Raw genomic sequence first — 144,179 nt, 5'->3', positions numbered from 1 at the left:
AGTTTGGCCTTGGCCGTTGATAATTATTTTGATAATTATTTCCCGGCCTTTGGTTCACATAGGAAATATTCTATCGTTGTTCCATCGTTTGCTCGATGTGACAATCTTTCGTTAAGTGTGGTCCACTGCATTGCTAACAACTGATTCGTATTGCGTGAATATCTTTAATCATCTTTTCCATTCGTCTTTCGAAAGCATCTATTTTTGCAGAAACGGAATCAAAGTCATGGCTAGAATCGGCTCTAGCCGCTTTAGATGAACGAAAAATATCTTTTTCTTGGTGCCACTCATGAGAGTGGGATGCTGTGTTATCAATGATCTTGTGAGCTTCGGTTGCGGTTTTCTTCATAATGGAACCACCAGCTGCTGTGTCGATGTATTTTCGTGTGGCGACGTCGACGCCTTTATAGAAGATTTGCACTATTTGAAAAGTATCTAAACAGTGTTGAGGACATCCTCTCAACATCCTTCCGAATCTTGTCCATGCCTCATATAACGTTTCATTTGGCTTTTGCACGAACGTGGCAATTTCTCCTTGAAGTCTCACGGCTTTAGATGCCGGAAAGAATCTTTGAAGAAATTTCTCAACTAAAATATCCCATGAGTCAATCGTTCCTTCAGGTAACGATTCTAACCAATCTTTGGCTTCTCCTTTTAAAGTCCATGGGAACAACATAAGATAAATAGTTTCATCCTCAACTTCTCGGATTTTAAATAGATTACAAATCCTATTAAAATTTCGAAGATGTTCGTTTGGATCTTCTTTTGTTGTACCACCAAATTGGCACTGATTGGTGATCATGTGTAGGATTTGTCCTTTGATTTCAAAATCTGATGCTTTAACATCTGGCTGATTAATGGCGTGACTTTGGCCCGTGCGTGTGGCTCTCATTCGGTCTTCCATACTTTGAGGTTCCGTTACTTCCATAATTGAATTTGTTGAATCCGAATCACTAGAAGATTCTGATTTAACTATTTGTGGTTCAGGAGGAATGATTAGTGGTTCAGGATCTTGGAATTGTCCTTGAATATCCTCCGGATTCTCAGTTGTGAAGTCGGGTTCAAAAAATGGATTATTGGAAATTTGAGTTGGAGAACTTGTTCGACTAGATGATGATTCTAAAGAAAAATCAACGGCAACAATATTGGCTAGATGCCTTGATCGAGTTACAGGTGGTGAACGTATGAAAGGTGGTGAACGTTTTGCTCGGTGCATTCACTGAATATCCTATTAGTTATAAAAATAAAAATTATATAAGTTATCAAATTAATAGATTTTTCTGATTTTACCCACGTTTCGAATAGCGAATAGATGTAGCAGGTAGCCAGGACCCTTTAAATCGGAAGCCCACAACTCGCCACTAACAAATTCAACTATTACTACGAACCAGAAAATTTGGATGTCTATCAATTTAATCGCTTAAAATAATTTTTCGTTTGACATTTTAGAGAAGAAATAGAAAATTTTATGTCCTAAAAACTAGAGCGTCGAGAAATAAGAAAGAAAAAGATTGCGTCGAAAAAATAAAAGGTCGAAAAATAAAAATAAGAAAGTAGCGCGTCGAAACTTAAAAGAGATTCTAAACGAAAAACGGCAATTACTTAAAATGATACTAAAATTTTAACACGGCGTCGCAAAATTTTAAGCCACCTAAATCTTAGTCTAAAGAAAAAGCACTTAAGGGATTTTACAGCAAAGTCTAAAAATCTAAAAGTATAAAAATAATTATGGCAAAACTAAACTTAATATTAAAAGTTGTAACTAGAGTCTAAAAATCTAAAGGTAATAAAACTTAAAATAAATATTTTTTTTTAATTTTATAGAAAAAATCTTAAAAATATATATATATATATATATATTTTTAAAATTTTTTTTTTAAAAAAATTTTATTTTTATTTTTATTTTTTAAAAAAATTTTTTTAACGATTTTAATATTTTTTTTAAGGATTTTAATTTTTTTTTTCTTTTTTTTAAAATTTTTTTTTTACGAAATTAATAAAAAAAATTTATTATTTTTTTTAAAAAACTTTTTTTTAACTCATTTACTATTCATGAATAGTAAATGAAACGAAATTAATTAATTTACTATTCACATGAAAGCGACATGATAGAAATTATTAATTATAAGTTACATAATATCCCTCTGAAGTATTTAATAAATACGACTTTTTAAAATTTTACGATTCAAATTTGATTCAAAATTATTATTATATTATTATATTTTATTTGAATATTATTATATTATTATATTTTATTTCAATATTATTATATTATTATATTTATTAAATTATTATATTTAAATTAATATATCTTTAATCAATTAAAAACTAAAAAAAAAAAAACTTAAATACCCCGTGAAGACACAAAAAGTGTACCCGGCAGCGGCGCCAAAAACTTGATGTGTTCTCTAAGGTGTGTATGAAACGGCTATCAGTTTTATATTTATTTACTACAGGAAATCTCCTAAATTAAACTAAAACACAAAAGGCAAGTATACCTATCGTGTAATAATATAGCTAAGGTAAAGTCCGGGAGGTCGATCCGTGGACACTATTATTGGGTGTCTTACTAGGTCAAATTATTTAATTAAGTAGTTAAACTAGATTTAGTGATATATAGTAATTATAGGTAACTTTGGGGGTTTTTACCGTTTAATAACCGGTTTGTCGATTTTATATTTTTAAGCGTAAAGATAAATGACAATAATTAAAGTGCGTAAAATAAATAAATGATGATAAATAAAATTACAATAAATAAAATTGCAATAGAATATGAAATAAAAGGATTATGCTTATTTAAACTTCCGTAATCATGATGTTTGACGTTTTGATTTTAATTTATTACCATGGGTTAATTGTCCTTTGTCCTGGTTTATTTGATACGTCTATCTGGTTTTTGTCCATAATAGTCCATCAGTCATAAATATAAAGTGCGAGTGTCCTCGTCAAATTACCCTTATACCCGAGTCAAATATTCCAACTGATTAAGGATTTAAACTGTGATGCAGTTATCACTTCTATCAACAATTACACCAGTTATCACTGTATGTAATCCACCCCTATTTTAATTAGTTTATGAATATTAATTCATCCACTTGATCAGAATGAATAATCAATTACCCAACCCAATTGATTAATTAAATGATTATAACAGATTCCATATGAACGTCACTAAAAAGGACAACCATAATCATTATTAATTATTAGGTTAATTAATTTGAAGATAGGTTCGACAGACTCCAATGAGTTGTCACTCAATTAGACAATACCCCCCATCTATTAATAGTCAATAGTCCAATTTTCACAAGTGTCGGTCTTTTGTTCAAACCCCAATTATGGTACAAAATCCAATAACCCCAACTTAATATTTAGTCCAACATCACGATTACTTCGGCTCAAATAAGCATAATAATAACTTAGTTACGAGACATTAATTTAAAAAGGAAGAACATAGCTTACAGTGGTGAATAATCGCGTAGCGTTACACGGACAGAGTTCCGACTTTAAAACCCGTAAAACATTTTGTACAATAACTCAATTATTATTAAACTTAAATTAAAATTATAATTATAAATATATATATAAATTACATATATAGAGAAAGAAGATTGGTAAAAGGTGTATCTTTCTTCATTCTCCGTAGTCTCGTTTTATAGGCAAATGTTGATTTGAAATTTTCACTTATGACCCCTTAACTATGCTCAATTAACAACTTTTTATTATTTATTATTATTCTTATTATGAATTATTTAAATATTATATTATATTCTTGTGCATAGTTGACTTGTACTTTTAGCTCCGTTGCGTCGAGCGTTGAAAGTTTGTTCATGTCTCGGTTCCGGATTTTCGAACGCCTTTTCGTATAATTTAATATCTTGTACTTTGCGTTTTGCGGCTTGTACGTTTGTAATTTTTAAACGTTTCTCATCAATATATTGAACCACTTGGATTGTACTTTGTACTTTTTAGCTTTTTGGTCGTTTGCGTCTTCAAATCGTCGAATCTGCATTTTGTCTTCACCTTTTATTATTTAAACGAATATCACTTGTAAATAGAACAATTGCAACTAAAATCTTGTCTTTCTTGAGGGATAATGCTATGAAATATGTGTTCGTTTTTACCATTATCATTAATATATCACATAATATTTACATGTTAACAATATATAGTTTCCAATAAAAAAATGTTAAGCAATCGTTTTTCAAGTAAACACGGTCGAAGTCCAGACTCACTAATGCATCCTAACGAACTCGATAAGACATACTAATGCAAATTTCTGGTTCTCTAAGACCAACGCTCGGATACCAACTGAAATGTCCCGTTCATATCAATTATAAATGTTTTATATTAATTGGTTTCGTTGCGAGGTTTTGACCTCTATATGAGACATTTTTCAAAGACTGCATTCGTTTTTAAAACAAACCATAACCTTTATTTTATCGATAAAGGTTTAAAACATTACGAAGATTATCAAATAATGATAATCTAAAATATAGCATTTTCACTCGATCATTACATAATGGTTTACAATAATATTACACAATAACTTAAGTCTTCGAATGCAGTTTTTAAACAATATTATACAAGCATGCTGACTCCAATTCTTGTCCTTAATTTAGCATGCAACAGCGAAAGCTCTTAATAATCAACTGAGAATAAACATGCTTAAAACGTCAACAAAATGTTGGTGAGTTATAGGTTTAATTGTAACAACCCTCACTTTTTGACTTCTAAATTTACTGAATTAACCCTAGGGTTATATGTCCGACTACATGTATTAAGGGTTGTTATATACAATTAAATATTGACCGAATAGTAATTTTTAGTCAACAATGTACGCTTAAATAAATAATATATTATTAATTTATATAATTTGACATAATTTAACTAAGTATATAAACTTTGTATCACTTTTATTATTTAGTTAATGTATTATATATTTAACTATATAATAAATCTAATTATATATAAATATATTTACAAACTTACTAAAACTATAGTTTAATAATTAAAATCATAATTATTATTAAAAATACAAAATACCGAATTATTTATTATTTTTATGCAAAATTTGTATTTATTAATTAAATAAAAAAATAAAATAAAATATTATTGACAAATATTCTTGAAAAAGCATTAAATCAATTTGTTTATTTATATAAAAAAAATCCTTAAAATAAATGAAAAAAATAAATAAATAAATAAATAAATTACTTTTTAATTAAAAATTGTAATGGAAAAACTACTTTTATTATTTTATTTTGTGCATTATCCCATGACCTAACATTTAATTCTTTTTAATTTTAAAATCCCATTAAGAATTAAAATATTTCTTTTTCTTTTAATTATTTTATTCTTTTTACCTAATTTTTTCAAGTATAAATACCCCTCATTTCTCATTCAAACTCACACCAAAATTTCTCTCATTCTCTCTTTGAAGAATTACTACTAGTAAGTATTCTTTTCTTACTTTTTATTTTTTTTACTTTTTACTTTTTACTTTTTACTTCGGTTATTATTTTTACCGAAACATGTAAATAATGTTATAAATTATATGCAATTAAAAATAAAATAAATTACATGTATACACTATTACTATTACTAGCACCTATAACCTACTACTTATATTGTAACATAAAAACATTTTGGGATATGTATTAGAGATGTATAGATCTTCGAACTTTCTTGACGAATGGTTTCTATGAGATTCTAGGCAGAGGGTTTGGATTTCCGATTTAAAGGGTCCTATGGCTCAAGCCCCTAGATCTAAATTAGCCATTCGAAGGGAAAGGGGTGATTGGAAGCTTATCTAATACGGCAAGTATCCTAAAATGGAAAACACTGATAAAAGTAGAAACTCTCTAGTCATAGAAACTTAGTAAAATAAGAAACTTTCTAAAAATGGAAACTTTATAAAAATAGTAACTTACTAGGAATAGAAACTTAGTAAAACAAACACATACTTAAACTTAAACATGGGCAAAACACTTAACTACTCTTAAATGTCAATAGGTTGACTTTCTGCTCACTCGTTCAACTCTTTATTCCGAGGAATAACTCTCTCTCTACTTACTAAGGTGAATTCATAGCCCCTCTTTATTGCTAGCAAACTTACTTACTTTTACTTGGGGTGAGACACATGCTGTTTTTACTTTTTACACTTTAGACACAAGTACCAAACTGTTAAACTATGCTATACCCGGCTATGTCCGACTAAGTCCCTACAGTGATATTTTTAATTGCTGCGGCATGCTTAATTATTGGGGGTAGGCCTATCGGGAGTAACGTCCCTGATACATTTGACCAAGTCATTGTATTACTTAATAATGAAATTAAACCGACAAGGACAGACACAACTTGCCATGGGGCAAAACTTGAACGTTTAGTCTAAATATCACGCATTGGCATAACTTTTTGATCCTGCGGGAGATCAACTTTACAAACTAAATCTTGTGGTCTAAAACAACGACAAACTTTTTGTTAAACCTATGAACTTCACTCAACCTTTTTGGTTGACACTTTAGCATGTTTTGTCTCAGGTGCTGTTTGATTTAAGCTCTTATACTTACCGCTTATGTGATGCTACTTGGACATAGGATCAAGAGATATCGCATTTATTACTGCTGCATGTGAACATTTACGATATTGTTATTCCTGTCATTGTAACGACATTTTATTTTCCGCTGCGTACTCATTAAAGTTAAATTCATCATTTAGTATTGTTCTCGTTTATTATAATATGTTGGTATGTTTTGATATTAGTGACGTTCCTTCCAGATCCTATTGGGAGGACGTTATAGATTGGTATCAGAGCATAACCAGGCTGTTATAGAGAACCAGGATTGCATTTTTATGTGTGCCTTACTTGTTAGCTAGGGTGCCTTAGCAATCTAGGGAACTATAACCTTTCATGCCTTAGAATTAAAGCACTTAGGATTGCCCCATAATCTTAACGATTATGCTTTAATAAACTTGACTTAAAGATTCTAATCAAAATATCCTTCCTAATGTTAGGATGTCTAATTATCATCAAACAACCAAAATGAATCTTTTCAAGCCAACCGAAAAAGATACTGAAAGGTCTTCCACAGAAAGACCAGTCCAAAGTCCACCTTATGGATTTGGTGGTCCTCCCTCACCAAATTATAGCCCAAATACTACTCTAAAGTTACATGGGTCTCCTGAATACTATCCAACCCCGAGGAATAAAGACAAGAGGAAATGTCTTGAAGAAACTGGGCCGTCAAAGAAAAGATCCCGATCTCCTTTCTATGATGAAGTTGATGCCAAGTACGAGCTCATGAATCTGCGAAAAACTACCGATGACCTAATTCGCCATATTGCAAGGATCGATTTTCAAATGAAGGAAAAAGACCTAGCGATCAAGAAGCTCATGGAGGAAAATGCTGAACTAAAGAAAGAGATAAAGTTGGTGAAGTATGAAGGTGATAGAAATACCCTATGGGGGAAGCAATCTCTCTCCTACCTAAGAGAAGATGTTGACCTTAGATTGAAGATGGAGGAAAACCGCGTGAATAATCAACTTTCTATAAGGGACAACAAGTACCATGTAATCAACAATGAAGTTTCTAACCTTTATGATAATCTCGAGTTCCTGCATGAGAAACAAAAGGCGAAGAATGAGAAAGTTGAGAAGTTTATGAAGAAGGTTGAGGACGAGAAGAAGGAATATGAATCTTAATATTCTTTAGTTATCTTTCTATTTTCCATCTATGTAAAGGCTATGCCTTAAAACTATTTCTATTTCCGAGTCATATATTAAAAGGCTTATTTAATGCCTAGTTACTTAATAAAATAAAGTGTTTTATTTATATCATGTGATATTAATACTTTATCTTATTCCTACTTGTAATTGCTCAAATTTGTTAACTTATCCGACTTATGTTCACTTTTATGTAGTGACATCATGGTTCGTTCAGCTGCACCTACCGTTAACAATGTTGTGTTAACTACTGAGCAATTCCAACAGTTACTCGCTGCCACCCAAGGCAACGCCCAAGCTAACCATGCTAATCGACAACCGAAACCTTGTTCCTACAAGGATTTTTCAAACTGTCATCCTCCTGCATTTAAGGGGACTGAAGAAGCTGTCGAACTAGTCCGTTGGTTCGAGAAGATGGAATCTATTTTCCGTATTTACAACTGTGGTGATAATGATCGAGTAAAGTATGCCACTAGCTCATTGGGTGGCAATGCTTTAACTTGGTGGACTGCTCATTCCAAGTCCGTAGGAATTGATAATGCCAATGCAATTTCATGGGATGAACTCAAAAGCATGATGGTTAACAAATTCTGTCCTCGAAGTCAAGTTCAGAAACTTGAAGCTGAGTTCTGGGAACTCAAGGTCAAGGGTACTGACATTGAGAACTATACCAATCGTTATCTGGAGCTTTCTACTCTATGTCCTGAAATGTTTCCTACTGAAGCTAGAAGAATTGAGCGGTATATTGAAGGTCTTCCTAAGGATGTTCAAGGGAATGTTATTGCTGCTGAGAAGGTTACTTTGGATGCTGTGATTCTCATGGCACAAAATCTCATGTTGGCCAAGAGAAGAAGGGCGTCGACCAATAAGCAAGTTGAAACCAAGGGTAATGATGGTAAGAGGAAGTTTGAGCCATCTCAAGGTTCGGCTCAGAATGATAATAAGAAGCATGCGGATGGTACAAGGTCGAATTATAAGGGTACTTATCCTTTCTGTATTCGTTGTGAGAGGCATCACCCGGGGAAGTGTACTGCGGTTTGTGCGTTGTGTAAGAAAGTGGGACACGTTGCTAAGACGTGTAAGACTCCTCCGAAGGATAAGGCTATTGTTCCGGCCAAAGCTCCTCCTACATGCTATACTTGTGGAGAGAAGGGACACATTAGTCCAAATTGTCCTAAGAATAAAGATAATCCCGCTACTGGAGCTAATGCTACTGCTGCGAAGGGTCGTGCGTTTGTTATTACTGCAGCTGAAGCCCGAGATGAAGATGAAGTTATCACGGGTACGTATCTTGTCAATAATTTCTATGCAACTATTTTATTCGATACTGGTGCCGACAGAAGTTACGTGTCTAGTGATTTTTTTACCCTATTTACTGAAAAGCCTCAACCCTTAGAAACTAAAAGATTAGTAGAAGTAGCCAATGGAAAGGTCATGCAAGTCGATAAAATCTATAAAAAACTGCAACCTAATCTTAGCCGATAAAGAATTTAAGATAGACCTTTTGCCGGTCAAACTCGGAAGTTTTGACGTCGTAGTTGGTATGGATTGGTTACATCCATTACATGCTGCTATCATGTGTTATGATAAAACTGTTAATGTTCCATTGGGGAATGGAGATACTCTCATCATCCAAGGTGAAAAGAGTGGTTCCAATCTTAATATCATCTCCTATATCAAAACCCGCAAATACCTTATGAAAGGTTATCCAGCCATTCTAGCACACGTTAAGCTGATCGAATTGGAAGAGAAGCGTATTGAAGATGTACCAGTGGTTAGAGACTATCCTGTTGTGTTTCCCGAAGATCTTCCTGGTCTTCCACCTCCTCGACAAGTTGAATTTCAAATTGATTTAGCTCCCGGTGCTGCTCCTATTGCTAAAGCACCATACCGTTTAGCACCTTCCGAAATGAAGGAACTTTCCAACCAGCTCCAAGAACTATTGGATAAAGGTTTCATTCATCCAAGCTCGTCCCCATGGGGAGCTCCTATTCTATTTGTTAAAAATAAGGATGGTACGTTAAGGATGTGCATTGATTACCGCAAACTTAACAAGCTTACTATCAAGAACCGTTATCCATTGCCACGTATTGATGATCTATTCGACCAACTTCAAGGGTCAAGTGTTTATTCAAAGATTGATTTGAGGTCCGGATATCATCAACTTAGAGTCAAGGAATCTGATATTCCTAAGACTTCTTTTCGCACTCGTTATGGGCACTATGAATTCTGTGTCATGCCTTTTGGTTTGACCAATGCTCCTGCCGTTTTCATGGATCTCATGAACCGTGTCTGCAAACCTTATCTCGATAAATTCATCATTGTTTTCATTGATGACATTTTAATCTACTCCAAGAGTGAGAAGGAACATGAGCAACATCTGCGCATGATTCTTGAACTCTTACGAAAGGAACAACTCTACGCTAAGTTTTCTAAGTGCGAGTTTTGGCTCAAAACCGTACAATTCCTCGGACACGTTGTTGATAGTAATGGAATACATGTCGATCCAGCTAAGATTACCGCTATCCAGAACTGGGAGATACCAAAGACTGCGAAGCATATTCGTCAATTTTTGGGACTTGCCGGTTATTATCGGAGATTCATAAAGGATTTTCCCCTTATTGCCAAACCTCTTACGAAGCTAACTCAAAAAGGGAAGAAGTTTGAGTGGTCCGAAGAACAGGAATCTGCTTTCAAGATTCTGAAAGAGAAGTTGACCACAGCCCCGATTCTATCTTTACCTGAAGGTACTGACGATTTTGTTGTTTACTGCGATGCCTCAAAGCAAGGCTTTGGTTGTGTTTTAATGCAACGTGAAAAGGTTATTGCCTACGCATCTAGACAGTTGAAGAAACACGAGGAGAACTATACCACACACGACCTTGAGTTAGGTGCCGTTGTATTTGCATTAAAGATATGGAGACATTATCTATATGGTACCCAGTTTACGGTGTACACTGACCATAAAAGTCTTTGACACATCTTTGATCAAAAACAGCTGAATATGAGGCAAAGCAGATGGCTCGAGTTATTGAATGATTATGACTGTAAGATGGAATATCATCCTGGAAAGGCAAACGTAGTTGCCGATGCCCTCAGTCGAAAAGACGATGTTAAATGTGCTCGTGCCTTAAACCTGAAAATTAAATCAAATCTTATATCACGAATCTGTGAAGCTCAACTGGAAGCTATTAAACCAACACTCATCGAAGGTGAAGGACCTATCAGTTTCGAGAACCAACTCCAAGTAAAAGCTAATGGTACACGGTACTTTGGCAACAGAATTTGGGTTCCTCGCTTCGGTAATCTCCGTGAACTAGTCTTGGATGAAGCGCATAAGATTAGGTATTCTATTCATCCGGGTTCCAGTAAGATGTACCACGATGTGAAGGAATTCTACAGGTGGCCTAATATGAAAGCCGACATTGCTACTTATGTTAGTAAGTGTCTCACTTGTTTGAAAGTCAAGGCTGAACATCAAAAGCCTTCTGGTCTGTTGACACAACCCGATATTCCGCAGTGGAAGTGGGAATGTATTGCTATGGACTTTATTACTAAATTGCCCAAGACTTCTAGTGGAAATGATACTATATGGGTCATAGTAGATCGTCTTACTAAATCTGCTCATTTCTTACCGATCAAGGAGACCGACAAGATGGAGAGATTGTCACAACTGTATATCAAAGAAATTGTCTTTCGTCATGGTGTTCCTATATCAATCATATCGGATTGCGACAGTAGATTCACTTCCAGATTCTGAAAATCCTTACAAACTGCTCTTGGAACTCAACTTGACATGAGTACTGCTTATCATCCGCAAACCGATGGTCAAAGTGAACGAACCATTCAAACATTGGAAGATATGCTTCGCGCTTGTGTTATCGACTTCGGCAAAGGCTGGGATAGACATTTGCCTTTGGTTGAATTCTCTTACAATAATAGTTACCACTCAAGTATTAAGGCTGCACCTTTTGAGGCCTTATACGGACGAAAATGTAGATCCCCACTGTGCTGGGATGAATTAGAGGACATACAGTTAACTGGTCCTGAAATCATACACGAGACAACCGAAAAGATAGTTCAGATTAAGAAACGAATAGAAACTGCCCGCAGCCGACAGAAGAGCTATGCTAATAAAGGTCGGAAAGATTTGGAATTCCAAGTTGGTGACAAAGTCATGTTGAAAGTATCCCCTTGGAAAGGCGTCGTTCGTTTTGGTAAACGAAGCAAACTAAGTCCGCGTTTTGTTGGACCCTTCAAGATTACTGAAAGGATCGGACCCGTGGCTTATCGATTAGAATTACCTGCTGAACTTAGTAGCGTACACAACGTATTTCATGTCTCGAATCTTAAAAAGTGTCTCGCTGATGACACTCTCGTTATTCCTTTGGATGACATTCGCATTGATGATAAAATGCACTTCATAGAGGAACCCGTAGAAGTCATGGACCGATCTGCTAAACGCATAAAACAAAGCACCATACCTATTGTTAAGATCCGTTGGAATTCACGACGTGGCCCCGAGTATACCTGGGAACGTGAAGACCAAATGAAACAGAAATATCCCCATCTCTTCTCAACTGCTGATGCATCCGAGAAGTCTACCTAAAACTTCAGGACGAAGTTTTTATTAATAGGGAGGTACTATAACAACCCTCACTTTTCGACTTCTAAATTTACTGAATTAACCCTAGGGTTATATGTCTGACTACATGTATTAAGGGTTGTTATATACAATTAAATACTGACCGAATAGTAATTTTTAGTCAACAATGTACGCTTAAATAAATAATATATTATTAATTTATATAATTTGACATAATTTAACTAAGTATATAAACTTTGTATCACTTTTATTATTTAGTTAATGTATTATATATTTAACTATATAATAAATCTAATTATATATAAATATATTTACAAACTTACTAAAACTATAGTTTAATAATTAAAATCATAATTATTATTAAAAATACAAAATACCGAATTATTTATTATTTTTATGCAAAATTTGTATTTATTAATTAAATAAAAAAAATAAAATAAAATATTATTGACAAATATTCTTGAAAAAGCATTAAATCAATTTGTTTATTTATATAAAAAAAATCCTTAAAATAAATGAAAAAAAAATAAATAAAAAAATAAATAAATTACTTTTTAATTAAAAATTGTAATGGAAAAACTACTTTTATTATTTTATTTTGTGCATTATCCCATGACCTAACATTTAATACTTTTTAATTTTAAAATCCCATTAAGAATTAAAATATTTCTTTTTCTTTTAATTATTTTATTCTTTTTACCTAATTTTTTCAAGTATAAATACCCCTCATTTCTCATTCAAACTCACACCAAAATTTCTCTCATTCTCTCTTTGAAGAATTACTACTAGTAAGTATTCTTTTCTTACTTTTTATTTTTTTTTACTTTTTACTTTTTACTTTTTACTTCGGTTATTATTTTTACCGAAACATGTAAATAATGTTATAAATTATATACAATTAAAAATAAAATAAATTACATGTATACACTATTACTATTACTAGCACCTATAACCTACTACTTATATTGTAACATAAAAACATTTTGGGATATGTATTAGAGATGTATAGATCTTCGAACTTTCTTGACGAATGGTTTCTATGAGATTCTAGGCAGAGGGTTTGGATTTCCGATTTAAAGGGTCCTATGGCTCAAGCCCCTAGATCTAAATTAGCCATTCGAAAGGAAAGGGGTGATTGGAAGCTTATCTAATACGGCAAGTATCCTAAAATGGAAAACACTGATAAAAGTAGAAACTCTCTAGTCATAGAAACTTAGTAAAATAAGAAACTTTCTAAAAATGGAAACTTTATAAAAATAGTAACTTACTAGGAATAGAAACTTAGTAAAACAAACACATACTTAAACTTAAACATGGGCAAAACACTTAACTACTCTTAAATGTCAATAGGTTGACTTTCTGCTCACTCGTTCAACTCTTTATTCCGAGGAATAACTCTCTCTCTACTTACTAAGGTGAATTCATAGCCCCTCTTTATTGCTAGCAAACTTACTTACTTTTACTTGGGGTGAGACACATGCTGTTTTTACTTTTTACACTTTAGACACAAGTACCAAACTGTTAAACTATGCTATACCCGGCTATGTCCGACTAAGTCCGACTAAGTCCGACTAAGTCCCTACAGTGATATTTTAATTGCTGCGGCATGCTTAATTATTGGGGGTAGGCCTATCGGGAGTAACGTCCCCGATACATTTGACCAAGTCATTGTATTACTTAATAATGAAATTAAACCGACAAGGACAGACACAACTTGTCATGGGGCAAAACTTGAACGTTTAGTCTAAATATCACGCATTTGCATAACTTTTTGATCCTGCGGGAGATCAACTTTACAAACTAAATCTTGTGGTCTAAAACAACGACAAACTTTTTGTTAAACCTATGAACTTCACTCAACCTTTTTGGTTGACACTTTAGCATGTTTTGTCTCAGGTGCTGTTTGATTCAAGCTCTTATACTTACCGCTTATGTGATGCTACTTGGACATAGGATCAAGAGATATCGCATTTATTACTTCTGCATGTGAACATTTACGATATTGTTATTCTTGTCATTGTAACGACATTTCATTTTCCGCTGCGTACTCATTAAAGTTAAATTCATCATTTAGTATTGTTCTCGTTTATTATAATATGTTGGTATGTTTTGATATTAGTGACGTTCCTTCCAGACCCTATTGGGAGGACGTTATATTAATCTATATATATCAAATTTTAATAATAATAGACCACAAGATTTCATTTTATAAACAAAATCCTCAAGTAGAATCCTCTCGTCTGCATTAAGGTAAAATCATTCATATGATGAACACCTGGTAACCGACATTAACAAGATACATATAGAATATCCCCAAAACAGAATCCTCTCGTCTGTATAACAGAATCCTCTCGTCTGTATAAAAATCGAAGTACTAAAGCATCCGTACCTCGGATGGGGTTTGTTAGGCCCATAGATCTATCTTTAGGATTCGCGTCAATTAGGGGTACTGTTCCCTAATTCTTAGGCTACCAAGCTAAAAAGGGCATATTCGATTTAGATAATCCAACCATAGAATGTAGTTTCGATTACTTGTGTCTATTTCGTAAAAGATTTATAAAACTGCATGTATTCTCATCCCAGAAAAATATTAGATTTTAAAAATGGGACTATAACTCACTTTCACAGATTTTTCCTTCGTTGGAAATAGGACTTGGCCACTGGTCGATTCACGAACCTATAACAAATGTGTACATATATATCAAAGTATGATTGAAATACATTCACAACATTTTTTATTAAGTTTTTATGATTTAAGTTTGTTAAGTTAGCAGTCCTCGTTAATAACCTACAACTAGTTGTCCACAGTTAGATGTACAGAAATAAATCAATATATATATATTATCTCGAATCAATCCACGACCCAGTGTATACACGTCTCAGGCTAGATCACAACTCAAAGTATATATATTTTTGGAATCAACCTCAACCCTGTATAGCGAACTCGAACATTACAGCATATAGAGTGTCTATGGTTGTTCTAAATAATATATATAGATGGGTCGATATGATATGTCAAAACATTGTATACGTGTCTACGGTATCCCAAGATTACATAATATATGTTAGAATACATGTATAATACAATATAAGTTAGCTAGGATATGATTAGTGTAGATTTGTTGTAAAATTTTCGTAGCTACAACAAGTAAAATTTTCCAACTTTATTTTACCCATAATTTCTTCGTTTTAAATCCGTTTTGAGTGATTCAAGTTGCTATGGTTTCATAATGAACTGTAATTTATGAAACTAAACAGAAAAAGTATAAGTTTATAGTCGAAAATACAGGTTACAAGTCATTTACTAAAGAGGTAGTCATTTCCGTCGAAAGAACGACATCTTGATGACCATTTTGAAAAACATACTTCCACTTTGAGTTTAACCATGATTTTTGGATATAGTATCATGTTCATATGAAATATCATTTTTCCATAAAACAAACTTCCAATTCAAAGATTAAGATAGTTTTTATTTTTCTAACCCAAAACAGCCCCCGGTTTCACTACGACGGCGTATGTCTGGTTTTACGGTGTTCATCGTGTTTCCAGGTTTTAAACCATTAAGTTATCACATCATATAGATATAGAACATGTGTTTAGTTGATTTTAAAAGTCAAGTTAGAGGGTTTAACTTTATTTGCGAACAAGTTTAGAATTAACTAAACTATGTTCTAGTGATTACAAGTTTAAATCTTCGAATAAGATGTTTTATTTGTATGAATCGAATGATGTTATGAACATCATTACTACCTTAATTTTAGTAGGTAAACCTACTAGAAATGATAAATATAGATCTAGCTTCAAAGGATCCTTGGATGGCTTGAAAGTTCTTGAAGCAGAATCATGACACCAAAACAAGTTCAAGTAAGATTTCCACTCAAAATAAGATTGTTATAGTCATAGAAATTGAATCAAAGTTTGAATATGAGTATTACCTTGAATTAGAAAGATATCTTACTATAAATAAGAAATATTTCTTGAGATTAGATGATCACTTGAAATGGATTTGCAAGATTGGGAGTAAGCTAGTAAACTTGAAAGTGTTTTTGTGTGTTCTTGAGTAGTTGTTTTGTAAGTTGATCTAGGTTAGGATTTATGAGCTAGATTGAGCTAGATTTTGATGAAGGTGATGAAGAACACTTAGAACATTAAGAGAGAACAAGAGAGAGATAAGTTTGATGCATGAAAGTTGAAAAATGAAAGTGTTATGGTTGGTGAAGAAAAACGTGATCCTACCCTTGAATATAAGGTTCCATTAGTTTGTATTTTTGTTAGATATTTCATGCTAGTTGCCAAATGATGGTTCCCACATGTTTAGGTGACTCATTAAGGCTGCTAAGAGCTGATCATTGAAGTGTATATACCAATAGTATATACGTCTAGAGGTTGGGTATTGTACGAGTACGAATACGGATTGAATATGAGTAAATTGTGTTTACTGTAGCAAATAGTATTTTACTGTAGCAAATAGTATTTCACTGTAGCAAATAGTATTTTACTGTAGCAAAGCGAAAATTTATTGTAGCAAATAGTGTTTTACTGTAGCAAATAGTGTTTTACTGTAGCAAATAGTGTTTTACTTGTACATCATTGATTTAATTGTATTTCTTCTTATATATATATAAAATAAAAACTTATATCATAAAAAAATAAAACGATTATATAATTATCACAAGTTATGACGTTCGTGAATCTTCAGACAAACTGGGTGGTCAATTGTCTACATGAAACTCATTTCAAATAATCAAGTCTTAACAAGTTTGATTGCTTAACATGTTGGAAATATTTAATCATGTAAATATCAATTTTATTTAATATATAATCATGAAAAAGTTCGGGTCGCTACACCATATTTAGAATCTGGCAACCCAGATTCCAAAACTGTCGACCCAGTTAAGAAACTGGCGTCCCAATTAAGAAAACTGGTAACCGGTTAACTAACTGGCGACTCGAAGCTTGAAACTGGCTACCCGTTGTTAAGCAACTGGCGTCCTGGGATCAAAACTGGGGACTCTCTTATACTATTAATAGAGGCCTTCAGACGTTCATTTTCTTCTTTCAAAAAAGTCAGAGCTCTCTCTCGTTTCGAGTTTTTAGCCTTCTTTCTCTCTCACAACACAATTCTGCAAGCTTTGGATAGTTTAGTATAAATAGTGTGAGTCTTGTAAGGTCCTAAGAAGTTGTCTATACTTGTTAGAGTAAGAGTTGGAGCTGGGTCATATGTAATATTTGTCTATGAATAATACATAAGTGAATCACGGTGATTGCAAGCATTGCAAGGATTGTGTATAATTGTTTGTAAGCTATTCTATCACTACATTTATTTTATATTGCAATAATCTGACTTTATAATTATATAATTGTTATATGTGTTGTTATAATAATTATTAATATATGTTGCTATCGTAATATTCATAAACACTATCCTGTAATATTCATTACTAAATATTACATAATGTATCTATTAAATAATAAAATCATTAATATATCTTTTAAAGTATGTACTATAAACTTAACAAAACTATCGAAACCTATTTTGTATACTTAACGTTAATCAACTAAAATTGTGGTTCACGATTACCCTTTCCAACTGTTTGTATGGTTAACAGTTTACTCAAACTTAAAATGACAAAATTCTTCTTAAACTCGTTAATTATCTTGGTTAATATCTCTGGTGAGACTGAAGTAATTATATTTATATAACTACAGAAGGAGCTGGCTAGCCGTAGTGGTCGAGACAAACAGCCTGATTATAAAGGAGATTTTTTTATTGTGTACATATATAACAAATAGTTCAAGACATTACACTCGATTTTCTTTCACTGACTAGACCAAAGAACTTTCTACTAAAAAGATGTTAAGTGTATTTAAATAGTTCTTATATTTTTTTAAAACAATTTACTAAAACGTTGTTGTTAAGTAATACTGTAATTAAACGGGGCTCTGTTTTATTCAGATAGCCTAAGATAAGGCCGCTTGTACTCTATAAGGGTACGGTGCCGAGGAAAGGTAAGTTACTCTACAGTCAGAATTACCCTTGACTTAAAGATACCAGTGACATCCTTAATTGGAACTGGACCAATTAAGGAGGGATTTAAGTTCACAACACGTTTTAATAAATAGAAATCATCTCCGATTGTATCAAATAAACTTATAGATATACACTATAGTAGTTTATAAGATATACATATCCCTATATATATATATATATATATATATATATAATATGAAGTAGTAGCTAATTAAGTAGGTTATAAAATAGTAAAACGCAACACAAAAATATTCAATATCTTTACTATAATCATAAAATCATAAAAGTACTCACAAAAATATAATAAGACATTAACTTAAATCTAGATAAAGAGAAACCTTGTAATTCTCGTCCAAACTGTTGAGTCGTGTGATGACCCTAGGTTATACTTACGCTATCTACTCATTAGATTACTGTGAGTACAAGCCCAGGCCTAGCTCTTATAAATTTTAATACCTCTGATGTACTCGTGCGACAAGTGTCGCTCTCTGAAAAGCTAAAAGACCCAGCTCTTCAAACGACCAAAGAGACGTAATCGGGACCGACCGTCGCGAGTAAAACCCAGGAGACTGTCTAGTTTACCCCAACATCCACCATCCATCCATTCATCCATTTCGGGATAAAAAGACGGACGAACCCGGGCGCATCAGCGGGAATCCATAATACTTTCAATGTGTGCTATATGCGGTAGTGTAAAGTCGATGACGAGACACAGTTCGTACCGTTAGTAGATATGAAGGTTGATTTGAGTAAAAATTTGGTTGAGAAACTAATTCGTATAGTTGACCGAAAAGTCACCAAGCTATGAAAGAAACAGATTCCAATTGTGTTGATAGAATGGAAACATAGTTTGGGGTCTAATTTAACATGGGAGATAGAATAGTTGATGAAGACTCGTTAACCTCATTTGTTTGACCGTGACCAGATTCCAAGGACAAAATTTCATTAAGGGGGTGGATTTGTAACATACTGAAACCTGGGCTAGATGTAAGATGACAATTTTGCCCTTAGATTTTGTAAGTAACTAGAGGGTGGTAAATAGTTACTCTGTTAAAACTTTTTCAATGATCAATAAGATTTGAAAAATCCTTGATCACTTTAATCAACTCAAACCAATGTGTGATGTGTTTATGTTTGTAATAATGCAGAATGTAAAGTAAAGAACATAAACACAAGGATTTATAGCGGTTCGGGTGGATGTTAACTAATCCACCTTAATCCACTCCCCGATTCACTAATCAGGAGTTTTGCTTCACTAAGCACCTTTCTCCAAATCTGGTGGAGATCCGATTTACAAGCCTTTACTTCTCCTTAGACAACAAACCTAATCCTTCTATCCCTTTGAAAGATTACCTCTAACTTAGATCAACTTGTCTTCACCTTGGACAAGTATTAATCTTCAATGAGATTAATCAACTCCCTAGTTCCCTTTAAGAAAGATGATAGCTAAGCTAGTATATGCTTCTAATTACAAAGTACAAAGACTCACCCTTTTCTAGTGATGACAATCCTAAGACAATTCTAAGGATTATTTGTGATGCCCCGTACAAAACCATTGTGTACGAATCATCAACAACAGGATCATTACAAGGTTAAGTACTATATGCTGTAATTAAAGAAGTTGCATTCATGATAAAAAGGTGATGTCATAACCGACATCAAATGTTTTACATTCCAAAAGCATGCTTCGCTAAGTAGAAGCAATAAATAAGTGTACGTGACCCCAAAGGTCGTTACATAACATAGTTTCAAAAGAAAATAAGTTTGAATGCAAGATAAGTAGTCATGCGATAACAACTCTAAGCAGCGGGTTCTACAGCACGACTAGTACACAGCGGAAGCAACCTCAAGCACCTGAGAAATACATGCTTAAAAACATCAACACAAAGGTTGGTGAGCTATAGTTTAAGTATAACAGTATGTAAGGTAGGCCACGAGATTTCAGTGCTACAAAGAGCGTTTCAAAACAGTATGATAAAGTATATGTTAACCGTGGGCACTTGGTAACTAACTTAACGTTTAAAATACCCCATGAAAGTACACTTGGCGAGTGCGTATGTTTACGAAGTATTAAACACTCGTTGACTGCTAGCGCGACTAGCCCGAGTGGGGATGTCAAACCCTATGGATCCATATCTAAGATTCGCGTTCACGGTTCAAAAACCAATGATTAAACGTTACCGAGCTAAAGGGAATGTTTCTGCTGTTGTATAACCCACACATATATAAGTTTAAGTACTCGTGCCTAGTATGTAAAACATAAAATCCGCATGTATTCTCAGTTCCCAAAATAAGTTAAAGTAAAAAGGGAATGCTATAACTCACAATGATATATAGCGGTAAAGTAGTAGTCGGGAAAGGTGTGCAAGTAAATGGTCCGAAGTCCTCAACCTAAGTCAAATAGTACTAAGTCAGTAAATCGTCTTAATAGGTTTAAAAGTATGTATTTAAGGTCTTAAGGGTCATCATTAATCATCATTAAACAAAAGGCGTAAAGTAGGTTTCGTTTATGAAAGTAGCTTAAAACAAAGTCTGACTTCAGTCAGTCACCACGGCCTCTACCCTTACTGAATTAAGGTGAGACCAGTGGCCATGGCTCCGTCTATGAGTCCCTTAAGTGTGGCAAAATTTACAGAAGCAAACTCGTCTTGGTTTGACCGTGGCGACGGTCTAAGTGCGAGTAGGTCAGAAATTTCTGCACAACGTTAAAGGACATAGTAACGATCGGAGGGCCATAAATCCTAAACCGTAACTCGGATTAAGACGAGTCCTATATGAAAAGTTATCTACTCGAAAAGTTCTATCTAAAAATAAAGGTTAGAACAGCCCAGGTCTACTGGTATGTTCCGGAATCATCAGGTCAGTAGGTTTTGGACAGAACAGTGAGTTTAAAAGGGTTCCAGTGGTCTTGGTGCTTGATGTTCATCATGGTTCTCATCCTTGATGCATATAGCTTCAAGTGTACAACTCATTGATGTATCTACATCATCTTAACCAAGTCTTGACCATCATAACCCATGTGCAAGTCTAAGACATGAAGCACAACTCACTTAAGAGTTGTATGAAGTTTGATGAACCAAAGTTGCATCAAGGTCTTAGATCTAACACATACATGGACTTTAAAGCTAATAACAAGTTACAAATTTGAAAGTAAACTAACTAATCTAGATCATAAGTAGTAGAACATAGTTCTTAGTTTGATCTTGAAGATCCAAGACTCAAAAGTCTAGATCCAAAGTTATATTTAAGGAAAACTTATTTGTGTGTTCTTGAACTTTCAAAGTTAACTTAATTTGTTCAAGAGATATGAGATCAAGACTAACTTGTAGTACTTGACCATATAAACTAACTACATGAAATTAAAGTGTATAAAATAAAGAAACAAGTTAATTAAACAAGTAATTAGTTCAAGGGTTGCTCATACTTTAAAGATTCAACCAAAGTTGATCTTTAAGTAAAGTAAACTTTAAGTTTACTTCCATGACTTACAAGTATGATTTCAACAACAATGAACTTATATCTTTTGAAACAATATATGTAGAACATAAACTAGTAAGTTTAGTTCTTGTGTTCTTGATGAATACAAGATATTATGAAGAATCAAGACTAGGAAGTTAGATTCTTGGAACTAAGTAAGATTAACTAACAAATTCATGAAACAAACTAACAAGTAAACAAACAACAAACAAAGAACAAAAGATGATGATGAATGTGTTCTTGAATTCGGTTTTATTCAAGAGAAAAGGAAGAGGATTAGTTCATAAAACTTACAAGGAAGTAGAGAAAAGTGAGAGAGAATGGTTGAGAGAAAATGAGAGATGAATGTGTGTTTGAATTGTGAAGTGAATACAAGTTAGAGTAGTAAGTAAAAAAGAAATTTTAACTCCCCATCCCCCATGAAAAGTGACGGCCAGCAGCAACCTCAAAGGGGGAGGGTGTTGTTTGGTGGATACTAGCATGAAAAGTTCATAAAAGGTGGTTAAAGGATGGCTATGCATGGGGATTAAGACATAACTAGATTCCTTTTGTAAATGACTAACTAGTTACACTTTGAAACTAATACTTACATGTAGTATGGGCTAACTAAGTCCACTAGTAGTGTAGGGTGGGCTTGGAAGTCCAATAACATGAGTCCATTACACTAACAAAGCCCAAGTTCAAATAAATCACAAATTAAACCAATTAAAGCCCAAGTAACTAACTAATAGCCTTAGTTAATTAAAATGATCAATAAATTTAATCATGAATGTAAATAATATCTAAAAATATTATTCGTGAAAGTCCCGGGTGTCACAAAGACGTTTCAGGCACTTAAAAGTCAAGTACGGGCAATCATGGTAACATGTAAATGTAATAACTTACATTAGTTTAATCACATGTATTAATAATAATAATTATTAATAAATAAACGTTTGAAATTCCAGGGTCGTTACATTACCCACCTGTTAAAGAAAATTTCATCCCGAAATTTAAGCTGAGGTAGATGGAGGAGTCGTGAAAAGGTGAGGATATTTCCGCATCATTTGATCCTCTCGTTCCCAAGTAAACTCAGGTCCTTGTTTGGCATTCCATCGTACTCAAACGATCGGAATCTTGTTGCGTTTCAAAGTTTTGATCTCACGATCCATAATCTCAACTGGTTCTTCCACAAAGTGGAGTTTGTCGTCAATCGTAAGCTCCTCAAGTGGTATGATAAGTTCAGGTGCAGCAAGACACTTCTTCAAGTTTGACACATGGAAGGTAGGATGAACTGAGCTCAATTGTGCTGGTAGATCCAAACGATATGCAACGGGTCCAACACGTTCCAGGATTTCAAAAGGACCAATGTATCGTGGGTTCAACTTTCCACGTTTTCCAAAACGGATCACACCTTTCCAAGGTGCAACCTTCAACATTACACGATCACCAACATTAAATTCAAAGTCTTTACGTTTAAGATCGGCATAACTCTTTTGGCGATCACGGGCAGTCTTAAGTCTAGCTTGAATCTGAGCAATCTTCTCCGTGGTTTCGTGGACTACCTCGGGTCTGGTGATTTGCTTTTCGCCTACTTCAGCCCAACAAATAGGAGATCGGCACTTACGGCCATACAATGCTTCAAAAGGTGCAGCATTAATGCTTGAGTGATAACTGTTGTTGTACGAGAATTCGGCGAGTGGCAAATGCCTTTCCCAGGCCTTTTCGAAATCAATGACACATGCACGCAACATGTCTTCCAAGGTCTGAATCGTTCGTTCACTTTGCCCGTCAGTCTGAGGATGATAAGCAGTACTCATGTCGAGACGAGTTCCCATGGCTTCTTGCAAAGAATGCCAAAATATAGAAGCAAAACGGGGATCGCGATCGGAGATGATCGATAAAGGTACACCGTGTCATGATACAACCTCCTTAATGTATAATTGGGCAAGTCTTTCCATTGTATCAGTTTCCTTCATCGCTAGAAAGTGTGCAGATCTGGTGAGGCGGTCAACAATAACCCAAATGGTATCGTATCCGCCCACCGTCTTCGGCAGCTTAGTAATGAAATCCATTATGATCCTTTCCCACTTCCATTGTGGGATTTCCGGTTGCTGAAGTAAACCAGAAGGTCTCTGATGTTTGGCCTTAACTTTCGAACAAGTCAAACACTTCCCAACATAAATTGCAACGTCCTTCTTAAGATTCGGCCACCAATACTGTTCTTTAAGGTCGTGGTACATTTTACCCACTCCAGGATGAATCAAATATCTCGACTTGTGTGCTTCATCAAGTATCAGGTTCCGTAGATCTCCATAAAGAGGTACCCAAATTCTTCCGGCATAACATCGGAGTCCAGAATCCCTAACCTCGAATCGAGAGACAAGTATGTTCAGATGTTCGTGAGATATGTTCTCCTCCTTGAGAGCCTCAACTTGGGCTACTCTGATCTGGCTGTTGAGGTTCGAATGGATGGTGATGTTCAGAGCCCTAACACGAAGAGGTGCCGTCCTCTCCTTTCGGCTTAAAGCGTCAGCTACAACATTGGCCTTGCCAGGGTGATAACAGAGTTTACAATCGTAGTCGTTGAGCATCTCAATCCATCGACGCTGTCTCATATTCAGTTGCTTTTGATCAAAGATGTGCTGGAGACTCTTGTGATCGGTGAAAATAGTGCTCTTAGTTCCATACAAATAATGTCTCCACAATTTAAGCGCAAAGACAACGGCTCCAAGTTCAAGATCGTGAGTAGTGTAGTTCCGCTCGTGAATCTTCAATTGGCAGGAGGCATAGGCAATAACCTTTGATCGTTGCATCAGTACACAACCAAAACCACTCTTCGATGCATCACAATAAACAACAAAGTCGTCACTGCCTTCAGGAAGTGATAGGATAGGTGCAGTGGTTAACTTCTTCTTCAAAGTTTGGAATGCTGATTCGTGTGCGGGTTCCCAAATGAACTTCTTGCCCTTGTGAGTCAGCGCGGTCAAAGGACGCGCAATCAGAGAAAATCCTTCGATGAATCTTCGATAGTAACCGGCGAGACCTAGGAATTGGCGAATATGCGTTGGAGTAGTGGGGGTCTCCCACTTGCTGATGGCTTTAATCTTGGCGGGATCAACTTTGATACCCTGGTCGCTCACAACATGACCCAAAAACTGTACTTCCTTCAACCAAAATTCACACTTGGAGAATTTGGCGTAAAGTTGCTCTTGTCTTAAGAGTTCAAGCACTAATCGGAGGTGTTGCTCATGTTCTTCTTCGCTCTTAGAGTAGATGAGGATATCATCTATAAAGACGATAACAAACTTGTCCAAGTAAGGCTTGCAGACACGATTCATGAGGTCCATGAACACGGCAGGTGCATTTGTCAAACCGAATGGCATCACGAGAAACTCATAATGACCATAACGGGTCCTGAATGCAGTTTTCATCACTTTCCTTCACCCTCAGCTGGTGATATCCGGATCGCAAATCGATCTTTGAATAAACGCTCGATCCTTGTAGTTGATCAAAAGATCGTCAATTCGTGGAAGAGGATACCGATTCTTGATAGTCAATTTGTTGAGTTCACGGTAGTCGATATACATACGGAAGGATCCATCCTTCTTCTTTACAAACAACACAGGTGCGCCCCAAGGCGAGAAGCTTGGTTGGATAAACCCTCGATCTAATAGCTCTTGTAGTTGACTCTGTAATTCTTGCATCTCAGAAGGTGCGAGTCTATAAGGTGCTCGAGCTACAGGTGCAGCTCCTGGCACTAAGTCAATCTGAAACTCTACTGCTCTCTGCGGCGGTAATCCAGGCAATTCCTCTGGGAAGACATCAAAAAATTCGTTTACAATTCAAACGTCGTTCACGCTCTTCACCTCAGTTTCTACCGCTTTCACATGTGCTAGGACAGCAAAGCGTCTCTTCTTCATAATCTTTTGCGCTTTCACGCAACTAATGAGGTTCAACTTCGAGGTACATCTCTCTCCATAGATAACCAGTGGTTCACCATCTCCTTGTGGTACGCGAAGTGCTTTATCTCCACAGATTATATCGGCCTTTATCTTGCTCAACCAATCCATACCGACGATCACGTCAAAACTTCCCAGTTTGATAGGAATCAAATCAATTTCGAAATCTGCACCAGCTATGTTGATAATAGCTCCACGACTAATATGGTCAACCTTTTCAAGTTTTCCATTTGCGACCTCGACAAGCATACTTTCTTTTAACGGGACTAATGACCAATTAATCTTATCGCAAAAATGTCTACATACATAACTTCTATCCGCACCAGTATCAAACAAGACAGAAGCTAAAAGATTGATGATTTTGAATATACCTGTCACCAAGTCGGGGTTATCGCGTGCATCCCTTGCATTAACATTGAAGGCTCTACCTCGGGGTGGTCCTCCGTCTTTTCGCTTGTTTGGGCACGCGTTTCTGAAATGGCCCGTCTGCCCGCATTCATAACACTTCTTCGGCCCTGTGGGGTTCGGCTTCCCATTCAAAGTGGTGACCTTGCAGTCTTTTCCGATATGCCCAGCCCGTTGGTATTTCTCACAAACAACATTGCAATACCCAGTGTGGTGTTTGTAGCACCGTTTGCATTGTGGTAAGATTCCTTTGTAGTTCGGGTTGGTGTTGGTGTTTTTGTTGGGATTAGGGTTTCCACCGTTGTTGTGCCTCTTGGCGGGGGTTTGATCGTAGTTTCTCCCCCTGTTGTTGTTGTTGTTGTTGTTGTTGTTGTTGTTGTTGTTGTTGTTGTTGTTGTGGTTGTTGTGGTTGTTGTGGTTTTGTCCCATTTCCTCTTTTCGCTACTACCAGCTTCAAACTTAGCCTTCTCCAGCTCGTTAAGGATGATTTGATTCAGGAGAGTATGCGCCATGCGCATTGCTTCGGGGACATTCGGTGGCTTGGATGAGGTGACATTACCCTTGATGGACTTAGGAAGTCCCGAGAAGTATTTCTCCATGTGCTTGAATTCGGGGGTGACCATGGTCGGACACATCAGTGCTAACTCCAAAAACCTACGATTGTAACTGTTAAGGTCGTTCCCTACGGCCTTCAACTGCATGAATTCAATTTCCATCTTCTGAATTTCGGTTCTCGGACAATACTCATCAATCATAGTCGCCTTGAATTCCTCCCATGGCATAGCATACGCCTCATCGATACCTTTCGCTTGAGCTAACGTGTTCCACCACGTTAGCGCGCCGTATGATAGCGTGCAAGATGCAAACTTGGTCTTATTGTCCTCCAAACAGTTGCTAACTCGGAATCCTGATTCAAGTTTTTCGAACCATCTGGTAAGACCAACTGGTCCCTCGGTGCCGCTGAAGTTATGCGGTTTGCAGCTCTGGAATTCCTTGTATGTACACCCATTTCGAACGGGTGGAATAACCGGTGGTGGTGGCGGTGGAGCTTCGAGATTTCTTTCTGCTAGGGTTGCAGCGACCCGTTCGTTGATCATGTCCTCAATCTGGGCGGCGGTAGGTGTGGATCTTCCGTTAGCCATGATATTCTAAACAAAAATTTTGACCCAAGTCAAAATCCAGCATGCAAGTAGTAATAATACAGTATATAGTGACCAACATGGAATCAAAACATCCCTTGTTATTAAATAATGCATCTAGGTACAAATACCACAGAATCATCGTACAGCAATGTAAATAGAACATCGTGCAAGAATTAAATAACGCAAAGTTCCATTCATTAATAATAATAAGTTTCATACATCTGAATAAGTTCGTACAATACATATGAAATACATGAAACTATAGCTAGATTACATCATGAAATCTAAATACAAAGTCCTACGGTGAAGGCGGGTGAACTGCTCCTCGAGCTAACTGCTCATCGAGCTCAGTGACTCGAGCTCGGAGAGTCTCAATCTCCCTCATCAGTTCCTCGTTAGAGGGAGCTGGTGGGGCAGGCGGTGCAGGTGGGGTGGGTGGTGTGGGTGGTGCTGGTGGTGCTGATGTAGATGGTCCGGCTCCAGATGTAGACGGTACGTCCCTAGATGTAAGTGGTCTGTATCTAAATCTAGGTGGTACGGTTCCAGGAATAGTCAATACGTAATGGGGAACCTTACATATCTGTGGGTCGGCAGGGTATGGCACAACTCGTTTACGAGCAGTAACCCTACGACGATGGCCAAAAGCGTCAGTAAAAGCACGACCTCCATTCACCCCTGGAATGACGGTGCCGTCGAAACGGTACCGCTTCCTCGGCGGGGTGGAGGGTGCCTGAATAGGTCTATCAGTAGGATCCTCATCATCGCTGGAGTCGTCTGATAATGAAGAAATGGCGGATGATGAGTCATCCGAATCGTGTGGTGGTAACACTGGTGGCTGAGCTGGTAATCCAAAGCGTCCGAAGGCGGCCAACATCTGTCGGTGTCTGCCTGGCGGAATCACGACTAAACGTCCGTCGGGAGTGCGTCGGCAAGGTGTGCGCATGTGGTTACGAAACGGCCCTTCCCCGAACTCCGCGAGGATCTCAATACCACCAATGCGAGGCTGTGACCTTGAGGGTCCGGGAGCAGACACTGGGGCAGGTGCACTGGTACCAGCTCTGGAAGTAGAAGCGCCGGGATCACTAGTGGGTGTCGGGGCCGGTGTATCGGCAGTAGCAGCAGCAGGTGTAGTAGTAGGTAGGGCGACGGGGTCTGAGTCTGTACTGCCCGAAATGCCAGCAGGTGGAACATCCGACATCTGAACAAGGAAAAATAAATTTTCCATGTCAGTATGTCATAAAGCAAGCAAATAATAGGCCAACAGTTTAACTCATGTATAACAGTAACTATCATGGCAATAACAGCAATTCGTATGAAAGTAGCATGCAATCAAAAGCAAGTAGCATCATGCAGTAGTGAAATCATGTAGTAGCATACGGCATATAGCAGAAAAAGTAAGCAGTAGCATGCAGTAAATTCAGCGAAAACAAGTAAACTAGCAAGTTGTAGATTAGTCCTATTAGTGAATCCTACTTGGGTCCGTCTTAGACTCACTAATGCAACCAAATTCCCTACAACCAACGCTCTGATACCAAATGTGATGCCCCATACAAAACCATCGTGTACGAATCATCAACAACAGGATCATTACAAGGTTAAGTACTATATGCTGTAATTAAAGAAGTTGCATTCATAATAAAAAGGTGATGTCATAACCGACATCAAATGTTTTACATTCCAAAAGCATGCTTCGCTAAGTAGAAGTAATAAATAAGTGTACGTGACCCCAAAGGTCGTTACATAACATAGTTTCAAAAGAAAATAAGTTTGAATGCAAGATAAATAGTCATGCGATAACAACTCTAAGCAGCGGGTTCTACAGCACGACTAGTACACAGCGGAAGCAACCTCAAGCACCTGAGAAATACATGCTTAAAAATGTCAACACAAAGGTTGGTGAGCTATAGTTTAAGTATAACAGTATGTAAGGTAGGCCACGAGATTTCAGTGCTACAAAGAGCGTTTCAAAACAGTATGATAAAGTATATGTTAACCGTGGGCACTTGGTAACTAACTTAACGTTTAAAATACCCCCTGAAAGTACACTTGGCGAGTGCGTATGTTTACGAAGTATTAAACACTCGTTGACTGCTAGCGCGACTAGCCCGAGTGGGGATGTCAAACCCTATGGATCCATATCTAAGATTCGCGTTCACGGTTCAAAAACCAATGATTAAACGTTACCGAGCTAAAGGGAATGTTTCTGCCGTTGTATAACCCACACATATATAAGTTTAAGTACTCGTGCCTAGTATGTAAAACATAAAATCCTCATGTATTCTCAGTTCCCAAAATAAGTTAAAGTAAAAAGGGAATGCTATAACTCACAATGATATGTAGCGGTAAAGTAGTAGTCGGGAAAGGTGTGCAAGTAAATGGTCCGAAGTCCTCAACCTAAGTCAAATAGTACTAAGTCACTAAATCGTCTTAATAGGTTTAAAAGTATGTATTTAAGGTCTTAAGGGTCATCATCAATCATCATTAAACAAAAGGCGTAAAGTAGGTTTCATTTATGAAAGTAGCTTAAAACAAAGTCTGACTTCAGTCAGTCACCACGGCCTCTACCCTTACTGAATTAAAGTGAGACCAGTGGCCATGGCTCCGTCTATGAGTCCCTTAAGTGTGGTAAAATTTAGAGAAGCAAACTCGTCTTGGTTTGACCGTGGCGACGGTCTAAGTGCGAGTAGGTCAGAAATTTCTGCACAACGTTAAAGGACATAGTAACGATCGGAGGGCCATAAATCCTAAACCGTAACTCGGATTAAGACGAGTCCTATATGAAAAGTTATCTAATCGAAAAGTTCTATCTAAAAATAAAGGTTATAACAGCCCAGGTCTAATGGTATGTTCCAGAATCATCAGGTCAGTAGGTTTTGGACAGAACAGTGAGTTTAAAAGGGTTCCGGTGGTCTTGGTGCTTGATGTTCATCATGGTTCTCATCCTTGATGCATATAGCTTCAAGTGTACAACTCATTGATGTATCTACATCATCTTAACCAAGTCTTGACCATCATAACCCATGTGCAAGTCAAAGACATGAAGCACAACTCACTTAAGAGTTGTATGAAGTTTGATGAACCAAAGTTGCATCAAGGTCTTAGATCTAACACATACATGGACTTTAAAGCTAATAACAAGTTACAAACTTGAAAGTAAACTAACTAATCAAGATCATAAGTAGTAGAACATAGTTCTTAGTTTGATCTTGAAGATCCAAGACTCAAAAGTCTAGATCCAAAGTTATATTTAAGGAAAACTTATTTGTGTGTTCTTGAACTTTCAAAGTTAACTTAATTTGTTCAAGAGATATGAGATTAAGACTAACTTGTAGTACTTGACCATATAAACTAACTACATGAAATTAAAGTGTATAAAATAAAGAAACAAGTTAATTAAACAAGTAATTAGTTCAAGGGTTGCTCATACTTTAAAGATTCAACCAAAGTTGATCTTTAAGTAAAGTAAACTTTAAGTTTACTTCCATGACTTACAAGTATGATTTCAACAACAATGAACTTATATCTTTTGAAACAATATATGTAGAACATAAACTAGTAAGTTTAGTTCTTGTGTTCTTGATGAATACAAGATATTATGAAGAATCAAGACTAGGAAGTTAGATTCTTGGAACTAAGTAAGATTAACTAACAAATTCATGAAACAAACTAACAAGTAAACAAACAACAAACAAAGAACAAAAGATGATGATGAATGTGTTCTTGAATTCTGTTTTATTCAAGAGAAAAGGAAGAGGATTAGTTCATAAAACTTACAAGGAAGTAGAGAAAAGTGAGAGAGAATGGTTGAGAGAAAATGAGAGATGAATGTGTGTTTGAATTGTGAAGTGAATACAAGTTAGAGTAGTAAGTAAAAAAGAAATTTTAACTCCCCATCCTCCATGAAAAGTGACGGCCAGCAGCAACCTCAAAGGGGGAGGGTGTTGTTTGGTGGATACTAGCATGAAAAGTTCATAAAAGGTGGTTAAAGGATGGCTATGCATGGGGATTAAGACATAACTAGATTCCTTTTGTAAATGACTAACTAGTTACACTTTGAAACTAATACTTACATGTAGTATGGGCTAACTAAGTCCACTAGTAGTGTAGGGTGGGCTTGGAAGTCCAATAACATGAGTCCATTACACTAACAAAGCCCAAGTTCAAATAAATCACAAATTAAACCAATTAAAGCCCAAGTAACTAACTAATAGCCTTAGTTAATTAAAATGATCAATAAATTTAATCATGAATGTAAATAATATCTAAAAATATTATTCGTGAAAGTCCCGGGTGTCACAAAGACGTTTCGGGCACTTAAAAGTCAAGTACGGGCCATCATGGTAACATGTAAATGTAATAACATACATTCGTTTAATCACACGTATTAATAATAATAATTATTAATAAATAAACGTTAGAAATTCCAGGGTCGTTACATTATTACAACATTATGTAAACTTACAAAGATAGTAATTTGAAAGTAATTTTACAACCCTTTCTATAATCTATGAGATTATAGAACTTCTCTTGCTAATCACAAACATATGTATAAGTGTTATGTTCTTGTGATTCTCTGATGATTTTGAGTTGTAGCATGCAATATGTCCAAGTCTTCAAAGTTTTCCAAGTCTTGTTATTTATATGGAGAGATAAAGAAACTAGCCGTTGCTGCGGCTGGGGCAACGGTCGACCATGGATCGACAGCACGTGTTCCAGTCTAAAACACTGATGTGTGCATAGCCGTTTGAATCAGTTTTGAACATTAATATTTGGACTCTTTACTTTATTTAACACATACAAAAGATACCCAACATCCTATACGAGTACTATATGCATTAAATGTTCATTTACCTTGGATGTATTGCCTTCATAATGACTTGTCATGCTCAAAGTGGAAAATCTAACATTCTTAGATACAAGTCATGATAATCATTTGAGACAATCTCAGTTTTGTCATAATCTTTTGTTTGTAATTAACACATTTGCTAAATCCCTATTGGTTAGTCAACATGTCATTGATGACAACAACCCACTTTAATCACAAAGCATGCTACTATTCAAATTTAAATTTGTTTAAAATTAATCAACTATGTTATTGATGTCTTGACAATTTAAGCAAGTAATATCAATTAAGCATGTAGTAAGACATCAAGTTAAATCAAGTCTAAATCATTTATAAACTTGATTTTAGACTTAAGCAAACCTATGTATGTTAATGATTCATTGCCTTTTTAAGATGACTAGATTATGACATATTAAGCATTATCCAAGTAGCATATATTGAAGTAGTCCAAATACAAGTTGATGGAATCCCAACTTGTAGCACATAGCAAGACAAGGTTCATATATATATATATATATATATATATATATATATATATATATATATATATATATATATATATATATATATATATATATATATATATATATATATATATATATATATATATATAGTAACTACTTAGCATTTAGCACTTAGCACATAGTCAAATAATGTACATGTATTAATAGCAAGTAGTCAAGTAATATTCATGTAATGACTAGCAAGATATGACTAATTAATCTAGGATTAAAATATAATGATAACATAGCATTGAACTAAGGCTATGTAAGTTTTACTTGCAAAGTGGTATTTGCAAGATAAATGTATAACTATACATTAATGTCCAACACATGTACAAGGAAGGAGCAACTCTTGGTTGGAACTTGGTGACCATCCTAAATATGTCTAAATATATTTTAGATGTACATGTTTTCTTATAACACTTATGTGTTATCCTTAATCAAGGCTTAATCATCATTAAGGTGTCATTAGTTGTGATTAACCAAGATTAGTGTTCTAGTGACCAAAACTCCTTTGGGTATGAAGGAGGCAACTCTTCTAAGCATGTTTAAACATGTTTCATAAATTATAGATGCCCCGAAGTGGTTGAACTAAAAACGATGGGAATTAGGACAGAACATTGTACGGTCGACCCATGGTTGACCATGAGGTCGACCGTGCACACCTGATTTCATAAATCAGGGTACAAGGCTCCACGATCTGACCTGCAGTCGACCGTGGACCTAACTGTGTAACTCATGTTTTCCTTTTAAGCTTTATTTGGTTTTGGTCTTTTTTGCTAGAGTAAGTGTGTATTAGTGAACTCGTATATTTATGTCAGAATGTCTACCATCGCCTTTAGTTATGTGCATATGTTATCAGCAAAACACTTATTGTTATGGGTTAAGATTAGTATAGTCATTAAGCATAATCTCGTGTTAACCCACATTCTCCCCCAACATTTTTCCCCTTTTTTGATGATGACAAACACATAAGTGATGGTGAATATTTATCTATAAATACACACAAGTGTTAGCATCACTTATCCAACTTTCTCCCCCTTTTGTCGAAGAAAAAAGGTTAGCTCACCTGGAACTAATCTCGCCCTAAGACAAATGCTCCCCCTTGAAACGTACATGGTGGAAAATAAAAACTACAACATATAACACTCTAAACACACAAATTTTATTCATTCCTAAAGAAAGTACACACACAAGCACCAAACATGGTGGGAATAAATAAAGAAGCACACAGAGAGCAAATGCTCTTAGACAACATAAGGAAACAACATGCATGGTATCTCACATGAGATAGCAAGAAATCATGATCGTATTATACACCATGTGCTTTATTTGCATGATTTCAGGTTGTCGGAGACATCACCTTATGTGGATCACTAGGAGTACCACATGAAGAAGAATAGTTGATCAGCAGATCAAGATACTTGAAGATGCGAGTGAGACGTGCCCCCTAGGGAAGTGGTTGTGATGGATCTTGCTTTAGATCATTCATTCGGGAAGCCATTAGAAAGGTAATGTTGACCGGTATTGATTGCTTTAGACACCACATAAGTCCTAGTTCAGTTACGGATAAGTCATCATCATCATCTTTACGAAAGAAGATGTTGTGGCGAATGATTGCCTTACATGTCTCATATTCAATTTGAACGTCACTGTCAAGAAGGCCCTCTTGACAAACTGTACTTAATTTGAGATTTGCATTAAGAAAGAGAGAAGTGAATGCCCTTTGCTGAATGAAGCGAGGTAGGAGTTGTATATGATTTGGGTAGTATAGAATTCAACTCCTCTCGATGGCACTTTGAGAATCCTCCCAAAATGTTTGAGTGTCAAGAGATATTCTTGGTTAAACATTTTGAATTTCACTTTGTGATTAGAGGTGAATTCAAAGTTTGAGTAGAAATGACTCCCATCCTACTTTAACAAGCTCCTTTTGAGTGGTAGAATAGTCATAGAAGAATACTTCACATTCTTCTTGTATGAGTCTTGAGTCATTATGAGATGTTTTCTTCATGTCATTAGAGGTTTTATTGAAGACTCTAGACACTTTTAGATTTTGAGTGATACTTAGAGTTGGAGAATAGGAATGGTTCAGAGGAACTCATTTCTTTAGGGTTCATGATGTTCTTTAGTGACCTTCCTTTAAAAGGAGTAGAGATTTGAATGACTTTTCATCATCTTGGGTGATTGATTCATCCAAGAATTTTCAATCACATTTAATTATTATTGTATTAGGTCATTGTATGCAGAGAAGTAACATTAATTAGAAGTTGTTCCATATTTAATGAAAACAACAAAAGAAATGTCATATACCCTACGGCTGACATCATGGTCGACTGTGGTTCGACCGTGTTGGGTCTGTGTGCAAACTTTAAAGATGAAATAACATGCATTCAAGACAATGTTCAAATAAAGATAGTACAAATTTCCAACATAATTAAAACATGTTTTTAACACACATTGAATCTCTCAATCACTCTCATCATCAACGTTTCCACTTGATCCGCATGTGAGTGACCTCAACACCCCTTTCTACAGCTTCTTCATCTCGGATTGTTTCTTGATGTTATTGATCTGATTTCTGTAAATGTGATCGATCTTTCCATCAAAGTCCAAGTTACTCATGAGATCAGCTGTTGCTTCTTCATTACTATTCGAGATATCAATTGCACTTTTGCTTGACTCACTCGGAGCAGCTTCATCATAGTTTTCCCTCTTTTTAGAGGATTTTGTTTTCGAGATTCCTGGCCTCTTAATGAGGTCAAGAGTGGGTGGATGAGAGTGGGGATGAGTAATTTCAAGATGCTCGAACATTTTATTGAGGTGCATTCCATAAGGGAGTGCTCGAGTGGTTTCGGTGAGGAGATTGCTCATTCTCGAGGCCATTAGAAATGCAATGTTGACAGGTTCCTTCTTTTCTAGACACCATAGTAATGCAAGTTGAGTGGCATGAATATTGGAGTGATTTCTAGCTTTACAATACACATTGAAACTGATCACACTACTCCATAGATCGTACTTAGACTTTAGATGTCTTCCCAACACACCCATTTCAAGAATCTCCTCTCGTGGGGCTTAAATTTACACAACATATTAATTACTTCTTCTGCATTCGAGAGAAAATTTGGAAGATTGATTATGTCGTGATAACGGTTGTAGAATTCATGACCCACTGATGGAACCTCCATTATTTCACTGAAATCCTTGAGAGAGAAGGTGTGGCACTTGTTAAGGAGAACAAAGGAGATTACCCCGTTTTTGAAAGTGAAATTTGCGTAGAATTACCGAATAAGGACTGGATAGATTAGCCCATCAAGAGTGAGAAATGGCTCCCACATGAGTGCGGAAAAAGCAGTAATAAGATCAGGCAGTTGAGCATGAGCAACTCTTCTTCCTTCAGCAATTTTCCTATCGCTAAGGAATTGTATGTTGTAGTTGATTTTGGCATTTAGGGTTTTTGGAGGATTGTTTGCTTTCTTTTCTCTTGATTCAGCAACCTTGGTTCTTGTTATTTCCTGTACAATAATACTTCAGTTTAAGTCAAAGTGAATGTACAAATGACTCAATTGTGTAATCAATGTTTTGCAAACTTAGCTAACATAAGCACAAGTGTTTTCTAGTGTAAACTTTCTTCACATTCTCATCATCTTTTGATTAGAATATGTTTGCAAATGTATGAGTGCATATTTTCACAGCATTCATACGTGACAATGACTTGCAAACTTGGTTATCATCAATACCTAGTGTTTTGATGTTAACGTTCTTCACATTCTCACCCTCTTTTGGTGACAATGCATTTGCACTTTAGGTTATTAGCGGTTTTCATAATGTTCACATGGATTCTTGTTTTACAAATTAGATTTTCATCAATACACAAGTGTTTTGATGTTTCCAATTTCTACATTATTAATCTTCATTAGTGATAATGTGCTTGAATCATGTGAACCATGAACTTATGAAATCCTAATCTAGTTGTATAATGAACCCTAGAATTGATAATCTTAAATTGATGCAATGTTAATCATGATTACAAAGGTTTTAGAAGTTTTTATGAACATAATTGATTATTAGCATCAAATTGAGTTGAATTTTCGAATTAGGGTTTCTTCAAACAGTGTTTGAAGAATTCATTATACCAATACAATTGAATGAAGGGAATTCATAAATTAATTTTACCGAGAGTGAAGATTAAGGATGAGAAGGAGCAAATTCTTCGGTGTGTGGTTGGAGGTCTTGAGCCGTGGAGGAGAAGGAATGAGAATAGGTTTTGAATAAAATGGGGAATGAGGGCTAGAACTAAGATAAAAAGGCCGTTAGTACCCGTGCTGTCGAACTGTGGTCGACCGTGGGGTAAGCCGTGGAGAAGTTTCTGCGGTAGATCCTGCGGTCTGTCGTGGTTCGACCGTGTAGCTTGGAATAGTGAACTTCGTCCGATTCTTCACGTCGAGCGCGTTTTGAAGATTTTTTCGTTCTATAGAATACTTGAATACTTGAGGACAAGTTTTTTCTTTGCTTAACATTGTATGATCACATTTAACGGATGTTTCATCACCAATGACACGTATGTAGGCACGTTTATATATATATATATATATATATATATATATATATATATATATATATATATATATATATATATATATATATATATATATATATATATATATATAGCTACACATATATTATACACATAAGGCACATTGTCCTACAACTAGCATGAAATCTTTTCAAGCAAGCATTCATTCCTAAGTTAAGCATAACCTTACTGAGAAATTCTTTTAATCATTTTGAGGATGTGCAATTTTGAAATAGTGACATATTGACTTAAAACACATTAAGTTTTAAATGCACCATCCTCTTTTCTTATTGTTTGATCATTGATTCTCATTAATCTCAAGATTACCTAACCTTTGACTTTTTCCTCCCATTGATTTGCTAGATTTGTTTACCCTTCCTAGATTTTCAACTTTCTTAATGATTGACCTTCGACTTAGGGTACCTTGTTTGTTTCTACTAGAATTGTGACTACATTTCAAACAATTTTATCTTTAAAATAATTTTTGTCATTTAAAGACCTTTTCAAATAATTGTTTTCATCACTTTAAAGCTTTGTTGAGTTGATTAATCTTAATCTTTTGTAATTCTTTTTCCAACAATTTTACTTTGTCACAACTTCTAGTATACACAAACTTTACCGCTTTGTACTCATCTAGCAAATCTTCATAATTAGAAGAATAGAATACATGTACCGCATTGCTTTGAACGCTTGAGCTTTCGCCTTCTTCTTCCTGGTAGCAAGATTCGACCTCATCTTCACTACGAGCATCTTGACTTGGAGAGTAACTTGAACTCATGAGACAAAAGTCTTCATCTTCATCTCCATCTTGATCATCTAACCAATTCCCACCAAGACATTCGAGTGTTGTCACCTTTTCCTTGAACCCATTCTTCATCAAGCAACTTGAAACTTCTTCAACTTGAGGACATAGTGTATCCCAACATTCCTTTGCACTTTCACATGAAAGCATTCTAACCCATTCTTCACTTAGAAAACTCTATGAAGTAGTGATATAACATCAAATTTCTTTAGCACTTTGTTTACTACTTCATCATTTTGGAATGTTGAGTTCACCATGTTTGAAGATTCTTAAGGAACAAGGTTTCCTTCCTTGATGATCCTCCATATGTCATAATCCTTTAATTTTTGATTTGACATAAATCTTGAAATTATCTTCCACACATAGACATCCTCTCTATCAAAATTGGTGCTTCATTAGTCAATCTTTCAAGGTATGCCATTTATTTGAGTTGATCCCAAGAACGTTTGACTCGGATTTTTGTACAAAAAGGTTTTTCACTCAATCAAAAATGTTTCTAGAGCAAATGTTTGAGCAACCGCTCTGATACCAATTGTAAGTAACTAGAGGGGGTGAATAATTACTTAATAGGATTTTTAAAACTTTTTCGATGATCAACAAGATTTGAACAATCCTTGATCACTTTAATAAACTCAAACCAATGTGTGATGTGTTTATGTTTGTAATAATGCGGAATGTAAAGTAAAGAACATAAACACAAGGATTTATAGCAGTTCAGGTGGATGTTAACTAATCTACCTTAATCCACTCCCCGATTCACTAATCGAGAGTTTTGTTCACTAAGCACCTTTCTCCAAATTTGGTGGAGATCCAATTTACAAGCTTTGTACTTCTCCTTAGACAACAAACCTAATCCTTCTATCCCTTTAAAAGATTACCTTTAACTTTGATCTACTTGTCTTCACCTTGGACAAGTATTAATCTTCAATGAGATTAATCAACTCCCTAGTTTCCTTTAAGGAAGATGATAGCTAAGCTAGCATATACTTCTAGTTACAATGTACAAAGATTCACCCTTTTCTAGTGATGACAATCCTAAGACAATTCTAAGGATTATTACAACACTATGTAAACTTACAAAGATAGTAATTTGAAAGTAAGTTTACAACTTCTTCTATAATCTATGAGATTATAGAACTTCTCTTGCTAATCACAAACATATGTATAAGTGTTATGTTCTTGTGATTCTCTGATGATTTTGAGTTGTAGCATGCAAGAGGTCCAAGTCTTCAAAGTTCTCCAAGTCTTGTTATTTATATGGAGAGATAAAGAAACTAGTCGTTGCTGCGGCTGGGACCATGGTCGACCGTGGATCAACCGCATGCGGTCTAGTCCAAAACAATTATCCGTTGCATAGCCATTTGAATCAGTTTTGAACAATAATATTTGGACTCTTAAATTCATTTAACACCTGCAAAAGTAACTCAACATCCTATACAAGTACTATATGCATTAAATGTTCATTTACCTTGGATGTATTGCCTTGATAGTGACTTGTCATGCTCAAAGTGAAAAATCTAACATTCTTGGATACAATTCACAATAATCATTTGAGGCAATCTCAGTTTTACCATAATATTTTGTTTGTAATTAACACATTTGCTAAATCTCTATTGGTTGGTCAACATGTAATTATTGACAACCACACACTTTATTTGCAAAGCATGCTAATATTCAAATTTAAACTTGTTTGTAATTAATCAAGTGTGTTAATGATGTCTTGACAATTTAAGAAAGTAATATCAATTAATCATGTTGTAAGACATCAAGTTAAATCAAGTCTAAACCATTTACAAACTTTATTTTAGACTTAAGCAAATCTATGTGTGTTAATGATTCATTACCTTTTTAAGATTACTAGATTATGACATATTAAGCATTATCCAAGTAGCATATATTGAAGTAGTCCAGATACAAGTTGATGGAATCTCAACTTGTAACACATAGCAAGACAAGGTTCATACATATACATATTAAGTAACTACTTAGCATTTAGCACTTAGCACACAGTCACATAATACACATGTATTAATATCAAGTAGTTAAGTAATATTCATGTAATGACTAGCAAGAGATCACTAATTAATCTAAGAATAAACATATAGTGATAACATAGCATTGAACTAAGGCTATGTAAGTTTTACTTGCAAAGTGACATTTGTAAGATTAACGTATAAGTATACATTAATGTCCAACACATGTACAAGGAAGGAGCAACTCTTGGTTGGAACTAGGTGACCATCCTAGGTATGTCTAAATACATTTAGATGTACATGTTTTTCTATAACACTTATGTGTTATCTTTAATCATGGCTTAATTGTCATTAAGGTGTCATTAGGTGTGATTAACCAAGATTAGTGTTATAGTGAACAAAACTCCTTTGGGTATGAAGGAGGCAACTATTCTAAACATGTTTAAACATGTTTCATAAATTATAGATGCATCGAAGTGGTCGAACTAAAAACGGTGGGAATTAGGATAGAACCTGTTACGGTCGACCCAAGGTTGACCGTGAGGTCAACCGTGCACACCTGATTTCATAAATCAGGGTGCAAGGCTCCACGGTCTGACCTGCAGTCAACCGTGGACCTAACCATGTAACTCATTGATAACTCCTAAATTATACAGTATTTTGATAACATTTTGAGGAGTTATATTGGTATTTTAAAGTCTTTTCAATGCTAAAATACATTTAAATGGGTACAAATGGGGAAATAGGTATTTTTAATATTTTGTTTGAGTTATGTACAAAACACGAACAAAAATAGTCAAAAACGCAGAAAAGGTGATGAAGCCGCCGGCCTAAAGGCATTGAAGCCGCCGGCTTCCCTGAAGAATTCCAGAATGTTCCAGTTTTGATCATAGGAATCGATGAACTTGGCGACCAAGAAAAATGCAGTCAAGCCGCATGCTTCACACTAAAGCCGCCGGCCTAAATCACACGTTTTGTTCGACTTGCCAACCAAGTTCAAGTTAATTTTGAAATAGATTTACACCTTGATTCAAAATGAGTCAAGCCGCTGGCTTTATACTGAAGCCGCCGGCTTGAAAAGATACAGAAAGATACGCCGTATTCTTCAAGGTCAAGTTTTACGTAGGCCTCAATCTAAGTCAAGAGAAGCCGCCGGCTTCCCATCCAAGCCGTCGGCTTGGGCTAGCGGTTTCTGAAGCTATAAATATAGGCCTTCGGGTCAGTTTTTCATATACCAGATTTTGTACTCTGCATTCAGAGATAAGTTGCAAATTGTTTTAGGGTGTTGCTTATCTCAAACTATCCAAGTTATTCAATCAAGTTTGTTTTGCAATTTCTCTTATGTCGGTATGATTTTCTCTATTAATTCTTGTCTTTTATTTGTCTTTACTTTAGTTATGGGCTAATAGCCTTACATATGCTTGAATCATGTAACACTTTGTGAACAATTGCTTAAACATTTGAACTGTATGAAAGAAATTAAGGAATCCAGATCTGGGATATGATTCCGCCGGCTTCATCTGGTGATTTTACCATTCGATTGTAATTTACGCTCAGATCAATTTAAACAGTATTCGACGGAAATATTCAACGAAATCAACGAAGCCGCCGACTTCGTTGACAAAGTCGCCGGCTTTATATTATAAACACAGAAACTTTTATTTCGACATAATCTCTGGATTTTTTGTTATGTCTTATGTCTGATTAAAACACCACCGTTGGATTAATCTAATTTACATTAATCAATTACTATTAAGTTTTAACTAGAACATCACTAGATCTAAAACTTAGTAAACTTAAACATTATAAAATCGGATTAATTTAGTAGTGAGGATTATAGCTAGTAACTATAGTTAGGGTTTGGTTAATCATACTGAATCTATTATCAGGTCTTAATGCAAGCAAGAAATCTAGACATCTATTCTAGGATTAACCTGATCAACTAGTCTTGGATTAACCTGATCAACTAGTCTTGGATTAGATATATTTAGGTCAATAATAAATTTGAGTTTGGTTTTAATTTAAAAGACAATTGTGAGTAAAGTATGAAAGATTCAAGCATGTGTTCTTTTTATTATTGTAACATCCCGCCTTTTTTCGTTAAATTATTTTAACGCCTGTCTTTCTTTTTTTAGATAATATCTTCCGTTATCTAAATTCGTACCTTTCGTTAACTAATGTTCTTAATATTTTCGTTATTTAATTATAACATCTCTCGTTAATTTGCGTTTTTAAAATAATTCGTTCGGTTAATTCCCGCACCCGCTTTTAAACTCGAGGGACTAAAATTACCAAGGGACCAAACTAGTTGACTAGGTCAACTAGTAAATCCCACCACTACCACTCATTCATTCATCACCTCCTTATCTCATTACTTCCATCTTTTTCTCTCAAACCCCAACATCAAAGATTTATCATCTATTTCGGATCTAGGAAGCTCACAACAAATCCGACTACTTATTTGCAATCCTTGCATCATCCTCTTCAATTTGGTACCAATTTCATAGCTTGGGGTAAGCTTTTCAAAATCTCTAATTTTCATAAATTAGACCTTTAGACTTGAAATGGTGTTAGTTAGTGTCTATGGCTCGTTTATAACATGAATATGTGATTTATTTGCTCGATCTTGTTGTTTTGCATAAACTAGCATGAACACTTGAAATGGGTTAGTTTAATCTTTGATTTTGATTGATTAAATGTTGTTAGATGTTAAACCTATTGTGTTAAATGTGTTACTAGCATCATTAGCTTCAATTTGATATGTTGGTTGGCTTTGTAAGACCTCATTAACATGATTATTGATTTCATGTAGGGTTTGATAGATTTTAAAACGAACTTTTGATGCACCAAATGCTTTGCAATGTTTTTAATAAGTGTTTAGTTGCATTGTATGTGTAATTTTCTTCAAAACGGCATATCGTATGTGTAAATTGGATTCCCGAATCATCTTATGCATTTTACGAACTTGAAACTTTGATTATGAACTTTTAACGATCATTTGACAAGGTTTTTGTTGTTTTAAATGATTAAATTGATTGATGATATGTGTTTAGTTGTATTCCTTATCAAAATACCTTTCCAACGATATAAGATACGTGTCTTAAGTGTTTTCGGTTCATAAATTGTGTTTGATTGAAGTTTGGTTCGACACTTAGAAAATTTTCAGCAACTCACCAGGTCAGTTGATTGGGACGCCGTCCCATACTTTGGATGCCGTCCAAGCCTTCATTTTTGGATGCCGTCCAGACCGTTTGGACGCCGTCCAAATGAACTGCAAATTTCTGCCCAACTTGGTCGTTTACCGTTTAATTCTAACTATGCTACGCACCTCCGATTAACATGAAACTTGGCCAACATGTTCATATATGATTACTAATTAAAGAAAAATTGTCGGATACCCGACCCGACCCCGTTGACTTTGACTTTGACCAAGTTTGACTTTTAGTCAAACTTGACCAAACAGTCATGCAATCGTTCTAACGTGCTTTTATACTTATATCTTGCATGAAACTTGACAATGTGATTCACATACTATACAATCGAGTCTAACGAGCCATAGGACTAATTGAACACATTTTGACTGACCTTGTGTCATGGCCAGTAATTGATACGACTTATTTGTTTAGGTCAAGGCTAAGCAACTTTCATTGCACAACGTTTAATTACAAGTACTTTGGCATGCAACTACGGTGAGATCATAGTCCCACCTTTTCATCAACTTTTACTCTTTAAACTATGGGATGAGGAACATATAAGTATCATACTTTTATGCTTTGAACACAAGTACGAAAACAAACATTCCACAGTAAGTTAGAACAAAAAGCCTCAATTCAATTATCATTAGTTACACTTGCAGGGTGTAAATGTGAACTTATGTTATGTGATCACATGGGCTTGACGAGCCCTCATTCGGACGGTTCGCTACCGTTAGCGGATGAAACATATTTTCGAGTATAGTGTATGTTTTAACACTACGTAATAGGGTACAAAATAGTTAAGTTTGATAATTGGGTGCTCGCGAACATAGTTTTGGAATGCAAACGATTCAGATAATCAACGTTATGGAAATACAAAATCTTGTGGTTCAAAACAACGTTTACAAATACACCTATGATTTCACCAACGTTTTTCGTTGACAATTTTCTATATGTTTCTCAGGTTCATACTTGGCTACTTGATACATGATTCCGCACACTTTGATTACTTGCTTGGGGTCAAGCATACATGCATACGCTAGTGATAGCACCTTTGGATTCAAACATATTGTTTACATACTTACGCTATTTATAGCAACCGTGATTTTAAACTAATTATGTCGCAAGTTATTTCATTTATACTTTACATCTTTGTTAACTTAAACTTGTTGTCGATCTGTTTGGTAAACTAAACTCTGCAAGTCTTTTACGTTTCAAATGAATGCGACATAATTTTGGTCAAACGCATCTCATTTAGGGACTATGACCACGTAACGGGACCTAAGTTAACGGCGCCGTCAATGACAATTTTGTCGGGTCGTTACAGATGGTATCAGAGCCAGGTTGTAGGGAACTAGGATATGCATTAGTGTGTGTGACAGAGTCGTTAGGACGCATTAGTGAATCTAGACTACAACCGGATAGTTAATCATTGCATTCTGACTTGCATTTTCTATAGATAGCACTTACTTGACTACTTGTGCATTTATACTTGAATCTTTCTTAGGTGAACTCCATAATGGTACCAAACTTTCATCATACGAATCCATATTCTGCCACTATTTGGTAACACACGTAAATTCATGATTCATACGCGTAAGGATGACAACGACTTCATTAGTCATACTAGTTCGGAAACTCTGTCTCCTCGGTTGTTATTCGCCACCGTCTTAGCTTACTATCCATGAGCGCTGGAAGTTTCTACCACCATGGCAATCACTAACCACTATCGATGTTACACAGGTAACCTTCACTATCTCCCACTTCTTGTTACTACCATCACTACTCTAGATGAGTATCGTCATCACCGCTTATCACTACGGTCGCATACTATTTGTTAACACGATTCGTTACTCTTATCGTACCCAAAGACATTATTGTTTGATTTGAACTGCATTGATGTGAACAACCAGTTACACATTTCCCTAGGGAAACACATCTTCAGAGTTACACTAATTCTTTCGATTTAATACGAGTCACGTAAGAGATGCCGTTACACTTTGTTCATTTTAAATCTGCACGATTACACGAACTTGATTTTATGGAGTGACGTGGGAATGGCGGTATGAGTTAGCATAATATAACGACACTCGATCAACGTAGTTATATTATGGTAAGTCATACCAAAGTTCTAATGACTCGTGATGGTGATTGGACTCGATCAACCTAATCACCATCATGTGCCATGTACATGACTTTATTTCTCCTTGTTGCCATTCGAAAACTTCGAGAATATTGATAACAACCATACCAGGGACACACCTTCGATTATTGTCGAACCATATCTATGCTTTTGAATGAACGACAAATTCTTTCGACTTCAAACATATGTTATACGTGTATACTATCTCGTTCTCGCACAGTTTTATCGACGAACTACAATATGCTTGTTATGCTCACATCGAGGCAGAAACTTCTCTCGCATTACACTCGTACTTCCGTATAAGGAAATCTTCTATCTAAATTCTCAATGGAGAGAAAGACTCTTCACATTATACTAGTATTCGCCTCGAGGGTGAATAGTCCCAACGAACGTTTTCGGAAACCGATAATTTTTTCCGTGGCGCGAATTTCTTGAGAAACAAAAACTTGTTCAAAAATACATCTTGAAGAAATGTACCTCGTTTCGGATCGAAATTCTTGTTCCACTTCTAAATTTCTGGGGTGCCTTACAAAAAGCCTCGGGACCACGTTTAGACATGAGTACCGCGTATCAACCACAAACCAACGGACCGAGCAAACATACGATTCAAACCTTGGAAACCGTAATACAAATTTGTGTTATCAACTTCAAATTTACTTGAGAAAAGTATTTGCCTTTAGCCGAATTCTAGTACTACAATAATTTTCATTCGAGTATTAACGCCACACTTTTCGAGAACTCATATAGCCGCAATTGTCGTTTTCTTAATTGTTAAACCAAAGTAGGTGACATGCAAACCATCGGACTCGAACTCATTCATGAAGTAGCCGTTAAGATCATTCAAATCCAAGAAAGGCTCAAGACGGCCCGTAGTCGCCAAAGGAACTATGCCGATGTTAGACGTAAACCTCTCAAATTCCAAGCAGGTGACCGCATAACGTTAGAAGTCGCACCTTGGAAAGGTGTAATCCATTTCGGGAAACGTAAAAATCTAAATCCGCGATACATTAATCCGTTTGAAATCTTGGGGCGTTTTGGACCCGTTGCTAGCCGTTTAGATTTTCCAACTCATTTGAGTCTCCGTTCATCCTACATTCCGTGTATCAAACATGAAGAAGTGTCTTGCGAAACAAGAACTTGTTATCCTCTTCGACGAGCTTACTATCGAGGATAAACTTCACTTCCTAGGAGAACCGGTTAAAAATTTTGAATCGTGAAACCAAACTCTGAAACAACGTAAAACCCCGACTGTCAAAGTTCGTTGAAATGCCCAAGGGAGTACCTTCACTCATTCGTAGAATTTGCAATGCAAGATCTCGAGAAGAATCAACGACTACTACTTCCAACTAAATTTCGGGACGAAATTTCTTTTAAGGTGTAGGTAATGTAACATCCCGCCTTTTTCATTAAATTATTTTAATGCCCGTCTTTTTTAGATAATATCTTCCGTTATCTAAATTCGTACCTTTCGTTAACTAAAGTTCTTAATATTTTCGTTATTTAATTATAACATCTCTCGTTAATTTGCATTTTTAAAATAATTCGTTCGGTTAATTCCCGCACCCGCTTTTAAACTCGATGGACTAAAATCGCTAAGGAACCAAACTAGTTGACTAGGTCAACTAGTCAATCCCACCACCACCACTCATTCATTCATCACCTCCTTATATCATTACTTCCATCTTTTTCTCTCAAACCCCAACATCAAAGATTTATCATCTATTTCAGATCTAGGAAGCTCACGACAAATCCGACTACATATTTACAATCCTTGCATCATCCTCTTCAATTTGGTACCAATTTCATAGCTTGGGGTAAGCTTTTCAAAATCTCTAATTTTCATAAATTAGACCTTTAGACTTGAAATGGTGTTAGTTAGTGTCTATGGCTCGTTTATAACATGAATATGTGATTTATTTTCTCGATCTTGTTGTTTTGCATAAACTAGCATGAACACTTGAAATGGGTTAGTTTAATCTTTGATTTTGATTGATTAAATGTTGTTAGATGTTAAACCTATTGTGGTAAATGTGTTACTAGCATCATTAGCTTCAATTTGATATGTTGGTTGGCTTTGTAAGACCTCATTAACATGATTATTGATTTCATGATTTTTGGTTAGGGTTTGATAGATTTTAAAACAAACTTTTGATGCACCAAATGCTTTGCAATGTTGTTGGTAAGTGTTTAGTTGCATTGTATGCGTATGTGTAAATTGGATTCCCGAATCATCTTATGCGTTATACGAACTTGAAACTTTGATTATGAACATTTAACAATCATTCGACGAGGTTTTTGTTATTGTAAATGATTAACTTGATTGATGATATGTTTTTAGTTGTATTCCTTGTCAAAATACCTTTCCAACGATATAAGATACGTGTCTTAAGTGTTTTCGGTTCATCAATTGTGTTTGATTAAAGTTTGGTTCGACACTTAGAAAATTTTCAGCAACTCACCAGGTCAGTTGATTGGGACGCCGTCCCATACCTTGGACACCGTCCAATCCTTCATTTTTGGACGCCGTCCAGACCTTTTGGACGCCGTCCAAATGAACTGCAAAGTTCTGCCGAACTTGGTCGTTTACCGTTTAATTCTAACTATGCTACGCACCTCCGATTAACATGAAACTTGGCCAACATGTTCATATATGATTACTAATTGAAGAAAAATTGTTGGATACCCGACCCGAACCTGTTGACTTTGACTTTTACCAAGTTTGACTTTTAGTCAAACTTGACCAAACACTCATGCAATCGTTCTAACGTGCTTTTATACTTATATCTTGCATGAAACTTGACAACGAGATTCACATACTATACAATCGAGTCGTAACGAGCCATAGGACTAATTGAACACATTTCGACAGACCTTGTGTCGTGACCGGTAATTGATACGACTTATTTGTTTAGTTCAAGGCTAAGCAACTTTCATTGTACAACATTTAATTACAAGTACTTTGGCATGCAACTACGGTGAGATCATAGTCCCACCTTTTCAACAACTTTTACTCTTTAAACTATGGGATGAGAAACATATACGTATCATACTTTTATGCTTTGAACACCGGTACGAAAACAAACATTACACAGCGAGTTAGAACAAAAAGCCTCAATTCAATTATCATTAGTTACACTTGCAGGGTGTAAATGTGAACTTATGTTATGTGATCACATGGGCTTGACGAGCCCTCATTCGGACGGTTCCCTACCGTTAGCGGATGAAATATATTTTCGAGTATAGTGTATGTTCTAACACTACGTAACAGGGTACAAAACAGTTAAGTTTGATAATTGGGTGCTCGCGAACATACTTTTGGAATGCAAACGATTCAGATAATCAACGTTATGTAAATACAAAATCTTGTGTTTCAAAACAACGTTTACAAATACACCTATGATTTCACCAACGTTTTTCGTTGACGGCTTTCTATATGTTTCTCAGGTTCATACTTGGCTACTTAATACATGCTTCCGCACACTTTGATTACTTGCTTGGGGTCAAGCATACATGCATACGCTAGTGATAGCACCTTTGGATTCAAACATATTGTTTACATACTTACGCTATTTATAACAACCGTGATTTTAAACTAATTATGTCGCAAGTTATTTCATTTATACTTTACATCTTTGTTAACTTAAACTTGTTGTCGATCCATTTGGTAAACTAAACTTTGCAAGTCTTGTACGTTTCAAATGAATGCGACATAATTTTGGTCAAACGCGTCTCATTTAGGGACTATGACCACGTAACGGGACCTAAGTTAACGGCGCCATCAATGACGATTTTGTCGGGTCGTTACAATTATTGTTTATCTTTTCAATTAATTTATATGCAATTTATCTGTTCTTTTGTTTAATCATTAATTAAAACAACCCAATTTTAAAATCAAAATTTTATATTCTAAATCTACTCGTTCTCTTGGGACGAACCTTAACTTTCTAAATACTGAATTACATATGATCGGGTTCTGTTGCTCGTTAGGGTGTTAAAAGTAAATCGTAAATTAAGATATTATAAATTTAAAAGTTAGATTAAAAGACATGCACTACTGCACACACTTTTGAAACATCACTCATGTTTTCCTTTTAAGCTTTATTTTTTTTGGTCTTTTGCTAGAGTAAGTGTGAATTAGTGAACTTGTATATTTATGTCAAAATGTCTACCATCACCTTTAGTTATGTGCATATGTCATCATCAAAACACTTATTGTTATGGGTTAAGATTAATATAGTCATTAAGCATAATCTCGTGTTAACCCACATTCTCCCCCAACGGGTTTATTTATGTTAATATATGTTCTTTTATTTTAATTATATGCTTAGTGTTATCTGATTAATTAGTTGAGACCAGTTTGTGACAAGGGTCACAGAATAGGTTTGTTTATTTAAATTAGACTTCGTTAGGGTTGCCTAATGAAGTACGCAAGATATCAAATAACTGGTAAATACCCATGTGATGTGGGGTATGAGATTTTAACCCTTTTGTAGTGTTTCTAGCTGCTTTTACCTTCATTTCCTTTCTAGAATATTCACAAACACATTCGCTCACAAAACCGAACCAAACCCTTGAAATCCTAAATCATTGATCTCTTTTTTGTGCTTGTTGGTGTTGGGAAATTGTTTACTAATGATTTCAGTGTGTCAAGTAAGGTATTATCAAGTCAATTTAATTTCTTAAATCTATGTTTTTTAGGGTCTTGAGCTAGGTTTGAAATAATATGGTTTGGTGTCAAATTTGTATTAAATTGATGTTGTTTTGTTGTAAATCTTGTGGGTTTAAGTCCCAAAATGATTTGTAAACAAGTTGTGGTTGTTTTTGAATTGTACGGATAGAATTGTATATGTACGGATGAAATTCATATCTGTACGGATGAGATTCATATATGTATGGATAGAATTATATATGTACGGATGTGCATCTATTGTGTGTAGTTCATTTTAAGTGGTCTTTCCTAGTCGTTATACTGCCTGTGTGTCTCATTTTGATTAGAGCACTATACTAAATTTGTTTATATTGTTTTTAAGTGATAAGAACAAGGAAGAAACTCAGAAGTTAGATAACTGAGCAGTTGTTGATAATCGGTGAGTGGGTCTATATTTGGATAGAGTTTAATTCCCATGACATGCTACTGTGGTTTACTCTATTACCATGTGATATCAGCTAAAAATTCACGTTTTCACCCCGGTATTGAGGCCCAAAAAAATAAAGTTCCAAGCTTCATTTCAAAAATACTCGCTTCGTCGGTTAAAAATGAAGATCAAGTGATTACGAAGCGGGTGCAAAAAGAATCAAGCGAATCGGAGCTAACACGAAGATTCTAGAGCGAAAACGGTGAAAGACAAGAAACCAAGTTACGATCAAGGAAATCAAGTTACGATCCAGCAAAAACAGCAGACCATGGCAAGCCATACGGCTTGCAATCTGGCCTGCCATACGGCTTTCCATAAGGAAAAAGGGCCTGGCATCATACTTCCAGGTCAAACGGCTTGCCAGGTCATACGGCTTGCCATACTGCCTGCCAGCCGTATGCAGGCAAAATCCAACTCTATTTAAAGGTCATTTGTCATCCATTTTTACACACACTTCAATTCACTTCTCTCTCTCTCTCTCTCTCTCTCTCTCTCTCTCTCTCTCTCTCTCTCTCTTTTTCTACAATATTAGTCATACGTTCAAGGTCTTCGACTCCGTGCGGAAAACCTAGTACCCGAAAAAGAACGTCGAAGATTGTATTAGGAGCGGTCTGGAGTTTAAAGTTGTCACTTTTGTATTCGGAACTCGTTTAATCTACTGGTACTTCTATCCATTGTCTTTATATAATGTCTTTCATTATTATGTTTTGTGATATTGTTACCATGATTAGCGAGTAGTTATCTTTAGTGTATGCTATGATGTAGTCATTTATAATGCTGAAATAATATTATGGTTTGTGTATGTTGTCAAGATGCTTTCCGATTATGCTTTAAACTCAATCGCTTTTCCAACTAATAGAACGTAGTTATCGGCTCTGTTATTGGGAAGTCACGGACCTCGATTCAGAGTACACTATCTATGTCACCGCTTGGTAAGAGAAGTCTATCTGATACAAAATACATTTGACTGAGGCACACCGGTTGTATTAAGTCCACCGAACCTTGGATTCCGACTGAGGACTCTTTCGTAGTGAAACATTAACTAGGCCCCTAGTACATTTTCGGTCCCAGACCATGCTAGTGTAGTCACCAAGCATATAAACTTCGTACATGCATGCTGAAGCACAACGGTTGTTGTATGTTGTACCTCTGCTAAGTAAGGCCATGGAACCCGGTCAGTGCTGATTAACAAAAGAAAGCCTTTCCGAAAAAGTACTTTCAAAAACCTAAAACGTTTGTAAATAAAATTAAGGCTTAAGTAAAGGAAGAAATCTTGTTGGGATGAACCGAATCTCTAATAGAGCATCGCATGACTAGGCATTATTGACCTAAATTGGTTATGGTGAGGTACCCAAATAAGACCATATAAGTATTCATCTTTAAGGCTTCACTATTTTTAGCTGAGAGTGCCGGTGTCTGTACTCAGAATCAGAACTTGCTCTAGATCTGCATTTCCAAGTAACGAAATATGATTCGTGTACAATTAGAAGAGCTAGCCATTTATCAAATAAACCTTTCACACCTTCCACCACTTCTACCACATCAAACCATCATCCACTATCATTCGAAAAATCCAGAAAATGAGATTCCTTCCGAAAATCCGAAGTTATAAACTCTTCAAGTATCACAGCAAAGGTCTTGTAAAAAGTTTACCGGCAGAAAGTTTCTCGAGATAAAATCTCCAAAAAAGAAAAAAAAAATGTGTATTTTCAAAGTTTTGAGAAAAGGAGCAGAACTTATAAAGAGAAACGCCGAAGAAGAACTTGACCGAAGAATGCCTATCACTCCAAAGGAGAAAAAGTTCAAAAGTGCCTCTCAAAAATATCAGCACTCCTACCTATCTTTCATTTCTGAAATTCAAAAATAAAAGTCTTTAAAAAGACTATATTACCCTTTTTCACCCCTTAAAACAACTTCACAACCACTTCAAAATTCCTTTTCATCCTTCCAAATTGACAAATGACCTAGAAGCTATGGTTATTACCGTTTTCACATTAGTAGCAAGGATTTGAGTCTCTATCAAGCCTATGATGATGGGTGCAACATGACTGACTATGAGCGAATTCATTTCTTAGATCTATAGGGAACCTTAAAACACTTGTGTGATTTGAGAGACCCGTGAAAGCTAGCCTAAGTGATGTAACCTCTTCGCATGCTTGCAGAGATAGTTTCAACCCTAACATAGATGACTCATCTTATCTTTTTGCTCTTATAATAAAAAGAAAACCGCTTAGGCTAAAAGAAACTCCGAAAAGATTTCTTAAAGTAAAAATGAGAAATTTGCTTGAGGACAAGCAAAGTCTAAGTGTGGGATATTTGATATCGGTTAAAAAGACACATTTTCACCCCAGTATTGAGGCCCAAAAACAATAAAGTTCTAAGCTTTATTGCCAAAATACTCGCTTCGTTGGTTAAAAATGAAGATCAAGTGATTACGAAGCCTGTGCAAAAAGAATCAAGAGAATCGGAGCTAAAATGAAGATTCTAGAGTGAAAACGGTGAAAGACAAGAAACCAAGTTACGATTAAGGAAATCAAGTTCCAATCCAGCAAAAATAGTAGACCAGGATAAGCCATACACCTTGCCATCTGGCCTGCCATACGGCTTGCCATAATGGAAAACGGCCTGCCATCATACGCCCAGGTCAAACCGCGTGCCAGGTCATACTGGCAGACCATACGGGCAGGCCATACGGCTTGCCATACGGCCTGCCAGCCATATGCAGGCAAAATCCAACTATTTTAAAAGCCATTTGTCATCCATTTTTACACACACTTCAATTCACTTCTCTTTCTCTCTCTTTCTACAATATTATTCATACTATCAAGGTCTTCGACTCCTTGCGGAAAACCTAGTACCTGAAGAAGAATGTCGAAGATTGTATTAAGAGCAGTCTGGAGTTTGAAGTTGTCACTTTTGTATTCGGAACTCGTTTAGTCTACTGGTACTTCTATCCTTTGTCATTATATAATGTCTTTCATTATTATGCTTTATGATATTGTTACCATGATTAGCGAGTAGTTGTCTTTAGTGTATGATATGATGTAGTTCGTTATAATGCCGAAATAATATTATGGTTTGTGTATATTGTCAAGATGCTTTCCGATTATGCTTTAAACTCAATCGCTTTTCCAACTAATAAAATGTAGTTATCGGCTCTGTTATTGGGAAGTTCGGGAACCCTGATTCAGAGTACACTATCTGTATCACCACTTGGTAAGAGAAGTCTATCAGATACAACGTAAGTTTGACTGAGGCACACTGGTTGTAGTAAGTCCACCGAGCCTTGGATTCCGAGTGAGGACTCTTTCGTAGTGAAACATCTAACTAGGCCCCTAGTACATTATCGGTCCCAGACCATGCTAGTGCAGTCACCAAGCATATAAACTTCGTACGTGCACGTTGAAGCACAACAGTTGTTGTAAGCTGTACCTCTACTAATTAATACCATGGAACCCGGTCAGTGCTGATTAGTACACTTCACAATAACGCGGTCTCAAGCATTGCACCCCGCTTGAGGGATTATTAGTTAATTAAGGAACCGTTTGTTCAAACACATAAAGGATTGGACTGTTAGGATAACCGAACGTATTCATGGAAGTCACACTGACTTGGCCATGTGTTCTTTATGGTTGAACTCTTTTCAAGGGCCTAACTATCTTTTTAAACCCAATCGTTAACGAAAGCATCGAAACACATGACGTCTCTCGGATATGGCATACCCTGTATTCTATTATGCTTAAGAAAGTTTAGACCTTTGTAGAATGTTAATAGGTCACCTAACCGAGTCGCTCAACTGGATGAGCCGTCTGAATGTGTATGCTTGTAGTCAAACTGCACGGGCGTCGGAGGTAAGGGACGTTGATGTCTATTCAGAATCTTCAAGCCTAACGCATTACCCAGTGACATGTCTTATGACAGGGGCGTTAGGACCAGTGTAACGAATACAAGGTCACTACCTATTCATGAGCCATCATTCCATAATCTCGGCAAAGTAACTGACGAAACCATAGTATGCACTTGCCTTAATCTTATTTGAATTACAAATTTTATCGCATTTACTTTATTTTATCTTATAAACTAGAAAAACCCAAAATTAGGTAATTTACAATTACTCCTCTACTTTAGGAATATCCTAAGCTAATAGGTTCGATTCTGCTGACTTCTTAAAAATTCGACCCTAGGTCATACTTCCCTTGCTCACTATTATAAGGAGTAGTACGATTTAGACCCCGCTAAAATAAAAATTTAAAACTGTTGCCCCTCTTCTGATAGCTAAATCCGACGTTGTGTGATCTAACGACACCACATAAATAAAACCGTCCGTTTTGGTCATATCAGTCCCTTTATGGAAGTTGGATCATTAAGCACGATGATGTTCTTATTACCGGATCATAAATTCTTCAATGAGATCGAATTATACTACTTTTTAGTGTAAGGGAATAATTCACCACACAATCGGTGGAAGGTTCCTTATATTATTTATACAACGTGGATTACAGATATATGTGGACACAAGATAATATCTAAATATAAAAATATTTTCGATATGTATGGAATGATATAGACTTGTTCTCCACATCCAGGATCATGGCCATAATTAGGTGATTATGTGATCTTATCTCTTACCCCCCCCCCCAACCATCATTCAAGCTAACTGGTGGTGGACTAAAGTGTAGCTTAGAACGAAATGATTCAAATAATGGTGGAGAGAGACTCTTCATAAATATGTCTGCAAGTTGAAGCTGTGTTGGAACAAACTTCGTGTACAGTTTACCAGAAGAAATGAGCTCACGAACAAAATGATAGTCGATGTCAATGTGCTTGGACCTTTTATTTGAGACTGGATTTTGACTTAAGACGTGAGCACTCTTTTTGTCACACAAAATTGTAGTCCAGTTAGGAGGGAGCACATTCAATTCCCGGAGAAGGTGAGTAATCCATACTACTTGAGCAGTTGTGTTAGCAAGGGCCCGATATTCCAAATCACAACTTGATCGAGCAACTGTCGGTCTGTTTCTTCGTACTCCAGGAAACAAGATTTCCTCCAAGAAAAATGGAGTAGACATAAGTGGAACGTCAGGTTTTAAGAAAACGAGCCCAATCAGCATCAGAATAACCAATAATGGAAGGCTTTAGAGAATGATGAAATGATAAACCATATATAATAGTACCTTTAACATACTGAACTATGCGTTTGATTGCTTGAAAATGATCAATTGTGGGAGCTTGAGGAAACTGGCTGACCTAATTCACGGTATATGAAAAATCAGGGCGTGTGATTGTTAGGTATTTTAAGGCACCAACAAGAAAGCGATAAAGTGTATGATTCGAAAAACGAGTAACCTTCAAAGAAAAACTTCAGAAGTGGCTATGGGAGTAGCCACAGGTTTTGAATCAAGCAACTTAGCACATGTGAGAGCATCATGAGCATATTTTTTCTGACTTAGAAAAAGACCAGAAGATATATAAATGACTTCAAGTCTGAGAAAGTAGCTAAGTGCACCAATATCTTCAATTACAAACTCATTATGTAAACGTGAGATGAATTTTCGAACAACGGAATTATCATTTCTTGTTAAAGTAAGATCGTCAACATAAATGAGAAGATAAAGAATACATGATCCATGCTTAAATATAAATAGGGATGGATCAGCTCTACTGATGTAAAAACTAAGATGAGTCAAAAAGCTTCTAAGGCGTTGAAACGATGCACGGGGTGCTTGTTTCAATCCATGTAATGCCTTCTTCAATATGCATACATGCAAAGGAAAGTGTGAGTCAATAAAACCCGGTGGCTACACCATAAAAATATTCTCGGTAAGATTTCTGTTTAAAAAAGCATTCTTTACATCAAGTTGATAAAGTGGCCACTTGTTAAGAGTGGAAAGAGATAACACGATACGAACTGTAGATGATTTGACCACTGGACTAAAGGTTATTGAGTAGTCAATACTAGGAAGTTATGTAATCCTTGAGCAACGAGCCGTGATTTTACTTAATCAACATAACCATTTGCATTATATTTAGTTCAAAACACCTATTATTAGCATGCTTGGGATGGGGAACAAGATCCCAAGTTCGATTATGATTGAGGGCATTCATTTCTTCATGCATAGCTTTGAACAAAGCTAGATCTTTGGCAGCTGATTTGAATCCTTTGAGTTCCTTAGTGAGATAAATGAGCTAGATCAACTGGGTATTTGGTCTTGAAAATACTAGATTTGTAATGAGTAACCATGGGATGGCCTAGAATGGTTGAAGCAGCAAAACATGTACGCATTGTACGTGTTGGCACATTAAAATTTTGCTTAGTAGGTACAAATTCGGTAGGCGGAAAGGGTCTGTCATCACAGAGAGTACATAACTTATGACATGTAATATGATCATGGGCATGATCTGTAATGACCCTGGATTTTCCAACATTTATTTATTAATAATTACTATTATTAATACGTGTGTTTAAACGAATGTATATAATGACATTTACATGTTGCCTTGATTGCCCGTACTTGACTTTTAAGAGCCCGAAACGTCTCTGCGACACACGAAACTGCGCGAATAATATTTTTAGAATATTATTTACATTCATGATTATTTATTATTAATCATTTTAATTAATCAAGGTTAGTGATTAATTACTTGGGCTTTAATTAATTAAATTGCATCTTTAATTAAACTTGGGCCTTTAATTATTAGACTTGGGCTAGGTAAGCCCACCCTACACTTAAATGGACTTGTAAGCCCATTCTATTAAGCTAGTATCACATTAGAAATAATCAAGGTTACTTAAGCTAATTAGGAGACAAAGGTGTCTCAAGCATGCAAGAGTTGTTTTAACCTATTACCCATTTAAGCTTACACCTTATTTCTACACATGAAAGAAGCCATTTGACTTCCCCATTCAACCAACCAAACCGTCGGCTTCCTAGAGGGTGTAGGAGTTCATTATTTTTGTTTCAAACCTCACTACATACTTGCATTCTCATTTCATTTTACACATACATACAACCACACTTCTTTCTCTCTAGTTTTGCTCTCCTTTTTCTCTCAAAATTTAGTAAGTTCCAACACTATTCTTCCTTCCTTGTTACTTCTTAAAAACCGAATACTAGGCTCTCTCAAATCATCATCATCATTTCTTGTTTACTACTTGTTGTTTGTAATTGTTACTTGTCATTGTTAAAGATCAAACTTAGTAGTTTGTATCTCATGAAATCTTGCTACTTCCATTGTGTTTAAGGAAGTCAAGAACAAAGAATCTAAGTTCTTTCATAACTTATGGTTCTACTTTACTTGTTTTCAAGATTTAAAGTTTATAATCTTCATAATTGTTACTTGTGTTCTTGTTTGTTGTATGTTACTAGAATACCACCTTCATGGTTGGTTTAGGCTTATCATTTATTTTTCTTTATTTTGTAGGTTGTTTAAATTACTTATTGTTAGTTGTTTACTACACATTTGAACAAGGACATGAAACCAACAAGAGCTTACACTTTGGTGCAAGTATCATGGATCCAACACTTGGTTGTGATCCTTCTTAGTGTTCATGAACTTGTTCATAAGTTTACTTATATTCCTAGATCTAAGCTTTGGCTTAGTATCTCTTAAAGAAGTAAAAACCAATTTGTAAAGTTCTTATTTACTTTGTAACTACTTGTATTTACTTTATTTTTACTTACATGTAACCTTGGTCATGATTACTAGTTAATCTTGATCTTATATTTCTTGGATCTAACTTGTTAGTTCAAGAACAACACTTTAAACTCTCTAACTTGTGTTGATTTAACTTAAGTACTAGATCTATACTTTTGAAACAAGGATCTTCAAGATCTACTAAGAACTAAGCTCTACAACCTAAGATCTTGTGTACTTAAGTTTATTTTCAAGTTTGTAGATTATTACTAGTTTTAAAGTTAATGTATGTGTTAGATCTAAGACCTTGATGAAACTTTGGTTCATCAAACATCATACAACTCTTGAGTGAGTTGTGCTTCATGTCTTAGACTTGCACATGGGTTATGATGGTCCGTACATGATGATTTAGTACGGGGCGTCACATTTGGTATCAGAGCGTTGGTTGTAGGGAATTAGGATGCATTAGTGAGTCTAAGACCGACCCGAGTAGGATTCACTAATAGGACTAATCTACAACTTGCTAGTTTACTTGTTTCCGCTGTGTTTACTGCATGCTGCTGCTTACTTTTACTGCTATATGCCGTATGCTACTATATGATATCACTACTGCATGATGCTACTTGCTTCCGATTGCATGCTACTTTCATACGATTTGCCGATATTGCCATGCTACTTACTGTTATACATGATTTAAACTGTTGGCCTATTATTTGCGTGCTTACTGACAGGGAAAATTTACTTTTCCTTGTTCAGATGTCGGACGTTCCACCTGTTGACATTCCGGGCAGTACAGGCTCAGACCCCGTTGTTCCACCTACTGCTGCACCTGCTGCTGCCGACATTCCGGCCCCGACACCCACTGGCGATCCCGGCGCTTCTACTTCTGGAGCTAGCTCTAGCGCACCTGCCCCAGCGTCTGCTTCCAGACCCCCGAGGCAACTGGCTCGCATTGGTGGTATGGAGATCCCCGCGGAGTTCGGGGAAGGTCCCTTCCGTAATCACTGGCGCACACCTTGCCGACGCACTCCCGACGGACGCCTAGCTGTGATTACGCCAGGCCGACACCGACAGATGTTGGCCGCTTTCGGACATTTCGGATTACCACCTCTGCCACCCGCATCACCACCACATGATTCAGACGACGGGTCTTCCACCGATGCTCCTTCAGACGACACCTCATCTGACGACTCCAGCGATGATGAGGATCCTGCCGATAGACCTATTCAGGCACCCTCTACCCCGCCGAAGAAGCGGTACCGTTTCGATGGCACCGTCATTCCAGGGGTGAATGGAGGTCGTGTTTTTACTGATGCTTTTGGACATCGACGTAGGGTTACTGCTCGTAAACGAGTGGTGCCATACCCTGCCGACCCACAGATACGTAAGGCTCCCCGTTACGTATTGACTATTCCTGGAACCGTACCACCTAGATTCAGATACGCACCACTTACATCTAGGGACGTACCGTCTACATCCGGAGCCGGACCATCTACATCAGCACCACCGGCACCACCCGCACCACCCGCCCCACCTGCACCGCCTGCCCCACCAGCTCCCTCTAACGAGGAACTGATGAGGGAGATTGAGACTCTCCGAGCTCGAGTCACTGAACTCGAGGAGCAGTTGGCTCGAGGAGCAGTTCGCCCGCCTTCACCGTAGGACCTTGTATTTAGATTTCATGATGTAATCTAGACATAGTTTCATGTATTTCATATGTATTGTACGAACTTATTCAGATGTATGAAACTTATTACTATTAACGAATGAAACTTTGCATTATTTAATTCTTGCACGATGTTCTATTTACATTGCTGTACGATGATTCTGTGGTATTTGTACCTAGATGCATTATTTAATAACATGTGATGTTTTGATTCCATGTTAGTCACTATATACTGTATTACTACTACTTGCATGCTGGATTTTGACTTGGGTCAAAATTTTTGTTTAGAATACCATGGCCAACGGAAGAACCACACCTACCGCCGCCCAGATTGAGGACATGATTAACGAACGTGTTGCTGCTGCTCTAGCAGAAAGGAACCCTCCAATTGTACCACCGCCTGTCGTTCCACTAGTCCGAGATGGGTGTACTTACAAGGAATTCCAGAGCTGCAAACCGCATAACTTCAGCGGCACCGAGGGACTAGTTGGTCTCACCAGATGGTTTGAAAAGTTAGAATTGGTATTCAGGGTTAGCAATTGTTCGGAAGCTAACAAAACGAAATTTACATCTTGCACGCTTTCTGATGGCGCGCTTACATGGTGGAATACCATGGCCCAAGCGCAAGGAATTGATGAGGCGTATGCTACACCTTGGGAAGAATTTAAATGTGCTATGATCGAGGAATACTGTCCGAGAACCGAAATTCAGAAGATGGAAATCGAATTTATGCAGTTAAAGGCCGTAGGGAACGACCTTAACAGTTACAACCGTAGGTTTTTGGAGTTGGCTCTTATGTGTCCGACCATGGTCACCCCCGAATTTAAGCACTTGGAAAAATACTTCTCGGGACTTCCTAAGTCCATCAAGGGTAATGTTACCTCATCCAAGCCACCAAGCGTTCCCGAAGCAATGCGCATGGCGCATACTCTCTTGAATCAAATCATCCTTGACGAGCCGGAGAAGGCTAAGTTTGAAACTGGTAGTGGCGAGAAGAGGAAATGGGACAACAACCACAACAACAACAGGGGTAAGAACTATGATCAAAACCTGGCGAAGCGACATGAAGGGTTCAGGCAAAACAACAACAACACCAACCCCAACAACAACAGCTCCAATCCGAACTACAAGGGAACCTTACCACAATGCAAGAGGTGTTATAAGCACCACACCGGGTATTGCAATGTTGTCTGTGAGAAATGCCAACGGACTGGACATGTTGGTAAGGATTGTAAGGTTACTACTTTGAACGTGAAGCCAAACCACAACAACAATGGGCCTAGGAAATGTTATGAGTGTGGAAAGACGGGCCATTTCAGAAACGAGTGCCCAAACAAGCGTAAGGATGGCGGACCACCACGTGCTAGAGCCTTCAATGTTAATGCAAGGGACGCACGCGACAACCCCGACTTGGTGACAGGTATATTCAAAATCAACAATCTTTTAGCTTCTGTCCTATTTGATACTGGTGCCGATAGGAGCTATGTGTGTAGACATTTTTGTGATAAGTTAGATTGGTCGTTAGTTCCTTTGAAGGAAAGTATGCTTGTCGAGGTCGCCAATGGAAAACTTGAAAAGGTTGACCATATTAGTCGTGGAGCTATTATCAACATAGCTGGTGCAGATTTCGAAATTGATTTGATACCTATCAAACTGGGAAGTTTTGACGTGATCGTCGGTATGGATTGGTTGAGCAAGATAAAGGCCGATGTTATCTGTGGAGATAAAGCACTTCGCATACCACAAGGAGATGGCGAACCGCTGGTTATCTATGGAGAGAGATGTACCTCGAAGTTGAACCTCATTAGTTGCGTGAAAGCGCAAAAGATTATGAAGAAGGGACGCTTTGCTGTCCTAGCACATGTGAAAGCGGTAGAAACTGAGGTGAAGAACGTGAACGACGTTCGAATTGTGAACGAATTTTCTGATGTCTTCCCAGAGGAATTGCCTGGATTACCGCCGCAGAGAGCAGTAGAGTTTCAGATTGACTTAGTGCCAGGAGCTGCACCTGTAGCTCATGCACCTTATAGACTCGCACCTTTCGAGATGCAAGAATCACAGAGTCAACTACAAGAGCTATTAGATCGAGGGTTTATCCAACCAAGCTTCTCGCCTTGGGGCGCACCAGTGTTGTTTGTGAAGAAGAAGGATGGATCCTTCCGTATGTGTATCGACTACCGTAAACTCAACAAATTGACTATCAAGAATCGATATCCTCTTCCACGAATTGACGATCTTTTTGATCAACTACAAGGATCGAGCGTTTATTCAAAGATCGATTTGCGATCCGGATATCACCAGCTGAGGGTGAAGGAAAGCGACGTGATGAAAACTGCATTTAGAACCCGCTATGGTCATTATGAGTTTCTTGTAATGCCATTCGGTCTAACCAATGCACCTGCTGTATTTATGGACCTTATGAATCGTGTTTGCAAGCCATACTTGGACAAGTTTGTTATTGTCTTCATAGATGATATCCTCATCTACTCTAAGAGCGAGGAAGAACACGAACAACATCTCCGATTAGTCCTTGAGCTCTTGAGACGCGAGCAACTCTACGCGAAGTTTTCCAAGTGCGAATTTTGGTTGAAGGAAGTACAGTTTTTGGGTCATGTTGTGAGCGACCAGGGTATCAAAGCTGATCCCGCCAAGATTGAAGCCATCAGCAAGTGGGAGACCCCCACTACTCCAACGCATATTCGCCAATTCCTAGGTCTCGCCGGTTATTATCGAAGGTTTATCGAAGGATTTTCCCTGATTGCGCGTCCTTTGACCGCACTGACTCACAAGGGCAAGAAGTTCATTTGGGAACCCGCACACAAATCAGCATTCCAAACTTTGAAGAAGAAGTTAACCTCCGCACCTATCCTATCACTTCCTGAAGGCAGTGACGACTTTGTTGTTTATTGCGATGCATCGAAGAGTGGTTTTGGTTGTGTACTGATGCAACGATCAAAGGTTATTGCCTATGCCTCCCGCCAACTGAAGATTCACGAGTGGAACTACACTACACATGATCTTGAACTTGGAGCCGTTGTCTTTGCACTCAAATTGTGGAGACATTATTTGTATGGAACTAAGAGCACTATCTTCACCGATCACAAGAGTCTCCAGCACATCTTCGATCAGAAGCAACTGAATATGAGACAGCGTCGATGGATCGAGATGCTCAACGACTACGATTGTGAACTCCGTTATCACCCTGGCAAGGCCAATGTTGTAGCTGACGCTTTAAGCCGAAAGGAGAGGACGGCACCTCTCCGTGTTAGGGCTCTGAACATCACCATCCATTCGAACCTCAACAACCAGATCAGAGTAGCCCAAGTTGAGGCTCTCAAGGAGGAGAACATATCTCACGAGCATTTGAACATACTTGTCTCTCGATTCGAGGTTAGAGAGTCTGGACTCCGATGTTATGCCGGAAGAATTTGGGTACCTTACTATGGAGATCTACGAAGCCTGATACTTGATGAAGCACACAAATCGAGATATTCGATTCACCCCGGTGCAGGTAAGATGTACCACGACCTTAAAGAACAGTATTGGTGGCCGAATCTTAAGAAGGACGTTGCGACTTATGTTGGTAAGTGTTTGACTTGCTCGAAGGTTAAAGCCGAGCATCAGAGACCTTCTGGGTTACTTCAACAGCCGGAAATCCCACAATGGAAGTGGGAAAGGATCACAATGGATTTCATTACTAAGCTGCCAAAGACGGTGGGCGGATGCGATACTATTTGGGTTATTGTTGACCGCCTCACCAAATCTGCACACTTCCTAGCGATGAAGGAAACTGATACAATGGAAAGACTTGCTCAGCTGTACATCAAAGAGGTTGTATCTCGTCATGGTGTACCTTTATCAATCATCTCCGATCGCGATCCCCGTTTTGCTTCCAGATTTTGGCGTTCTTTGCAAGAAGCCATGGGAACTCGTCTTGACATGAGTACTGCTTATCATCCTCAGACTGACGGGCAAAGTGAACGAACGATTCAGACCTTGGAGGACATGCTGCGTGCATGTGTTATTGATTTTGGAAAGGCCTGGGAAAGGCATTTGCCACTCGCCGAATTCTTGTACAACAACAGTTATCACTCTAGCATTAATGCTGCACCTTTCGAAGCGTTGTATGGCCGTAAGTGCCGATCTCCTATTTGTTGGGCCGAAGTAGGCGAAAAGCAAATCACTGGACCCGAGGTAGTCCACGAAACGACGGAGAAGATTGCTCAGATTCAAGCTAGACTTAAGACTGCCCGTGATCGCCAAAAGAGTTATGCCGATCTTAAACGTAAGGACTTTGAATTTAATGTTGGTGATCGTGTAATGTTGAAGATTGCACCTTGGAAAGGTGTGATCCGTTTTGGAAAACGTGGAAAGTTGAACCCACGATACATTGGTCCTTTCGAGATCTTGGAACGTGTTAGACCCGTTGCTTACCGATTAGATCTACCAGCACAATTGAGCTCAGTTCATCCTACCTTCCATGTGTCAAACTTGAAGAAGTGTCTTGCTGCACCCGAACTCATCATACCATTGGAAGAACTTACTATTGATGACAAACTCCACTTTGTGGAGGAACCAGTTGAGATTATGGATCGTGAGATCAAAACTTTGAAACACAACAAGATTCCGATTGTACGAGTACGATGGAATGCCAAACGAGGACCTGAGTTTACTTGGGAACGAGAGGATCAAATGATGCGGAAATATCCTCATCTCTTCCCGACTCCTCCATCTACTCCAGCTTAAATTTCGGGACGAAATTTTCTTTAACAGGTGGGTAATGTAACGACCCTGGATTTTCCAACATTTATTTATTAATAATTACTATTATTAATACGCGTGTTTAAACGAATGTATATAATGACATTTACATGTTGCCTTGATTGCCCGTACTTGACTTTTAAGAGCCCGAAACGTCTCTGCGACACACGAAACTGCGCGAATAATATTTTTAGAATATTATTTACATTCATGATTATTTATTATTAATCATTTTAATTAATCAAGGTTAGTGATTAATTACTTGGGCTTTAATTAATTAAATTGCATCTTTAATTAAACTTGGGCCTTTAATTATTAGACTTGGGCTAGGTAAGCCCACCCTACACTTAAATGGACTTGTAAGCCCATTCTATTAAGCTAGTATCACATTAGAAATAATCAAGGTTACTTAAGCTAATTAGGAGACAAAGGTGTCTCAAGCATGCAAGAGTTGTTTTAACCTATTACCCATTTAAGCTTACACCTTATTTCTACACATGAAAGAAGCCATTTGACTTCCCCATTCAACCAACCAAACCGTCGGCTTCCTAGAGGGTGTAGGAGTTCATTATTTTTGTTTCAAACCTCACTACATACTTGCATTCTCATTTCATTTTACACATACATACAACCACACTTCTTTCTCTCTAGTTTTCCTCTCCTTTTTCTCTCAAAATTTAGTAAGTTCCAACACTATTCTTCCTTCCTTGTTACTTCTTAAAAACCGAATACTAGGCTCTCTCAAATCATCATCATCATTTCTTGTTTACTACTTGTTGTTTGTAATTGTTACTTGTCATTGTTAAAGATCAAACTTAGTAGTTTGTATCTCATGAAATCTTGCTACTTCCATTGTGTTTAAGGAAGTCAAGAACAAAGAATCTAAGTTCTTTCATAACTTATGGTTCTACTTTACTTGTTTTCAAGATTTAAAGTTTATAATCTTCATAATTGTTACTTGTGTTCTTGTTTGTTGTATGTTACTAGAATACCACCTTCATGGTTGGTTTAGGCTTATCATTTATTTTTCTTTATTTTGTAGGTTGTTTAAATTACTTATTGTTAGTTGTTTACTACACATTTGAACAAGGACATGAAACCAACAAGAGCTTACACTTTGGTGCAAGTATCATGGATCCAACACTTGGCTGTGATCCTTCTTAGTGTTCATGAACTTGTTCATAAGTTTACTTATATTCCTAGATCTAAGCTTTGGCTTAGTATCTCTTAAAGAAGTAAAAACCAATTTGTAAAGTTCTTATTTACTTTGTAACTAGTTGTATTTACTTTATTTTTACTTACATGTAACCTTGGTCATGATTACTAGTTAATCTTGATCTTATATTTCTTGGATCTAACTTGTTAGTTCAAGAACAACACTTTAAACTCTCTAACTTGTGTTGATTTAACTTAAGTACTAGATCTATACTTTTGAAACAAGGATCTTCAAGATCTACTAAGAACTAAGCTCTACAACCTAAGATCTTGTGTACTTAAGTTTATTTTCAAGTTTGTAGATTATTACTAGTTTTAAAGTTAATGTATGTGTTAGATCTAAGACCTTGATGAAACTTTGGTTCATCAAACATCATACAACTCTTGAGTGAGTTGTGCTTCATGTCTTAGACTTGCACATGGGTTATGATGGTCCGTACATGATGATTTAGTACGGGGCGTCACATGATCAGTCTGTGACGGACAATCACGGGTAAGATTAGGGCATGATTGTATGTTACAATTATGACTCGAAGTTTCTGATGTGGAGTCAGCTACATCAGAAAATGAATGATAACATCATCATAGTTTGAAAAAACAAGATCAACAAGATCAGCAGGTGTTGTCTTTCCAGAAAATGGATAAGATGTATCATCAAACTGAGCGTGTCGGGTAACATAAATACGTCCCATGGAGATATTTAGGAAACGATAACCTTTATATTGTGTACTATACCCGTTAAATGCACAAGCAACACTTCGAGGTACCAACTTATGTGGTGAGTAATCTTGTAAGTAGGGATATACACAACAACCAAACTTTCAAAATTGTCATAATTTGGTTTACTGTCATAGAGTAGCTCAAATGGTGATCTATAAGACAATACTGCATAAGGAAACCAGTTGATAATATAAGTAGCTAAACTGAAAACATCAGTCCAAAGATCTGCAGGAACATGTACACTAAACATGATGTGAAACCCAGTTTCTATATCTGTAATGTATCAGTGCTTGCATTCAGCCTGACCATTCTGTTGAGGTGTGTAATGACAAGAGATTCGGTGATGTGTACCATTGTCTATAAGTAAGGTTCGAACCCTCTCATTAATGAACTCACCACCTTCATCACTTTGCAAATTTTTGATCTTTACTGAAAACTTGATCTAAACAAAATGTATGAAGGCATGAAATACACCAACAAAATATGACTTCGCCTTAAGTGGATAGAACCAAGTGAACCTGGAGAAAACATCAACGAAAATAACATAATAACGAAAGGAGAAATAATAGGTGTGGGACCACACAAATCCCAATCAATTATCTATCACATTTAATGAGAGTAAGTAAAGTGGTAATGAAATATGACGTTAGTTTGCTCATAGATAATAGATTCCTAGTTATACAAGGCATGACAAGTACATCAAGTAGATGAATATCTTTAGTAAGAGAGGAAGAACCCATATGAGTAATGGGTATAGTGTTACCATTATCAACAATAACTATCTCTTTACCTGAACACAGAGCAACATAATCCAAGTCTGATGAGGAAGAGGTCATGTGAGCTGTAGCTCCAGAGTCAACACACTAATTTCGTAAGTTTTTATGGGTGTGATAACAGGAATGGAATACCAGAACTGAATTCGCATCATGGTCGTGATGAGCATATAATGGCAACTGAGGGCAAACGAATAAAGTCCAGTATTTCTACAGAGTTGACAACGAGGGGTAGGGCTACCACCGTTTCGACCAGTTGAGAAAGATTGCAATTATTATTGTTTTAATAATTTTAATATCTACCTGAGAAAGACATGATTGAGAGAAGAACGAATCCGGCTAGGGTTTATAGGAGAAAAAACAACTAGAGTTTAGAAGATCGTGAATTTGATGGACCAACACTGCAAACACTGATCGTAGATAAGAAAAGAGAAAAAGAAGCAGACATATTTTGATGATCGTGAGGATCAGAATTAGGATTAAGAGAAAAAGAAGAATGGTGGGAGGATTTTGGTAGGATTGAGATTATGCTGATACCATGTAAGAAAATAATTCACCACACAGTCTGTGGGAGGTTCTGTATATTAGTTATACAACGTGGATTACAGATATATATGTATATATATACGTATATATACATAGTATATATATGTATGTATATATATGTATGTATGTATGTATGTATGTATGGATACAAGATAATATCTAAATATAAAACAATTTTTTCTATATGTATGTAATGATATAAACTTGTTCTCCACGTCCAATATCATGGCCATGATTAGGTGATTTCATTTTTTTAAGTCTTGCTATTATAGAGGAGAGAGATTCTTGAAAGAATACACACGATCGTTTATTGACTTTGATCGTGATGAGGTGTCTGTAAAATGTAACCGTTTGAATTCGAATACAGACATTTGGAATAAAGATAAAAGTTCGAGTTTGGGTATAGTCATTTACTTGTTTCTTTTCCGAATTAAAACACCTGCATAAGCTTGTTACATATAAAGGTATGCTTGGTTTGCTTGTAATGTTATACTTTATCGTGAACCACACAAATTGATGTTAACAAGGCCTTTACGAAACAAATAAGCAGTTTTCCTTGATTTATTCATTTCATAAACTCAAATTACTTGATAAGGAAATTCCAGACCTTGTTTAAAACTTTGGAGCATGTGTAGGTTTTAGTTAACCAAAACATACGTGAATAATTAAGAAATCATTATTTACATCAAACCCAAATATTTTTAGTGCTTTACCGTATATAATGGGAGAGAGCAACTCCTAATGAGACTTGAATGACCATTTTGTTAATTACTTGAGTTTATAAAAAAAAAAGACTAAGACATTATGTCGCAACACTTATAGGTAAATCCTATGTGTACTAAAATTTTCTAATACATAAGATATGAAAGTATAAGTTTCAAATGTCTTGGAGTGTCATATAAACAAGATTTATAAAATAAACATTGAAAATCTTTCTTTTAAACCTTCTTTTACTAATTAAGTTAAGTTTTAACAACATCATTTGTGCTATGTTGAGCCAGCGGAAAGTTTTCTTTTGCTTCTTAGGTGGTCGGTAGAGCTTTCCTGCTGTGTCTACGTTCAATCGGCAAAACTTTCTTGTTGCCTCTTTTTTAAGTCAAGCGAGCTTTCTTGCAGCCACTTTTTTAGATCGGCATAACTCAGTGTTGTCTCTTATTTGATCAACATCACTTTTTGATGTGTCATCTAATGAGTCAAGATAACTTAGTTTCGTTTCTCTGTTAAGACAACGGAATATTTCAGCTGGCTCTTTTGTAGGACAAGCATTACGGTCGGTCCGTGATTGATCGTAGAAGACTTGTTTAACAAACTACATTATAATTTGACTTGTTTTGGAAAGTTTAAAAGTATTGATCGTTTGGTAGAGAAAATGAAGGTTTATGAACTTGTGTTATTTATCATACTTATACATATATGGATTTATTGTTATCATCAAACACACAGGAATCTAACATTTGAATATTGACCAAGTATTATTAACCAACACGGCAACACTATACGCGATAGTAAGTCTATGTGAGTAGACATGTCAAGGCAGTTTCCCAGGTCTTTATGACAGGCTGTCCATTCAAAAATTGGAGCGACTAAGGGGATGTTATCGTGCACCGCGTCTTTCGTGAAAGCTAGATAGGTTATGGGTTTGCTATCATGCGCGCGCCCTTTCAACACCCTTGTCCACAAATTGCGCCATTTGATCAAATATGTATTCATCACAGGGACTGAATACAATTCTGATTACAATGGATTGATGTTTAAAGACTCTATAAATTTAACTCTCTGGTCCGAAAACAATGAATATCCCTAATCGAGATAATGATCTCGATTGGGTGGCTAAATAAGTCCACCATCATCGAATAAGCCGGTATGATGGCTAGAGATTTTGTACGGTTTTATGTTCAAAGAACATACCTTTTACCGTAGATTGTAATCGTAGTTTAGATTAGTTGGTATTCGACTATCCAAAACGTAATGTGCTGGCAAGGATTAGGGTTTGTATGTACAGTGAAACTCTAATCCTAGATATCATAATCGGCTCAAGATTCTTCATAACTACTTTCCATAATTATGGGGGGCTACAAGTAGGAAATAATCCTAGTTGAATAACGAAAGGATCATAAAGTAGCACGTGATTATAGTATAAAGTAGCACGTGATTAAAGTAGCACGTGATTAATGTGGGGAGACATGCACTAGCACGTGATACGCACAAGCGTTGTTTATGGAAGTATGCGTATCGTTATCCAACATGAAAATTCTTCAAATAGTTTAGTGAAATGTGCACTTTACCCTTCATTTAATAAACCATTGTAATTAGATAATTTTTAAAACAAAGTTAGAAAAAGATGGTATCATTATTAAAAGTTTTATTGACTTCCTTATATATAAGAGTACATTGGAACTTTACTGACTTTTTAGTATTCATGAACATATATCCTGGGACATATATAGATACTAATGTGGGCTTTTTTTCGTCGGAGAAATTATATATAAATGTGATAAGTTTCAAGAAAAATAATATTATTAATAAATAATTTACGACATATATAAATTCGAAAAATATGACAAAACTTAAAAATCTTCGATTTTATTCCGCAAACACTTGAAACGATCAACGAGACGCTAAGGGTGTATCTGATTGCCTTTTGGTTGATTTATTCAGCACTGAATGCTAGACCGTTTAGCATTCAATGTGTTTGTTAGTGGCATCTGAAAAACAATTAACACATAATTGTTTAACAATCTGCATAAACCATTCGGATTTAAAATATTCTTTTACTCATTCAAGACATTAATTACTTTAATATTCTTCTCATCTTGTATTCATATCACTTATCATACAAATAGTCTCTTACTTATTCATATAAGTAGTTAATACATTTATTCTACATTATTATTGATTATTGGTTATTGTCATTCAAAAACTAACTTCAATTAGAACCTTCGAGTCATTAAGATCAGGAGGTGACACATTTAAACATATTTATTTAAATACACTGAACAAAGTTATAATCACACATATATTCAAACATTTTTTTTCTTCTGAATGACGAATTCTAAGACCACTCTCAACTATGACACTTTCCTCAACAATTCTACACTGCCACATCAACTTTCTCTCTCCTCCTTCCTCACCACTTCCTCCCATAACACACCATTGCAAACCATGACATACTTCCTTCCTCTCACATACCCCAAAAAATTAAATAAATAAATTATGGTACAAGTATGTTAGCTATGATTACTAATAGATAATGCAGAAAATAAATGAGGAAAGAGAAACTCTCGTCTTCCAATATGTTGGGTGAGAAAATTGGTCAGGGCGAACCATGTGAGGGCGGTTGAGGGCAAGCCGAGGGCAAGGGCATGCCAACGGTGCCCTCGGAGGGCGGTATCGAGGACATGGTGAAGCACGCGTTGTTGAGAGTCGTCTAATCATACATTTAAAAAAACTCGGTACAAGCCATTCCCTAGGTGAGGGGTATGGTGTACAGTGTACTTTATAGGGTTTCATATAGGAATATACAAAGGGTATCATTCATATCCTATTGATTATGAGCAAAAGGTCATTTGATGACCTACGATATGATTATATAGCTATTTGCAAACAATAATGACTTGAATAATAATATAAAATAAAGACACTGAATCTTAAAAGGAGGATTCTAGAGAGCCCAAGTCCATCAAGAACTCGAACATAGAATGGAAGAAATAGACATTGACCTTCCCTCGAGAATCAGTATGGACACCTACCCAAGGTTGAAAAAGCGGCGAGACAGGGTTAAGCGGTCAGGACTTTAAAGGGTCGAGACGAAGGTCGAGATGGACGTTGACTAACGTTGACTTTTAAATATATAAATATATATGTACACAAATTTTAAAGCCAAAAAGTGTCGTTGACCAATTTATAGCTATAATTGCTATCCCCGATATAATATTCCATCCGTCTCAATTCTATTGTCCACTATTCTATTTTTGAATGTTCTAGTTTTAATTGTCACTTTCATAAGTGAAAAAAATAATCTGATAAAGTTCTTTTGTGTCCATACTCCATTTATGTAAGACAAAATGATGGGTAAAAAGTAAAGGGTAAAACTGGAAAGTTAATGAAATGTACATGTGACAGTCACTTTTTTTCTAAACTATGTTTGTCCGGGGACAATAGATATGGGAAGGAGGGAGTACAAAAAGTAACACTAAACTACGTCAATTTTGATTGACTTGACCGACTTTTAACCGAATTTTTTACTATTAACCGGTGTTGACCTGACATTTCCCGCCTTTGACCCGAATTTTGACACCGATTACACTGATATTGGGTCGAGACGGGCTAGTCCCCAAAATACTGTAACGGCTGTCGGCGCAACGGCTGCAGTTTGCAACCATGTAGTTACCACGTGCTTCTTGGTGATTTGTTTTTCAGATGGTTAGTGTATGACAATTTCTCAATGAGAAATACCATGTTTTATATTTGTTGATCGGTTGTTGGAGATCTGACAAGAAGCGGTTTTATGTTTTTCTTGATTCAAGTTCATATAGGCTTAATGAAGTCCCGTATAATATGGGCCAGATTTGGATGAACTTAATGACCTACAATTCTACAAGGCCTGCTAAGTAACACGCATGCCCATCTCTATCTCTATCTCTATCTCTATAATAATAATAATAATAATAATAATAATAATATTTGGGGCATTTTTAGTGAATATATATGATTATTTTATTTTTTTTCTAGTGAAAAATAGAATTATATTAAAACAGTAACTTCACTAAAATAATGAAGACTACTAAAAACAAAATACAAGGATTATAAGCCTAAATAACAAAATTTTAGATTATTTCATATACATGACCATAGTACCATTAATAATTAGAGCATCAGGTGTCACGAATTTTTTTTGTTGTCTCACAAAATATACGCTGGTAAGGGTGGTGAAATCGACACCAACAACGTGTCGATTCTAGTGTCGACTATTAGACTTCTAAGAATTCGACAAATGGGGGAGATTTGAAAATATATATATATATATATATATATATATATATATATATATATATATATATATATATATATATATATATATATATATATATATATATGACCAATCCATAGCTAAGCACTAAATGAGGTATAAACTGGATAAGTGAATATAGGCCTCACATTTTAGAAATTCCAATTTTATGCTAAAAGACGCTGAGGGGTATTTTGGTCATTTTCATAATTTAATTTTTATCTCTTTTTTTATCAGCATTAGAAAATCCTTCGTCCCCAATTTTCATAAAACCTAAATAAAAACGTACTCGCTTACTTAACACAAACAAATCGGAATTATTTTTATCGATCACGTTGTCCTAAATTAGCTTCAAATTCACCGCCTTTGATATTCGAAACGTTGATTAAAACTTACAAAGTGTGTGATTCTGCACCGTTTGTGTTTGATTTGCTGATTAAAGCATGTATTCGATCTAAACGAATCGATCAAGCTTCCAAAATCGTTCGAATGTTGCGTTTGAAAGGTGTATATCCTTTAATCAGTACTTGTAACAACTTAATTATGGCCGTGTCTAAACATTATGGAAGTGTAGCTGGTTATGAGCTATATAATGAGCTATTTGGAACTAGGCGCGAATTTGGAGGTAAGAATGTTAAAGTTATTGTACCTAATATTCATACATATAATATAATTATATTGAATTAAATATTGAATATGATGTTATAAGTTAGGGTTTATATGTTTCTACGGATTGCATCCATGTAGTTTGAATGGAGCTGAATTTATTGTTACCTAATATCTTTTAGTTTTTGTGTGATTGTAGCTATCAGGTTAAGCTAATAACTTATGTTTGGTACAAAATAAATACGGTCTGTATCAATTTTAGGTTCTGCAATAAATATGTGATTACAAAACTGTAAGCAATATATTAGATGTGGAGTATTTGTATTGGCTTTCACAGGCTCTAAATATGTAAAGTTGTGCATTTACTCCGTATTAATTTTGCGCCTAAACGTTGTATTGGATTGTGATGGTTATACGTGGTATTCATAGTGAACACATTATTTGGAAAAAATGGAAAAAAGTGGTTGATAGCTAGGCCAACGTGACGTGATCGTGCATACTAAAGTGTCGTTTATCAATCTGAACTTTGTAGAATGTAATATGCGGACCTTTGACACTTTATTCTGCAGTTTTTAGATCTCTTTGGGAATGAACAAATTATCAAGAAGGCGGACAACCGACATGCCAAGCTCTTTTTACATCATAAGAGCGTATCAGAGTCCAAAAACGCCACATGGATGGTTATTTAGTTTCTGAAGAACCAGTGGCCTGCAGGTTATTGTGATGCCCCGTACAAAACCATCGTGTACGAATCATCAACAACAGGATCATTACAAGGTTAAGTACTATATGCGTTTTCAAAAAGAGTTTGCATTCATTAATAAAGTGATGTCTAAACCAACATCGAATGTTTTACAATCCAAAAGCATGCTTCACTAAGTAGAAGCAAATAATAAGTGTATGTGACCACAATGGTCGTTACAAGTCATAATTCAAAAGTACTAAAGTTTGAATGCAAGGTAAAGTAGTTCATGCGATGACAACTCTAAGCAGCGGGTGTCTACAGCACGACTAGTACACAGCGGAAGCTAACCTCAAGCACCTGAGAAAAACATGCTTAAAAACGTCAACACAAAGGTTGGTGAGCTATAGTTTAACAGTAAGGTAGGCCACGAGATTTCAGTGCTACAAAGAGCGTTTCAAAACAGTATGATAAAGTATATGTTAACCGTGGGCACTTGGTAACTAACTTAACGTTTATACCCCCTGAAAGTACACTTGGCAAGTGCGTATGTCTACGAAGTATTAAACACTCGTTAAATGCTAGCGCTACTAGCCCAAGTGGGGATGTCAAACCCTATGGATCCATATCTAAGATTCGCGTTCACGGTTCAAAAACCAATGATTAAACGTTACCGAGCTAAAGGGAATGTTTATGCCGTTGTATAACCCACACATATATAAGTTTAAGTACTCGTGCCTAGTATGTAAAACATAAAATCCGCATGTATTCTCAGTTCCCAAAATAAGTTAAAGTAAAAAGGGAATGCTATAACTCACAATGATAAAGTAGCGGTAAAAGTCGAGTCGGGAAAAGTGTGCAAGTAATCGGTCCGAAAGGTCCAACGAGTCCTCAACCTAAGTCAAATAGTACTAAGTCAGTAAATCGTCTTAATAGGTTTAAAAGTATGTAAATAAGGTCTTAAGGGTCATCATCATTCATCATCAAACAAAAGGCGTAAAGTAGGTTTCGTTTATGAAAGTAGTTTAAAACAAAGGCTGACTTCGATCAGTCACCACGGCCTCTACCCTTACTGAATTAAGGTGAGACCAGTGGCCATGTCTCCGTATATGAGTCCTTTAAGTGTGGTAAAAATTTACAGAAGCAAACTCGTCTTCGTTTGACCGTGGCGATGGTCTAAGTGCGAGTAGGTCAGAAATTTCTACACAACATTAAAGGACATAGTGACGATCGGAGGGCCATAAATCCTAAACCGTAACTCGGGTTAAGTCGAGTCCTATATGAAAAGTTATCTACTCGAAAAGATCTATTTGAAAATCAAGGTCTCGGTAGCCCAGGTCTACGGGTCTGTTACAGAAACAGTAGAGAGGGCTGTAAACAGAAAACAGGAAGTTAAAAGTGAGTTCCGGTGGTCTTGGTGCTTGATGTTCATCATGGTTCTCATCCTTGATGCATATAGCTTCAAGTGTACAACTCATTGATGTGTTTGCATCATCTTGACCAAGGTTTGACCATCATAACCCAAGTGCAAGTCTAAGACATGAAGCACAACTCACTTAAGTGTTGCAAGTGTTTTGATGAACCAAAGTTTCATCAAAGTCTTAGATTTAACACATACATGAAATGTAAAAGTAATACTAACTAAATCTTGACAATTATGACACAAGTGTGAGTTTAAGACATGTAGATCAACTCACTTAAGAGTTGTATGAAGTTGATGAACCAAAGTTACATCAAGGTCTTAGATCTAACACTTATATGAACTTTAAAAGTAAAAACAAGTTACAAACTTGAAGTAAACTTATGAAATCAAGATCTTGAGTTGTAGAACATAGTTCTTAGTTTGATCTTGAAGATCCAAGACTCAAAAGTCTAGATCTACCATAAGTGTACCAAGTTATAATTAAAAAGTTTCATTTACATGTTCTTGAACTAGTAAAGTTAACTTTTAGTTCAAGAGAAATGAGATCAAGACTAACTTGTAGTACTTGACCATTTAAACTAACAAACATGAAATTAAAGTGCAAGTAAATAAAATAACAAACTAATTTAAACAAGTTAATGAGTTCATGGGTTGCATACTTTAAAGATTCAAGCCTAAGCTTGATCTTTAAGGAAAGTAAACTTTGAAGTTTATTTCATGAATCACAAGTATGCTTTCAACACATGAACTTTGATCTTTTGAAACAATAAATGTAGAACATATATAGAAAGTTTATGTTCTTGTTGTTCTTGTTATTACAAGATAAAAGAAGAATAAAACTAGTAAGTTAGATTCTTGAAACCAAGTAAGTAAATAACTAACAACAAGTAAGTAAGTAACAATAACCAACAAGAAATCAAACAACAACAAATAACAAATGATGATGATGGATGCCTTATGGTTTCGGTTTTGTCAAAGAAAAAGAGAAGAAAAGAAGTCCAAGCTGCTTACAAGTTTAGAGAGAATATGGGAGAAATGTTTGAGAGAAAAAAATGCAAGTAATTGTGTGTGTGTGTGAAATGAGAGAGTTCTAGTGAATAAGGTAATGAAATTTGAACACAAAACTCCCCTTGTATTCCCCTTAGGCCGACGGTTTGCTTCTTCCAAGGGGGGAGGGATTAAACCACAAGATACTTGCAAGTAAAGCCTTACAAAAGTTAGATGTATGTGCACGGGGATTAAGAGTTAACAAGATTCCAAGTATTCTAACTAACTAGTTCATATTTAATTTGGTACTTACACATGAAAGAGTGGGCTAACTAAGTCCATTTAAAAGTTATGGTAGGCTTGGAAGCCCAATATCATGAGTCCGTTACACTAATAAAGCCCAAGTTCAATTAATTAACAAATAAATCCAATTAAAGCCCAAGTAATTAACTAATAACCTTAGTTAATTAAAATGATTAATAAAACTAATCATGAATGTAAATAATACTCTAAAAATATTATTCGTGAAAGCTCCGGGTGTCACAAAGACGTTTCGGGCAATTAAAGTCAAGTTCGGGCAATCATGGCAACATGTAAATGTAATAACATACATTCGTTTTATCACACGTATTAATAATAACAATTATTAATAAATAAACGTTGGAAAATCCAGGGTCGTTACATTGCCCACCTGTTAAAGAAAATTTCGTCCCGAAATTTAAGCTGAGGTAGATGGAGGAGTCGGGAAAAGGTGAGGATACTTCCGCATCATTTGATCCTCTCGCTCCCAAGTAAACTCAGGTCCTCGTTTGGCATTCCATCGTACTCGTACAATCGGAATCTTATTGCGTTTCAAAGTTTTGATCTCACGATCCATAATCTCAACTGGTTCTTCCACGAAGTGGAGTTTGTCGTCAATTGTAAGTTCCTCAAGTGGTATGATAAGTTCTGGTGCAGCGAGACACTTCTTCAAGTTTGACACGTGGAAGGTAGGATGAACTGAGCTCAATTGTGCTAGTAGATCCAAACGGTAAGCAACGGGTCCAACACGTTCCAAGATTTCAAAAGGACCAATGTATCGTGGGTTTAACTTTCCACGTTTTCCAAAACGGATCACACCTTTCCAAGGTGCAACCTTCAACATTACACGATCACCAACGTTGAATTCAAAGTCTTTACGTTTAAGATCGGCATAACTCTTTTGACGATCGCGTGCAGTCTTAAGTCTAGCTTGAATCTGAGCAATCTTCTCCGTTGTTTCATGGACTACCTCGGGTCCGGTGATTTGCTTTTCGCCTACTTCGGCCCAACAAATAGGAGATCGGCACTTGCGACCATACAACGCTTCAAAAGGTGCAACATTAATGCTCGAGTGATAACTGTTGTTGTACGAGAATTCGGCTAGTGGCAAATGCCTTTCTCAGGCCTTTCCGAAATCAATGACACATGCACGCAACATGTCTTCCAAGGTCTGAATTGTTCGTTCACTTTGCCCGTCAGTCTGAGGATGATAAGCAGTACTCATGTCAAGACGAGTTCCCATGGCTTCTTGCAAAGAACGCCAAAATCTAGAGGCAAAACGGGGATCGCGATCGGAGATGATCGATAAAGGTACACCGTGACGAGATACAACCTCCTTAATGTATAGTTGAGCAAGTCTCTCCATTGTATCTGTTTCCTTCATCGCTAGGAAGTGTGCAGATTTAGTAAGGCGGTCAACAATAACCCAAATAGTATCGTATCCGCCCACCGTCTTCGGCAGCTTAGTAATGAAATCCATTGTGATCCTTTCCCACTTCCATTGGGGGATTTCTGGTTGTTGAAGTAAACCAGAAGGTCTCTGATGCTCGGCTTTAACCTTCGAGCAAGTCAAACACTTACCAACATAAGTCGCAACGTCCTTCTTAAGATTCGGCCACCAATACTGTTCTTTAAGGTCGTGATACATTTTGCCCGCTCCAGGATGAATCGAATATCTCGACTTGTGTGCTTCATCAAGTATAAGGTTCCGTAGATCTCCATAACAAGGTATCCAAATTCTTCCGGCATAACATCGGAGTCCAGACTCCCTAACCTCGAATCGAGAGACAAGTATGTTCAAATGTTCATGAGATATATTCTCCTCCTTGAGAGCCTCATCTTGGGCTACTCTGATCTGACTGTTGAGGTTCGAATGGATGGTGATGTTCAGAGCCCTAACACGAAGAGGTGCCGTCCTCTCCTTTCGGCTTAAAGCGTCAGCTACAACATTGGCCTTGCCAGGGTGATAACGGAGTTCACAATCGTAGTCGTTGAGCGTCTCGATCCATCGACGCTGTCTCATATTCAGTTGTTTCTGATCGAAGATGTGCTGGAGACTCTTGTGATCGGTGAAGATAGTGCTCTTAGTTCCATACAAATAGTGTCTCCCCAATTTAAGCGCAAAGACAACGGCTCCAAGTTCAAGATCGTAAGTAGTGTAGTTCCGCTCGTGAATCTTCAGTTGACGGGAGGCATAGGCAATAACCTTTGATCGTTGCATCAGTACACAACCAAAACCACTTTTCGATGCATCACAATAAACAACGAAGTCGTCACTGCCTTCGGGAAGCGATAGGATAGGTGCGGAGGTTAACTTCTTCTTCAAAGTTTGAAATGCTGATTCGTGTGCGGGTTCCCAAATAAACTTCTTGCCCTTGTGAGTCAGCGCGGTCAAAGGACGCGCAATCAGAGAAAATCCTTCGATGAATCTTCGGTAATAACCGGCGAGACCTAGGAATTGGCGAATATGCGTTGGAGTAGTGGGGGTCTCCCACTTGCTGATGGCTTCAATCTTGGCGGGATCAACTTTGATACCCTGGTCGCTCACAACATGACCCAGAAATTGAACTTCCTTCAACCAAAATTCACACTTGGAGAATTTGGCGTAAAGTTGCTCTTGTCTCAAGAGTTCAAGTACTAGTCGGAGGTGTTGCTCATGCTCTTCTTCGCTCTTAGAGTAGATGAGGATATCATCTATGAAGACGATGACAAACTTGTCCAAGTAAGGCTTGCAGACACGATTCATGAGATCCATGAACACGGCACGTGCATTGGTTAATCCGAATGGCATCACGAGAAACTCATAATGACCATAACGAGTTCTAAATGCAGTTTTCATCATGTCACTTTCATTCACCCTCAACTGGTGATAACCGGATCGCAAATCGATCTTTGAGTAGACACTCGATCCTTGTAGTTGATCAAAAAGATCGTCAATTCGTGGAAGAGGATACCGATTCTTGATAGTCAATTTGTTGAGTTCACGGTAGTCGATACACATACGGAAGGATCCATCCTTCTTCTTCACAAACAGCACGGGTGCGCCCCAAGGCGAGAAACTTGGTTGGATAAATCCACGGTCAAGTAGTTCTTGTAGTTGGCTCTGTAATTCTTGCATCTCGGAAGGTGCGAGTCTATAAGGTGCGCGAGCTACAGGTGCAGCTCCTGGCACTAAGTCAATTTGAAACTATACTGCTCTCTGCGGCGGCAATCCCGGCAATTCCTCAGGGAAGACATCGGAAAATTCGTTCACAATTCGTTCACATGTGCTAGGACAGCAAAACGTCCCTTCTTCATAATCTTTTGCGCTTTCACGCAACTAATGAGGTTCAACTTCGAGGTACATCTCTCTCCATAGATAACCAGTGGTTCGCCATCTCCTTGTGGTATGCGAAGTGCTTTATCTCCACAGATAATATCGGCCCTTATCTTACTCAACCAATCCATACCAACGATCACGTCAAAACTTCCCAGTTTGATAGGTATCAAATCAATTTCGAAATCTGCACCAGCTATGTTGATAATAGCTCCACGACTAATATGGTCAACCTTTTCAAGTTTTCCATTGGCGACCTCGACAAGCATACTCTCTTTTGACAAGCATACTCTCTTTTAACAGGACTAATGACCAATTAATCTTATCGCAAAAATGTCTACATACATAACTTCTATCCGCACCAGTATCAAACAAGACAGAAGCTAAAAGATTGTTTATTTTGAATATACCTGTCACCAAGTCGGGGTTTTCGCGTGCGTCCCTTGCATTAACATTGAAAGCTCTAGCGCGGGGTGGTCCGCCATCTTTTCGCTTATTTGGACACGCATTTCTGAAATGGCCCGTCTGTCCACATTCGTAGCACTTCTTAGGTCCATTGGTGTTCGGCTTCTCATTCAAAGTGGTGACCTTGCAGTCTTTCCCGATATGCCCAGCCCGTTGACACTTCTCACAGACAACATTGCAATACCCAGTGTGGTGTTTGTAACACCTCTTGCATTGTGGTAAGGTTCCCTTGTAGTTCGGGTTGGAGTTGGTGTTGTTGTTGGGGTTGGGGTTTCCACCGTTGTTGTGCCTCTTGGCGGGGGTCTGGTCATAGTTTCTCCCCTGTTGATGTGGTGGTTGTTGTTGTTGTTGTTATTATCCCACTTTCGCTTTTCGCTACTACCAGCTTCAAACTTAGCCTTCTCTGGCTCATCAATAATGATTTGGTTCATGAGAGTATGCGCCATGCGCATTGCTTCGGGAACATTCGGTGGTTTGGACGATGTGACGTCTCCTTTGATGGACTTAGGGAGTCCCCAGAAGTACCTTTCCATTCGCTTGAATTCCGGGGTGACCATGGTCGGACACATCAGGGCTAGTTCCAAAAATCTCCTGTTGTAACCATCAAGGTCGTTCCCAACGGCCTTTAACTGCATGAATTCCATCTCCATCTTTTGTATTTCGGTCCTCGGACAATACTCATCAATCATAGCTGCTTTGAATTCCTCCCATGGCGTAGCATACACCTCATCAATGCCTTTCGCTTGTGCTAACGTGTTCCACCACGTTAGTGCGCCGTCAGATAGCGTGCACGAAGCAAACTTGGTTTTATTGTCCTCCGAACAGTTGCTAACTCGGAATACTGATTCAAGTTTCTCGAACCATCTGGTGAGACCAACCGGTCCCTCGGTTCCACTGAAGTTATGTGGTTTGCAGCTCTGGAATTCCTTGTAAGTACACCCATTCCGAACGGGTGGGATAACCGGTGGTGGTGGCGGTGGAGCTTGGAGGTTTCTTTCTGCTAGGGCTGCGGCTACACGTTCTTGGATCATCTCTTCAATTTGAGCAGCAGTAGGTGTGGATCGACCGTTAGCCATGATGTTCTAAACAAAAATTTTGACTCAAGTCAAAATCCAGTATTCAATATAGTAATAATACAGTATATAGTAACCAACATGGAATCAAAACATCACATGTTATTAAATAACGCACCTATGTACAAATACCACAGAATCATCGTACAGTAATGTAAATAGAACATCGTGCAAGAATTAAATAACGCAAAGTTTCATTCATTAATAATAATAAGTTTCATACATCTGAATAAGTCCGTACAATACATGAGTAATACAATAAACTACAACTAGATTACATAACGAAATCTAAATACAAAAGCCCTATGGTGAAGGTGGGTGTAGGATGTCCAAAACCTGAGACATCTGCTCCTCAAGCTCAGCTACCCGAGCTCGAAGGATCTCCACCTCCCTTGTCAATTCCTCGACTGTGGGAGATGGTGGGGCAGGCGGTGCTGGTGGTGCAGGTGGGGCTGGTGGAGCGGATGGTGCTGTTGGAGCGGGTGGTGCAGACCGCACGAAACGGGGTGCAGATGTCCCGGCTCCAGAAATAGTCAGCACGTAACGAGGTGCCTTACGTATGAGTGGGTCGGCAGGGTACGGCACAAGCCGCTTACGGGCAGTAACCCTCCGACGCCGACCAAAAGCGTCAGTGAAAACACGACCTCCATTCACCCCTGGAATAACGGTGCCATCAGGACGGTACCGCTTCTTCGGCGGGGTGGAGGGTGCCTGTATAGGTATATTAGCAGGGTCCTCGTCGTCACTGGAGTCTGATGAAGAATCATCTGATGAAGAATCGGCGGATGATGAGTCATCCGAATCATGTGGTGGTGACACGGGTGGCTGAACTGGCAGTTCGAAGGCGGCCAACATCTCTCTGTGTCTGAATGGCGGAATCGGCACTAAACGTCCATCTGGAGTGCGTCGGCACGGCATGCGCATATGGTTACGATATGGCCCTTCCCCGAACTCCGCGGGGATCACAACACCACCGATGCGGGGCTGTGACTCCGAGGATCCGGGAGCAGATGGAGCTGGAATCTCCGTAGGGTCCACGTGTCCATCAATAGTAGCCACTGGTGCAGGCGGCTGGCTGCCAGTCCCGGAAGATGAAGCGCCGGGGTCACTCGTGCATATCGGGATCGGTGTGTCGGCAGCAGCAGTAGGTGGGGTGGCTGACGAGTCTAAACTGCCTAAAACGATAGCAGGTGGTACATCCGACATCTGAACAAGGAAAAATAAATTTTCCATGTCAGTAAGTCATAAAGCAAGCACGTATTCGGCCAACAGTTTAAATCATGTATAACAATAAGTAGCATGGTAATAACGACAAGTATCATGCAATCGAAAGCAGATAATAGCATGCAGTAGTGAAATCATGTAGTAGTATACGGCATATAGCAGTAAAAGTAAACAGCAGCATGCAGTAAGTTCAGCGGAAACATGTAAACTGGCAAGTTGTAGATTAGTCCTATTAGTGAATCCTACTCGGGTCGGTCTTAGACTCACTAATGCAACCTAATTCCCTACAACCAAGGCTCTGATACCAAATGTGATGCCCCGTACAAAACCATCGTGTACGAATCATCAACAACAGGATCATTACAAGGTTAAGTACTATATGCGTTTTCAAAAGAGTTTGCATTCATTAATAAAGTGATGTCTAAACCAACGTCGAATGTTTTACAATCCAAAAGCATGCTTCACTAAGTAGAAGCAAATAATAAGTGTATGTGACCACAATGGTCGTTACAAGTCATAATTCAAAAGTACTAAAGTTTGAATGCAAGGTAAAGTAGTTCATGCGATGACAACTCTACGCAGCGGGTGTCTACAGCACGACTAGTACACAGCGGAAGCTAACCTCAAGCACCTGAGAAAAACATGCTTAAAAACGTCAACACAAAGGTGGGTGAGCTATAGTTTAAGTATAACAGTAAGTAAGGTAGGCCACGAGATTTCAGTGCTACAAAGAGCGTTTCAAAACAGTATGATAAAGTATATGTTAACCGTGGGCACTTGGTAACTAACTTAACGTTTATACCCCCTGAAAGTACACTTGGCAAGTGCGTATGTCTACGAAGTATTAAACACTCGTTAAATGCTAGCGCTACTAGCCCGAGTGGGGATGTCAAACCCTATGGATCCATATCTAAGATTCGCGTTCACGGTTCAAAAACCAATGATTAAACGTTACCGAGCTAAAGGGAATGTTTATGCCGTTGTATAACCCACACATATATAAGTTTAAGTACTCGTACCTAGTATGTAAAACATAAAATCCTCATGTATTCTCAGTTCCCAAAATAAGTTAAAGTAAAAAGGGAATGCTATAACTCACAATGATAAAGTAGCGGTAAAAGTCGAGTCGGGAAAAGTGTGCAAGTAATCGGTCCGAAAGGTCCAACGAGTCCTCAACCTAAGTCAAATAGTACTAAGTCAGTAAATCGTCTTAATAGGTTTAAAAGTATGTAAATAAGGTCTTAAGGGTCATCATCATTCATCATCAAACAAAAGGCGTAAAGTAGGTTTCGTTTATGAAAGTAGTTTAAAACAAAGGCTGAATTAAGTGTGAGACCAGTGGCCATGTCTCCGTATATGAGTCCTTTAAGTGTGGTAAAATTTACAGAAGCAAACTCGTCTTCGTTTGACCGTGGCGATGGTCTAAGTGCGAGTAGGTCAGAAATTTCTGCACAACGTTAAAGGACATAGTGACGATCGGAGGGCCATAAATCCTAAACCGTAACTCGGGTTAAGTCGAGTCCTATATGAATAGTTATCTACTCGAAAAGATATATTTGAAAATCAAGGTCTCGGTAGCCCAGGTCTACTGGTATGTTACAGAAACAGTAGGACAGAGGGCTGTAAACCGAAAACAGGAAGTTAAAAGTGAGTTCCGGTGGTCTTGGTGCTTGATGTTCATCATGGTTCTCATCCTTGATGCATATAGCTTCAAGTGTACAACTCATTGATGTGTTTGCATCATCTTGACCAAGGTTTGACCATCATAACCCAAGTGCAAGTCTAAGACAAGAAGCACAACTCACTTAAGTGTTGCAAGTGTTTTGATGAACCAAAGTTTCATCAAAGTCTTAGATTTAACACATACATGAAATGTAAAAATAATACTAACTAAATCTTGACAATTATGACACAAGTGTGAGTCTAAGACATGTAGATCAACTCACTTAAGAGTTGTATGAAGTTGATGAACCAAAGTTACATCAAGGTCTTAGATCTAATACTTATATGAACTTTAAAAGTAAAAACAAGTTACAAACTTGAAGTAAACTTATGAAATCAAGATCTTGAGTTGTAGAACATAGTTCTTAGTTTGATCTTGAAGATCCAAGACTCAAAATTCTAGATCTACCATAAGTGTACCAAGTTATAATTAAAAAGTTTCATTTACATGTTCTTGAACTAGTAAAGTTAACTTTTAGTTCAAGAGAAATGAGATTAAGACTAATTTGTAGTACTTGACCATTTAAACTAACAAACATGAAATTAAAGTGCAAGTAAATAAAATAACAAACTAATTTAAATAAGTTAATGAGTTCATGGGTTGCATACTTTAAAGATTCAAGCCTAAGCTTGATCTTTAAGGAAAGTAAACTTTGAAGTTTATTTCATGAATCACAAGTATGCTTTCAACACATGAACTTTGATCTTTTGAAACAATAAATGTAGAACATATATAGAAAGTTTATGTTCTTGTTGTTCTTGTTATTACAAGATAAAAGAAGAATAAAACTAGTAAGTTAGATTCTTGAAACCAAGTAAGTAAATAACTAACAACAAGTAAGTAAGTAACAATAACCAACAAGAAATCAAACAACAACGAATAACAAATGATGATGATGGATGCCTTATGGTTTCGGTTTTGTCAAAGAAAAAGAGAAGAAAAGAAGTCCAAGTTGCTTACAAGTTTAGAGAGAATATGGGAGAAATGTTTGAGAGAAAAAAATGCAAGTAATTGTGTGTGTGTGAAATGAGAGAGTTCTAGTGAATAAGGTAATGAAATTTGAACACAAAACTCCCCTTGTATTCCCCTTAGGCCGACGGTTTGCTTCTTCCAAGGGGGAGGGGGATTAAACCACAAGATACTTGCAAGTAAAGCCTTACAAAAGTTGGATATTAGATGTATGTGCATGGGGATTAAGAGTTAACAAGATTCCAAGTATTTTAACTAACTAGTTCACATTTAATTTGGTACTTACACATGAAAGAGTGGGCTAACTAAGTCCATTTAAAAGGTAGGGTGGGCTTGGAAGCCCAATATCATGAGTCCATTACACTAATAAAGCCCAAGTTCAATTAATTAACAAAAAAATCCAATTAAAGCCCAAGTAATTAACTAATAACCTTAGTTAATTAAAATGATTAATAAAACTAATCATGAATGTAAATAATACTCTAAAAATATTATTCATGAAAGTTCCGGGTGTCACAAAGACGTTTCGGCCAATTAAAGTCAAGTTCGGGCAATCATGGCAACATGTAAATGTAATAACATACATTCGTTTTATCACACGTATTAATAATAACAATTATTAATAAATAAACGTTGGAAAATCCAGGGTCGTTACAGTTATGGTGTCCAGCCTCAGACTTGGCCACAAGCTACACAGGCTCAAGGACAACAATGGCTTGCAGCATATACACAACCGGTATTACATTTTATTAACCATAGGCTTTCGTTTAAGTTTATTATTTCATGAACTACGTGCTATAGAAAGTTCATTTCATGACTTTTCTAAACATGTGATCATAAGTTGATCATTATGTTGAATCATGTGAACTGTATTTTGATGCTTCTTTGTATTTAGTGGTCATATTTTTTAGTTGTACTTATCTTTTGTTGTATTTGGCGGTGGCTGCTTATGGCACATACAATGCTTATGGAAGCGGCTATGCCCAACCACAAGCCCCAGTGGCATCTGTTCCACAAGCTGCCACCGCTGCTTATGCTGCGTATCCGGCTTCATATCCAGTTCAGGTATTCTAAGATATGCGCACACAGTTATCACATACAGAACATTACATATGGTTTATGTGCTTGTTAAACATAGTATAAGAACCTATGCCCTCCTAAAATTACCAATTAAACTTTTGTATCCATGTGTGTTTAGTGTGTCTCTTGAGCTGGCAAAGGGGACAGGTTGGGCAATGGGTTACAAAGGATAACTTACAAAATTTTGCGTTATCTCGACACACTTTCTTCTCAGCAACAGGAACCACCATAATTGGAAATACATGCAAATCATTGGTCACTAAATTGGGACATAAAGAGCCTCGCCAAATCCCGCCGCCTATGAAAGCACTCGAAAGAACCACATACTTATTGCAAATTCACTATAGCCGCTCAACATACAAAGGTGTCCCTGAATTTGTTGTCGACTCAATGTTGGAAACAAAATCTACAAGTGCAACCTACCAACTGCAGACATCATCACATGAAAAAGCAGGTTAACTCTCATTGCTAACTTAACTTTGTCATTTCATTTTATTTTCTTTTTATGTTTTTGCAAGTTCAGAGACAAGGCACGTAGTATAACAGTTTGACTAGTTGATCACCAGAAAAAGAAAATATGAAGTTCATTTAGATAAAACTAGTTTTTAGTGTAAGATGGCATGCTATTATACAATTCATGTAAACATGTTTGTATGTATTAATTAATAGGTCTACAGCTATTGCGATGGCGTATTTGATGAAGAGCATAAGATGGAGTTTTTATCAGAGACCAATGGGTGAAAGAATGCAGACCGCCTGTTGACTTAAATCCATGTATGAATTCTACCCAATCAAAACAATGTCTTCAATAAGCGTTTATTATTGTAAAATTACTACATTTATGTAATGTGTGAGATATATTTTTGACAATGAATCAGGTATGCATCTAAGTTAATAATTTGTATAAATTGTTAGTATTTTGGTGGACCATTGTTGCTGTATAGTTTCACAACAATTATGAGAATGTTTTGTGAGTCATCATTTTAGGGTTGTATACCAATTTTCCTAACAAGTTATGTCGAAAGTTGTACTATAGTAGTAATTAGCTTGAAGTTTTCATCTCCACTTTGGTTAAACATGTGTGCAGATCTAAGTAAAAGGATGTGATTTGTTGTTGGTTTGATGGTATTTTGGTTGTATATTCAGAAAAGGGCTGGTCAAAATGAGCTTGGTCCATTAGTGCATGTTGGTTCCCAATGGACTAACCTTTTTGCTGAATCATGTGAGTTTGTTTATTTTCTTATTTTTATTTTTATTTTTATTTTAGTCATTAAGAGAGAAGACAATTTGTTTTATTGTTTTTCTTTTAAAATGTTTGTGGTTGACTGACTAAACGGGTCAGTATGAGTTTAGGTATAAACATTTATATTTTATATTTAAAGAAAATGTATATATATCTGGATAATATTCAATCGAGTAACTTAAGAACGTGTATATATATTTGTGTGTTTAGAATTTGGAGTTATAATCTTTGAATCTGTCTTTAATTTGCTAATGTGTTACTTCATCTTATTACATCACCAGGTTGCCTCCGAAAGCATGAATACTTACACTGCAATTATTGACGGTTCAGTTAATTTCGTAGACAAGGTAAGCCATTCTTTCTGCTACTGGAATTTGGAGTTCGGCTGATGACTAAATTCTGGTAATGGTTATCATTAATGAGCTACTTTTATCATTCATTTGATATTTTTATCAATTATCTGGTATTATGATGAATAATAAATGCATGATGAATGATACTATTTTTTGATAAATGAGAAGTGTTTGATGAATGATAGCATTATGATGAATGATAATCGTTTTCCGATAAAAGATAAGTGTTTTTTTATATGAATGACAACAATTAGATGAATGATAATTGTTTGATGAATGATAAAAGATAAGTGTTTTTTTATCATTCATCAATTATTTTTATCATTCATTTGATATTTTTATCATTCATCGGGTATTTTTATCTTTCATCGGGTAATTTTTTAGTATTCATCAACCACTTTTATCATTCATTTGTTATTTTTATCATTCATCGGTTATTTTTATCATTCATCGGGTATATTTTTATCATTTATCAGCTACTTTTATCATTCATTTTGTATTTTTATAATTCATCAGTTATTCTTATTATTCATCGGGTATTTTTTTTTTATCATTCATCAGCTACTTTTATCATTCATTTGGTATTTTTATCATTCATCGGGTATTTTTTATCGTTCATCACGTTCTTTTATCAATCTTCACTTATCATTCATCAGCTATATTTATCATTCACTGCGTATTTTTATCATTCATCGAATATTTTTTATCATTCTTTTATCATTCATCGTTTATCGTTCATCATCTACTTTTATGTAATGACCAGGAATTTTCCGACTAAATTATACTTATGAGATTAATATTTACATAAATTAAACCATACCAACATGATAAGCAATCCAAATTGTTGAGACTTGTGTTTTTGAAAAGAGTTTTACACAACGTTTGACCGTCCAATATGACCGATGATATCACGAACTATATAACATACGATAATTGTACGTTTGTGTATATATATGTATTTATATATATTTTACATGATCTAAGGATGGTTTAACATCTCATTGTGTACTAATGACAATGAGTTATAAGTATATTTTGAAACTACTAACTTAAGTTTTCAAAACGATAACTATACGTAACATTCTTTGATATATATACTTATAATCTATAATGCTTATACATGTATCGTATATATAATGTATTTAATCACTTTTTAAGGACTTAAATACATAAAACAATATAAGTATATTCACAAAAGATAGCTATATTTGAATTCTCGTTCCGTTTCCTCAAGATTTCTATACGTATATCTAGGGTATATGTACCCGTATCATACCCAGCTTCTATACGGATTTACTATTAGTATATACACATCAAATCAACATCCTAATCAATATTATTACTGCCCTAGATATGAGGTAACTAGGATTTGTCAAGTAGTATGAATTATTAGTAAGAAAACAAAATTAGGAATCCTTTTCTTTCTTTATAAACTAAAAATGTTTTTATAAATGAACACCATTTCTTCACTCCATTTTCTCATACCTACACCCTCATTTCTCTCTCAAAATACTCCTAACTTCATACTTGATCATCTCCAAGCATTTTTCCCATCATTTAGCTTCAATTATAAGCCTTAAACACCATAAGAAAACTCTTTCAAGAACATATCAAAATAACCACCCATTTGAAGAAGTTTACTTTCAACCTTTTGATCTAACTCCACAACTCTTTGATTCCAAGATTATTTCTTATCTTTTGCAGTAACTTTGTCCAAGTAACTTGAGGTAGTAACCTTGTTCATAATCTTATTCAATTCATATTCATATAGCTATCTTATTTTGTGGTATAAAATTTTAACAAGAACATAGTTTGAATGATTTCAAACTTGTTCGCAAACTAAATAGATCATTCTAACTTGACTTTTAAAACACTTCAAGACCTGTAATATATCATAATGATATGCTAACCTAACAATATATAACTTGATTTTACAAAGAACATCTTAAAAACTGAATCTACGTCGTCGGAGTGCAACCGGGGGCTGTTTTGGGATGGATAATTAAAAACCATATTGAACTTTGAATTGGAAGTTCATGTTCTGGAAAAATGATATTTCTTATGAATATGTTAACACATAAAAATTTCATGGTTTAACTCAAAGTGTAAGTATTTTTAGAAAAATGATCATTAAATGTTGTTTTTATGATGGAAAATGATCACTTTCATAAGTTTCACCAAAGTTTGACCTATAACCTATGATTTCGAATACAAACTAAGGTATTTTCAGTTAATATTCTTAAAATTTGACTCGATCCAAGGAAGTGGCAAGTTGAACCAACAAAAACGGAGTTGTAATGAAGAAACTACGACTAAAACAAGATTGGGTATCCGAAGCTAGTTTAGCTACGAAAATATTTGGAGAAAAAGTAAATTAATCATATCTTTTCTAATTAATATGATATTTTATATATAATTACTTATGATTTGATTTTATATATTTCAGGACCACCCGTAAACAACACGAGAAGATTAATCATAAGACCTCATGATTGTACGCAACACGTCATTTGACAACACGGTACTTTATGTACGCAACACGTCATTTGACAACATGGTACCATGGGTTGAGATTAATTCTGATCAATACGAATACGATGGGGTCTTTATTTATTTTATTTAAGCAACTAATTGTGGACCACTAACATCGGACTGCTAACTACGGACTAAGAAAATATTAAAAGTATTAAAAGTATATATATATATGTAACGATTACTTAAAAAGAAAATATGTTGATATATTATATATATGGTTAGGTTCATGATATCTATCGGAGACCAAGTCGAATTAAATACCTTCAAGGCAAAAGTGAGTTTCATTTGCTCCCTTTTTAATTGCTTTTGCAATATATATTTTTGGGCTGAGAATACATGCGCTGCTTTTATAAATGTTTAAAAAATAGACACAAGTACTTAAAAATATATTCTACGTTGAGTTGTACCACTGGCATATTTCACTGTAGCTTGGTAACTACTATTTACATGGGTATTGTAAACGCGAATCCTGTTGATAGATCTATCGGGCCTGACAACCCCAACCGGACTGGACGACCAGTATTCAACGGTTGCACAGTACTTCGTTTTGGTGACTACACTTGGTACGGTGTAGTGAGATTTCATAATAAAGGAAATATGCGACGTTGATTAAATGTTAAGTATGATTACCAAGTGCTCAACCACTTAGAATGCTTTACATACACTTGCGAGTGTATTATGTTTATGATTATGAAATCTTGTGGTCTATTAACATATTGAAATGATTGTTATGATAAACCTATGAACTCACCAACCTTTTGGTTGACACTTTAAAACATGTTTATTCTCAGGTACGAATTAAGTCTTCCGCTGTGCATTTGCTCAATATAAGGACATTACTTGGAGCCGATCATCGCAATGGGACCAAATGTTGATGACTTCGTCCAGGTGGATTAGGACGGGTCCTTTCAGTTGGTATCAGAGCGGTGGTCGTAGCGAACCAGGTCTTGCATTAGTGTGTCTAACTAGTAGTTGTTAGGATGCATTAATGAGTCTGGACTTCGACCGTGTCTACATGTCAAAAGTTTTGCTTATCATTTCTAGTCGGAAATCATCTGCTTATCATCCTTAGAAAATTACCTGCTTATCATTCATAAGTCTAGACACGTTTTACTGCATTTACTGCATTGATAATGTATAGACGAATTCTTATCTTAGCATATCTGTTATTGCCAACTTTGACTGATACCTTTTCAAAGATTCTCCGTAATTTACGGGATTTTGGTATTATATATACATATGTAAATTATGTATTGAAGAGTACCAAATCTAACTCCTATAATCTATTCCATACCAAAAATTCATTTTCCCCATTATACAAGATGGATTCCGCATCTAGTTCGAATTCTTCAGATTTCGACAGTTATGCCGATATGGATTTCCATTCGGGCTCCGAAAGCAGCGTCACCGGAATGGATCAACCAATTTCCCATCATCTATTCTGGATGAATTGGGAATGAGTTCGTAATATACTAAATCACTGGAGACAAGAAGAAGGTGATCCATTCCATCCACCAAATTGCCCTCTTGGCGATGAACCTGAAGCACTTACCGGCGAACCTATTCGAAACACCATTTTCTCTCTCATTTCTAGAGTATCTCGTCACGATTATATACTATCCCATATTACAAATCTTGTTCATTCGCTCGCTCCAACCGCCAATCATCCCGGTGTACTAGCAGAAGTTAACGAACTTCGCGCTCGCGTGACGACTTTGGAGAACATGGTGCGAAGGTTGCAAACACCAGCAGCAGCACCAGCAGCATAATCAACACCACCATCAATAACATCAACAATACCATCATCACCACTAACAAACAACATCCGCATCACACGTCTCGACATCATAATCTGTCCCACAAACATCAACATCATACGCACCATAGATACCAAGGAGTACCAACTGTAGTGACCCGAACTTTTCCATGTTTATATATATTAATTGAGATTGATATTTACATGATTAAATGTTTCCAACATGTTAAGCAATCAAACTTGTTAAGACTTGATTAATTGAAATATGTTTCATATAGACAATTGACCACCCAAGTTGACCGGTGATTCACGAACGTTAAAACTTGTAAAAACTATATGATGACATATATATGGATATATATATAGTTAACATGATACTATGATAAGTAAACATATCATTAAGTATATTAACAATGAACTACATATGTAAAAACAAGACTAATAACTTAATGATTTTTAAACGAGACATATATGTAACGATTATCGTTGTAAAGACATTTAATGTATATATATCATATTAAGAGATATTCATACATGATAATATCATGATAATATAATAATTTAAAATCTCATTTGATATTATAAACATTGGGTTAACAACATTTAACAAGATCGTTAACCTAAAGGTTTCAAAACAACACTTACATGTAACGACTAACGATGACTTAACGACTCAGTTAAAATGTATATACATGTAGTGTTTTAATATGTATTTATACACTTTTGAAAGACTTCAATACACTTATCAAAATACTTCTACTTAACAAAAATGCTTACAATTACATCCTCGTTCAGTTTCATCAACAATTCTACTCGTATGCACCCGTATTCGTACTCGTACAATACACAGCTTTTAGATGTATGTACTATTGGTATATACACTCCAATGATCAGCTCTTAGCAGCCCATGTGAGTCACCTAACACATGTGGGAACCATCATTTGGCAACTAGCATGAAATATCTCATAAAATTACAAAAATATGAGTAATCATTCATGACTTATTTACATGAAAACAAAATTACATATCCTTTATATCTAATCCATACACCAACGACCAAAAACACCTACAAACACTTTCATTCTTCAATTTTCTTCATCTAATTGATCTCTCTCAAGTTCTATCTTCAAGTTCTAAGTGTTCTTCATAAATTCCAAAAGTTCTAGTTTCATAAAATCAAGAATACTTTCAAGTTTGCTAGCTCACTTCCAATCTTGTAAGGTGATCATCCAACCTCAAGAAATCTTTGTTTCTTACAGTAGGTTATCATTCTAATACAAGGTAATAATCATATTCAAACTTTGGTTCAATTTCTATAACTATAACAATCTTATTTCAAGTGATGATCTTACTTGAACTTGTTTTCGTGTCATGATTCTGCTTCAAGAACTTCGAGCCATCCAAGGATCCATTGAAGCTAGATCCATTTTTCTCTTTTCCAGTAGGTTTATCCAAGGAACTTAAGGTAGTAATGATGTTCATAACATCATTCGATTCATACATATAAAGCTATCTTATTCGAAGGTTTAAACTTGTAATCACTAGAACATAGTTTAGTTAATTCTAAACTTGTTCGCAAACAAAAGTTAATCCTTCTAACTTGACTTTTAAAATCAACTAAACACATGTTCTATATCTATATGATATGCTAACTTAATGATTTAAAACCTGGAAACACGAAAAACACCGTAAAACCGGATTTACGCCGTCGTAGTAACACCGCGGGCTGTTTTGGGTTAGTTAATTAAAAACTATGATAAACTTTGATTTTAAAGTTGTTATTCTGAGAAAATGATTTTTATTATGAACATGAAACTATATCCAAAAATTATGATTAAACTCAAAGTGGAAGTATGTTTTCTAAAATGGTCATCTAGACGTCGTTCTTTCGACTGAAATGACTACCTTTACAAAAACGACTTGTAACTTATTTTTCCGACTATAAACCTATACTTTTCTGTTTAGATTCATAAAATAGAGTTCAATATGAAACCATAGCAATTTGATTCACTCAAAACGGATTTAAAATGAAGAAGTTATGGGTAAAACAAGATTGGATAATTTTTCTCATTTTAGCTACGTGAAAATTGGTAACAAATCTATTCCAACCATAACTTAATCAACTTGTATTGTATATTATGTAATCTTGAGATACCATAGACACGTATACAATGTTTCGACCTATCATGTCGACACATCTATATATATTTCGGAACAACCATAGACACTCTATATGTGAATGTTGGAGTTAGCTATACAGGGTTGAGGTTGATTCCAAAATATATATAGTTTGAGTTGTGATCAATACTGAGATACGTATACACTGGGTCGTGGATTGATTCAAGATAATATTTATCGATTTATTTCTGTACATCTAACTGTGGACAACTAGTTGTAGGTTACTAACGAGGACAGCTGACTTAATAAACTTAAAACATCAAAATATATTAAAAGTGTTGTAAATATATTTTGAACATACTTTGATATATATGTATATATTGTTATAGGTTCGTGAATCAACCAATGGCCAAGTCTTACTTCCCGACGAAGTAAAAATCTGTGAAAGTGAGTTATAGTCCCACTTTTAAAATCTAATATTTTTGGGATGAGAATACATGCAGGTTTTATAAATGATTTACAAAATAGACACAAGTACGTGAAACTACATTCTATGGTTGAATTATCGAAATCGAATATGCCCCTTTTTATTAAGTCTGGTAATCTAAGAATTTGGGAACAGACACCCTAATTGACGCGAATCCTAAAGATAGATCTATTGGGCTTAACAAACCCCATCCAAAGTACCGGATGCTTTAGTACTTCGAAATTTATATCATATCCGAAGGGTGTCCCGGAATGATGGGGATATTCTTATATATGCATCTTGTTAATGTCGGTTACCAGGTGTTCACCATATGAATGATTTTTATCTCTATGTATGGGATGTGTATTGAAATATGAAATCTTGTGGTCTATTATTATGATTTGATATATATAGGTTAAACCTATAACTCACCAACATTTTTGTTGACGTTTTAAGCATGTTTATTCTCAGGTGATTATTAAGAGCTTCCGCTGTCGCATACTTAAATAAGGACGAGATTTGGAGTCCATGCTTGTATGATATTGTGTAAAAACTGCATTCAAGAAACTTATTTTGTTGTAACATATTTGTATTGTAAACCATTATGTAATGGTCGTGTGTAAACAGGATATTTTAGATTATCATTATTTGATAATCTACGTAAAGCTTTTTAAAACCTTTATCTATGAAATAAAGGTTATGGTTTGTTTTAAAAATGAATGCAGTCTTTGAAAAACGTCTCATATAGAGGTCAAAACCTAGCAACGAAATCAATTAATATGGAACGTTTTTAATCAATAAGAACGGGACATTTCAGTTGGTATCCGAGCGTTGGTCTTAGAGAACCAGAATTTTGCATTAGTGTGTCTTATCGAGTTTGTTAGGATGCATTAGTGAGTCTGGACTTCGACCGTGTTTACTTGAAAAATGATTGCTTAACAAATTTTGTTGGAAACTATATATTTTTAACATGTGAATATTATGTGATATATTAATCTCTTAACGCGTTTGATATTATGTGATAGATGTCTACCTCTAGAACAAGTTCCATTGACTCACCTAATAATAATGAAGAGTCAAATGTAAATTGGAATGATTCGTGGACTGATTCACAAGTCCCGAAGAGGAACCGGAAGAAGAGTCGGAACCGGAAGAAGAATCGGAACCGGATGAAGAATCGGAACCGGTGGGGGAAATAATAAAACGGTTAAGTAAAAGAAAATCCTCAACCAACCGACCAAGGTTAATTATGGTCAATGATGTTTCCGCCAAGGAAGCAAAATATTGGGAGGATTACCAATTCTCCGATGAATCGGATTTCGACGAGAATTCCGATGATGTTATAGAAATTACCCCAACTGAATTTAAAAAGGCAAAAGAAAATAATAAGGGAAAGGGCATAAAAATAGAGAAATCTAATTCCAACCCCGATGAACTTTATATGTATCGTCAACGCCCGAAGTCCTTAAGTTGTAACAATGACCCGGGAACCTCTAAACCACCAGGTTTTTCTAAACCAATGTGGACAACGACGGCTCGTATTAGGGGAACATCATATATCCCTAGAAACTTGGCAAAACGAACCAAAACCGAAGAAGAAGAAACGAGCGAGTCGGAATAAGATAGTTGTATTCGTGTGGTGTAATATATGTAATATAGTGTTCTTATGCTTTATGATATATGTAAAAATTGCTTGTATTAATAAGTATTTTTTTATGAATCTAACTCTTGTCTATTTTACAGTTTAAAAACACAAAATGGATAGACAACCTAATATTTTAAGAGACCTATGATAATGCTAAAAACGAACATATATTTCATAGCATTATTCCTCAAGAAAGACAAGCTTTTAGTTGCAATTGTTCTATTTACAAGTGATATTCGTTTAAATAATAAAAGGTGAAGACAAAAGACAGATTCGACGAATTGAAGACGCAAACGACCAAAAAGCTCAAAAGTACAAAAGACAATCAAAAAGGTTCCAATTATTGATAAGAAACGTCTCGAAATCACAAGAGTACAAGATTCAAAACGCAAAGTACAAGATATTAAATTGTACGCGAGGACGTTCGAAAATCCGGAACCGGGACCAGAGTCAACTCTTAACGCTCGACGCAACGGACTAAAAATTACAAGTTAACTATGTATATAAATATAATATAATATATAATTAATTATATTAATTATATATATATATTATATATATATATATTAAAAACCGTCGGCAGAGAAAACTCCAAGGGTGTGAGCTGTAAATATATCTCCGCGACTCGCGGAGTTTGAAGGGCATTTTGCCGCGAGTCGCGGAGCCCCAAAAATCAAGTCTGGCTATAAAGCAAACCGAATTCTGATCAAATTTCATATCTTATTTTCTCTATCTCTCTCAATATATACGATATATATATATATTTATATTTTAATTTTAATTTTAATTATAATTCTAATAATAAGGGTATGTTAGCGAATGTTGTAAGGGTGTAAGTCGAAATTCTGTCCGTGTAACGCTACGCTATTTTTAATCATTGTAAGTTATGTTCAACCTTTTTATATTAATGTCTCGTAGCTAAGTTATTATTATGCTTATTTAAAACGAAGTAATCATGATGTTGGGCTAATTACTAAAATTGGGTAATTGGGCTTTGTACCATAATTGGGGTTTGGATAAAAGAACGACACTTGTGGAAACTAGACTATGGGCTATTAATGGGCTTTATATTTGTTTAACTAAATGAAAGTTTGTTAATGTTAATATAAAGATTTACAATTGGGCGTCCCTATAAATTACCATATACACTCGATCGGACACGATGGGCGGGGTATTTATTTGTACGAATAATCGTTCATTTAACCGGACACGGGAATGGATTAATAGCCACTAGAATAATTAAAACAGGGGTGAAATTACATTCAAGGGTAATTGGTGTAATTGTTAACAAAGTGGTAAAACCTTGGTTTACACGCAGTCGATAACCTGGTGTATTCATTAAACAAAGTATTAAAACCTTGTTACAATTCGAATCCCCAATTAGTTGGAATATTTAACTTCGGGTATAATAATAATTTGACAAGGACACTTGCAATTTATATTTATGACTGATGGACTGTTATGGACAAAAACCAGACGGACATATTGAATAATCCAGGACAAAGGACAATTAACCCATGGGCATAAAACTAAAATCAACACGTCAAACATCATGATTACGGAAGTTTAAATAAGCATAATTCTTTTATTTCATATTTAATTTCCTTTATTTTATATTTAATTGCACTTCTAATTATCGCACTTTTATTTATTGTTATTTAATCGCACTTTTAATTATCGTACTTTTTAATTATCGCAAATTTTATTATTCGCAATTTCATTATCGTTATTTACTTTACGCTTTAATTTAAGTCTTGTATTTATTTTATATTTTACATTAGGTTTTAACTGCGACTAAAGTTTTTAAATCGACAAACCGGTCATTAAACGGTAAAAACCCCCCTTTATAACAATAATATTACTTATATATATATTTGTATTTTTATAAAAGTAAACTAATATAGCGTTGAGCTTTGTTTAAAGATTTCCCTGTGGAACGAACCGGACTTACTAAAAACTACACTACTGTACGATTAGGTACACTGCCTATAAGTGTTGTAGCAAGGTTTAAGTATATCCATTCTATAAATAAATAAATATCTTGTGTAAAATTGTATCGTATTTAATAGTATTTCCTAGAAAAATAATAACTATTTTATATACACCTCGCTTCGCATCAAGTTATTTTTGGCGCCGCTGCCGGGGAAAAACTCTTAAACGCCGGAAGCGCAACGCTAATAAAAAAAAAAGATTTTTAGTTACTTTTATTAAAAATTCGCTTTTGTAAAAATACGTTTTAATTATTCAAAAATATAAAAAGAAAAACAAAAATATATGTATTTTTAAGATTTTGTAAATATTTAAGTTTTATAAGTTTCTTTATTTCTATTTTAGTTTATAAAAATATAAGTTTTATTTTAAAATCGTTTATTTAAATTAAAAACATAAAACATAAAAAAAAAAAAAAAATAAAGAAAAAAACGCGTAAAAACACAAAGCTGTCAACTGAATTCCTGAACCCCGCGACTCGCGGGGTGTTCTTCTTTATTTGCCGCAACTCGCGGAGACCTTCTGACACACGGACAAAACCCTAATCAAGCATTGATTACGGGTTATTTTTAATTATTATTAATTATTAAACCTAATTATAATTATTATTATTATTATTATTTTTAGTTTTAGTTTTAATTTTACTTTTTATTTAATTTGTTGTATTTAGTTTTAATTAGTTTTATTAAATTGTAAAATTAATAGTTTATAAAATAAATAATATAAAAATAATATTTTTATAAAAATTGTACTTTTTACAACTTTTTGTATATTTTTATATTTTGTTCCTTTTTAATCGTTGTAGCGTAAAATTAGTATTTTTTAGCTCATATTTAATTTTAAACTTAGTTTTTGCTATAGTTATTTTTACTCCTAGATTTTTAGGCTTTGCCGTAGAATTCCTTAAGTGCTTTTTCTTAAGATTTAAGATTTAGGTGCTTTAGAATTTTGCGACGCCTTTTTAAATTTTAGTTTCTTTTTTAAGTTATTTCCATTTGGGATTTAGTTTTTCCTGTAAGCTTTAATATTTTTAGACACCTTTTACTATGTATCAATTATCATTTCAATTAGTAATATCAATTTGCGATTATAATTTTAAGTTAGTTGTAGTAATAAGGTTAAATTAGTTAAGTATTTTTAAGTTTTTATAAGTTTCTTTTATTTTTCCGTCACCTTTTATTTTTCAACCATTTTTCTTTTTCGACCTTTTGCGACGAACTCTTTGTCTTTCTTATTTCTCGCCATTCTAGTTTTTAGGACTTAGAATTTTTTTCTACTTCTTATCTAAATTTCTTAAAATTACGAAAATTTATTTTGAGTGGTTAAATTGATAGACATCAAAATTTTCTGGTTCGTAGTAATAGCTGGATTTGTACGTGGACCGGGTTATTGGAGCCAAACAGTCCTCAATTATATTGAGACCAAACGAATCCTGCCCCTCTGCTGCATCTTTTGGCTATTCGAAACGTGGGCAAAATCAGAAAAGTCTATTGATTGGATAACTTATTATAATTTTTCTTTCCTTTTTAAAACTAATAGGATATTCTGTGAATGCACCGAGCAAGACGTTCATCACCTTTTGTACGTTCACCACCTGTAACTCGATCAAGACATCGTTTAACAAATATAACCGCCGTTGATTTTTCTTTAGAATCGTCATCCAGTAGACCAAGTACTTCAGTTCAAATTTCCGATAATCCATTTTTTGAACCCAACCTCACAATTGAGAATCCAGAGAATATTCAGGAACGGTTCATAGATCCTGAACCATTAAACTTTCCTCCGGAACCACCAATCATTCAAACAGAGATTGTTGAGGAACGAACCATTAAATCTGAAGCATCTAGTGATACCGATTCGACAAATTCAATTATGGAGAATCTGGAACCTTTAAGTATGGAAGACCGAATGAGAGCTAAACGCACTGGCCAAGGTCACGCAATTACTCATCCAGACATTAATGCGCCAGATTATGAAATCAAAGGACAAATTCTACACATGGTGACTAATCAATGCCAATTTAGTGGTGCGCCGAAGGAAGATCCGAATGAACATCTACGTACCTTTAATAGGATCTGCACACTATTTAAAATACGAGAAGTGGAGGATGAACAGATATATCTCATGTTATTTCCCTGGACTTTAAAGGGAGAAGCCAAAGATTGGTTGGAATCGTTACCTGAAGGGGCGATTGATACATGGGACGTTTTAATTGACAAATTTCTTAAACAATTCTTTCCTGCATCTAAAGCCGTAAGACTTCAAGCAGAAATTGTTACGTTCACACAGAAACCAAATGAAACTCTATATGAGGCGTGGACAAGATATGGAAAGTTGTTAAGAGGATGTCCGCAACATGGTTTAGACACCTGTCAAATAGTACAAATATTCTACCAAGGATGCGACATCACTACAAGGAAAGACATAGATATAGCAGCTGGTGGTTCTATTATGAAGAAAACCGAAACTGATGCTTACAAAATTATTGATAACACTGCTTCCCACTCACATGAGTGGCACCAAGAAAAAGATATCATTAGATCATCTAAAGCAGCTAGAGCCGATTCTAGCCATGACTTAGATTCCATTTCAGCAAAGATAGATGCTTTCGAGAGACGAATGGAAAAGATGACTAAGGATATTCACTCAATACGAATTAGTTGTGAGCAGTGTGGAGGACCACATTTGACAAAAGATTGTCTCAGTATTGAATTAACAATGGAACAAAGAGAGAATATTTCATACATAAACCAAAGGCCTGGAAATAATTATCAGAATAATTATCAACCGCCAAGACCGATTTACAATCAAAACCAGAATTATAACCGAAATATTCCATACAACAACCAACAAGGTCCTAGCAATCAACAAGTATCCAATAATACTTACAATCAGCAAAGACCTAATTTCCAAAACAAACCACCACAACAAACCGATGATAAAAAGCCGAATTTAGAAGATATGATGACGAAGCTAGTTGAAACTCAAACGCAGTTTTTCACATCTCAAAAACAAACTAATGAACAAAATGCTCAAGCATTTAGAAATCAACAAGCTTCTATTCAAAATCTGGAACAAGAAGTAAGTAACCTAGCAAGGTTAATAGGTGAAAGAAAACCGGGAAGTTTACCAAGCGATACAAACGCTAACCCCCGGAATGAAACAGCTAAAGCTATTACCACAAGAAGTGGTATAACACTTAAATCACCTGAAATACCTGTAACTTCTGATGAAACTATTCCTACTCCACAAGAACCACAACCTGATCAAGATAAGGAAAAAGAACCGGTAGTTGAAAAGGTTAATGAAGATAACACAGTTAAGGATAAACCTTATGTTAAACCATACCAACCACCACTTCCTTATCCGAGTAAAATGAAGAAAGAAAAACTTGAAGCCGAGCAATCCAAATTCTTGGATATGTTTAAACAGATAAATGTAAATCTTCCTTTCATTGATGTAATTTCAGGAATGCCTAGATATGCTAAATTCTTGAAAGATCTAATCACGAATAGAAAGAAAATGGAAGAACTTTCGGCTGTCACTATGAATGCAAATTGTTCAGCAGTGCTGTTGAATAAGATACCAGAAAAACTATCTGATCCAGGAAGTTTCACAATTCCATGTTTTCTGGGTAGTCTTAGTTCAATAGAAGCATTAGCAGATTTAGGTGCTAGTATAAATCTAATGCCGTATTCACTATACGCTAAACTAGACCTTGGAGAATTGAAACCAACCAGAATAAGCATACAACTAGCCGATAGATCAATAAAATATCCTAGAGGGATAATGGAGAACATGCTAGTTAAAGTTGGTACTTTAGTATTTCCAGTAGATTTTGTTGTTTTGGACATGGAAGAAGATTCTCAAGTTCCTCTCATATTAGGAAGACCATTCTTAAACACGGCTAAAGCAATGATAGACGTGTTCGGTAAGAAACTGACCCTAAGTATAGAGGATGAGAGTGTTACCTTTTCAGTTGATAGAGCAATGCAACAACCACAATCTGCAGATGATACATGTTATTATATTAAAACTATAGATGCACATGCAGAATTATTAGAAGAATTTCCAGAATTACAAGGAACAGGAGAATGTTCTTTAGGAGAAGGTAATGAACCAATTGATGAAGCTGAAATGTTAGCTACACTTATAGCTAATGGATATGAACCAACAACAGAAGAAATTCAAATGCTAAAAGAAGAAGACAGATATCGATATAAATCATCGATAGAAGAACCTCCGAAATTAGAGTTAAAGCCACTTCCAAACCATTTGGAATACGCTTATTTACATGGTGAATCTGAATTACCTGTAATAATATCGTCTTCTCTTACTGAAAATGAGAAATCACAACTCATTTCTGTGTTGAAAGCTCATAAACCAGCCATTGCATGGAAGATTCATGATATTAAAGGAATAAGTCCTTCGTATTGCACACATAAAATCCTTATGGAAGAAGGTCATAAAACGTATGTGCAACGCCAACGAAGACTAAATCCTAATATGCAAGATGTAGTTAAGAAAGAGATTATTAAACTGCTAGATGCAGGTTTGATATATCCAATCTCTGATAGTCCATGGGTAAGCCCAGTTCAATGCGTGCCTAAGAAGGGTGGCATGACTGTCATCACAAATGAGAAAAATGAGCTTATTCCTACTAGGACTGTAACAGGATGGCGTGTATGTATTGATTATAGAAAATTAAATTACGCCACCAGAAAAGATCACTTTCCCTTACCTTTCATAGATCAAATGTTGGAAAGATTAGCCGGAAATAGTTACTATTGTTTTCTAGATGGATTTTCCGGATATTTTCAAATTCCAATAGCACCCGAAGATCAAGAGAAAACCACATTCACGTGCCCTTATGGTACTTTTGCTTACAAACGCATGCCATTTGGACTTTGTAACGCCCCTGCAACCTTTCAAAGGTGTATGATGGCGATTTTTCATGACATGATAGAAGAATGCATGGAAGTATTCATGGATGACTTTTCAGTCTTCGGTGATACATTTAAATCATGTCTAGTTAATCTGGAACGAATGCTAATTAGATGCGAAAAATCAAATCTAGTACTTAATTGGGAGAAATGCCATTTCATGGTTAAAGAAGGCATCGTTCTTGGACATAAAATTTCAAAAGAAGGAATTGAAGTGGATAGAGCTAAAGTAGATGTAATTGCTAAACTTCCACATCCCACCAATGTTAAAGGAGTTAGGAGTTTTCTAGGGCATGCCGGTTTTTACCGACGTTTCATAAAAGATTTTTCTAAAATTGCCACTCCTATGAATAAACTCCTAGAAAAGGATGCGCCATTCATCTTTTCAGATGAGTGTATCAAATCTTTTAATATTCTTAAAGAAAAACTCACTAATGCACCGATCATGATAACACCAAATTGGAATCTACCATTTGAACTAATGTGCGATGCAAGTGATTTTGCAATGGGAGCCGTTTTAGGACAAAGGATTGAAAAACGATTTCAACCTATATATTATGCTAGTAAGACGTTACAAGGAGCACAAACAAACTATACAACTACTGAAAAAGAACTCCTTGCTATTGTCTTTGCTTTTGACAAATTTCGATCATATCTCGTTCTAGCAAAAACGGTGGTCTATACCGACCATTCTGCTCTTAGATACCTATTTTCAAAACAAGATGCTAAACCACGATTAATTCGTTGGATCTTACTCTTACAAGAATTTGATATTGAAATCCGAGATAAAAAGGGAGAAGAAAATCTCGCCGCTGATCATCTTTCTCGTCTTGAAAATCCCGAATTAGAAGTTCTAAATGAATCGGCCATACAAGACAACTTTCCTGATGAATATCTATTGAAGATAGATTATAAAGAAATCCCATGGTTTGCAGACTATGCAAACTACTTAGTTTGTGGATTCCTTGAAAAAGGATTATCGTACCAAAGACGAAAGAAATTCTTCAGTGATATAAAACACTATTTCTGGGAAGATCCACATCTGTTTAAAAGTTGTCCCGATGGAATAATACGCCGATGTGTATTTGGAGATGAAGCTAGTAAAATTTTAAACCATTGTCACACAGGACCAACAGGAGGGCATTATGGGCCTCAACTAACAGCAAGAAAAGTTTATGAAGCTGGATTCTATTGGCCTACAATTTACAAAGACGCACACCTTCTTTGCAAATCCTGTGATGCATGTCAAAGGGCCGGAAAAATAAGTCAACGTGATGAAATGCCACAAAATGTCATCCAAGTATGTGAAGTATTTGACATTTGGGGTATTGACTTTATGGGTCCATTTCCAAAATCTCATAATAATCTATATATACTCGTAGCCATTGATTATGTATCTAAATGGGCGGAAGCACAAGCTCTCCCAACTAACGATGCACGAGTTGTAGTCAACTTTTTAAAACGTCTTTTTGCAAGGTTTGGAACACCGAAAGCTTTAATAAGTGATCGGGGTACTCATTTCTGTAATAATCAACTTGAGAAAGTTCTTAAAAGATATGGAGTAACTCATAAAATCTCCACCGCATATCATCCACAAACAAGTGGACAAGTTGAAAATACCAACCGAGCTTTAAAACGTATTCTAGAGAAAACCGTAGGATCAAATCCGAAGGAATAGTCCATTAAATTGGAGGATGCACTCTGGGCTTTTAGAACAGCCTACAAAACTCCAATTGGAACCACACCTTTTAGACTTGTGTATGGAAAAGCATGTCATCTTCCAGTAGAAATTGAACACAAAGCATTTTGGGCTTTGAAGACATGTAATCTTGATTTACATGAAGCCGGACGTCTACGATTAAGTCAACTAAATGAATTAGAAGAATTAAGACATGGAGCATACGAAAATTCGTTAATCTATAAAGAAAGAACGAAGAAATGGCATGATAAAAGAATCAGAAGTTCAAAAGAATTTAAAGAAGGAGACAGAGTTCTTCTTTTCAATTCACGATTCAAGCTATTTCCTGGAAAATTGAAATCAAGATGGTCTGGACCATTCATAGTCAAAAGAGTTTTCCCATACGGAACGATAGAATTAATAAATTCAAATGGGATTGAATTTAAAGTTAATGGTCACAGAATTAAACATTACATACATGGTCCGGTGGAAGTCGACAACGAAGTTAATCACAATTTCGACACCACAGCTAACTAAGTGTGGGGAGAATCAAGTCTTTAAAGGATAATATGTATTTCTGTTAGAGTTAGATTGTCTGTTTTCGTGTAGTTCTCGAAAATGGAACACGTATGGTCTTTTCCTAGCAGACCCTAAAGAACTAGTCTTCTCCCCCCATTCTGAATTTTTATTTTTTTTAGGTTTTTACAAAATGAAGACTGCCTGTGAATTAAACCATGGTCTAATGCTACACGCTTTGATCACTAAAAGAAATAATGACATACTACCGAGTGATTTAGTATCAGTAATCAGAGAAAGAATGGACGGAGTTAGAAAAGGATCCAGATGCGAAGATAATAAGTTACAATTTGGTAAAGGAAAATCAAAATCCGCAGCGAAAAGAAGAGCACGACACCTAGAACGATGTCACAAATGCGGAAAATGGTCACATGGAGGTAAATGTTCAAATAATCAAACCTATTCAAATACCGAATTTGTTACTTTATGCAGAGACGGACCGTTCATATGTTTAGAAGAAAAGACAATGAATGCTCGAGGTTACGCCTATGCAGCCATGGAAAACCAATTAAACCGACTATCTTATGAATATAATAGATCATATAACTAAGAAATCTATTTCACAGGTATGTCTGTACAGTTTTTATTTTTATTTTTATTTTTAACCTTTTGATAATAAACGCTAATTTGTTCGCTAAAAAGTATTAAATTGATATTAAATAAAATTAGGTTTGGCGACCGAAATTATTGATATCATTCAACAATTTATTACATCACTGCGAAATTTAACGTTTATTCTTAAGGTATAAATATCTTTAATCAATCAACCCAAAATATTTCAAAAATTCGTCATGAGTTAAATTAGGTCTTGGAACCGAAATTACTTTACCGAAAAGAGGGGCGCATATTTTTGATAATATTTGATTGATTAAAGTGGGATAAAAAGACAAAAAGATTTTTAATTTTATTATGTTTTTAATCTTAATATTTAAATCTTAAATTAATATTGTAAACTTTGTAAAAACAATATATTTAAAATTATAAATATTTGAAAAATTAATATAAGTTTGATATGAATTTATGAATTTTTAAATTAAGTTTGGTCTGAATTTTTAATTTTTAAAAAAAATGAAATTTTAATTTTATGCATTTCAAATTTTAAGTTTGGTGTGAATTTTTAATTTTTAATTTTGAATTTTATATTTATGTTGTGTGAATTTAAAAACAAAAATTTACTTTATCTCATTAAGTTAAAAATATGATTTTTAAAAATTCGTCGTAAGTTGAAGACTAGGTCTTTGAACCGAAATTGCTTTACCCAAGGAAGGGACGAGAACTTTTATTATCATTATTTTTAATCTTATTGATTTAAAGTATGCCAAAAACATTAAAAAACCCAAAAATCTTAGCTTTTAAAACAATCGCTACAAAAAGACAAATTTTAAAATTTTGTCGAAGGACGGACTAGGACATCAATCCGAAACGACCTCGTCCTAAATAACAAGGGAAACAAAATTTTAAAATTAATTTCTTAATTGTTTTATAAGTTAAAGTTTATAAAAAAAAAAAAAAAAAAAAAAAGAAAAAAAAAAAGGGTAAACTCCGCGACTCGCGGAGAGACCGGATTACAGAAAAAAAAATAAGAGCTGCAAACGATCAGTTCACTCCCACAAACAAAAACACAGAAAAATACTGCGAAAAAGAACCCGAAAAAAACCCGAAAATCACCCCCAAAAATCCCAATTTTTAACCGTTAATCACCAAATTTTTTGCTAAAATCATGTTAAGAAGGATGATATCTAAGAACTACTCAAGAAAAACGGTAAATTTCTACACCTAAACACCATTTAATTCGAAATTAGGTGTTCTTGAGCTAATTTTTCCCCAATTTGATTTTGATGCTTTTTAGTGTAATTAGACTTAAATTGTTTATGTATTATGCTTGTATAACCTAGATTGATGCTGTTTAACATGATTAGAAGCCTTAAACTTCAAATTTTGAATAATCTAGGGTTTGTGTTCTTGAGCAATTTGGGGCTTTTTGATATAAACAGGTTATGGCCGATTTTTGTCATGAATTGTTGCTAAATTGAGTAGTATAACATGTCTAGGTAGTTAAATGATCCAAACTTTGAGCCTAAACATGATTTTGAGAATTAAAGTGGACTTTTTCAAGTCCAAAATTCATGAACTTGATTTTTGAAAGATAATGCCATTTGAGACTTGTTTATTTGCTAGTAATGATTATTTTGACATGTTATTTGAGTTGAATGCTTATGAACTTGGCGAAAATTTTCGTATATGCTTATTTGAAAAAGTGTAGATTTGATAAAAATGTGAAAATAAGCTTAAGTTTGATATAAATTGATAATGTCATTGTAATTATTTTGATTGATGATTTTGCTGACACTAATGCATATTTGGATGCACAAAATTTGTGTTTGATGTGTTTTGCAGAATGAAAGGGGTGAATCTTCATCCCAAGCCCGCCATGCTCCTGCTGAGAATTTGGAACAACAGGAGGTAGATAACTACTACAAGCAGGATGTACCTCATCCAGTCATGACCTTTTCAGATATGCACTTGGAACAGTTGCACCCGAACCTGAGATTTGACAGACTTTGGATAGATTATCCAAAATATCAACGGGGTTTGCATACTCTTCATTCCAAGGTTGTTGAGGTACCGAGGGTCATAGAATGGGGACCCTTGGAAGCTGTAGAATTGGCCGGGCCAATTAGGGAATTACTGGTACAGAGGTATGGTAATTCTTCTTTTAATGACTGGATATGTTTATTCACCATACGCAGACCTGTATATAAAGTATGGTGTGAAGAGTTGTTATGTAGTATAGAGTTGAATGATCGGGTAGCTAGTTTAACCGATCGTTCTTTTATTAGATTTTTGTTAGGCGGTTCGATGCGCCACATGTCTTTACTGGACATGGCTCAGGCTTTACGTATATATACGCCTGAGGAATTAGCGTCTGCCGATTGTAGAGGATTGATACTAAACGGTAGAAAGATAGATGAGAATTTTGATACACACGGTGTGTGGAGTCAAATGACAAGCCATCACCGTTTCAAAGGGGGAAACTACTCTTATTTGGATATAGATAGAGCCGAATTAAGAGTAATACATAGGTTTTTAGCTAATTCGATTACACAAAGGGGTAAAAACAAAGAAAAGGTAAATGAACAAGATTTGTTTTACCATATGTGTATTCGAGACCCACAGAGCGCTGTAAGTATACCATATTGTGTGGGTTATTATTTATCAGCTATGGTTCGGGGGATGCGTCCACATAGCATAATAGGAGGTGGTATTTTTATTACTTTGATTGGTGAATATCTCGGTGTGGATATAAGTCGGGGGGGATTATTAGTAGAAGAGCCGGAACCCCGCTGTAGTGACCCGAACTTTTCCATGTTTATATATATTAATTGAGATTGATATTTACATGATTAAATGTTTCCAACATGTTAAGCAATCAAACTTGTTAAGACTTGATTAATTGAAATAGGTTTCATATAGACAATTGACTACCCAAGTTGACCGGTGATTCACGAACGTTAAAACTTGTAAAAACTATATGATGACATATATACGGTTATATATATAGTTAACATGATATTATGATAAGTAAACATATCATTAAGTATATTAACAATGAACTACATATGTAAAAACAAGACTACTAACTTAATGATTTTTAAACGAGACATATATGTAACGATTATCGTTGTAACGACATTTAAATGTATATATATCATATTAAGATATATTAATATATCATAATATCATGATAATATAATAATTTAACATCTCATTAGATATAATAAACAATGGGTTAACAACATTAATTGAGATCGTTAACTTAAAGGTTTCAAAACAACACTTACATGTAACGACTAACGATGACTTAACGACTCCGTTAAAATGTATATACATGTAGTGTATTTAGATGTATTAAAATACTTTTGGAAGACTTCAAGACATATATCGAAACACTCATACTTAACGAAAATGGTTACAGTTACTTTCCCATTCTTTTCTTTCATCAAGAATTCTAGTCGTATTCTTACCCGTATTATACACAGCTTCAAAACGTACTTACTATGGGTATATACCAATAGGAACTAGCATGGGATTCCACTCTTGATTATGTCATGTATGACTAATCAATTTTAACTTCTACCATGAGCTAGTCAACTAACTAGAACTCCTTTTAACCCCACTCACCACTCACCAATTAACACTCATCATTCACTCCATTTCACTTCCAAATCTCTTTCTAATTCTCTCTCAACACACCCACACTATTATGAACGTATTTTTCCAGTAGTTAATCATCATCTTCATCAAAAATCACTTCAAGAATCAAGCTATAATCATCATAGGAAGAACACTTCAAGAATACTTCAAAAATCCCTTCAAGTTTACTAATTTACTTCCAAGCTTTCTAATCCATTCCAAGTAATCATCTAAGATCAAGAAACCTTTGTTATATACAGTAGGTTATCTTTCTTATTCAAGGTAATATTCATATTCAAACTTTGATTCAATTTCTATAACTATAAACTATCTTAATTCGAGCAAAAATCTTACTTGAACTTGTTTTTGTGTCATGATCCTACTTCAAGAACTTTCAAGCCATCCAAGATCCTTTGAAGCTAGATCATTTCTTGTCACTTCCAGTAGGTTTACCTACTAAACTTGAGGTAGTAATGATGTTCATAACATCATTCGATTCATATATATAAAACTATCTTATTCGAAGGTTTAAACTCGTAATCACTAGAACATAGTTTAGTTAATTCTAAACTTGTTCGCAAACAAAAGTTAATCCTTCTAACTTGACTTTTAAAATTAACTAAACACATGTTCTATATCTATATGATATGCTAACTTAATGATTTAAAACCTGGAAACACGAAAAACACCGTAAAACCGGATTTACGCCGTCGTAGTAACACCGCGGGCTGTTTTGGGTTAGTTAATTAAAAACTATGATAAACTTTGATTTAAAACTTGTTATTCTGAGAAAATGATTTTTATTATGAACATGAAACTATATCCAAAAATTATGGTTAAACTCAAAGTGGAAGTATGTTTTCTAAAATGGTCATCTAGACGTCGTTCTTTCGACTGAAATGACTACCTTTACAAAAACGACTTGTAACTTATTTTTCCGACTATAAACCTATACTTTTTCTGTGTAGATTCATAAAATACAGTTCAATATGAAACCATAGCAATTTGATTCATTCAAAACGGATTTAAAATGAAGAAGTTATGGGTAAAACAAGATTGGATAATTTTTATCATTTTAGCTACGTGAAAATTGGTAACAAATCTATTCCAACCATAACTTAATCAACTTGTATTGTATATTATGTAATCTTGAGATACCATAGACACGTATACAATGTTTCGACCTATCATGTCGACACATCTATATATATTTCGGAACAACCATAGACACTCTATATGTGAATGTTGGAGTTAGCTATACAGGGTTGAGGTTGATTCCAAAATATATATAGTTTGAGTTGTGATCAATACTGAGATACGTATACACTGGGTCGTGGATTGATTCAAGATAATATTTATTGATTTATTTCTGTACATCTAACTGTGGACAACTAGTTGTAGGTTACTAACGAGGACAGCTGACTTAATAAACTTAAAACATCAAAATATATTAAAAGTGTTGTAAATATATTTTGAACATACTTTAATATATATGTATATATTGTTATAGGTTCGTGAATCAACAGTGGCCAAGTCTTACTTCTCGACGAAGTAAAAATCTGTGAAAGTGAGTTATAGTCCCACTTTTAAAATCTAATATTTTTGGGATGAGAATACATGCAGGTTTTATAAATGATTTACAAAATAGACACAAGTACGTGAAACTACATTCTATGGTTGAATTATCGAAATCGAATATGCCCCTTTTTATTAAGTCTGGTAATCTAAGAATTAGGGAACAGACACCCTAATTGACGCGAATCCTAAAGATAGATCTATTGGGCCAAACAAACCCCATCCAAAGTACCGGATGCTTTAGTACTTCGAAATTATATCATATCCGAAGGGTGTCCCGGAATGATGGGGATATTCTTATATATGCATCTTGTTATTGTCGGTTACCAGGTGTTCACCATATGAATGATTTTTATCTCTATGTATGGGATGTGTATTGAAATATGAAATCTTGTGGTCTATTATTATGATTTGATATATATAGGTTAAACCTATAACTCACCAACATTTTTGTTGACGTTTAAAGCATGTTTATTCTCAGGTGATTATTAAGAGCTTCCGCTGTCGCATACTTAAATAAGGACGAGATTTGGAGTCCATGCTTGTATGATATTGTGTAAAAACTGCATTCAAGAAACTTATTTTGTTGTAACATATTTGTATTGTAAACCATTATGTAATGGTCGTGTGTAAACAGGATATTTTAGATTATCATTATTTGATAATCTACGTAAAGCTTTTTAAACCTTTATTGATGAAATAAAGGTTATGGTTTGTTTTAAAATGAATGCAGTCTTTGAAAAACGTCTCATATAGAGGTCAAAACCTCGCAACGAAATCAATTAATATGGAACGTTTTTAATCAATAAGAACGGGACATTTCAGTTGGTATCAGAGCGTTGGTCTTAGAGAACCAGAAAATTTGCATTAGTGTGCCTTATCGAGTTTGTTAGGATGCATTAGTGATTCTGGACTTCGACCGTGTTTTCTTTAAAAATGATTGCTTAACATTTTTGTTGGAAACTATATATTTTTAACATATGAATATTATGTGATATATTAATCTCTTAACGTGTTTGATATTATGTGATAGATGTCTACCTCTAGAACAAGTCCCATTGACTCACCTAATAATAATGAAGAGTCAAATGTAAATTGGAATGATTCGTGGACTGATTCACAAGTTCCCGAAGAGGAACCGGAAGAAGAGTCGGAACCGGAAGAAGAATCAGAACCGGAAGAAGAATCGGAACTGGAAGAAGAATCGGAACCGGTGGGGGAAATAATAAAACGGTTAAGTAAAAGAGAATCCTCAACCAACCGACCAAGGTTAATTATGGTCAATGGTGTTTCCGCCAAGGAAGCAAAATATTGGGAGGATTACCAATTCTCCGATGAATCGGATTCCGACGAGAATTCCGATGATGTTATAGAAATTACCCCAACTGAATTTAAAAAGGCAAAAGAAAATAATAAGGGAAAGGGCATAAAAATAGAGAAATCTAATTCCAACCCCGATGAACTTTATATGTATCGTCAACCTCCGAAGTCCTTAAGTTGTAACAATGACCCGGGAACCTCTAAACCACCAGGTTTTTCTAAACCAATGTGGAAAATTACGGCTCGTATTAGGGGAACATCATATATCCCTAGAAACTTGGCAAAACGAACCAAAACCGAAGAAGAAGAAACAAGCGAGTCGGAATAAGATAGTTGTATTCGTGTGGTGTAATATATGTAATATAGTGTGCTTATGCTTTATGATATATGTAAAAATTGCTTGTATTAACTAGTATTTTTTTTTATGAATCTAACTTTTGTCTATTTTACAGTATAAAAACACAAAATGGATAGACAACCCAATATTTTAAGAGACCTACCCGGAGACATGATTGATGAAATCTTGTCTAGAGTCGGTCAGAATTCCTCGGCACAACTAGTTAAGGCGAGATCAGTTTGTAAGACATTCGAAGAACGTTCCAAGAATGATTTGGTTTATAAAAGGCTTTCGTTCGGAAGATGGGGGATATCACATTGGGAAATCCATAAGTTACGATGTGTTTACTTTGACGCATATATTGCGGGGAACCCAAATGCTATTTTACGCAACGGGTTAAGAAATTATTTTGACTCAGTATATCCAAATATAGGACTTCGTGATTTAGAAAAAGCGGCTAACATGCAACATAAAGAAGCATGTTATGCTTACGGGTTAGTAATGTTCGCTTCTCACCAAAGTGAGAACAAGAACATCGGGCTACAACTATTAAACAAAACGTTCCCTCAAGTGACGGAGTCGGTAATTGGGGTAAGAAATGAGGTTTTTAGGTTATTACGAGACTGTTGGTCATTACGTAACCCTCGTCCCTTTGACGACGTTACAACACGCTGTCTTATCAACGGCCATAACGGTTATGTTCCACAAGACCAAGGATGGGAAGTAGTCCTAGTAAAACCAGAATGCATGACTTGTTTCTGGACGTATGAATTACGTGTCTTTATTGCCTTTGCTGAACGACTTGTGTACTAGCTAGAATTATCTTCACAACTATCTTGTATCAAAGTTATTGTGTGCTATATTTCATGCTTTATGTAAAATAAGCGGTATTGTAAGTTTGTAAAATATTGTATAAAAGTTTGAACGCGAAATATTATTATAATCAGTTTTTCATATAGAATTGTAGTAGTTGAATTGTATATTAGCTACTAAGTATGAACTTAACGGGTAGGTACTACCCGAATTTAAACTTATAAAACGCTAATATGAAGAAAAAGCTTTTATAAATGAGTTCATATTATGCTACGAAATACTATTAACTACTCTTAATATTCTGTATGATTAACTTGTTCCATTTGACTATTTTGAAGGAAATGGCACCGACTACTCGACACACCGTGAATATGAATGAAGAGGAATTCCGTACTTTTCTAGCTTCAAACATAGCCGCAGTACAGGCTGCGCTATATACCAACAATAACCTTGGATCTGGCAGTACAGGAAATCGTGTAGGATGCACCTACAAAGAATTCACTGCCTGCAAACCTTTGGAATTTGATGGAACCGAAGGACCGATCGGATTGAAACGGTGGACCGAGAAGGTTGAATCGGTGTTTGCCATAAGTAAGTGTACTGAAGAGGACAAAGTGAAGTACGCTACGCATACCTTCACAGGTTCTGCGTTAACATGGTGGAATACCTATCTAGAGCAAGTGGGACAAGATGATGCGTACGCACTACCGTGGTCAGCATTCAAGCACTTGATGAACGAGAAGTACCGTCCCAGAACCGAGGTCAATAAGCTCAAGACAGAACTTAGAGGGTTACGAACCCAAGGATTTGATATTACCACGTACGAAAGACGATTCACAGAATTGTGCCTATTGTGTCCGGGAGCGTTCGAAGATGAGGAAGAGAAGATCGACGCGTTTGTGAAAGGATTACCGGAAAGAATCCAAGAAGATATAAGTTCACACGAGCCCGCCTCCATACAACAGGCATGTAGAATGGCTCACAAACTAGTGAACCAGATTGAAGAAAGAATTAAAGAACAGACTGCTGAAGAGGCCAATGTGAAGCAAGTCAAAAGAAAGTGGGAGGAAAACGGTGATAAGAATCGCCAATACAGCAACAACAGCAATTACAACAATAATCGCAACAATTATCCCAACAATCGCAACTACAACAAACGGCCCAACAACAACAACAACAACAACAACAACAACAGCAACTACAACAATCATCCTAACAACAATAATAACCGCAACAACAACAACAATCAGAAGCAGCTATGCCAAAGGTGTGAAAAGAATCACTCGGGGTTCTGCACCAAATTTTGCAACAAGTGTAAAAGAAATGGTCATAGCGCGGCGAAGTGTGAGGTCTACGGACCAGGGGTTAATAGAACGAAAGGAACAAATGGTGTCGGAACGAGTAATGGCGGAGCAAGTAGTGTCGGAGCAAGTTATGCCAATGTAGTTTGTTATAAATGTGGAAAACCGGGCCACATTATTAGAAATTGCCCGAACCAGGAGAACACGAATGGACAAGGTCGTGGAAGAGTTTTCAATATTAATGCGGCAGAGGCACAGGAAGACCCGGAGCTTGTTACGGGTACGTTTCTTATTGACAATAAATCTGCTTACGTTTTATTTGATTCGGGTGCGGATAGAAGCTATATGAGTAGAGATTTTTGTGCTAAATTAAGTTGTCCATTGACGCCTTTGGATAGTAAATTTTTACTCGAATTAGCAAATGGTAAATTAATTTCAGCAGATAATATATGTCGAAATCGAGAAATTAAACTGGTTAGCGAAACATTTAAGATTGATTTGATACCAGTAGAGTTAGGGAGTTTTGATGTGATAATCGGTATGGACTGGTTGAAAGAAGTGAAAGCAGAGATCGTCTGTTACAAAAATGCAATTCGCATTATACGAGAAAAAGGAAAACCCTTAATGGTGTACGGAGAAAAGGGCAACACGAAGCTACATCTTATTAGTAATTTGAAGGCACAAAAACTAATAAGAAAAGGTTGCTATGCTGTTCTAGCACACGTCGAGAAAGTACAAACTGAAGAAAAGAGCATCAATGATGTTCCCATTGCAAAAGAATTTCCAGATGTATTTCCGAAAGAATTACCGGGATTACCCCCACATCGATCAGTTGAATTTCAAATAGATCTTGTACCAGGAGCTGCACCAATAGCTCGTGCTCCTTACAGACTTGCACCCAGCGAGATGAAAGAACTGCAAAGCCAATTACAAGAACTTTTAGAGCGTGGTTTCATTCGACCAAGCACATCACCGTGGGGAGCTCCTGTTTTGTTTGTCAAGAAGAAAGATGGTACATTCAGGTTGTGTATCGACTACCGAGAGTTGAACAAACTTACCATCAAGAACCGCTACCCACTACCGAGAATCGACGACTTATTTGATCAACTACAAGGCTCGTCTGTTTATTCAAAGATTGACTTACGTTCCGGGTATCATCAAATGCGGGTGAAAGAAGATGATATTCCAAAGACTGCTTTCAGAACACGTTACGGTCATTACGAGTTTATGGTCATGCCGTTTGGTTTAACTAATGCACCAGCTGTGTTCATGGACCTTATGAACCGAGTGTGTGGACCATACCTTGACAAGTTTGTCATCGTTTTCATTGATGACATACTTATTTACTCAAAGAATGACCAAGAACACGGTGAACATTTGAGAAAGGTGTTAGAAGTATTGAGGAAGGAAGAATTGTACGCTAAGTTTTCAAAGTGTGCATTTTGGTTGGAAGAAGTTCAATTCCTCGGTCACATAGTGAACAAAGAAGGTATTAAGGTGGATCCAGCAAAGATAGAAACTGTTGAAAAGTGGGAAACACCGAAAACTCCGAAATACGTACGCCAGTTTTTAGGACTAGCTGGTTACTACAGAAGGTTCATCCAAGACTTTTCCAGAATAGCAAAACCCTTGACTGCATTAACGCATAAAGGGAAGAAATTTGAATGGAATGATGAACAAGAGAAAGCGTTTCAGTTATTGAAGAAAAAGCTAACTACGGCACCTATATTGTCATTGCCTGAAGGGAATGATGATTTTGTGATTTATTGTGACGCATCAAAGCAAGGTCTCGGTTGTGTATTAATGCAACGAACGAAGGTGATTGCTTATGCGTCTAGACAATTGAAGATTCACGAACAAAATTATACGACGCATGATTTGGAATTAGGTGCGGTTGTTTTTGCATTAAAGACTTGGAGGCACTACTTATATGGGGTCAAAAGTATTATATATACCGACCACAAAAGTCTTCAACACATATTTAATCAGAAACAACTGAATATGAGGCAGCGTAGGTGGATTGAATTATTGAATGATTACGACTTTGAGATTCGTTACCACCCGGGAAAGGCAAATGTGGTAGCCGATGCCTTGAGCAGGAAGGACAGAGAACCCATTCGAGTAAAATCTATGAATATAATGATTCATAATAACCTTACTACTCAAATAAAGGAGGCGCAACAAGGAGTTTTAAAAGAAGGAAATTTAAAGGATGAAATACCCAAAGGATCGGAGAAGCATCTTAATATTCGGGAAGACGGAACCCGGTATAGGGCTGAAAGGATTTGGGTACCAAAATTTGGAGATATGAGAGAAATGGTACTTAGAGAAGCTCATAAAACCAGATACTCAATACATCCTGGAACGGGGAAGATGTACAAGGATCTCAAGAAACATTTTTGGTGGCCGGGTATGAAAGCCGATGTTGCTAAATATGTAGGAGAATGTTTGACGTGTTCTAAGGTCAAAGCTGAGCATCAGAAACCATCAGGTCTACTTCAACAACCCGAAATCCCGGAATGGAAATGGGAAAACATTACCATGGATTTCATCACTAAATTGCCAAAGACTGCAAGTGGTTTTGATACTATTTGGGTAATAGTTGATCGTCTCACCAAATCAGCACACTTCCTGCCAATAAGAGAAGATGACAAGATGGAGAAGTTAGCACGACTGTATTTGAAGGAAGTCATCTCCAGACATGGAATACCAATCTCTATTATCTCTGATAGGGATGGCAGATTTATTTCAAGATTCTGGCAGACATTACAGCAAGCATTAGGAACTCGTCTAGACATGAGTACTGCCTATCATCCACAAACCGATGGGCAGAGCGAAAGGACGATACAAACGCTTGAAGACATGCTACGAGCATGTGTTATTGATTTCGGAAACAGTTGGGATCGACATCTACCGTTAGCAGAATTTTCCTACAACAACAGCTACCATTCAAGCATTGAGATGGCGCCGTTTGAAGCACTTTATGGTAGAAAGTGCAGGTCTCCGATTTGTTGGAGTGAAGTGGGGGATAGACAGATTACGGGTCCGGAGATTATACAAGAAACTACCGAGAAGATCATCCAAATTCAACAACGGTTGAGAACTGCCCAAAGTCGACAAAAGAGCTACGCTGACATTAAAAGAAAAGATATAGAATTTGAAATTGGAGAGATGGTCATGCTTAAAGTTGCACCTTGGAAAGGCGTTGTTCGATTTGGTAAACGAGGGAAATTAAATCCAAGGTATATTGGACCATTCAAGATTATTGATCGTGTCGGACCAGTAGCTTACCGACTAGAGTTACCTCAACAACTCGCGGCTGTACATAACACTTTCCACGTCTCGAATTTGAAGAAATGTTTTGCTAAAGAAGATCTCACTATTCCGTTAAATGAAATCCAAATCAACGAAAAACTTCAATTCATCGAAGAACCCGTCGAAATAATGGATCGTGAGGTTAAAAGACTTAAGCAAAACAAGATACCAATTGTTAAGGTTCGATGGAATGCTCGTAGAGGACCCGAGTTCACCTGGGAGCGTGAAGATCAGATGAAGAAGAAATACCCGCATCTATTTCCAGAAGATTCGTCAACACCTTCAACAGCTTAAAATTTCGGGACGAAATTTATTTAACGGGTAGGTACTGTAGTGACCCGAACTTTTCCATGTTTATATATATTAATTGAGATTGATATTTACATGATTAAATGTTTCCAACATGTTAAGCAATCAAACTTGTTAAGACTTGATTAATTGAAATAGGTTTCATATAGACAATTGACTACCCAAGTTGACCGGTGATTCACGAACGTTAAAACTTGTAAAAACTATATGATGACATATATATGGTTATATATATAGTTAACATGATATTATGATAAGTAAACATATCATTAAGTATATTAACAATGAACTACATATGTAAAAACAAGACTACTAACTTAATGATTTTTAAACGAGACATATATGTAACGATTATCGTTGTAACGACATTTAAATGTATATATATCATATTAAGATATATTAATATATCATAATATCATGATAATATAATAATTTAACATCTCATTAGATATAATAAACAATGGGTTAACAACATTAATTGAGATCGTTAACTTAAAGGTTTCAAAACAACACTTACATGTAACGACTAACGATGACTTAACGACTCCGTTAAAATGTATATACATGTAGTGTATTTAGATGTATTAAAATACTTTTGGAAGACTTCAAGACATATATCGAAACACTCATACTTAACGAAAATGGTTACAGTTACTTTCCCATTCTTTTCTTTCATCAAGAATTCTAGTCGTATTCTTACCCGTATTATACACAGCTTCAAAACGTACTTACTATGGGTATATACCAATAGGAACTAGCATGGGATTCCACTCTTGATTATGTCATGTATGACTAATCAATTTTAACTTCTACCATGAGCTAGTCAACTAACTAGAACTCCTTTTAACCCCACTCACCACTCACCAATTAACACTCATCATTCACTCCATTTCACTTCCAAATCTCTTTCTAATTCTCTCTCAACAAACCCACACTATTATGAACGTATTTTTCCAGTAGTTAATCATCATCTTCATCAAAAATCACTTCAAGAATCAAGCTATAATCATCATAGGAAGAACACTTCAAGAATACTTCAAAAATCCCTTCAAGTTTACTAATTTACTTCCAAGCTTTCTAATCCATTCCAAGTAATCATCTAAGATCAAGAAACCTTTGTTATATACAGTAGGTTATCTTTCTTATTCAAGGTAATATTCATATTCAAACTTTGATTCAATTTCTATAACTATAAACTATCTTAATTCGAGCAAAAATCTTACTTGAACTTGTTTTTGTGTCATGATCCTACTTCAAGAACTTTCAAGCCATCCAAGATCCTTTGAAGCTAGATCATTTCTTGTCACTTCCAGTAGGTTTACCTACTAAACTTGAGGTAGTAATGATGTTCATAACATCATTCGATTCATATATATAAAACTATCTTATTCGAAGGTTTAAACTCGTAATCACTAGAACATAGTTTAGTTAATTCTAAACTTGTTCGCAAACAAAAGTTAATCCTTCTAACTTGACTTTTAAAATTAACTAAACACATGTTCTATATCTATATGATATGCTAACTTAATGATTTAAAACCTGGAAACACGAAAAACACCGTAAAACCGGATTTACGCCGTCGTAGTAACACCGCGGGCTGTTTTGGGTTAGTTAATTAAAAACTATGATAAACTTTGATTTAAAACTTGTTATTCTGAGAAAATGATTTTTATTATGAACATGAAACTATATCCAAAAATTATGGTTAAACTCAAAGTGGAAGTATGTTTTCTAAAATGGTCATCTAGACGTCGTTCTTTCGACTGAAATGACTACCTTTACAAAAACGACTTGTAACTTATTTTTCCGACTATAAACCTATACTTTTTCTGTGTAGATTCATAAAATACAGTTCAATATGAAACCATAGCAATTTGATTCATTCAAAACGGATTTAAAATGAAGAAGTTATGGGTAAAACAAGATTGGATAATTTTTATCATTTTAGCTACGTGAAAATTGGTAACAAATCTATTCCAACCATAACTTAATCAACTTGTATTGTATATTATGTAATCTTGAGATACCATAGACACGTATACAATGTTTCGACCTATCATGTCGACACATCTATATATATTTCGGAACAACCATAGACACTCTATATGTGAATGTTGGAGTTAGCTATACAGGGTTGAGGTTGATTCCAAAATATATATAGTTTGAGTTGTGATCAATACTGAGATACGTATACACTGGGTCGTGGATTGATTCAAGATAATATTTATTGATTTATTTCTGTACATCTAACTGTGGACAACTAATTGTAGGTTACTAACGAGGACAGCTGACTTAATAAACTTAAAACATCAAAATATATTAAAAGTGTTGTAAATATATTTTGAACATACTTTAATATATATGTATATATTGTTATAGGTTCGTGAATCAACAGTGGCCAAGTCTTACTTCTCGACGAAGTAAAAATCTGTGAAAGTGAGTTATAGTCCCACTTTTAAAATCTAATATTTTTGGGATGAGAATACATGCAGGTTTTATAAATGATTTACAAAATAGACACAAGTACGTGAAACTACATTCTATGGTTGAATTATCGAAATCGAATATGCCCCTTTTTATTAAGTCTGGTAATCTAAGAATTAGGGAACAGACACCCTAATTGACGCGAATCCTAAAGATAGATCTATTGGGCCTAACAAACCCCATCCAAAGTACCGGATGCTTTAGTACTTCGAAATTATATCATATCCGAAGGGTGTCCCGGAATGATGGGGATATTCTTATATATGCATCTTGTTATTGTCGGTTACCAGGTGTTCACCATATGAATGATTTTTATCTCTATGTATGGGATGTGTATTGAAATATGAAATCTTGTGGTCTATTATTATGATTTGATATATATAGGTTAAACCTATAACTCACCAACATTTTTGTTGACGTTTAAAGCATGTTTATTCTCAGGTGATTATTAAGAGCTTCCGCTGTCGCATACTTAAATAAGGACGAGATTTGGAGTCCATGCTTGTATGATATTGTGTAAAAACTGCATTCAAGAAACTTATTTTGTTGTAACATATTTGTATTGTAAACCATTATGTAATGGTCGTGTGTAAACAGGATATTTTAGATTATCATTATTTGATAATCTACGTAAAGCTTTTTAAACCTTTATTGATGAAATAAAGGTTATGGTTTGTTTTAAAATGAATGCAGTCTTTGAAAAACGTCTCATATAGAGGTCAAAACCTCGCAACGAAATCAATTAATATGGAACGTTTTTAATCAATAAGAACGGGACATTTCACCCGCGACACTATAGGTTTAAATGTATACCATGGTGCGAAAGTTTTGAAGCGGCGAAATAACGCTGCAGTACGATACCATGGTAGACATCCACAGGTGGAGAGAAACCAGGAACAAGGTAATGTAGGAGGGGGGAATGAGATGCAAAAAATACATAGGTTTATAGCTTCTCAGGAATACGAAAATGCTAGACAGAGAGCATTTGAAGATTGGCAAGTTCATCAGAACCAGATCATAGCGCATTGCCAACATATAGGTAGAAACTATATTCCTACACCGAAACCCGTGTTCCCTCCTTGGTCGATAGAGATGCAGCCACCATATCCTACGTATGACCCTGCCGAAGCATTCTATAGCACTTATGGTTATGCGTGGAACCCCTATTGGTACCAATATCATCCTTAGTTTACTTATTATTTTTTATTATTTTGTAATTTGTAATTATTGATACATTTAATATTTTTGTTAATATTGTAATCATTTTTATAATTATCTAACTTTTATTCTTAGATTTTAATAATTTTTGAATGTGGGGTAATATACCAAACTTCAAAAATATGTATATATGTTTGCAGTTTATCTTATGTACACAACAGGGTAAAACAACGCATTTTCAAAGACTGGCATTAAGTTCAGCAAAAGCAACTAATTTTGACGACAAGATGCAAAATATATGTGAAATAACAACAAGACGGAATGAACAAATGATGTGCACCATTTATCATTCAGCAAACAAACGCCAATATATTTGGAAACTTTGGTAAAAATTTAATCATTTTCACACAAATCACCCTCAATAATTTAAATTGTTACTGATTTCTTGCAAATGAGGGCATTGCAAGATCTTAAGTGTGGGAAGGGGTTAAATTCTTTCGGATTTTAAAATTTTTTTACTTTATACACTTGGTTACCATTAAAAATACTAGTAAAGCAGTAGTTGTATTAGAATCTAGTGCTCTCTGATAATAAAGAACAGCCCTGGTCTTATATACTGACTACCCAATTCTAGTAAAATTTTTCAAAATTTTCAATTAAATGAATTCAAATCATGTTTATACATATTTATGAACGATAAAACTAGGTTTTAACACCAAAATTATTGTTACCTCGGAAAGGACATAAATTGAGAAACAAACTAAAATGTTAAAATTCATTTAAAATGGAATAGAGGACGATAAAAAGAAAAATAAAAAGCCAAGTGTGGGAAAATTTACCAAGTTATTTTAAACATATGTCACATATATCTATAACAAATAACTGAAAATACTTTTGCTTTGGACTAAACTAAACTGTTTTACCCAATGAAAGAAAAGAAGAGATGGATCTACACGATGAATCAATTCCATCATTAAAAGGAAGTAAAGTCTTCCGAAAAAGACACGCGCTTCTTGATTTAGGTCATGAAGTTGTCGTCCAGACCAGCTGTAGGTTGACGAAAAATCTAGAAAAGTCATCTCTAAAATCAGCAGGAAATCCACGGACCTCAGCATCAAACAGGGTCGCCAAGTGGTCAGATTTATCCTAACCATGAGAAGGATTTATCTCGTACAATGGGGGGGCACCATGCAAATTAGCTGGATAAGACTAATGAATCAGATCCCCAGAAAGGATAATCTCCTTAAAGATTAAAAATCAGCTTTTAAGACTGATATTACTCAATCCTAGAGATTGACCTTAAAGATTGAGAATTACAAACTCATGGAATTCAATGATATCTAAGCTCGAGCTTAAACGAGAAAATATTTTGATCAAAATTACAAACCGATTTGTTTTCTGAAAACCCTATTTTCAATACGTTCATTACGATTGAACGTAAAATCCTAGGAATTCACCTGGAATTCATTAGGTCACCTGAACTAAATCGGGTGTCAACCGTAAGAACGGTGGTTGCATAGCATGGTCAAAGACAGGACCTTGTGCCAGACCGACAAATTATAAGGGTGAGCTTTACTATTGCTCCTACCAAGGATAGTAATTGCGTCCGACACGTTATAGACCATAATCAAAAGCATGTCACGGGACATTGCCTTAAACAGTTGCTTGTTCAACGCTTTCCTTTACAACCGGACGGTAGTTTGCCGAAAGGTAATATACGGAACAAGTAAACTGGACGTGTTGCTTTCCAAATACAAGGTTAGCAAGTGGGTGACACAAAACCGCAAGTTTTGAGCTAAAATTTTCAAATCTGTAACCCACCAAACCCACAAAAATATTTTGCAAACACCGGTAAAGGGTTATCCCGGAAAACTTATCTAGGGTAAAAACTAGATTTAATTTTCAAAAGATCAAATGTTTTCATAAAGATCCAATTTCCTTAATGGATCTAAATTTTTATAGTCATGTGGGACTGTAAACCATATCGTTACTACCATAGTTTATACCGCCGTATAGAAATCACTGATGTACAAAGTGTGAAGAATAAAGAAGTGATTCTAGTATTTCAAGACGATATTGCTTGAGGACAAGCAACGCTCAAGTGTGGGAATATTTGATAATGCTAAAAACGAACATATATTTCATAGCATTATTCCTCAAGAAAGACAAGCTTTTAGTTGCAATTGTTCTATTTACAAGTGATATTCGTTTAAATAATAAAAGGTGAAGACAAAAGACAGATTCGACGAATTGAAGACGCAAACGACCAAAAAGCTCAAAAGTACAAAAGACAATCAAAAAGGTTCCAATTATTGATAAGAAACGTCTCGAAATCACAAGAGTACAAGATTCAAAACGCAAAGTACAAGATATTAAATTGTACGCGAGGACGTTCGAAAATCCGGAACCGGGACCAGAGTCAACTCTTAACGCTCGACGCAACGGACTAAAAATTACAAGTTAACTATGTATATAAATATAATATAATATATAATTAATTATATTAATTATATATATATTATATATATATATTAAAAACCGTCGGCAGAGAAAACTCCAAGGGTGTGAGCTGTAAATATATCTCCGCGACTCGCGGAGTTTGAAGGGCATTTTGCCGCGAGTCGCGGAGCCCCAAAAATCAAGTCTGGCTATAAAGCAAACCGAATTCTGATCAAATTTCATATCTTATTTTCTCTATCTCTCTCAATATATACGATATATATATATATATATTTATATTTTAATTTTAATTTTAATTATAATTCTAATAATAAGGGTATGTTAGCGAATGTTGTAAGGGTGTAAGTCGAAATTCTGTCCGTGTAACGCTACGCTATTTTTAATCATTGTAAGTTATGTTCAACCTTTTTATATTAATGTCTCGTAGCTAAGTTATTATTATGCTTATTTAAAACGAAGTAATCATGATGTTGGGCTAATTACTAAAATTGGGTAATTGGGCTTTGTACCATAATTGGGGTTTGGATAAAAGAACGACACTTGTGGAAACTAGACTATGGGCTATTAATGGGCTTTATATTTGTTTAACTAAATGAAAGTTTGTTAATGTTAATATAAAGATTTATAATTGGGCGTCCCTATAAATTACCATATACACTCGATCGGACACGATGGGCGGGGTATTTATTTGTACGAATAATCGTTCATTTAACCGGACACGGGAATGGATTAATAGCCACTAGAATAATTAAAACAGGGGTGAAATTACATTCAAGGGTAATTGGTGTAATTGTTAACAAAGTGGTAAAACCTTGGTTTACACGCAGTCGATAACCTGGTGTATTCATTAAACAAAGTATTAAAACCTTGTTACAATTCGAATCCCCAATTAGTTGGAATATTTAACTTCGGGTATAATAATAATTTGACAAGGACACTTGCAATTTATATTTATGACTGATGGACTGTTATGGACAAAAACCAGACGGACATATTGAATAATCCAGGACAAAGGACAATTAACCCATGGGCATAAAACTAAAATCAACACGTCAAACATCATGATTATGGAAGTTTAAATAAGCATAATTCTTTTATTTCATATTTAATTTCCTTTATTTTATATTTAATTGCACTTCTAATTATCGCACTTTTATTTATTGTTATTTAATCGCACTTTTAATTATCGTACTTTTTAATTATCGCAAATTTTATTATTCGCAATTTCATTATCGTTATTTACTTTACGCTTTAATTTAAGTCTTGTATTTATTTTATATTTTACATTAGGTTTTAACTGCGACTAAAGTTTTTAAATCGACAAACCGGTCATTAAACGGTAAAAACCCCCCTTTATAACAATAATATTACTTATATATATATTTGTATTTTTATAAAAGTAAACTAATATAGCGTTGAGCTTTGTTTAAAGATTTCCCTGTGGAACGAACCGGACTTACTAAAAACTACACTACTGTACGATTAGGTACACTGCCTATAAGTGTTGTAGCAAGGTTTAAGTATATCCATTCTATAAATAAATAAATATCTTGTGTAAAATTGTATCGTATTTAATAGTATTTCCTAGAAAAATAATAACTATTTTATATACACCTCGCTTCGCATCAACCTACCCGGAGACATGATTGATGAAATCTTGTCTAGAGTCGGCCAGAATTCCTCGGCACAACTATTTAAGGCGAGATCAGTTTGTAAGACATTCGAAGAACGTTCCAAGAATGTCTTGGTTTATAAGAGACTTTCGTTTGAAAGATGGGGGATATCACATTGGGAAACCCATAAGTTACGATGTGTTTACTTTGACGCATATATTGCGGGGAACCCAAATGCTATTTTACGCAACGGGTTAAGAAATTATTTTGACTCAATATATCCGAATATTGGACTTCGTGATTTAGAAAAAGCGGCTAACATGCAACATAAAGAAGCATGTTATGCTTACGGATTAGTAATGTTCGCTTCTCACCAAAGTGAGAACAAGAACATCGGGCTACAACTATTAAACAAAACGTTTCCACAAGTGACGGAGTCGGTAATTGGGGTAAGAAATGAGGTTTTTAGATTATTACGGGACTGTTGGACATTACGTAACCCTCGTCCCTTTGACGACGTTACAACACGCTGTCTTATCAACGGCCATAACGGTTATGTTGCACAAGACCAAGGATGGGAAGTAGTCCTAGTAAAACCAGAATGCATGACTTGTTTCTGGACGTATGAATTACGTGTCTTTATTGCCTTTGCTGAACGACTTGTGTACTAGCTAGAATTATCTTCACAACTATCTTGTATCAAAGTTATTGTGTGCTATATTTCATGCTTTATGTAAAATAAGCGGTATTGTAAGTTTGTAAAATATTGTATAAAAGTTTGAACGCGAAATATTATTATAATCAGTTTTTCATATAGAATTGTAGTAGTTGAATTGTATATTAGCTACTAAGTATGAACTTAACGGGTAGGTACTACCCGAATTTAAACTTATAAAACGCTAATATGAAGAAAAAGCTTTTATAAATGAGTTCATATTATGCTACGAAATACTATTAACTACTCTTAATATTCTGTATGATTAACTTGTTCCATTTAACTATTTTGAAAGAAATGGCACCGACTACTCGACACACCGTGAATATGAATGAAGAGGAATTCCGTACTTTTCTAGCTTCAAACATAGCCGCAGTACAGGCTGCGCTACATACCAACAATAACCTTGGATCTAGCAGTACAGGAAATCGTGTAGGATGCACCTACAAAGAATTCACTGCCTGCAAACCTTTGGAATTTGATGGAACCGAAGGACCGATCGGATTGAAACGGTGGACCGAGAAGGTCGAATCGGTGTTTGCCATAAGTAAGTGTACTGAAGAGGACAAAGTAAAGTACGCTACGCATACCTTCACAGGTTCTGCGTTAACATGGTGGAATACCTATCTAGAGCAAGTGGGACAAGACGATGCGTACGCACTACCGTGGTCAGCATTCAAGCACTTGATGAACGAGAAGTACCGTCCCAGAACCGAGGTCAATAAGCTCAAGACAGAACTTAGAGGGTTACGAACCCAAGGATTTGATATTACCACGTACGAAAGACGATTCACAGAATTGTGCCTATTGTGTCTGGAAAGAATCCAAGAAGATATAAGTTCACACGAGCCCGCCTCCATACAACAGGCATGTAGAATGGCTCACAAACTCGTGAACCAAATTGAAGAAAGAATTAAAGAACAGACTGCTGAAGAGGCCAATGTGAAGCAAGTCAAAAGAAAGTGGGAGGAAAACGGTGATAAGAATCACCAATACAACAACAACAGCAATTACAACAATAATCGCAACAATTATCCCAACAATCGCAACATCAATCGCAACTACAACAAACGGCCCAACAACAACAACAACAACAACAACAGCAACTACAACAATCATCCCAACAACAATAATAACCGCAACAACAACAACAATCAGAAGCAGCTATGCCAAAGGTGTGAAAAGAATCACTCGGGGTTCTGCACCAAATTTTGCAACAAGTGTAAAAGAAATGGTCATAGCGCGGCGAAGTGTGAGGTCTACGGACCAGGGGTTAATAGAACGAAAGGAACAAATGGTGTCGGAACGAGTAATGGCGGAGCAAGTAGTGTCGGAGCAAGTTATGCCAATGTAGTTTGTTATAAATGTGGAAAACCGGGCCACATTATTAGAAATTGCCCGAACCAGGAGAACACGAATGGACAAGGCCGTGGAAGAGTTTTCAATATTAATGCGGCGGAGGCACAGGAAGACCCGGAGCTTGTTACGGGTACGTTTATTATTGACAATAAATCTGCTTACGTTTTATTTGATTCGGGTGCGGATAGAAGCTATATGAGTAGAGATTTTTGTGCTAAATTAAGTTGTCCATTGACGCCTTTGGATAGTAAATTTTTACTCGAATTAGCAAATGGTAAATTAATTTCAGCAGATAATATATGTCGGAATCGAGAAATTAAACTGGTTAGCGAAACATTTAAGATTGACTTGATACCAGTAGAGTTAGGGAGTTTTGATGTGATAATCGGTATGGACTGGTTGAAAGAAGTGAAAGCAGAGATCGTTTGTTACAAAAATACAATTCGCATTATACGAGAAAAAGGAAAACCCTTAATGGTGTACGGAGAAAAGGGCAACACGAAGCTACATCTTATTAGTAATTTGAAGGCACAAAAACTAATAAGAAAAGGTTGCTATGCTGTTCTAGCACACGTCGAGAAAGTACAAACTGAAGAAAAGAGCATCAATGATGTTCCCGTCGCAAAAGAATTTCCCGATGTATTTCCGAAAGAATTACCGGGATTACCCCCACATCGATCCGTTGAATTTCAAATAGATCTTGTACCAGGAGCTGCACCAATAGCTCGTGCTCCTTACAGACTCGCACCCAGCGAGATGAAAGAACTGCAAAGCCAATTACAAGAACTTTTAGAGCGTGGTTTCATTCGACCAAGCACATCACCGTGGGGAGCTCCTGTTTTGTTTGTCAAGAAGAAAGATGGTACATTCAGGTTGTGTATCGACTACCGAGAGTTGAACAAACTTACCATCAAGAACCGCTACCCACTACCGAGAATCGACGACTTATTTGATCAACTACAAGGCTCGTCTGTTTATTCAAAGATTGACTTACGTTCCGGGTATCATCAAATGCGGGTGAAAGAAGATGATATTCCAAAGACTGCTTTCAGAACACGTTACGGTCATTACGAGTTTATGGTCATGCCGTTTGGTTTAACTAATGCACCAGCTGTGTTCATGGACCTTATGAACCGAGTGTGTGGACCATACCTTGACAAGTTTGTCATTGTTTTCATTGATGACATACTTATTTACTCAAAGAATAACCAAGAACACGGTGAACATTTGAGAAAGGTGTTAGAAGTATTGAGGAAGGAAGAATTGTACGCTAAGTTTTCAAAGTGTGCATTTTGGTTGGAAGAAGTTCAATTCCTCGGTCACATAGTGAACAAAGAAGGTATTAAGGTGGATCCGGCAAAGATAGAAACTGTTGAAAAGTGGGAAACCCCGAAAACTCCAAAACACATACGCCAGTTTTTAGGACTAGCTGGTTACTACAGAAGGTTCATCCAAGACTTTTCCAGAATAGCAAAACCCTTGACTGCATTAACGCATAAAGGGAAGAAATTTGAATGGAATGATGAACAAGAGAAAGCGTTTCAGTTATTGAAGAAAAAACTAACTACGACACCTATATTGTCATTGCCTGAAGGGAATGATGATTTTGTGATTTATTGTGACGCATCAAAGCAAGGTCTCGGTTGTGTATTAATGCAACGAACGAAGGTGATTGCTTATGCGTCTAGACAATTGAAGATTCACGAACAAAATTATACGACGCATGATTTAGAATTAGGCGCGGTTGTTTTTGCATTAAAGACTTGGAGGCACTACTTATATGGGGTCAAAAGTATTATATATACCGACCACAAAAGTCTTCAACACATATTTAATCAGAAACAACTGAATATGAGGCAGCGTAGGTGGATTGAATTGTTGAATGATTACGACTTTGAGATTCGTTACCACCCGGGGAAGGCAAATGTGGTAGCCGATGCCTTGAGCAGGAAGGACAGAGAACCCATTCGAGTAAAATCTATGAATATAATGATTCATAATAACCTTACTACTCAAATAAAGGAGGCGCAACAAGGAGTTTTAAAAGAGGGAAATTTAAAGGATGAAATACCCAAAGGATCGGAGAAGCATCTTAATATTCGGGAAGACGGAACCCGGTATAGGGCTGAAAGGATTTGGGTACCAAAATTTGGAGATATGAGAGAAATGGTACTTAGAGAAGCTCATAAAACCAGATACTCAATACATCCTGGAACGGGGAAGATGTACAAGGATCTCAGGAAATATTTTTGGTGGCCGGGTATGAAAGCCGATGTTGCTAAATACGTAGGAGAATGTTTGACGTGTTCTAAGGTCAAAGCTGAGCATCAGAAACCATCAGGTCTACTTCAACAACCCGAAATCCCGGAATGGAAATGGGAAAACATTACCATGGATTTCATCACTAAATTGCCAAGGACTGCAAGTGGTTTTGATACTATTTGGGTAATAGTTGATCGTCTCACCAAATCAGCACACTTCCTGCCAATAAGAGAAGATGACAAGATGGAGAAGTTAGCACGACTGTATTTGAAGGAAGTCGTCTCCAGACATGGAATACCAATCTCTATTATCTCTGATAGGGATGGCAGATTTATTTCAAGATTCTGGCAGACATTACAGCAAGCATTAGGAACTCGTCTAGACATGAGTACTGCCTATCATCCACAAACTGATGGGCAGAGCGAAAGGACGATACAAACGCTTGAAGACATGCTACGAGCATGTGTTATTGATTTCGGAAACAGTTGGGATCGACATCTACCATTAGCAGAATTTTCCGACAACAACAGCTACCATTCAAGCATTGAGATGGCGCCGTTTGAAGCACTTTATGGTAGAAAGTGCAGGTCTCCGATTTGTTGGAGTGAAGTGGGGGATAGACAGATTACGGGTCCGGAGATTATACAAGAAACTACCGAGAAGATCATCCAAATTCAACAACGGTTGAAAACCGCCCAAAGTCGACAAAAGAGCTACGCTGACATTAAAAGAAAAGATATAGAATTTGAAATTGGAGAGATGGTCATGCTTAAAGTTGCACCTTGGAAAGGCGTTGTTCGATTTGGTAAACGAGGGAAATTAAATCCAAGGTATATTGGACCATTCAAGATTATTGATCGTGTCGGACCAGTAGCTTACCGACTTGAGTTACCTCAACAACTCGCGGCTGTACATAACACTTTCCACGTCTCGAATTTGAAGAAATGTTTTGCTAAAGAAGATCTCACTATTCCGTTAGATGAAATCCAAATCAACGAAAAACTCCAATTCATCGAAGAACCCGTCGAAATAATGGATCGTGAGGTTAAAAGACTTAAGCAAAACAAGATACCAATTGTTAAGGTTCGATGGAATGCTCGTAGAGGACCCGAGTTCACCTGGGAGCGTGAAGATCAGATGAAGAAGAAATACCCGCATCTATTTCCAGAAGATTCGTCAACACCTTCAACAGCTTAAAATTTCGGGACGAAATTTATTTAACGGGTAGGTACTGTAGTGACCCGAACTTTTCCATGTTTATATATATTAATTGAGATTGATATTTACATGATTAAATGTTTCCAACATGTTAAGCAATCAAACTTGTTAAGACTTGATTAATTGAAATATGTTTCATATAGACAATTGACCACCCAAGTTGACCGGTGATTCACGAACGTTAAAACTTGTAAAAACTATATGATGACATATATATGGATATATATATAGTTAACATGATACTATGATAAGTAAACATATCATTAAATATATTAACAATGAACTACATATGTAAAAACAAGACTACTAACTTAATGATTTTTAAACGAGACATATATGTAACGATTATCGTTGTAAAGACATTTAATGTATATATATCATATTAAGAGATATTCATACATGATAATATCATGATAATATAATAATTTAAAATCTCATTTGATATTATAAACATTGGGTTAACAACATTTAACAAGATCGTTAACCTAAAGGTTTCAAAACAACACTTACATGTAACGACTAACGATGACTTAACGACTCAGTTAAAATGTATATACATGTAGTGTTTTAATATGTATTTATACACTTTTTAAAGACTTCAATACACTTATCAAAATACTTCTACTTAACAAAAATGCTTACAATTACATCCTCGTTCAGTTTCATCAACAATTCTACTCGTATGCACCCGTATTCGTACTCGTACAATACACAGCTTTTAGATGTATGTACTATTGGTATATACACTCCAATGATCAGCTCTTAGCAGCTCATGTGAGTCACCTAACACATGTGGGAACCATCATTTGGCAACTAGCATGAAATATCTCATAAAATTACAAAAATATGAGTAATCATTCATGACTTATTTACATGAAAACAAAATTACATATCCTTTATATCTAATCCATACACAAACGACCAAAAACACCTACAAACACTTTCATTCTTCAATTTTCTTCATCTAATTGATCTCTCTCAAGTTCTATCTTCAAGTTCTAAGTGTTCTTCATAAATTCCAAAAGTTCTAGTTTCATAAAATCAAGAATACTTTCAAGTTTGCTAGCTCACTTCCAATCTTGTAAGGTGATCATCCAACCTCAAGAAATCTTTGTTTCTTACAGTAGGTTATCATTCTAATACAAGGTAATAATCATATTCAAACTTTGGTTCAATTTCTATAACTATAACAATCTTATTTCAAGTGATGATCTTACTTGAACTTGTTTTCGTGTCATGATTCTGCTTCAAGAACTTCGAGCCATCCAAGGATCCATTGAAGCTAGATCCATTTTTCTCTTTTCCAGTAGGTTTATCCAAGGAACTTAAGGTAGTAATGATGTTCATAACATCATTCGATTCATACATATAAAGCTATCTTATTCGAAGGTTTAAACTTGTAATCACTAGAACATAGTTTAGTTAATTCTAAACTTGTTCGCAAACAAAAGTTAATCCTTCTAACTTGACTTTTAAAATCAACTAAACACATGTTCTATATCTATATGATATGCTAACTTAATGATTTAAAACCTGGAAACACGAAAAACACCGTAAAACCGGATTTACGCCGTCGTAGTAACACCGCGGGCTGTTTTGGGTTAGTTAATTAAAAACTATGATAAACTTTGATTTTAAAGTTGTTATTCTGAGAAAATGATTTTTATTATGAACATGAAACTATATCCAAAAATTATGATTAAACTCAAAGTGGAAGTATGTTTTCTAAAATGGTCATCTAGACGTCGTTCTTTCGACTGAAATGACTACCTTTACAAAAACGACTTGTAACTTATTTTTCCGACTATAAACCTATACTTTTCTGTTTAGATTCATAAAATAGAGTTCAATATGAAACCATAGCAATTTGATTCACTCAAAACGGATTTAAAATGAAGAAGTTATGGGTAAAACAAGATTGGATAATTTTTCTCATTTTAGCTACGTGAAAATTGGTAACAAATCTATTCCAACCATAACTTAATCAACTTGTATTGTATATTATGTAATCTTGAGATACCATAGACACGTATACAATGTTTCGACCTATCATGTCGACACATCTATATATATTTCGGAACAACCATAGACACTCTATATGTGAATGTTGGAGTTAGCTATACAGGGTTGAGGTTGATTCCAAAATATATATAGTTTGAGTTGTGATCAATACTGAGATACGTATACACTGGGTCGTGGATTGATTCAAGATAATATTTATCGATTTATTTCTGTACATCTAACTGTGGACAACTAGTTGTAGGTTACTAACGAGGACAGCTGACTTAATAAACTTAAAACATCAAAATATATTAAAAGTGTTGTAAATATATTTTGAACATACTTTGATATATATGTATATATTGTTATAGGTTCGTGAATCAACCAGTGGCTAAGTCTTACTTCCCGACGAAGTAAAAATCTGTGAAAGTGAGTTATAGTCCCACTTTTAAAATCTAATATTTTTGGGATGAGAATACATGCAGGTTTTATAAATGATTTACAAAATAGACACAAGTACGTGAAACTACATTCTATGGTTGAATTATCGAAATCGAATATGCCCCTTTTTATTAAGTCTGGTAATCTAAGAATTTGGGAACAGACACCCTAATTGACGCGAATCCTAAAGATAGATCTATTGGGCTTAACAAACCCCATCCAAAGTACCGGATGCTTTAGTACTTCGAAATTTATATCATATCCGATGGGTGCCCCGGAATGATGGGGATATTCTTATATATGCATCTTGTTAATGTCGGTTACCAGGTGTTCACCATATGAATGATATTTATCTCTATGTATGGGATGTGTATTGAAATATGAAATCTTGTGGTCTATTATTATGATTTGATATATATAGGTTAAACCTATAACTCACCAACATTTTTGTTGACGTTTTAAGCATGTTTATTCTCAGGTGATTATTAAGAGCTTCCGCTGTCGCATACTTAAATAAGGACGAGATTTGGAGTCCATGCTTGTATGATATTGTGTAAAAACTGCATTCAAGAAACTTATTTTGTTGTAACATATTTGTATTGTAAACCATTATGTAATGGTCGTGTGTAAACAGGATATTTTAGATTATCATTATTTGATAATCTACGTAAAGCTTTTTAAAACCTTTATCTATGAAATAAAGGTTATGGTTTGTTTTAAAAATGAATGCAGTCTTTGAAAAACGTCTCATATAGAGGTCAAAACCTAGCAACGAAATCAATTAATATGGAACGTTTTTAATCAATAAGAAAGGGACATTTCACCAACAATAATGAACGATGAAGTATTGATCCATAACTTCATTGATATTCTGCGAAGAATATGTGGTTTCAAAAAGTTTTAGAGATTTCTTATTCTAGCTCAAACCGAAAAGCAAATGAGATTAATATCATATTAACTCATTAAATTCATGATTTCATCTGAAGAAAATATATATGTATATATGTTTTCATAAAGTTTGTAATTAAAAGTTCTTTTGTACAAAATATTAATGGTGAAATTTTTTTTTTAACGGGTAGGTAATACCCGAGGAATAATTAGATTTCATCTTAATAAGTTACATTGTACATTCGTCGAAGCTGATTCAACAGTCATTTACTATCCTACTTACAACCACCGATATACGTATCCGTTCACCGCAGAATAACCATTTTCATTCAATTTCATAGTTGGATTTTGACTTCCCAGAATCCAACAAGTGGCATATGAAGAAAACATATGACAAAATAAAATCTGTTAGAAACAAACAAATTAACTATGAAAATTTTTGTTAAGAATCCACGCTAACTGTTCCAGCTAACTGTTCCTAGCTAACTGATTACATTTTATTTATCGCAGTTTATTTATCGCAATTTAATTATCGCACTTTTATTTATCGTCATTTAATTTCTGTAATTATTTTACGCACTTTAAATATCAGGACACGTATACAATGTTTTAACATATCATATCGACGCATCTATATATATTATTTGGAATCACCATAGACACTCTATATGCAGTAATGATCGAGTTCTCTATACAGGGTTGAGGTTGATTCTATAATAATATATATAGTTTGAGTTGTGATCGAGTCTGAGACGTATACGGGTCACGACACGTATTAATTAATTCGTATATTATATATTAAACTATATATGAATTATTGGATTGTTACTGTGGACTATCGACTGTGGACTAATGACATTGGACAATTAAAATGAATTAAAATATTGATTATAACATATGAAACTAAACATTTCTTCAAGATTGCCACTTGATTTCATCTTAAACCTCATTGTATCTCGACGATTACAATCAGCGTTCAAATCTATTATGATTCTTAAAAACACCTCAATCGAGAGGATAAACCAACCGCACTTCATCTACGGAAGAAAAGATTGATGCATATAGTTATGCACCTGAAAAACCCTCGGAAACTGAGTAAACGTTTGACACGTATCTGTTCTAGTTCCTTTGACATTGTTATTACCGAAGATCGTTTTGCAATCCCTTTCCAAAGTAGCTAATTTTGTCACAGCTCCAGCAAGTCAACTCCGACTTTTCATCTGAAACAACTTTTATTATAACCGCGATATATATGCGTACTCTTTATTGTTACTGGGAACCTTTTATATTCCACAATATTACCATCAGCGATTAATCATTCTAAAAAACACAATTCTCCTGAAACTACCTCGGTTTGATAACCGATGACCCAGATCAGTTAACTTTGAAAATGCTGACGAAGCAGCATGTTGTAGATGATCTTAATGGCCAAAAGTTTGATGATAAAGAAAGGAGTGTTAGGAACGCTCGATAGAAAATTTAGTACTGAAAAACGGATTATGCGAAACTATGAAGAAAGTCGTGGACAAATCACAAAGAATAAGTTTGCCTTCAAAGAATCTAAATGATTCTGTGCCTGCTGAAATCGTTAGCAAACATCTTATTTCTCATTCTAAACCTTCACAGACAAATCTTATTCATCATCCATTGATATTAGAAATTCTAAGATATTCTCGTATGTTCTATTATAAATATCCTCCATATTTTTGGCGATATTTTCACAACTATTTTTATCTGAGATCATTTATCTCTCCGTAATATCTGCAACATAAAAGAAACTGTGTTAGTTTCTAAATTCTGAAACCTTCGAGTTTAAAATATGAATGTTTTGAAGTAGTGTTGGGAACTGAAGCATGGATTAGTATAATATAATGACACTTGATCAACGTCATTATATTACAGTAAGTCATGCTGAGTTTCTAATGAAGCATGATGATTCACAGTACCGTCATCATGTGCCATTTACACGACTCTTACATTCTATCTAATCTCTAAACATATCAAGAGAATATTTTTCTGGATGACTCGGTCTTCTCCAGGGTATTCTGGTAATTTAACAAATCAAAATCGTTCTATTACCATTTTCTTCTTAGAGCATTAGCTATGTTCATTCTGAATTTCATATCTACGAATTCCGGACCATTACTCGCTTGACTCGAAGTCGGGAAGAGATAACGAAAGCATGAAGTTCCGAAAAATAATGAAGAATATAAACTCCGATAATAACCCCGAAATTACAAACCGTGTATATCGATGCATATAGCAATATAGAGACACGGGAGAATTAGAAACACTATAAATACAAGAGTATAGTAGAAGTAAATAGATTCTTCTGGTGGTAGATGAAAAAGAAGAATGACAGATATAAAAGTTAGGAGTATATCAAGAATCAGGACTGGATGGAGCATATTGATGAATGCTTTAAAGTAAGAATCAAGGGAGAAAGAATAGAAGGTGTGAGTCGTGGAAAATAAGGAAACGAAGGGGTGAATTTATAGTGAAATATCCGACAGAGCAATCGAAACAGATTATTGCATATAATCAAAGAAGATCCTGATTTCCTTAATCACCAAAGAACCAAATCTTATTACGTAAGATTCTCTTTAAATCCCTTAAATCCCGGAAATCAATCATAACTACGTCATCGGTTAAGACGAATATATTTTACTCATCTCACTCTTTTACGATAGTCTTATTTATATTCTTCGCATAATCGAATTGTTTTATCTACATTACTCAATGATGATAAAACTCCATTATCACCTTATATTTGTCATGAAAACCTTCTTATTGTTATCCATAACAACCTCTATCAAATTTCGGGGACGAAATTTCTTTAACGGGTAGGTGCTATAATGACCCGGAATTTTCCGACCAAATTATACTTATGAGATTAATATTTACATAAATTAAACCATACCAACATGATAAGCAATCCAAATTGTTGAGACTTGTGTTTTTTAAGAGAGTTTTACACAATGTTTGACCGTCCAATATGACCGATGATATCACGAACTATATAACATACGATAATTATACGTTTGTGTATATATATGTATTTATATATATTTAACATGATCTAAGGATGGTTTAACATCTCATTGTGTACTAATGACAATGAGTTATAAGTATATTTTGAAACTACTAACTTAAGTTTTCAAAACGATAACTATACGTAACATTCTTTGATATATATACTTATAATCTATAATGCTTATACATGTATCGTATATATAATGTATTTAATCACTTTTTAAGGACTTAAATACATAAAACAATATAAGTATATTCACAAAAGATAGCTATATTTGAATTCTCGTTCTGTTTCCTCAAGATTTCTATACGTATATCTAGGGTATATGTACCCGTATCATACCCAGCTTCTATACGGATTTACTATTGGTATATACACATCAAATCAACATCCTAATCAATATTATTACTGCCCTAGATATGAGGTAACTAGAATTTGTCAAGTAGTATGAATTATTAGTAAGAAAACAAAATTAGGAATCATTTTCTTTCTTTATAAACTAAAAATGTTTTTATAAATGAACACCATTTCTTCACTCCATTTTCTCATACCTACACCCTCATTTCTCTCTCAAAATACTCCTAACTTCATACTTGATCATCTCCAAGCATTTTCCCCATCATTTAGCTTCAATTATAAGCCTTAAACACCATAAGAAAACTCTTTCAAGAACATATCAAAATAACCACCCATTTGAAGAAGTTTACTTTCAACCTTTTGATCTAACTCCACCACTCTTTGATTCCAAGATTATTTCTTATCTTTTGCAGTAACTTTGTCCAAGTAACTTGAGGTAGTAACCTTGTTCATAATCTTATTCAATTCATATTCATATAGCTATCTTATTTTGTGGTATAAAATTTTAACAAGAACATAGTTTGAATGATTTCAAACTTGTTCGCAAACTAAATAGATCCTTCTAACTTGACTTTTAAAACACTTCAAGACCTGTAATATATCATAATGATATGCTAACCTAACAAGATATAACTTGGTTTTACAAAGAACATCTTAAAAACTGAATCTACGTCGTCGGAGTGCAACCGGGGGCTGTTTTGGGATGGATAATTAAAAACCATATTGAACTTTGAATTGGAAGTTCATGTTCTGGAAAAATGATATTTCTTATGAATATGTTAACACATAAAAATTTCATTGTTTAACTCAAAGTGTAAGTATTTTTAGAAAAATGATCATTAAATGTTGTTTTTATAATGGAAAATGATCACTTTCATAAGGTTCAACAAAGTTTGACCTATAACCTATGATTTCGAATACAAACTAAGGTATTTTCAGTTAATATTCTTAAATTTTGACTCGATCCAAGGAAGTGGCAAGTTGAACCAACAAAAACGGAGTTGTAATGAAGAAACTACGACTAAAACAAGATTGGGTATCCGAAGCTAGTTTAGCTACAAAAATATTTGGTACGGTGTAGTGTGATTTCATAATAAAGGGAATATGCGACGTTGATTAAATGTTAAGTATGGTTACCAAGTGCTCAACCACTTAGAATGCTTTACATACACTTGCGAGTGTATTATGTTTATGATTATGAAATCTTGTGGTCTATTAACATATTGAAATGATTGTTATGATAAACCTATGAACTCACCAACCTTTTGGTTGACACTTTAAAGCATGTTTATTCTCAGGTACGAATTAAGTCTTCCGCTGTGCATTTGCTCAATATAAGGACATTACTTGGAGCCGATCATCGCAATGGGACCAAATGTTGATGACTTCGTCCAGGTGGATTAGGACGGGTCCTTTCATTTTATCATTCATTTGATATTTTATCAATAATATGGTATTTTGATGAATGATAAATGTTTGATGAATGATACTGTTTTTTATAAATGAGAAGTGTTTGATAAATGATAGCATTAGGATTAATGATAATCGTTTTTCGATCAAATATAAGTGTTTTTATATGAATGACAACAATTAGATGAATGATAATTGTTTGATAATTGGGCATTTGGTCTAGTGGTATGATTCTTGCTTTCGGTGCGGGAGGTCCCGGGTTCGATTCTCAGAATGCCCTATTTTTTTATAAAAGTAATCATGATAACGGTTTGATAAATGATAACATTTTTATGAACGATAATTGTTTTATGATGAATGATAACTGTTTCCTTTTGAATGATAATATTTTTGACTTCTAATTGACATGTGATTGTTACTAAAACTTTTATCATTCATCATATTTTTTTTTTCTTATTCATCTTATTTTTATATAATTCAACATTTTTTTATCATTCATCATATTTTTATAAATGATAACTTTTTTCTGATGAATGATAATTTTTTCCTGGTGAATAATGATTGTTGCTTTTATGAATCATAACTGTTTGATGAATGATGATTGTTTGATAAATGATAATTGTTCATCGATGAATGATAAATGTTTTAGTGAATAATAATCATTTTGTGATGAATGATTATTGTTTTCTTATGAATAATAACTGTTTTTTAAAAAATGACAACTACTTGATGAAAGACAACTTAAATGAATGATAAATTTTTCGATGAATCATAATTGTTACTTTTATGAATCATAAATGTTTGATGAATGATAAAGGTTTTTCGATTAATGATAAATGTTTTTATAATGGTTGGTGGTGGTAGGTTGTGGTGGTTGGTGGTGGTCGGTTATAGTTGGTGGTGGTTAGTTTTAGTGGTGGTGGGTGGGTGGCGGTGGGTGGTGGTGGTTGGTAGTGGTGGTGGCAGTGGGTGGTGGTGGTGTTGGGTTGGTGGTGGTGGTGGGTGGAAGGGTGGTGGTGGGTGGCGGTAGTTGGTGCAGGGTGGCGGCGGTTGATGGTGGGTGGCGACGATTGGTGGTGGTTCGTAGTCGTGGTGGTGGGTGGTCGACTGGTCGTGGTCGTTGGTGACGGTTGGTGGTGGCGGTTGGTGGTGGTTGCTGTTGGTGGTGGTGGTGGTGGTGGTGGCGGCTAATGGTGGTGGAGGGTGGTGGTGGTAGGTGGTGTGGGTGGTGGTAATGGTAGTGGATGGTGGTAGGTGTTGGTGGTGGTGGGTGGTGGTTGGTGGTGGTGGTTAGTGGTGGTGGATGGTGGTGGTTGGTGGGTGGTGGTGGATGGTGGTACTTGGTGGTGATTGGTGGTGGTGGATGGTGGTGGTGGTGGTGGATGGTGGTGGATGGTGGTGGTTGGTGTTGGTTAGTAGTGGTGGTGGGTGGTGGTGGTGGGTGGTGGTGGTGGTGGATGGTTGGTGGTTAGTGGTGGTGGTGGTTGTGTAACACCCGCGTTTTGGGCCTAGATGAAATGACCATTGTACCCTGGGGTATGGCGTAATTAGTGATTTTTATAATTATATGTTTATAATTATTTGGTTGTTTAGTTGAGATCAGTTTGTGACAAGGGTCACAGAACAAGTTCTTTTGTTGAATTTGGACTCCGTTAGGGCCTCCTAACGAAGTACGAAAGATATCAGATAACTGATAAATACCCGTGTGTTATGGGGTATGGGTTTTTTAACCCATATATAAGCCTGTTTCCAGACTATTCTTCCATTTTCCCCAAAATAAATCAAGTATTCCGTACCTAACATTTATCACTCTCAAACTCTAATCTAATTCAAGTGTGGAATTGGATCAAGAAGCTTTAAGGATTGAATTGTTACTTCTTAGTGATCATCTATCCAGGTTTGTAAGATTGAATCATTGTTTAATTTCTTGATTAAATGGATTTTTTGATAGAAATTAGCTTAAATCTAGTTGTTTGATGTATAAAAAACATCAATTGATGTTAGAAATAGGTTGTATATATGTTTAGTAACTATCTTGTGCTTAAAATTTGGTCAAAAACACTTAGAAGTCAAGTTTTTGGGGAAAAAATACAAAATCATCGAATTGGTTCGAAACCCAGTTTGCTACAGTGTCACTATTTGCTACAGTACCCGAGTTGCTACAGTGTCACTATTTGCTGCAGTGTCACTATTTGCTACAGTGTCATTATTTGCTACAGTGTCACTATTTGCTACAGTATCACTATTGCTACAGTGTCACTATTTGCTACAGTGTCACTATTTGCTATAGTACCTTTTATGAAATTGAAACGGGCATAACTTTCAAAACGTAACTCCGTTTTTGATGAATAAACTATCGTTAGAATCGTAATAAAGAATACTTTTCAATGGTGAACTTTTAAGAAACTAGATCAAACTATTTTTGGGTCGGAAAAGGAGTTTTAGTGTGTATGTCCTGTTTTGCACGCACCTGTATGCCATTATTGAATGGAGTCATGATGTAGACTCATAAAATTATGAATATATGGTGTTATGACCTAGTTTATAGTATGATTTGATTATACTATTGATTGAGATATGTATATTGACTTCGTTGTGTTGTTCTCAGGTGATAAGAATAAGGAAGAAGCTCAGAAGTAAGATAATTGAGCAGTTGCTGGTAATTGGTGAGTGGGATTATCTCCGGGTGTAGTATAGAGTAGCAAGTTGTGCTACTATGTTATACTGTTTTAGTTGCTATGCTTAGTAGATATGTTGTAATAATGATCATTGTAGAGTTGTCATGCTAGTCGTAGGGACAGTTGTTCGTAGTGGTAGTTGCTTAACAGTTGTGTGCACAAGTTGTAGTTGCCTGTTGGAACCTATTGTTGTTAGGTTCAGCTCAGAGAGGTCAACCTTGTTGTGGTTGGGTCCAGTTGGCTACTGTTTGTTGAGTATAGTACTGAATGACGCATCACCTGTGTGTGGATTTACTATACTGGGGATTCAGTAGTAAGGACTTTCGGTAGACGCTAGATTGATCAGCTAGTGGTCGTGTGCTCGTACAAGCCGCCGAGTCTCTAGTTGGAGCATAGTTGCTGTAGTGACCCGGAAATTTTCGACCAAATTTAAACTTAAATCTGTATATGTTTCGGACATGATAAGCAAAGTCTGTAATGTCGAATCTAAAAATTTCTAAAATTATATTCATGTAGTCAATTACCCTTCGACTGTTCTCGACGATTCACGAACAATTACTTGTAAATAAATACGTATATATTTAATGATATATAAATAATAATTTGAAAATATTATATTAGAATTAACTATGTAAAATAAAACAATATATAATAATTACTATATAAGATATATCTATATACATATATAAATAGGGTATATTGAATATATAAATATAGTTTCGAAGTTAATTAGTAAACAATAGAAGCACTCGTTTGTCATCTGGATAGTTATTAAGAAAGTAAAATTCGAACTTATGTAATTATAAAATAAACGGTGATCCGAAAATAAGTTATATAAACTATAGGCTTATTAAAAGTATAAATAGAAACTATTTGTTTAATTTTAAAATTTTTATATTTTACTTAGGGGTTGGGAGTAAATAATTAATGTAAATTTTATTTAATAATTTATGATCAAATTTTATACCATAA

General features: G+C 35.6%; 1 non-coding gene across 1 annotated transcript; it reads left to right on the top strand.

Annotated features, from left to right (window-relative positions):
- The first annotated feature begins 437 nt into the window (after nt 1–437).
- Nucleotides 438–544, top strand: LOC139860739 (small nucleolar RNA R71). Its single transcript, XR_011763362.1, has one exon. It is a non-coding gene; the product is annotated as a small nucleolar RNA R71 (small nucleolar RNA).
- The last annotated feature ends 143,635 nt before the right edge of the window (nt 545–144,179 follow it).

This window comes from Rutidosis leptorrhynchoides, chromosome 7, assembly GCF_046630445.1.
Source record: "Rutidosis leptorrhynchoides isolate AG116_Rl617_1_P2 chromosome 7, CSIRO_AGI_Rlap_v1, whole genome shotgun sequence".
Taxonomy (NCBI): Eukaryota; Viridiplantae; Streptophyta; class Magnoliopsida; order Asterales; family Asteraceae; genus Rutidosis; species Rutidosis leptorrhynchoides.
The sequence above is the reverse complement of the archived record's forward strand: the minus strand, read 5'-3'. Positions and strand labels throughout refer to the sequence as shown.